We start from the raw sequence: 122,673 nt of genomic DNA, 5'->3' as shown, positions 1-122,673 counted from the left end.
CCCAGCAATAATATACCCGCTTTTGCGTAACCTTCTGTTCATACAGCCTTACCATTGTAAACCATTTGAAAGTTTAAAGGTTCTTCATCGTAGATGTCATTCAAGTGTTTTGTCGCAATTATCAGGCAAAGTTCATGAATGGACAGACCTGGAGGGGAAATCAGGCCAAATCATTGATGTGTAATAAGAAAGTAACCCTGCCTCACAATCTATTGAATAAATCCTAACTTTTTTTTGTTACTCATTCACTATGATAACTGAAGTTCCGAGCTCAACACAGTCTTGCTCACTGTCTCATAACTACAGCACCAGTAAGCAGTGGTGGGGAAAGTATAGTGATAGTAGTAGCAGGCTTTAAATTACCATGGAGTATGATTGCTTTGGAGTTCACCATACACAGCAGACTTGGGTAGAACATCATTGTACTTTGTAGTTTATTTCAAATGCCAACTTTGAGAACCAACTAAAGGCAACTATTTCCTTTTGAAATTCAAATACAGGTCTCCGAAAAACAAATAATATTTGAAAGTATTTTGAATACCTCTCAGAAAGACAAATAATATTTGAAGGTATTTGAATATATGCAATTATTTGAAAATATATTTTTATTTTTTATTTTTTTATTTAACCTTTATTTAACCAGGTAGGCAAGTTGAGAACAAGTTCTCATTTACAATTGCGACCTGGCCAAGATAAAGCAAAGCAGTTCGACAGATACAACACAGAGTTACACATGGAGTAAAACAAACACAGGCAATAATACAGTATAAACAAGTCTATATACGATGTGAGCAAATGAGGTGAGATAAGGGAGGTAAAGGCAAAAAAAGGCCATGGTGGCAAAGTAAATACAATATAGCAAGTAAAACACTGGAATGGTAGATTTGCAATGGAAGAATGTACAAAGTAGAAATAAAAATAATGGTGTGCAAAGGAGCAAAGTAAATTAATTAATTAAATACCGTAGGGAAAGAGGTAGTTGTTTGGGCTAAATTATAGGTGGTGCAGTAATCTGTGAGCTGCTCTGACAGTTGGTGCTTAAAGCTAGTGAGGGAGATAAGTGTTTCCAGTTTCAGAGATTTTTGTAGTTCGTTCCAGTCATTGGCAGCAGAGAACTGGAAGGAGAGGCGGCCAAAGAAATAATTGGTTTTGGGGGTGACTAGAGAGATATACCTGCTGGAGCGTGTGCTACAGGTGGGAGATGCTATGGTGACGAGCGAGCTAAGATAAGGGGGGACTTTACCTAGCAGGGTCTTGTAGATGACATGGAGCCAGTGGGTTTGGCGACGAGTATGAAGCGAGGGCCAGCCAACGAGAGCGTACAGGTCGCAATGGTGGGTAGTATATGGGGCTTTGGTGACAAAACGGATTGCACTGTGATAGACTGCATCCAATTTGTTGAGTAGGGTATTGGAGGCTATTTTGTAAATGACATCGCCAAAGTCGAGGATTGGTAGGATGGTCAGTTTTACAAGGGTATGTTTGGCAGCATGAGTGAAGGATGCTTTGTTGCGAAATAGGAAGCCAATTCTTGATTTAACTTTGGATTGGAGATGTTTGATATGGGTCTGGAAGGAGAGTTTACAGTTTAACCAGACACCTAAGTATTTGTAGTTGTCCACGTATTCTAAATCAGAGCCGTCCAGAGTAGTGATGTTGGACAGGCGGGCAGGTGCAGGTAGCGATCGGTTGAAGAGCATGCATTTAGTTTTACTTGTATTTAAGAGCAATTGGAGGCCACGGAAGGAGAGTTGTATGGCATTGAAGCTTGCCTGGAGGGTTGTTAACACAGTGTCCAAAGAAGGGCCAGAAGTATACAGAATATATGATCATGGTTTGGAAGGCTTTCAGTTATCAATCAATCAAATGTGTTTATAAAGCCCTTTTTTACATCAGCCGATGTCAAAGTGCTGTACAGAAACTCAGCCTAAAACCCAAAACAGCAAGCAATGCAGATGTCGAAGCACGGTAGCTAGGAAAAACTCCCTAGAAAAGCAGGAAGCTAGGAAGAAACCTAGAGAGGAACCAGGCTTTGAGGGGTGGCCAGTTCTCTTCTGGCTGTGCTGGGTGGAGATTATAACAGAACATGGCCAAGATGTTCAAATGTTCATAGATGACCAGTCAAATAATAATCACAGTGGTTGTAGAGGGTGCAACAGGTCAGCACCTCAGCATTAAATGTCAGTTGGCTTTTCATAGCCAATCATTCAGAGTTAGAGACAGCAGGTGCGGTACAGAGAGTCGAAAACAGCAGGTCCGGGACAAAGTAGCACGTCCGGTGAACAGGTCAGGGTTGCGTAGCTGCAGATTGAACAGTTGAAACTGGAGCAGCAGCATGACCAGGTGGACTGGGGACAGCAAGGAGTCATCAGACCAGGTAGTCACGAAATACTCTGGATATAACAGACAGACCCTAGCCCCCGACACAAACTATTGCAGCATAATTACTGGAGGCTGAGACAGGAAGGGTCGGGAGAGTTATGAATCTTAATTATATAGCTTAAAATGAAATACTTCATGATTAAAGAAAATTGAAGAAGAATTTTTTTTTACAACCCCTTAGGGAGAATAAACCAGTGAAATTGCAGAGTGTGAAATTCAAAATACAAAAATCGTAGTATTAAACATTCATGAAAATACAAGTGTCATACATCATTTAAAAGCTTAACTTCGTGTTAATCCAACCGCGTTTTCAGATTTCAAAAAGGCTTTACGGCGAAAGCATACCATGCAATTATCTGAGGACAGTGCCCCACATCAAAATACTTTTTCAACCAGCACAGGCATCACAAATAGCAATTAAATAAATAATTTACCTTTGAAGATCTTCCTCTGTTTGCAATCCCAAGGGCCCCAGCTACACAATGAATGGTCGTTCTGTTCGATAAAGTCCTTCTTTATATCCAAAAAGTCTGTTTAGTTGGCGCCAATGATCTCAATAATCCACTGGTTCAACATGCATACAAACTAATCAAAAAGGTTACGGGTAACGTTCATCCAAACAAGTCAAACGATGTTTCTAATTAATCCTCAGGTATTCTAATATCAAAATAAATGACTGTTGACATCTAGTGGAAGCCATAGGAACTGCAATCTGGGAGGATTTATTTTGTATATCCCATAGGCTAGCATTGAAATGGCCTGTGACCTCAAAAAATTGTTATTCCGGATGGTTTTTCCTCTGGTTTTCGCCTACCATATCAGTTCTATTATACTCAGAGACATTATTTGAACAGTTCTAGAAACCTCAGAGTGTTTTCTATCCAATGACACCATATGTGCATATCCTAGCTTCTGGGCCTGAGTAACAGGCAGTTTACTTTGAGCACATCAGTCATTCGAAATTCTGAACAATAACCAGTATGCTAAAGAAGTTTTTAAACATAAACATTTATCAATCAAAGTAATGGAAAGTAATACAAATGTAAACCAAAAAGATTTTATTTTATTATAGAACATTTATTTTTCCGAATTTCTTTACATCATGGTCATATCCTATGGTTCTTTAACGGTCATTTTAGATGGTGGTTAATTAATTTAAGATGGTGATTGCATTTGATAAGCATCCATCACAAATGTTTTGTCCCTCATTGAGCAACGGTCAGGCCTGAATGATCTACCAGCGATGCTGAAGACCCGTTCCACTGGGTTTGAGAATGCAGGGACATGGAGGTACATTGCAGTCAAGCGAGGATCAAGAAGAGCTGACAGCTTCTAGACCCACTTTTGCTCAAAAGGAGAGAGATGCTTCTCCACAGACACTTTAGAGAGAATGGGTTTTTCTGTTCTTCACCAAAACATTGTACAAGTTGTAGCAACAAGCTGAATTGCAGGTACAACTGGGTTATAATTTAACACAAAAATAAAATAAACAAAAGACACAAGGACAGCTCCACACAATAAAGCAATTATAATGTGGCCTCATCTAAAGTGTGGGTTATTTATACTTTATAAATACTTTATTAATAATGTTTTGAGTGACCAGTGTAATTTCTCTCCAAATGATGGACATGCCATTCGTTGATATTCCAGGTGTACCTAATGCTCCTAATTGTCTGGAAATAGCCTAAAACATATCAAAGCGCGTTCACGTCATGACGGAAACTCTGGACCTTCGAGTTAAAAATTAAAGTAAGTTATTTGCGTAGACTTCCTGCTTGTTGATTCCGATACTTCCCAAATGGGAAACTCAGGTATCATCTTTCTACAACGAGTAAGCAAGTCAGAAATGTCAAAGTTTCCGGCATGACGTGAAAGGGCTCGTTCAGAGAAATGGCGCGTTCCACAGCTAAGGCAAGACGATGCAACAACCAATAGTTGCGTACCACGTTATTGACTGTGTCATAGACTGACTAATTGCTGTAACATGTGATGTGGTGAGATGATACTTAAAATACCCATCCATTATACAGTAACTTCCCACTTGTAATTCTAATTCTCAAGTTTGACTTGAGGGTCAATCAAGTGAAACTTTCTAGTTGGAATGTCGGATTCACCTTGGGGTCATGATCGGGGCTGTACCAAATGTTTGATGTATTATAATAATTGATTATGCTTATGTTGTATTAATAGAAGGGGAGGGGTTATAAGACCCCTCCCTCCTTATATGTATGGGGTCCTAGACTACAGATTAACCATATATATATTCATTATAAAGGTTTAATATTGTTCCACAGTTTTTTCTAGTCTCTGCCTCTTATAAAGAAACGGTCTGAGAAATGTGTGACTGTGAGACAGAACTCTGCAGGGGAGTGTAAGAGATAAGCGTCTAGTCAGACATTCCACTATAAATCAACTTGGGGAGTGGACATTTACTGCTGAGCTTTTAGGTAACACTGAAACTCTTGTTTATATAGCTGTGTAGGCATGGGTTTGGTGTCATGAGTAGAAGGTAATGATGTAAGTAATTCATGACATCACTAAGATATATGACTGTTGGCATAATAAAACAACTCGGACCCTTTTCTATTTTGCAGAACTTACTCAGAAACATGTGTGCTATGTTCCTGTTGTCAACTTCTGTCTGCAATTGCATTAATAAAGATTTTTGAATGATTTAATAAAAGATATTGTCTGAATGCTAATTTCACCAATGATTGACAAGGAACGAACCACAACAGGAACTAGGAACTCAGTTACATTTCTAACCAAGTAATTGTTCAGTATTAACATTATCATACATTGTGCAATTGGTAGTGAAAAAAATAACAATGACAAAAAAACATTATAGACAGGATGTTGCAAATAGCTTATTAGCAGCATAAATAATGCGGCGTTCATGTCACTAGTCGGAACTAGGAAACTCAGAAATGTCAACCTTGATACGATTGTGTCTTAAGCTAGCTATCTTAAGATGAATGCACTAATTGTAAGTTGCTCTGGATAAGTGTCCTAAAATGTTCAAATGAATATGTGAAATCCATAGATTAGGGCCTAATGAATTCATTTCAACTAACTGATTTTCACATATGAAATGTAACTCTGTAAAATTGAAGAAATTGTTGAATGTTGCATACATATTTTTGTTCAGTACATATCTTGCATTTGGAAAGTATTCCCACCCATTGACCTTTTCCAAAATGTTGTTATGTTCCAGTCTTATTCTAAAATGTATTAAAATGTTTAAGAGACTTGTCCCGAAGCCACACCTGCGTTATCTTGGCTGTGTGCTTAGCGTTGTTGTCCTGTTGGAAGGTGAACTTTCACCCCAGTCTGAGGTCTTGTGCGCTCTGGAGCAGGTTTTCATCAAAGATCTCTCTGTACTTCGCTCCGTTCACTCTGTTTGCGTGTGTATGGACCACTTACTTTGCTCTGTACTTCACTCTGGTTGCGTGTGTACGGACCACTTAAAGTATTTAGTGATATGGACATCGAGGAACTTGAAGCTCTCGACCCGCTCCACTGCAGCCCTGTCGATGAAGATGGGGGCGTGCTCGTCCAACGGCGTTTCCTGTAGTCCACGATAAACTTTTTGGTCTTACTAACGATGAGGTAAAGACTGTTGTCCTGGCACCACACTGCCAGGTCACTCACCTCCTACCTAAATGCTCTCTCATCGTCGCCGGTGATCAAGCCTATCACCGTCATGTCATCAGCAAACTTGACGATGGTGTTGGAGTCGTGCGTGGCCTTGCAGTCGTGGGTGAACAGGGTGTACAGGAGGTATAATGGCGATTTCCTATGAAAATCAACTGTCACAGTAGAGAGCCGTCCATAACATAAGAGCTTTCTGAAACGTTACTCTTTTTGGGTAAAGTTCCCATTTATTGAGCATATAAAATATGTTTTTAACCTTTTTTTTTTTTTACCTTTATTTTACTAGGCAAGTCAGTTAAGAACAAATTCTTATTTTCAATGACGGCCTAGGAACAGTGGGTTAACTGCCTGTTCAAGGGCAGAACGACAGATTTTGTACCTTGTCAGCTCGGGGATTTGAACTTGCAACTTTTTGGTTACTAGTCCAAAGCTCTAACCACTAGGCTACACTAGATCCAATACACATAGTCCTATACAAAAGGTGCAGAGAGATGCATTCTATATGCTGTATCTGTGATATGGTAAGAACTCCTCTCACCTGTGTTAACCCTTCCAGATCACCCGTGCAACACACACACACACACACACACACACACACACACACACACACACACACACACACACACACACACACACACACACACACACACACAAAAACACACGTGACCAGTGACCCCAACATAGATTGTCCTCTAGTATACACAAATATGTATATTAGAAGCCTTTTATGGATGCTATTGTGACACCTGGTAGACATCTTTGGTTACCTTTTAAATTGTGAATGAATGGTTATGGGTAAAATATGTTGTCAGTAACCATTGGTGGAAAGATCAGAGGCAATAGGGATGACTAGGGATGGTATCTTGATAAGTGCATGAATTTAAACCTTTTTCCTGTCCTGCTAGCCATTCAAAATGTAATAGGTACTTTTGGGTGTCAGAGAAAATGTAGGAGTAAAAAGTATGTCATCTTTATGAATGTAGTGAAGTAAAAGTAAAAGTAGTCCAAAAAATATAGATACACCAAAAAAAATGACTTAAAATATTTTTACTTAAGTACTTTACACCATTGTCAGTAAATCATGATGGGAAGTGATTGCACCTGATGGAAGAACCCTAGTAGAGCTTCAGTTTTCTACCATTTCTTTTGAAATTGTATTTGGCTTTTGCTACCATTTATTTTGGATTTAATTTGGCTTTTGGTACCATTTCTTTGGGATTTAATTTGCATGTTACCACATACTTTTTTTGCCATTCATAACACTTGGAAATTGTTTATGCATTATTTGACCATTTACCAACCTGGAATCTGTATGACAAACAATGGACAATTAATAAATACATTTGAACTGCAACAACTCTCCTTTTTCTATGAAAATGCGAAAGGAACCAAACCTGTATTTATGCGTTTATAGACGTGGCCTTTTAGTAGGCTATATGGAAGCCTTGCCAAAACAACGTTTTTTTATTTTATATATAATTCTGATACGGGTACGGTTTCGAATTAATTTTTGGAATAATGCAACGTATGAAGATTCTTCTGGAAACGTTTGCGCAGCATCAGTGGAACACTGTTGATTGCAATTCTCACATTGGATTGGCGGGAAGAGTGTCTTTGTGTGCGAATGTTTGATGTGACTTGGAACACAGTGGAATGCTGTGCTTAGATCGCTGTGAAGAGTATCAACATGCACTGCATAGGCTATTGGAATTGTGGCATTACTGTGAAAATTGGCTTCATCTGCAATATTGAACACATTGCATAGGTATTGGAACTGTGTAACTTTGGAATTGCAGTGAAGAGTGGCTTCGTAAACAGTATTTGAACGCTTTGCATATTAGATCTTTGATTTGTGGGGGTGGCTTATGAATCATTGTGGTTTGGAAGCCTTAGGAAGAAGATGCATGTTAGTTAGGTCATATGAAACGTGAATTTTGCATGATTGCTCTCTGGTGATTCACATCGAACAAGATTCGTTTCTATTGGATTCATGTGAACTGTCAAAATAACTGTATTCATCTTGCTAGTGAGGCTCGACCTGACCGGGGTATGGAGTTGTGAAGCTAGCCACAATAAGGACAGTGTTGCCAACTCCTCAGTAAGGAAAGTAGCTATTGGCTGTCCTAAAAGTAGCTAAATGACGTCTTCGCCTAATTTTTATAATTAGCCAAGTGCATGTAATTGTGATGGACGCTGTAGGAGAGGAATAATGTCGTGGGAGAGACAAAAAGTGAGTAAAAAAAGACCCTAAATATATTTAGAACTACAAATGAACTTGTGTCACAATTCCTCCTCCGTTATCCGGGCTTGGGACCAACAAAAGTGACCCAAGAGACACTCTGGCGGAGTTACTTCGTTTTTTATTCTACTGTTCTTAATTTGGTTTGGTTTTTAACCTTATGGTAACTAGTCTGGCCCTAATTCGGGTTAATTGTTTTTTCTTTATGTAAACCAGGGCGGGATTCATTTGCAGTCTGGACACGGAGGGGTGAACATATCCTCCGTTGACTGCAGCGCGAGGACTGGGCCGCCTGTGAGTGCTTTGGGACGGGGGTGGGGCCCGGGTGGGGCCGGGTGGGGCTCAAGAAGGAAACGTGCTTTCACTTCAGAGACTCCAAAAGTCTCCAATAACACCAGAAAAAGTCGCTAGATTTGTCGCTAGTCGCTTTTTTGAAAATGTGTCGCCAAGTTGGCAACACTGAATAAGGATTAGGCACAATAGTGGAATTTGCGGTTTGCCTTCAAAATAAAAGTACCTATTTCAAATGAAAATGTATTAGTCACATGCGCCGAATACAACAGTGAAATGCTTACTTACTAGCCCCTAACCAACAATGCAGTTAAAAAAAATACAGATAAGAATAAGAGATAAAAGTAACAAGTAATTCATGAGCAGCAGTGAAATAACAATAGCGAGACTATATACAGGGGGGTACCGATAGAGTCAATGTGCGGGGGGCACCGGTTATTTGAGGTAGTATGTACATGTAGGTATTTGAAAGTGATGTAGAAGGTTACAATTGGTGTAATCATGCCACATTTAGACTAGATAATGTTAAACAAGGTTGGAATTTGAAGCAATGAAATTGGGTATCAGTCTACTTGGTGACACCCACAGAACACAACTGTGAAGAGCTTACACAAATATTAGCGTTGTAGCTCTTATCACGGGACTGTGACTGTGTGAAATAACCTCCCCAATTGTGTGTATTGACATTCATATTCCACTGTACAGCTTTACCTAAGGATTGGAAATCAATTAAATGGGGTATCAGTCTGCTCAATACCCAATATATTTTTTCCCAACATCCTCCTCAGAGTTATCAGACTACAAAACATCCACACAGTATTGTTTTTCCTCTGGAATAGTGTTCAATACACATAGGTTGACAGTTAATGTGGCTCATTTCACAGTTGTTTCAGAGTCCCGCAATAAGAGCTATGACACTAATGTTCTCTGGGTGTCACTGAGTAGACTGATACCCCATGTCATTGATCCACAATCCATAGGTACGGCTTTTATATAACAACATTCCAACCTTGCTTAGCATGATCTATTCAATTATGGCATAATTCTACTATTTGTATTCATTTCATAACTGTCAATGACATACTTTTATTTTGAAGGCTTACCGATCGGTCAACAAGTTTATTTGACACTTAAAATATTCTACAATTATGTAAGCGAGTGCATGCATCAGGGAAGTGTCTATGGGATCTCGCCCAGACATCTCTCTGGACGCATATGGTAGCAGGGTGAAAACTGACATCCGGATTGGATGCATAGAGAAACTGTCCCATTATAAAGTATTTCCTAGCTCCAGATATGAAATTATGGAGATGCGTATCTGGAGCATGTCTACTCCTTATATCTAATAAAATGTCAGGTATTCGGATATATATCCTCTGATATATAACCTTTTGGCTCAGTGGATGGTAATTCAAACCAGGATTTGGTTCTATAAGGTAGTTTGGTCTTCTCTGCTCTGCTACAAGAGGGATTCCCATTGAACAGATCCCCTCAAACCAATCAGGTAAATTTCCTTTTATTTCCTAAACCAGGAACTCTGTGTAGAATAAGAGTGTAGATGTGAGATATTACCTTTATAAGTGTATTTTTTCAATCAATGTCTGAGCAAGTTAATCCTTCATTGTTCCCATTTCAGTCAAACATTTGTAGACTACATTAGAATGACTCTTTGTGAGAAAATAAAATATGAAGAAATCTTGTCAGATTGCTTTTGCTTAAAATGTTTTCTTTGTGTGTAATTCTTGACTTGAATTATTTGCTTACTTACCCTCTGGTGTTTTTATCCCTGTAGGATAAATACTTCCACAGCATTATGAGTAAATATAGAAAGTATAAAGATCTATTGAGAGATATTCCTGTCTTTCCAGGTCATGTGTTATTTATATTCTATTTCTGTTATGTGATATTTTATTCCTGTCAGTTTCATAGAGATGTAATAAAATAATCATAACTGGATAAACAATTAAAACGTAAAAAAAAAAATCAAGAGTGTTTTCTAAACTGCAGCCCAGAAAACGGATTGGCCATACGGTAGTTTGGGGGAAAAATAATAAATAATAAATGCCCAGGCCAATTTATGGTAATATTCAGCCCCAGCTACAGCCTCCTGATTAATTGGAAAGGATATACTGTAGCTTTCATGAGCAGTCGATGTTACATTCCAGTATAATTTATAACAGCCACTTCCAACTCATGTTCTATTTGATCAGCGTAGATGTTTGAATGTTTTTAAAAAATAGATCAACCATGAGTACCTGTTAATGTGAATGTGTCATGTGTCCTTCAACTGTCATTAATTTTGGCACCTTGTAATTCAGACATTTTTACTAATGGAATCATGCGCAATCTGGTGCACCCCAAGAAAAGCTTGATGGGCCTCTACACTAAGTGGAACATGGAGAAGTACAACAATGTGATGATCAAGAACGTTGTCAAACTGTGTCCGATCCAGGCCCATCATGCTATCCTGGAGGTAACAGCTTATGTGATACACTTATACAGTGGGGCAAAAAAGTATTTAGTCAGCCACCCATTGTGCAAGTTCTCCCACTTAAAAAGATGAGAGAGGCCTGTCATTTTCATCATAGGTACACTTCAACTATGACAGACAAAATGAGAAGAAAAAAAATCCAGAAAATCACATTGTAGGATTTTTAATGAATTTATTTGCAAATTATGGTGGAAAATAAGTATTTGGTCAATAACAAAAGTTTATCTCAATACTTTGTTATGTACCCTTTGTTGGCAATGACAGAGGTCAAACGTTTTCTGTCAGTCTTCACAAGGTTTTTACACACTGTTGCTGGTATTTTGGCCCATTCCTCCATGCAGATCTCCTCTAGAGCAGTGACGTTTTGGGTCTGTTGCTGGGCAACACGAACTTTCAACTCCCTCCAAAGATATTCTATGGGGTTGAGATCTGGAGACTGGCTAGGCCACTCTAGGACCTTGAAATGCTTCTTGCAAAGCCACTCCTTCGCTGCCCGGGCGGTGTGTTTGGGATCATTGTCATGCTGAAAGACCCAGCCACGTTTCATCTTCAATGCCCTTGCTGATGGAAGGAGGTTTTCACTCAAAATCTCACGATACATGGCCCCATTCATTCTTTCCTTTACACGGATCAGTCGTCTTGGTCCCTTTGCAGAAAAACAGCCCCAAAGCATGATGTTTCCACCACCATGCTTCAGAGTAGGTATGGTGTTCTTTAGATGCAACTCAGCATTCCTTTTCCTCCAAACACGACGAGTTAAGTTTTTACCAAAAAGTTATATTGTTTTCCTCATTTTGTCTGTCATAGTTGAAGTGTACCTATGATGAAAATTACAGGCCTCTCTCATCTTTTTAAGTGGGAGAACTTGCACAATTGGCTGACTAAATACTTTTTTGACGCACTGTAAATTCATAAAAAATCCTACAATGTGATTTTCTGGATTTCTTTTCCTCATTTTGTCTGTCATAGTTGAAGTGTACCTATGATGAAAATTACAGGCCTCTCTCATCTTTTTAAGTGGGTGAACTTGCAGAATTGGTGGCTGACTAAATACTTTTCTGCCCCACTGTACCTATTTAAGACAGAAGATGTGGTTACCTGTAAAAAAACAAAAAAAACAAGGCAATGTTTATGACCTCCTTTCCAACAGCCCCTTATTTATCAATTCTTTGCAGATATACCCTTTTTATAAATCACATAACATGTATTTATAATGCCCTTTTTACATCATCAGATGTCACAAAGTGCTTATACTGAAACCCAGCCTAAAACCCCTGTCGTGTCTTTGGCATCATTAAAGTGAAGACTGTTAGGCCTCAAAGTAAATGTTCAACTTTACTACGGCTGGTATTTTCCTCAGACCCTTAAGTGATCCTAGCATAAATCCTAATTGGATGTTCCGTTGTGCATGTGCGTTTATGCAGATACAAGCGCGCATGTCAAGAGAAGAACCAAGTATCCTGGCAGATTACAACTAGATCAGAATGAGTCTGACGTAGTCAGGTCATTTTCAGGTCAATGCCTGGAGGTCAGTCAGAATTGGTGTCGAAGGAGTCTGTATTGGTTTTACTACAAGTCACGTTGTCTTCCACTATTGTAGTGGCGATAGGCATGAAGAAGTCTATTTCATAGCTATGTTATCCACGGAGGAGCTAACCTCACGGCGGAAGTACTCTTTAAGCATTGGATCAGTCGTACGTGGTGTGATCATGGTTCATGACTTCTAATAATTTTCCTCCAGACTGGAGGGTTCTATTTATTAGTTGCATGTTTGTTAACCATTGGAAGAGTGCACTGGAGATTCCCTTCCCCGTGTTGCACTCTGAGTGACTCCTATGTCACTGTTGTCAAGGGAAATTTGATTGGTTAGGTCTCTAACCTTCTTACTGATTGTAGCTGGACTGGTTGTTGCTGGTATTGGTACTGGTACTCAAGGGGACCAGTTATCCTACCGATTTATTCTGAAATATTATACTACCGGAACACATGATTAGAGCATTTTACTAGTTGTATTGTAGTTGAACCTACACATGGCAGGGTAGCCTAGTGGTTAGAGCGTTGGACTGGTAACAGGATGGTTGCAAGTTCAAACCCCTGAGCTGACAAGGTACAAATCTGTCGTTCTGCCCCTGAACAGGCAGTTAACCCGCTGTTCCTAGGCTGTCATTGAAAATAAGAATTTGTTCTTAACTGACTTGTCTAGTTAAATAAAGGTAAAACAAAAAAAAATGATTATTGTTGCCAATTGTTTTGGAGGTGGACAAGTCCACTGGACTTCCTTTACAACCAGTGTGGTACACCTCAGTACTATCTTAGATGTGTTCTAAAATAATCCCCGTCTAGGGGCCTGTCTGCTCCTCACTGTTCTCATAGGGGAATTTACAACTAGATTTGATTTATGTTCTGGATTTATAGTCTCGGCCCCCCCCACCGGCCTCGATGAGGCTCATCATGGGTCTGGGCTACTATTCCCTCCTTTGTGTCTCAGAACTCCCCCCACCAGCGGGTGGTGTTGGTCTCCGAGGCGCAAACGAAAAGGTCGGAACCTATGTACGAGTTTTCAGCGGCCGCGTTGTTATGAGAATGGCTGTAACCTTTCAACCAAATCACCTGGTGTTTGTGCTTCAAAACGCTCAGTGGCTGTCGAAGCCTGTCAGTCACCACCGCGTCTGCGTGTGGCAACCTCTTCAGTTGGTTTCTTGCCTAACAACCGCATCCGCGTGTGGCAACCTCTTCAGTTGGTTTCTTGCCTAACAACCGCGTCCGCGTGTGGCAACCTCTTCAGTTGGTTTCTTGCCTAACAACCGCGTCCGCGTGTGGCAACCTCTTCAGTTGGTTTCTTGCCTAACAACCGCGTCCGCCTGTGGCAACCTCTTCAGTTGGTTTCTTGCCTAACAACCGCGTCCGCCTGTGGCAACCTCTTCAGTTGGTTTCTTGCCTAACAACCGCGTCCGCGTATGGCAACCTCTTCAGTTGGTTTCTTGCCTAACAACCGCGTCCGCGTGTGGCAACCTCTTCAGTTGGTTTCTTGCCTAACAACCGCGTCCGCGTGTGGCAACCTCTTCAGTTGGTTTCTTGCCTAACATTATTTGGAAACGGTATATTGATGATATTTTTTGATTTATGGAGGGGTGATGCAAAACAGCTCCAGGCGTTCCATGCTTTTCTTAACTCCTGTTCTGAGCATCTGAGATTTACTATGCAATCTGATACACGTCAAATCAGTTTTCTTGATCTTCTGATTGTGTGAAGATAATGTTCTATACACTGATCTTTACAGGAAACCTACTGATCGTAACAGTTTGTTGAGGGCTGATAGTTGTCACCCACTTCCCTTAAAAAATAGTTTGCCCTACAGCCAATTCTGTCAAATAAAAAGAATTTGTAAAAAACAGTCCGATTTCGACAGAAATATGGCTGAGACGCAAAGAAAGTTCAAGGAGAGGGGCTACAAGAATGATCAGATTAATATTGCCATTGAGAAAATTCAAAACAAAATGAGACATGACCTTTTTCAAGGTCAGTCTTGCAAAAAGACACATTCTTGCGTTTTAACTACCCGCTATTCAAAGTGCTCTGAACAAATGAAGGGAATTGTTCACAAACAGTGGCACATCCTAAAATCCGATGATAGTCTCGGTAATGTGTTTTCGGACCTTCCCTTGGTCGTATTCTCGCGGGGCAGAAATCTCAGAGACCAATTGGTACACTTTGATTTACCACCCCAAGATATTCCTGAACAACGTCTATTTGCGCCCCTACTGGATGGAAATTACAGATGTAATGGCTGTGCTCAATGCAATGGCACTTATAAATGTAGATCCTTCAAACACCCACAAACAGGGAAATCGATCCCAATCAAATGTGTTATTACGTGCTCCACTAAGGCAGTTATTTATCTCATAAACTTGTCCTTGTGGTAAAAATGATGTGGGTAAAACAAAGCACGAAAGTACGTATCTCAGAGCATCGTAGCACCATTAGGTGTAAAAACTTTACTTAGCCAGTTGCGGCCCACTTCTTGGAGGTAGGCCACTCGATTTCGTCTCTGCGTTATATTGGCATCGAACATGTCACCCTCCCTAGGAGAGGGGGTGACCTGAGAAGGCCGGGAAAGACCAGAGTCACTACACAGTTGATAATTATAATAATTGAAATGCTAATCCTTTGCACATGAATGCTCACTCATTTGGGAATAACTGCAATCATTACATATATTTACAGACAGCAACACAATTAAACCCAACCAAATCACGTGAAAACAAAATTACTTGACACATTGGAAAGAATTAACAAAACAACAGAGCAAACTAGAATGCTATTTGGCCCTAAACAGAGAGTACACAGTGGCAGAATACCAGACTACCCTGACTGACCCCAAATTAAGGAGAGATTTGACTATGTACTGACTCAGTGAGCATAGCCTTGCCACTGAGAGAGGCCGCCGTAGGCAGACCTGGCTCTCAAGAGAAGACGTGCACACTGCCCAGAAAATGAGATGCACTTCCTCACCTCCTGCCAAATGTAGGACCATATTAGAGATACATATTTTCCTCAAATTACACAGACCCACAAATAATTAGAAAACATATCTATTGGGTGAAATACCACAGTGTGCCATCACAGCAGCAAGATTTGTGACCTGTTGCCACAATAAAAGGGCAACCAGTGAAGAACAAACACCATTGTAAATGCAACCCATATTTATATTTAGAGAGAAAGACAGAGAAGAAAACAGCAGGTCCGGAACAAGGTAGCACGTCCGATGAACAGGTCAGGGTGCCATACCAGACCAGGTAGTCCTGAGGTATGGTCCTTGGGCTCAGGTCCACCGGGAGGGGAGGGAGAGAGAGATAATTTGAGGGAGCATACTTAAATTCACACAGGACACCAGATAAGACAGGAGAATGACACCAGATATAACAAACTGGCCCTAGCCCCCAGCCACATAGACTATTGCAGCATAGATACTGGAGGCTGAGACAGGGGAGGTCGGGGGACACTGTGGCCCTTGTCTGACGATACCCCCAGACAGGGCAAACCAGACAGGATATAAGCCCACTCAATTTGCCAAAGCACAGCCCCACATCTCTAGAGGGATATCAACAGACCACCAACTTACAACCCTGAGACAAGGCTGAGTATAGCCCATGAAGATCTCCTCCACTGCACGAGCCGAGGAAGGACCCCACGACCCTCCGTAATAGGGTCAAAAGCAGAGAATCCCAGTGGAGAGAGGCGAGCCAGCCAGCCAGAGACAGCAAGGGTGGTTTGTCGCTTCAGTGCCTTGCCGTTCACCTTCGCACCCCTAGGCCAGACTACACTCAAAGGACCTACTGAAGAGATGAGTCTTCAGTAAAGACTTAAAGGTCACAACTGTCTGCATCACTCACATGGATTGGCAGACCATTCGATAAAAAGTTAGCTCTATAGTAGAAAGCCCTGCCTCCAGCTGTTTGCATAGAAATTCTAAGGACAATAGGGAGGCATGTGTCTTGTAACCATAGTGTACGTGAGATAGAGATAGGTAGGAGCAAGTCCATGTAATGCTTTGAAGGTTAGTGGTAAAATCTTTAAATCATCCCTAGCCTTAACAGGAAGCCAGAGGCTAGCTCTGGAGTAATATGATACATTTTCTTGGTTCTAGATAATGGCGCCGGAGGGGATGGCTGCCGTTTTATGGGCTCTTAACCAACCGCGCTATTTTGTTAGTTTTTTTGTTTTGTTTGTAATTTATTTTGAAGATAATGTTGCTGCTTCCATCTCTTATGACCAAAAAGAGCTTCTGGACATCAGATCAGCGATTACTCACCTTGAATTGAATGAATAATTTGTACTTAATGAGTCGGATGGGAGGGATTTACTCCAGACACCCGAACAGGCCCTCATTCCCGTAATTCGCAGGAGAAAGAGACTGAGGTTTTGCGGAAGGAGATCGGGGTGCCTTGTGAGGATCCGGCAACGAGTGACTAATCTGCCTTTTCCATCGGTACTACTGGCCAACGTACAAATCGCTGGATGATAAAGTGGACAAACTAAAAGCACGTATATCCTACCAACGGGACATTTAAAAGCTGTAATATATCTTGTTTCACCGAATTGTGACTGAACGACGACATGAATAACATACAGCTGGCTGGTTATACACTGTATCGGCAGGATAGAACAGCCGCCTCTGGTAAGCCAAAGGGTGGCAGTATATGTATATTTGTAAACAACAGCTGGTGCACAATATCTAAGGAAATCTCAAGGTTTTGCTCGCCTAAGGTAGAGTATCTCCTGATAAGCTGTAGACCACACTAACTACCTACAGATGTTTCATCTATATTCTTCATAGCTGTCTATTTACCTCCACAAACCGATGCTGACACTAATACCGCACTCAATGAGCTGTATACGGCCATAAGCAAACACCGGAGACTTTAATACTACTTGGCACCACACGTCCCGCTAGGGCACCTCCCCCCACTGCTCAACTGACATAGTAGCACACAGAACGCAAAAAATATTCTTAGAAATATTTAACCTCCACACATTAACAAGTCCAATAGCTCAAATGAAAGATAAACACCTTGTTCATCTAGCCACCAAGTCAGATTTCTAAAATGTTTTATGGCAAAAACATAGCACATATTTATGTCAAACCACCACCAAAGATAGGCTAATTTACATAGCCATTTTGTAGAACAATAGATGCAATCACAAAAGCAGGATTAAAAGTAAAATAATTCACTAACCTTTTGAAAATTTTCACGAGATGACAGGAATAGGACATGTTATACAGTACATTTATGTTTTTTTCAATAATATGCTAATTATATCCATAAATCACGGTTTACATAGAAGGTCATGGCTAAAAAATGCTACAACAATGCCTGGAGAAATTATGGTAACTCTGCCAGATAACAGAAATACACATCATAAACGTTGACTAAATATACATGTTCTACATATACTTAGAAAGATACACTTCTTCTTAATAAAACAGCTGTGTTACATTTATTTTTAACTTTACAGATTTCGTTCACTAGGCTATAATGTGAGTCGGCGCTCAGGAATTAGCATTTTGACTCCTCCACAGAAACCCAAATTTAACACATAAATGTTCCCTTACCTTTGCTGTTCTTCCATCAGAAGACCTGGAAGGGTTTATACTTACCAAAAACAGCTTTAGTTTTGAAGTCTGTGTCTTTCGGTTATCAAACACGACATATTTCGGTTGAAATGCAGCCAAAAAGTAAAGTTAGTTCGCACCAAAACGTTGAAATTACATATTATATGTCGACTAAACTTGTCAAACTTGGTTCAGAACACAGCGTTAGCATGCTATATAGCTTCACCGCAATTCTCAGGACAAAGAGAAACACACGCATCGTTTAATCAATCTTGAAAGAAAGACAGCACAGGCGCAGATTGCGCGTGAGAGTAACCTGTATTCTCGCGCGACCGAAAGGAATCGGTATGTCATTAATCTCGTGAGCGTGCGATTCACACAATGAGAAGCCCCATTGAAAGCGGACACTGCGCTGAAGGCATAGGAATTGTTCCCAGGACCGTAGGTGCTTGGGAAGGGTGGGGGCGATGACGTCAAAGTTGGGCCAACTTTTTGGATGACAAGAGAGAGTTTGGGAGAATGAGTGCCCTGAGAGTTCTGCTTTACTTACAGACATAATTTAAACGGTTTTAGAAGCTTTAGAGTGTTTTCTATTCAATAATATTTATTATATGCATATATTAGCAATTTTTTACAGATTTTTTTTCTGTTTACTATGGGCACGCATTTCACCAACGGGGGCAGTATTCTGCCCTAGCCTTAACAGGTTGTAGGGAAACTCAAATCCGTTTTACCTCATTTCTACCAGCATGTTAAGTGTGCAACCAGAGGGGGAAAAAAAACTCTAGACAACCTTTACACCACACACAGAGACACGAAATAAGCTCTCCCCTGCTCTCTCTGTCTCTATGGTATTAGGTGTACAGACTAACACTATCTACCAAGAGAATTTTCATCTATTTTATTCGTAGTCATCTATTTACCACCACAAACCGATGCTGGCACTATAACCGTACTCAAGGAGCTGTATAAGGCCATAAGAAAACGCTCATCTAGAAGCGTCACTTGAATCAGTTTGATTCAATGGACCGATATCTACCAGCATGTCACAATCAACAAGAGGGAAAAAAACTCTAGACCACCTTTACTCCACACACAGAGACACATACAAAGCTCTCCCTCGCTCTCCATTTGGCAAATCTGACCATAATTCTATCCTCCTGATTCCTGCTTACAAGCCAAAATTAAAGCAGGAAGCACAAGTGACTCGGTCAATAAAAAAGTGGTCAGATGATGTAGTTGCTAAGCTACAGTACTATTTTACTAGCACAGACTGGAATATGTTCGGGGATTCTTCCGATGGCATTGAGGAGTATACCACATCAGTCACTGGCTTCATCAATAAGTGCATCAATGACATCGTCCCCACAGTACAAACCCCAACCAGAAGCCATGGATTGCAGGCAAGATCAGCACTGAGCTAAAGGGTAGAGCTGCTGCTTTCAAGGAGCGGGACTCTAACCCAGAATCTTATAAGAAATCCCGCTATGCCCTCCGATGAACCATCAAACAGGCAAAGCATCAATACAGGACTAAGATCGAATCGTACTACAGCTCCGACGCTCGTCAGATGTGGCAGGGCTTGCAAACTATTACAGATTACAAAGGGAAGCATAGCCAGAATGTAGTGCGTACGGTCCATTACATCACCGGGGCCAAGTTTCATACCAGGCACTGTTAGAGGAAGGCCCTAAGAATTGTCAGACTCCAGCAACCCTAGTCATAGACTGTTCTCTCTGCTACCACATGGCAAGCGGTACCGGAGTGCCAAGTCTCAGTCAAAGAGGCTTCTGAACAGCTTCTACCCCCAAGCCCTAAGATTCCTGGACATTCAATCAAATAGCTACCCAGACTATTTGCAATTCCCCCCTCTCTTTTACACTGCTGCTACTCTCTGTTATTATCTATGCATAGTTACTTTAATAACTCTGCCTACATGTACATATTACCTCAATTACCTCGACTAACCGGTGACCCCGCACATTGACTCTGTTCCGGTACCCCCTGTACATAGCCTCACTATTGTTATTTTACTGCTGCTCTTTAATTATTTATTACTTTTATTTCTTATTTTGGGGGTTTTTCTTACCTGCATTGTTGGTTAAGGGCTTGTAAGTAAGCATTTCACTGTAAGGTCCACATCTGTTGTATTCGGCGTATGTGACAAATAACATTTGATTTGATTTGACAAGATACTCGCGGCCGTGTTTAGCACTAATGGAAGTTTATCTTGTGCTTTATCTGGGTAGCCAGAGAGTAGAGCATTGCAGTAGTCTAATCTAGAAGTGACAATAGCATGGATTAGCTTTTCTGTATAGTTTTTAGCCAAAAGTTTCAGAATTTTGCAATGTTACAAAGATGGATAAAAGCTGCCCTTGAAATATTCTTGATCCAGAGTAACGCTGAGGTCCTTCAGAGTTTTATTTGAGACAACTATACAATCAAGATTCATTGTCAGATCCAACAGCAGAGTTTAAAAATAAAACATTTGCCGCCACTCACTTCCTTATGTCTGAAACACAGGCTTCCAAAGTAGGCAATTTTGGGGCTTCACCATGTTTCATCTAAATGTGCCGCTGTGTGTTGTGTGCATAGCAGTGAAAGTTGACATTGTGTTTCCGAATGACATCACCAAGAGGTAGAATGTATAGTGAAAACAATAGTGGTCCTAAAACAGAATCTTGAGGAACACAAACTTACAATTGATTTGTCAGAGGACAAACCACCCACAGAGACAAACTGATATCTTTCCAACAGATAAGAGCTAAACCAGGCAAGAACTTGTGCGTGTAGACCAATTAAGGTTTCCAATCTCTCCAAATGAAGGTGCTGATCAATGGTGTGAAAACAGCGAAACAGCTAAACTAATCACTGACATCAATGCAAATGTAATCGAAAATCTAATCAAACACTTCATGAGCTCATGTTGCGCAATTGTGGCTATGCAATTGTGCAAGAAAACAGAATGATGGCCTCTATTAAAAAGAGGAGAATCCCATTAGCTTTCTATAGACAAGGCCTACTATATTTATTTCTGAACTTTCCTAATATTAAGCACATTGTTGATCTTCACAGCAGGAGTATAGCCTACCTGGCTGGCATGAAAAGGAACCACTGGAAAGGCGTCCTCCATTTGCTATTTAAGTGCATAGACTACATTTATTTTTTTCCCGGACCCTATTTCGAGACAGGTGCATGATAATGGTCCATTCTAAATCAAAACATATTTCACACATATAAGATTTAGTGTAAAGTCAAGATTAAATCAAGAATAGTCTGATGGGTGACAATATTAGCCTATCACTTGTGAATTATATATTATATTATCACTTGTGAATGATGCCCAGCATAAGGCAAGAAACAGAGCAGGACTTTTTTTTGCAACTTTTTCAAATCATAGTCGCACACTTCATGTAGTCTAGCCCATAGGCTTATATGATAAAGTTTGTATCACAACTAAAGTGGCCAAATAACTTCTTAAAATTAAGCTTTACAAGGGGTTTAGAGCCTAACTGGCATACATAAGCAGCGTATGAGTTTCAAGTTTGGGGAAGATCATTTTCACCATAAAAATGCACTTTTATAATAAAAGCATCACATGCATAATTGCATTTGCGGTCACTTTTGATAATGGTGTTTTCCCGCTAATGGAACATTTGTGCTTACCATGTGCGTATTGTATTGCTGCACTTATAATGTGAAGAAATAGCAATATTTTAAGCTAAACATTTTGATCTGTTGCGTCAACCCCATTGCGTAAAAAAAAAAATATGCTAGTGGTTGTATTAATTTGGGATCTATTGCATCCCACAACTGTTCCAAACTATGTTTGGAATATTTATTTTTCGCACAGAATAGAATAGGTAGACTTTTGTACTATGGGGATAGTAGATTGACATAGGCTAGTGCTTTTGCTGTTCATTAGGCCTACTCATCTTGTTCTTCCAATATCTTCAATATGCACCTCAGAATTGGATAAGGACGTGTGCAGTTGCATCCCCGATGTGTCTGTCTTCACTTGTAGCCTGTGAGAAAGACCCAATCACCTGATGGAGAGCCATGTGAGTGAGAGGCACTTCGGACCACGCAGCACTCATAAAGAAGGGCACAACACAGCATTCCGGGCCAAGGGCACAACGGCCACTGGCGCAAGAGGCATGGACTTTTTTAGGGTGCCTCTTTCCCCCTCTTTCCTCTCTCTACCCTACTGATGTTACATTTGCAAAACCCTTGGTTAACATAGAGATTCTGGGAACATCAGAAGGTGGGGGGAAATGAACTATATTCTGGTAATCCGAACAATTGAACATATGCGATGGTACTTAATGAATATGATGTCAGTACGGTTGTCATCTGAGACATTCTCATCAATGATTTTTATTTATTTTTTATTTCACCTTTATTTAACCAGGTAGGCAAGTTGAGAACAAGTTCTCATTTACAATTGCGACCTGGCCAAGATTAAGCATAGCAGTTTGACACATACAACGACACAGAGTTACACATGGAGTAAAACAAACATACAATCAATAATACAGTATAAACAAGTCTATATACGATGTGAGCAAATGAGGTGAGATAAGGGAGGTAAAGGCAAAAAAAAAGCTAAGTAAATACAATATAGCAAGTAAAATACACAATGATAAGATGACAAACTCTACAGTGGAAAGTCTACACATCAGAGTTATCGGATTCACATGGAATTGTTGTTCAATTTAAATGTTTGAATATGAAATAATTTGTGATGGGATGAAATGTGATTTTAGCTTCTAAAATGTGAGATTTGGGTTTTCATAAGATAGGGCTCTGCTCAATCAGTGGCCCGCCCCTGTGAAGGGACATGGGCTATAAAACTTTTCAAACACGCCCTCCTCTCCCTTCCTATATAAGCCCTTGACGACAATATAACCTCCTGTTCCGAGGACGACGGTCCGATGTCAGAATGGTTCAGACAATAACTACAGAATGAAATCAACATCAGCGTGAGCTTTGGTTGCGAATGGTATGAACTTTGAACTCTTATTCACTACAGAAGTGATACCTCCAAGCCGTTGAGTTACCAACAGCAGATGCAAACGCAGGTTAGGGAGGAACAGACAGAGTATCCAGTCTACCACACAACGACGTTACTACAATGTATTTACCAGCAGAGACATTCTTCAAAGGACAAAGGACTCTGTGGTGCAACACAGCCTTCGATCTACCACCAACCTACCGAAGCGCAGCTCAGAGTAAATATTTATTGCATTTTCCTTTTCCAAATGGGCGGTAATTTAGAATGCATAAGATCCTGTATTTACGATAGCACAGCTTCGCCCTTTGTTCCTCAGTCTTCCCGCTCTTTCACTCAAACCCAGTCCCTTTTCTTTTGTGTAACCAGCTGTCATATCTGTTCCGCCCGCTAGGGACGTTTTCCTTTATGACGTAATTTGTAATCAAGTTATGATTTAATTATGTGTATGTGTAATTCTGTGTGATTAGTTAGGTATTTAGTAAATAAATAATTAAACCCAATTTTGTATTGCTGGTTCAACTTGTTAGCCAGGATTTGTGCAGATAACCAAGAATTTAGAACTTTCAGATGAGACTGAATTAAGATGACGATTAATATTGACTGCTATTGATGTAAAATATTACTAGGTCTTTAAGAGTTTATTTGGAAGATAACAGCTCTAGAAATATTATTTTGTGGTGCCCGACTCTCTAGTTAATTACATGATTAGCTCAATCAGGTAACGGAGAAATTATTTTATAGAATAGCATGTCATATCACTTCATCCGGCATAGCCAAAGACACGACACTACAGTATATGCAATAATTTCATATACAATTGCATGGTTTCCCTCAGTAAACAGCTGCGGCTTCCGTCCTTATAGCAGGCGTGAGTACTCTGGAGGCCTGGACGCTGCTGTTGTGTGCAAAGATAATTACCTTCAGATTGTCCTTCCACCATTCCCGGTACCCGTCAAGGGACTTGCCCGTGGCAGTCCCGTTGGTCCCTTCATCCAAACCTGGAGTCACCATACATATACACATTATATATAATGTCCATTTCAAAAACTCTAGATTACTGGACACCTATGTGAAAAAATGCAACAACCATTACATGTAAGCTGACATTGACTAAAACCAACTAGCCTAGAGCTAACTAGCTCTTAGTCAAGCAAACTTTAGTTAGCATCAAACTTTCAAACTGTTAAACACTATTTTCGTACGAATATTAGCACTAACACATTGTGACACCACATATTTACATATATTACCTAAAGTAAACTGTGCCTTTGTTCATAGAAAATAAAACGTTGTTGAAAAAAAGTACAGAAAGTTTGGTCGCCATCTTAGTCCCTTCTCTTACATGTAAACCATTAGCAACCTTGTCTAACTCCATTACTTACAATGGGTAAAGTACCAACCAATTTTTCACTCGGTTAAAATTGCCTTCAAACATCAAACTCAGAGACTTTGTAATTAACCGTGTTACCTCAATTCATATTGCACGTTTGCACATTACATACCTGAATTAATAGAGTAAAATGATGAGAAGGAAAAATATTAGTGTTCAGAACTAGTCATTCTCCAAGAATGAAGAAGAAATCTCCAAGACCTCACGATCTCACTAATGCATTCCATTGATGTCACAGCTCCCCTAGTGGCAGTAATTATATACATTCATTAAATGTATAAAATAACAAACAAAATAAAACATCAGAAATATGACCATACATATGTTATCAACTTATCAACAAAAATGTATTATTTTCAAATAAATCTAATTTGACTTATAAACACAGTAGCCCTAAATATTTCCTAACAATATCATAACTTACTTACTCCTCAATTGGATCAAGGACATCTTGGTAATTATTTTCATCATCTCTAAGGAAACTAACTGGGGCAGACATTCAAAAATCGCTTCTGCCGCTTGTAAAGAAAACTAACAAATGAATGTCTGTGTCGTCGACGAGCTCTCAAATACTGTGCCAGTCTCCTACTCTATGAACGGTCACTGCTATCCAGATTCCTTGGGACATCCTTACCCTGAACCCTAAACCCGAAACTAACACTAAACCATTTCATATTCATACTTGATAGAGGTAGAGACATCCCAAGGATCACGAATAGCACGGACCCTCTGGGAAAGCCTATGAATTCCTCTATTCAACTGAAAGCCGTGGACACAACTCTTATTGGTTGTCTGATGTAGGCTACTGGGAACTGGTAATAACACAGTTTGTCATTGGTTAACATACCATACCATGCCATGAGGTGTTGAAGGAAAGACAGATTACCTATAGATTGGACATAATCTTTTCTAGGCCATTAGCGATAACAGGAAATACACGAGCCGTATGCTACACTCGGAGCCTACTTTGGAACGTCGGCTTGCACAGGGAAAATGGTAAGTTCATCACATTTATGGTTGAGATGTAACTAATATAAATATCAACTATGCACCTTATGACTTTCATTAACACGCAGGCATCACACAGACGTTAGTAAGGCAGCCACACAGTGGTACGGTTGCCTAGGATTAATTATGTCTGTTATCACCCCCCATCCTACATCGGCCGATCTAGCATGTATACATTGGGCACACGTAGGCGAGATGTATGTGTGCTGTCTGGGGTGATGACATGCATGAATGATTGATATATATTGATGTAGGCTTTTAGGCCAATATGTAAGTTATGTTAAGACAGCTACAGTAAACAGGACTCTAAGTCCTACATCCTAGTGTCATTTCATTAAAAACCTTGAACCCACCTGTCACTGAAAATGGTCTGTTATATTCCATTTCATTCTTAAAATATATGTGTTGACTGAATATACGCAAGTGATGTCTGCTATTGGAATCAAGTATTTGAAGGCAACAAATTTTTGCTGACTGAAACACCCAAAGTCATCCAATTGTTATAATAGGATTTGAAACAATAGACTACCCGTGTGTGGTCAACTATTTCAGCACAGTTTCGTGCTGCTCTGAGACAAGCATGGGGCCTGGTCTTGATAAATTAATCTGATAATTTATTTTCACTGAATCTCCATTTGGGTGTGAAATTAGGGTGTGGAAATGTTAGGATTATTTTGCTCTTCACTCGCAGTCGAGAGTAGCCTAGGAAACCCTGAGGTCTACATAGACTAATGTAAAATGCATTTTGTTTTTCTAACAGTATAAACAGCACAACAAATAATAATCAATCCCATATAGTCTGTTCTAACAAAAAAGGTGTTAAAGTCTAGTACAGCCAATATTAAAAACAGTCAAATGCATTCGTGAATTAAATTGCTTTAGTCGACATGTTGCGCTTTATTCATTGTTTATTCAAGGCTCCCTTTGTTATTTCATTTTATAACTAAAATGCTTGACTGTATTTAAAGACATGGATGACTTGTATGCTGTGCATTGACATGCACAAATGAATGAATGATTGATATACTGTATACTGAAGTTAGCCTTTATGCCAATAAGTAAATTATGCTAAACAGCTACAGTAAACAGGACTCTTAGCCTACAACTCCATGTAATTTCAATAACTTCTCAAAGATGCCCTCTGGTGGTCTGTTACGCACGCCTCTATGAAGAGGGAACGCAACACCCTGCTACAACTAAACTCTCCGTGAAGTGAAAGAGTATGGACTGTAGGCGTGAGTAAGGATGACAACAGGCAGAATGTGGTACCGTTTACAAGGACTTTATTCCTTTACACGGTAATATGGGGAAAACGGGCTGGACGGAACCAAAGCAAAGAAAGTAAATCTCAAAGCCCCCCCCTCTCCTATCTTACCTGCCTAACCACTACTTACCTACTTTAGCACCACCTGGTGCCCTAACCAAAATACAGGGGGTGGTCCGCCCAGGTCTTACCTATTGTGCCTAGACAATGAATATACTACGGGTATATGTATGCCCGTGGGCCTCTTGCCTAAGCACTCCCTAGGTGCCTTCCCCTTCCCCCCTGGGAACAAATGAAACAGGAGAACAAATAATTTCTCAAACAAACTAAGAAACAAAAGGACATCAAATAAGCTCTATCTGAGCAACAAACTCACTGAACATACCAACTGCTACCAACAACTAACATAGTAAATTATCCACAGCCATCAGCCTCCTCTCTCAGCAATGACCTCCCTCACATTCAATCTCTCTGCAATGACCTCCCAGCAATGACTCTCAGCAATATCAACCTCCAGCAAAATCTCTCTCCTGAACAGAACACTGGCTTTATATATAGCTTCAGAAGGAATGGGTAATTGGAGACAGCTGCGTCTTGACGAGGGGGCGGGGTCAGCTCTCCAATTAGCCATGGAGTCGACCAATCAGCTGCTTGAGGGATTTCAGGAAGCCATTTCCTGAAATAAACACATGCAAATACACAAACTACAACACATAAACTGGGGAACGTAACATGGTCAAACTAACATTAATGGCAACAATGGCTGACAGTAATATATTACGCCATGCACTCAAACTTGCCATACTATTCCGTAGCATGGGTATGACACAACTTTAAGGGAAGAACCACTGTAGGAGGGCCAAGCACAGGAAGTTGCCCTTTCAGTAGTTTAGTTAGAATAGGGTCCAGTATGCAGCTGGAAGGTTTAGAGGACTTTTTTTTTTTTTTATAAAAAAAAAAAAACGTTTGTGCCTCCATTGATCCTAGGTCCTGGCAGTTCTGCGCTTGAAAAAAACTTTGGAGAAATATGCAGATTCAAAGAGGAGTCCGTAATTTGCTTTCTAATGATCATGATATTTTCGTCAAAGAAGTTCATGAATTCATCACTGCTGAAGTGAAAGCCATCCTCTCTTAGGGAATACTGATTACATTTAGATCTTCAGTTAGGTGGTTAACCAATTTTTTGTACTCTGAGGTCCTTGGGTAGGTGGAGGGAGTCTAGAAGGGCATCTAGGAATCTTTGGGTTGTCCGAGAATTTATAGCACGTCTTTTGATAATCCTTGGTTGGGGTCTGAGCAGATTATTATAGTCCAGGGTTATGAGGGAAAACATTTAGATCCACAGTATTCCACGGGACAAAACTAGATGTATTGTATGACTGTGGCAATGCGTTGGTCCGGAGACGTGTTGGGGAAAAAACCCACTGAGTTGTTGATGGCTCAGAAAGTCTTTTGGAGTGGGTCTGTGGACTTTTCCACCAACAAAATGTGAATATTATCTGCCATGACTACAAGGTCCGATAGGAATTTAGGGAACTCAGTGAGGAACGCTGTATACGGCCTAGGAGGCCTGTAAATAGTAGCTATAACAAGTGATTGAGTAGGCTACATAGATTTCAAGACTAGAAGCTCGAAAGACAAAAACGCAGTCATTTTATTTTTTGTAAATTTATATACAAATGATATATTTTTGGTTTTCAACCAGCGATTGAGTTGTGACACTTTGTTGTAAAACTCATCACTCCCCCTAACTGGGAGAGGGCCAGAGACAATTACTTGACGCCAACTCATCTTTCTCGCTAATTTACACTTTGAAGCTATGTTGTGCTAAGCAGTGGCGATTTTAGCATGTAAATCTTGGTGGGGCAAACTCCCCCCAATTTTTTTTTAATGCATGCCATCAAAGCCACTACACAACGCTAAACAATACATTGATTGTAATATAACGGTGACAAGCGGTGCCCACACATATTTAGGGACTACATAAAGCTGTCCCAACAGCAGAGCTTTCTTTCCATCACAATGGAGTGAATCCTTACCACCGATACACCTGGCCATCAGCGGAGCCTTTTCTGGCAACGAAACAATTCCTTCAACCTTGTTTATTGCCTTTTAAAAAGCATAGCTGATATGGCTGACCATATCTCCCCAGCATATTACATTATTTATGCAGCAGAGTATAAGACATTGTTGGACTCACTTTGTTGTGCGCGGTGGTCCTTCTTGGCAAATTTTGTCATCAAAGAAAAAGCTTTACAATTCCGAGTCGGATGACCGCTCAAAACATATTTCCCAGTCTGACTTCCCAGTTGCAATGCTTGCGGTTAGCCACTGTCACCGATTCCTTCCAAACAACTCATCGTTGAATTTGCTATACGTTTTATCTATATTTTCTCTTCATTATTTCTCTTCATATGACAAGGATTAAAAATGATTTGCCAGTAGACTTGATTCACGATGATGACTGCTTGCTAAGGTTGTGAAATTAAGATGTTGACTTGATCAGTTCAATCAAAGCTACTGTACATATAACGTGATTTGACGTCATTTCTGTGGCCAATGACCTTGACACTTCTTGGAAGGGTACTTGCAATATAGCACTATGGTAGGACCCAAAGGGCTGAAATTTTGGATGTCTACCCTTACTAAAGGACTGAAGCTAGGCGATTGCGCAAGGTCCCCATGAGTGACAGAAAACTGAGCCAATCACGGCGCAATGTTCCTCTTTTCTGCTGGCCCGCCCCACCACCACAGAAAGCACTGAGCTAGACTGAAACACCTGCATTTTGGAACTGCCTTACTCAAGAAAACAAAAAAGAGACCATGGTTGTCTGCAGATTTATTAACTCAATTATATATATATATATATTTGTTTTTACATTGTTTGCAAACTGATACGTGACATGTATTAATGCCAAAATAACATACACCCCCCCCCCCATTTTTTTGTGTATATATATATATATATATATATTATATATATTATATATACACTGTATATTAATATATTTTTTTTGTACAAAAAAAATGCAAAACATGTGGGTCTCAAAAGGGGCAGAGCCATGGATGACTGGTCGCCACTGGTGCTTAGTGACCTCTGACTGTATTATCCTAACAATATTGGTGCCGACGTAGATAACAATATCCCTATACTCTCTACACTCACCAGTTTTAGCCTTAACCAGCACCCTCTTCAGATTAGCCTTAAATCGGTAGCCATGCCCCTTGGTAAACAGTTTAGGATCGCTGGATGATTATTTTTAAGTCTAATATTGCGGTTATTGGAGTAGCCAGTGACTAGGGCTTTCCATTTGTCAGAGCTAATGGTGGGAGGCTTTGGTGGTTCAGACCCCATAATGGGTGGAGGAGAGACCTGAGAAGGCTCAGCCTCTGACTCGTTGCTTTAATGGGGAGAACCGGTTCAAAGTTTCTGTCGGTTGGATAAGCGACATCGGTTGAGCATGCCGACAGCATTTCTTTACAGAAGCCTTGAGAAAATTGTCTGGTTGCGGGGACTGTGCGGGGGGATTTATATTACTTTCTGTACTTACTGGTGGCACAGACGCTGTTTCATCCTTTCCTACACTTAAATTGCCCTTGCCTAACGATTGCATCTGAAGCTGGGCTTGCAACTCGGCTATCCTCATCACAAGGTGATAGTTCTCCTGTACAGCGGCTGCAATTAGATGGCATTAGCGTTCATGTTAGCTTTTTCGGCTGGTGGAGGGCCTGTGAAACCATGTCCGAGGTGAAAAAGTAGAATTTTAAAAAGTTGAGCGAGGAAAAAACTAAGACATTGATACATTTATTAAATGCAGAGTTTTGATTAAACGGTTATTAAAAATGAAAAGTTTGGCAGGTTGGCAAGTAGCAACAAGCATCACAGCAGTTCGGAGACAACGCGGAAGTGTGCCATTAGCTGGGGAAGCTCATACCTATCAGTTGGTAACTGGCCAATTGGGAGTGGTGGTGGTCTGTTGTTAAAGTATGGGATAGTTTGCAATTCAAATTAGGGATGTGTTGAACTTTGCTAGTGTTAATGAATTTACCTGCAAAAAAGCTGAGAACTATTCACACAGACCCGATACCTATATTTTGGTTTCAGGTTCTGTGAAAATGTAGGTTTCATGGCACGGTCTCGAGGTGGGATTTAATATACCTTGTTTGTTTTTTTCCAACATATCCCTTTCAGGTACATAAAAAAGCTGGTAGAAAAGGTGAGAATTCTGTCTGTATATGAAAGAGGTCTTACTATAGATTTACACTTAGATTTTAGTAATTTAGCATACACTCGTATCCAGAGAAACTCACAGTAGTGAGTGCATACATTTTCATACTGGTCCCCCATGGGAATCGAACCCACAACCCTGGCGTTGCAAGCACCATGCTTTACCAACTGACCACACACACACACACACACACACACACACACACACACACACACACACACACACACACACACACACACACACACACACACACACATACACACACACACACACACACACACACACACACACACACAGTGCCATCAAATCTACTTTGTCCTCCAGGTAGGCTTTGGTCCAGGCCTGGGGCTCCAGGAGGCTTTGAAGTACCTGACGGACCCCAGGGGCAAGCTGTTCGGCCTGGACGTCTCAGAGTACATGCACAAGGTGGCCCTGGAGCGTCTAGGTACTCAGCTGGCCTCGGGAAGGTCCACCTGCTCCAGGGCAGGGTGGAGTGTATTCCCCTCCCGGACCACTGCGTTGACGGAGTCTTCCACTCCAACTGCCACCTCTACTGGCCGGACATGACCATCGCCACCGCCGAACTGCTCTGTGTCATGAAGCCAGGTTAGTGGAAGCACGGCCCACACATGCGTATGCCAGTCACACAAGATGCAATGTGAGTGCAGTCAGAGCCATACCATATAAGCTGTCGAACATGCGCTAAACTTTTACTGCATCTCTACGGCACTGCATATCTATAGAGTTATCACAGTAGCCTTTACAGGAAGACAGTATTGCAGTGCACAGAACCTGTTGTTGTTGTATCTCTCTGTATAGAAATAGAAGGATCGTTCTAAAGAATACTACAACCCCCTCCTTTTCTTCCTTCCTGGTAGGAACAAGGATGTTGGCAACGTGTGACCTGGGCTTCCTGCGTCATGGGGTGGAGCAGGGCTTTTTCAAAGGTGTGATGGTGGAGCCTGAGCCTTACATGCAGGCCCTGGGGGCCGTGGGCTTCCTGGGGGTCAGCATGGAGGACCTGATGGACGAGGGTAAAAGCTTCCAGGTCATCTATGCTACCGCTCCACCTCCCTCCACCACTGAGACTCAGAACAGTTAGGAACACGCTCTGTATGTACACTCCGGATGTATTTGATGGATATAACAGCATATTGTGTCATAAAAACGAATGTTCATACTCAAGGTTTTATATTGAGCACTTGTATGTTACCATGATGATTGGTTGTCAGAAATAAAGTATGTACCTGTCATTCACTTTGCATGGGAGGGTTATACACAGTACAAGCCTTGAGTTTTTTTGGTGACCACAGAGTGTCTAATGTTAAATAGCAGGTTTACAGTATAGACATATTGAGGATTTTGGTATCAGTGACAAATGCACAAATGTTCAGCAATCCATTTTATTATAACTTTCACTTATTTGCATGACAGATTTCTGTCAATAAAAAGCAATCAATCATTCAAACAGGGTCTCACAGTCCATTTTCCAAATAGACTACATTTGAAGGAAACAAAAAGGATCAAGACATTAGTTTATGTGGGTGAGCTATTTTATCTATCTGAAGACAAGACCTTGGTTTTTAAATGCAATGGTTGTATTAGAGTGCTTTTTCTGACCTCCAGCAGAGCGTTTGGCACCACTCAGTGGGCTGTAGGGAACTCGGCGAGGGAGGTGGTGTTCAGGTATGCGGATCACGTGGCCGAGCCAACAGAGATGTCCTTCAGCCATGCTTGCTTCAATGCAGGTCGACTTGGCTCTCGATTCAATCTGTATCGCTGTTCAGCGCTATAGCGCGATTGAAATCTCCAAATGAGCCGACATATGCAGCGTTTACCGTGAATGCAGTCTCCGCTAACGTGGGAAAACGATTCCAGGATGATGTTGTGCTCCCTATATTGGGTCCAGGTCTCTGAGCCATAAAGCAGACTGGAGAAACAAACAGCATTGCATACTACCACCTTGGTGTGGTTATTATCGATCTTCCAAGACCCTGGCCCGAGGCATCCGAAGGAAGCGAAGTCTCTATTTACCCAAGTATGAACTTCTGATATCAAATAGAGCAGGAATGTATCCTCTCTCTGGGGTCTAGATGTGTGGAAGGATGCCTTTCAAATGCCTTTTTGAGAGACTGAGAGGTAGTGTATAAACACATCTGATTACTCCATAGAAATAGCTAGATAAAAGCTGAACTGGTCACCGACGTCAGTTCAGCATCTAGTTTTGATTTACATTTGTTTAAGTTGTCAACTAAAATGAATTCAACATGAAATTAACAAGAATTGTCACCATGTCAATGGATTTAGGTTAGAAGTTGGGTTTGTTGAAATGATGTAGGAAACAACGTTGATTCAACCAGTTTTTGCCAAGCGGATTGTCTAGCTACAGTACAATGAACTCCATTAATGGTCAAACTGAACATTTATATTTATTGGACGTACCTGCAGTGGAGGACTGCCATTTTCCTCCCTCTCCTTCAACACATCCATAGCAGCACAGGCTGAAAAAAAGAAAAGGGCCTCCCGAGTGGTGCAGCGGTCTCTAAGAATACTAAGGCACTGCACCGTAGTGATAGAGACATCAATACAGACCTGGGTTCGATCCTGGGCTGTGTCATAACTGGCCGTGACCGGGAGACGGCACACAATTGACCCAGCGTTGGTCCAGCGATGTCCTTGTCCCATCGCGCTGTGACTGGCCGGGTGCCTGTACGCTGACTTTGGTCGACAGTTGTACGTATTTCCTCTGACACATTGGTGTGGCTGGCTTCCGGGTTAAGTGAGCAGTGCGGCTTGGCAGGGTCTTGTTTCGGAAAATGCATGGCTATCAACCTTCGCTTTTCCTGAGTCCGTACGGGAGTTGCAGCAATGGGACAAGACTGTAACTACCAATTGGGGAGAAAAAAGGGGTATTATGTACACCCAAAAATTCACTAAAATAGCTTCTTAGCAAAGGGCAATATCTCAAGTGGGGAAGGGAAAATTTAAATGGGCTGTTATCGGCAGAGAGGTTTGGAACACTTTGTTATTGGTCTGTTAACTAATCCCTAACTAACCCCACTAATCCCACCAAAAACAGGCTCTTTTCACAAATTCACAGTATTATTCCAAGCTCATAGTGTGGAATATATATAGAACACAGGGAAATCACATATTTGGCTGCACTGTGCCTTTAAAAGTCCACTTAAAAAACGTTTTCAATGAATGTCTTCACTGACCACACGCTTCTCCAATTGGTCCTCGAGGTTCTTAATCTGCCAGAAAAACAAGTAACAAACGTTATTAAAACATTTCTGCTTAATTTCACCCAGACGTGATTGAACCAGAGTTTGTGTCAGTATTCATTAGGGGTTGAATCCCGACTGATCCCGGAGATGTGGGAGGGTCTAGCTAAAGCTTGAATGTGTTTGTCCATTTCCTCCATCCTTTGTTTCCAGACCATGACAACATCTATTTCTTTGGAGAAGTCGGCCTAATTCTCACTCTGCTCTTGGCTGTGAGACATCTTGGCCTTGTGCAACAATTACGCATTTAAAAACCTTTCAAAAGCAGTTATGCAACAGTCATTTAATGATATCACAATAGTATTTTCAGTCAAGGAAACTTAGGAGCATGTCCTTTGCACCAATCACACTTAAGCTCACAACTTCCAAGAATAACTTCTGAATACCTCTTACTAACAACCTAACACTTATGAGGGTGAAATACAGAAGTTACTTTAAATGACTTCCCTGAACTCTAAATCTGAAACAAACACAAACAATGTTATCACAGAGATTTGTAGTGAATAACTTCACGTGTAACTCTAAAGATCCTTCCTTGGTTACACTTACAGTATCAACTTAACAATTGGTGTACTGTATGAACTGTTTGTGAGCTTCACACCTGCAAAGCATCTAACGGTCAACGTGACAATGTCACAGCCTCAGGAGACTCACCAGAGGTGTCTCTGGTTAAAAGAGTGGTGGCCTCGATTGGCTGATGCTATGAAAAAAAACATGTTTTAAGTCAGCTGATAAATCAGTGCTTTTAAACCGGGACGGTTGTTGCTCAATATGCGATAATGTGACTAGAATGATGTTGTAAACAACAGCCAATTCTGGGACATAGACATGTCTTATATGGGTAGAAAGCTTACATTCTTGTTAATATAACTGTAGTGTCCAATTTACAGTAGCTATTACAACAAAAAATACCATATTATTGTTGGGGATTGTGCACAACAACAAAACACTTTTATCACAGCAGCTGGTTTGATACATTCACCTCTGAAGGTAAATAATGTACTTACATTCAGTAATCTCGCTCTGAATTGTCATCCTGAGGGTCCTAGAGATAAAATGTAGAGTAGTTTTGTTTGAAAAAATATATTTTTATACTCAAATATAGGAACTGGGTTCTACAGTTTAACCCCACTGTTGTCTATGGCTCCACACACCCCAGCCAAGTTCTTTATTTGGTCAGTCATCTCCTGGGTGATTATGACACCATTACAGCTTTGGAGCATTACAGGTCTGAGTAACCTCACCGATGTCTACACATAAAGCTCTACTTCATAGCAAAACACTTAACATGTTCATGTATACACATTGTATAACTTGCTCACATCCTGCTCTGTGGCTTTTCTCTCAGAGCTCAGGAGTCTGGCCTCCTTCAGAAGAGCCCAGAGCTTTTTCAAATCAAAATCAAATCAAATGTTATTTGTGATAAGATAATTTTGTTCTCCAGGTACATAATCCAATTTAATTATATTACTCTCAGCCTGAAACTCAGAATTTGTAGGAAACTGGTTGAAATTAATCAGGCGAAGGCCCAGCCACTATAGTCAAATGTTCATTCACGGGAACATTCCCCTCATCATTTCCTGTACATTGGTCTATATCTCACATTTCATCATAAATGTCCCTCCTCTCAAATACGATGGCAATATAGCTCACAAGTCTTCTCACATTGTCTGCCACCTGTTTAACAATCTACTACAAGCCCAAGGTCTCTCCCCTCCCTGGGTGGGGACAGAATGTCCTATAAGAAACACAGTATTCCAGCCAGTCTGAGGATAGCTCCATTAGTTTCTAACAAGGAACAGAAAGTCCTTGTTCTAATTCTTGACTAAAACGACACACATCAGATTTAGTGTTATGATTCTAATAAGATTCATACAATCATACAGTGACACAGTAGTATTCGGTTTACTTATAGTTCTTCATTAAATGTATACATAATTTAGTCATTATTCATAAAAAAATCCCATAACAATTTGTCACTTGGTCAATGTATGGTTTAGAGGTAGAAGCTGTTAAGGAGCCAATTGGACCTAGACTTGGCGCTCCAGTACCGCTTGCCGTGCGGTAGCAGAGAGAACAGTCCATGACTTGGGCGACTGGAGTCTTTGATAATTTTTTGGGCCTTCCTCTGACACGGCCTAGTATATAGGTCCTGGATGGCAGGAAGCTTGGCTCCAGTGATCAAATAAAACCAAATTTTATTTGTCACATGCGCAGAATACAACAGTGAAATGCTTACTTACAAGCCCTTAACCAACAATGCTGTTTAAAAATATATATATAAAAAATATAAGAAATAAAAGTAACAAATAATTAAATAGCAGCAGTAAAACAACAAGTGAGGCTTTATACAGGGGTCGATGTGCAGAAACACCGGTTAGTCGAGGTAATTGAGGTAATATGTACATGTAGGTAGAGTTATTAAAGTGACTATGCATAGAAAATAAATAGAGAGTAGCAACAGAGTAAAAGGGCAATGCAAATAGTCTGGGTAGCCATTTGATTAGATGTTCAGGAGTCTTATGGCTTGGGGGTAGAATCTGTTTGGAAGCCACTTGGACCTAGACTTGGCACTCTGGTACCGTTTGCCATGCGGCAGCATAGAGAACAGTCTATGACTAGGGTGGCTGGAGTCTTTGACAATTTTTAGGGTCTTCCTCTGACACCGCCTGGTATAGAGGTCCTGGATTCAATCGTCGTCCTGTCTTGACGCTTTGCCTGTTTGATGGTTTGTCTGAGAGATTAGCGGGAGTTCTTACAAGTGTCCAGAATAGTGCCCGCTCCTTGAAAGCGGCAGCTCTAGCCTTTAGCTCGGTGCGGATGTTGCCTGTAATCCATGGCTTCTGGTTGGGATATGTACACACGGTCACTGTGGGGACAACGTTGTCGATGCACTCATTGATGAAGCCGATGACTAAGGTGGTATACTCCTCAATGCCATTAAATGAATCCCGGAATATATTCCAGTCTGTGCTAGCAAAACAGTCCTGCAGTGTAGCATCCGTGTCATCTGACCACTTCCGTATTGAGCGAGTCACTGGTAGTTCCTGCTTTAGTTTTTGCTTGTAAGCAGGAATCAGGAGGATAGAATTATGGTCAGGTTTGCCAAATGGAGGGCTGGGGAGAGCTTTGTATGCGTCTCTGTGTGTGGAGTAAAGGTGGTCTAGAGTTTTTTTCCTCTTGTTGCACATGTGACATGCTGGTAGAAATTAGGACAAACTGATTCAAGTTTGCCTGCATTAAAGTCCCCGGCCACTAGGAGTGCCGCTTCTAGAGAAGCATTTTCTTGTTTGCCTATAGCCTCATACAGCTCCTTGAGTGCGGTTATAGTGCCAGCATTGGTTTGTGGATGGTAAATAGACGACTACGAATAATATAGATTAAAATAATCTTGGTAGATAGTGTCAGTCCGTACACGTAATACCATAGAAACAGAAAAAAAGACAGTCGGTATGATGACACATCAAATGGTAGCGTCTAGAGGATTGGATTAATATGCTACCCTTATGAAATTGAAGAAGTCATCAGTCTAAATGACAATAGCTTGTGAAAAGCACTGTGTATTTGAGGTCCGCTATCTGGAGAAGTGCCTCATTCTTCTCCTTAAGAACTTTGCTGTAACACTGTTCCAGCTTTTCTCCTTTCACTATAATGATACAGTAAGAGAGATTTGACATGAGCTCTCTTTTACTCTTGATTAAAGGTCACAAAGAAGCGGTATTAACATACTGATGTTACTGAAGATGCCTGACAGTGAAAACTCACACAGGTGGTACTTGAATTTGACCTGAGACAAAAATAAACAACAAAGATTTAAAAAAATAAAAAAATAAACATGATTTGCACTAGTGCTGAACATGAATAGTAAACAAAAACAACAACTTTCACTCACAAAGAAAGCACTGTGACTATGATTATAACAGTTATGAAGACTTACTGCTAACACATTAAGGACTATTGCCATCACAGCTGCAACGTTAATAAATTCCCAATGAGCGCTGTGATTAGTTCTTATCTGCAGGGCCTGAGCACCCTGGAGGTCATGGACAGACCTGGGCAGGGATGCAGCAATCCGGGGGTGGAGCAGGGCTTCTTCCAGGACATGACGGTATGGGAAAACCATTAGGGTGTGGAAAACTGGTACACCTACTCATGAGAAATAGGTTGTCCAGGAGTGATCGAATACGATTGGTGGCTGGTGTCCATTCCTCGGGCAGTGTGGCAACCTAGAAACATACACACCCAGCCAAAAACACATTTCAGGGTGGAGGCAGCGACAGAGAAGACACCAATTCAACTTCAAATAAATGAAACAGCTTAGATTTCAAAACAATGTGCAGCTGAAGTAGAGCACAATAGACAACTAGGCCTACTGTGTTATGGTAGCCTATTAACTATAGGCTAGTCGGTTTAGTATAGTCAGTAGCCTATAGTGTCTGAAATCCCTTCATTTTCAAATAAGACTTCCTTAAATAAATAGAGAGGTTTTCATGGTAATTTTGTATCACTGCACATACACTTTCCATCTGCAACACCCGGAGACAGCATTGCTTATGCAGTATCAGAAAGCGTATTTATACATAAACTATGCTGCAATACTGACATCAATAAAGAGTAAAAGCCCATTTAAGCTTGCTCCAAAAATGAGTTCCACAGGCTACAAGTGAAGACAGACACATCGTGGACGCAACTGCGGGTGTCCTCATCCAATTCCGAGATACATATTAAAGATATTGGAAGAACTGTACACATTTCTTTTTCGTCAGCCAAGATGCGGAAGCTCATGACAATGAACCACGGCAGCTTGTACACTCTATTCATAGGTTTTCTTCCAGAGGGCGTCATAAATGTACAGGGAACGCATTAAGTTCATCATAGCAGCTACATAGTATCTTTAATGCTCGCTCTGCCTTGTAGGATCTACACCTGTGAATATGGTCCTCATTTATCATGCATGTCACATTGTGTCTCTTCAAATTGTGTCCCATATTTGAGTCTAGCTCAGTCAGAGCCAAACTTTGTTACCCGCTACACCTGCAAACACTATTGTTGAAAACAAATTGTAATAGAAAGCATAAAAACCTTGATTTTGTGATGGTCTCGGGATAGGAGTAGTCTAGTGAGCCGTTTTATACCATAGTAAACACTAGATATATTTGCCCTATCTGTCTGAGTGCACAATGCAGCGCTGAAATACATTGTTGTATGTAGATAATAGTGGTCCCATATTCCACTTATAGGCCTATTCACTTCCTATCTGAATTCTGTTACTACATGCTACTGTGGAATTGTCTGAAGGATTTTGTCATGCAAAAAGACATTACATTTGAACTGATGGATAGTAAACAGGTCAAAAGCAGAGAGACAGTTGATGCTGTAGCGTTTAGTCAATTATATAAAAAAAGTGATATTGTACAATGTTGCAACTTGCATGGGGCACATAACTGTCGGTCTCAAGTAATTGACCGTTAACAAACACATTTAACATATCTTGGCTTCCACACATGCAGTGATGTAGACCTTTGGAAAGCAGACCACTGATGCAGACCTTTGGAACATCAACATTTTTAAAAAGTCTAATAATTCCATGTAATATAGCCTACACCTTCAAGCAGTTAAATAAAGGTTAAATAAATTAAAATATATATATTTTTTAAAGGCATGAGATCGGCTTTGTTTTTTTTTGCACAGGATGTACACACTTCATCAGTCTTGCGTTCACAATTTGACAAGCGCTTGATAATGCCTCGAAATTCACGGTGACATCCCCTTAGTGTGGCCGTAATGCACCCTAAAAATAATCCAGGCCTTTGTGCCCTTGTCACTGAGTGCTGCACGCTCATAAGCACCTCTTACTCACATGGCTCTCCATCACATGATAGGGTCTTTCTCACAGGCTACAAGTGAAGACAGACACATCCTGGACGCAACTGTGCGTGTCCTTATCCAATTCCGAGATACATATTAAAGATATTGGAAGAACTGTACTGTACACATTTACTTTTCGTCAGCCAACAAGATGAGTAGGCCTAAAGAACATCAAAAGCACTAGTTTATGTCAATCTACTATCCCCATAGTACAAAAGTTGACCTATTCCGTGCAACACATTTTTTTATTCCAAACATAGTCTGGGACAGTTGGGGATACGATAGATCCTGAATTAATACAACCACTAGCATCAAAAAATGTTTTTTTGACGCAATGACAGATCAGAATATTTAGATTAAAATGTTGATAAACTATTAGGCCATTTCTTCACAGTATGAGCGCATCAATGCACACATGGCAGTAGGCTATACGCGTGAATGTTCCATTAGTGGGAAAACACCTTCATTATTGTTTATTGTCTTATGCTGGGCATCATTCTCAGGTGATACAACTATAATTCACAAGTAATAGGCTAATATTGTCACACATTAGATCATTAAGTTTTTAGTTTTTTTGTATATATATATATATATATATATATATATATATATATATATATATATATTTATTTATATATATATATATATATATATATATATATATAGTACAGCTCTGGAAAAAAAATAAGAGACCACTGCAAAATTATCAGTTTCTCTGGTTTTACTATTTATTGGTATAGTTCAAATCAAAAGTTTACAAACACTTATGTTGGAGTCATTAAAACTGGTTTTCAACCGCTCGACACATTTCTTGTTAACAACCTATAGTTTTGGCAAGATGGTTAGGACATCTACTTTGTGCATGACACAAGTAATTTTTCCAACAATTGTTTACAGACAAATTATTTCACTTATAATTCACTGTATCACAATTCCAGTGGGTCAGAAGTGTCCATACACAAAGTTGACTGTGCCTTTAAACAGCTTGGAAAATTCCAGAAAATTATGTCATGGCTTTAGAAACTTCTGATAGACTAATTGACATAATTCACATAATTCGAGTCAATTGGAGGTGTACCTGTGGATGTACAGTGGGGAGAAGAAGTATTTGATAACCTGCTAAATCGGCAGTGTTTCCTACTTACAAAGCATGTAGAGGTCTGTAATATTTATCATAGGTACACTTCAACTGTGAGAGAGAATCTAAAACAAAAATCCAGAAAATCACATTGTATGACTTTTAAGTAATTAATTGGCATTTTATTGCATGACATAGTATGCAAGTATTTGATCACCTACCAACCAGTCACAGACCTGTTAGTTTTTTTAAAGAAACCCCCTGTTCTCCACTCATTACCTGTATTAACTGCACCTGTTTGAACTCGTTACCTGTATAAAAGACACCTGTCCACACACTTAATCAAACAGACTCCAACCTCTCCACAATGGCCAAGACCAGAGAGCTGTGTAACGACAACAGAGATACAATTGTAGACCTGCACAAGGCTGGGATGGGCTACAGGACAATAGGCAAGCAGCTTGGTGAGAAGGCAACAACTGTTGGCGCAATTATTGGAAAATGGAAGAAGTTCAAGATGACGGTCAATCACCCTCCGTCTGGGGCTCCATGCAAGATCTCACCTCGTGGGTCATCAATGATCATGAGGAAGGTGAGGGATTAGCCCAGAACTACATGGCAGGAACTGGTCAATGACCTGAAGAGAGCTGGGACCACACTCTCAAAGAAAACCATTAGTAACACACTACGCCGTCATGGATACAAATCCTGCAGCACACACAAGGTCCCCCTGCTCAAGCCAGCGCATGTCCAGGCCCATCTGAAGTTTGCCAATGACCATCTGGATGATCCACAGGAGGAATGAGAGAAGGTCATGTGGTCTGATGAGACAAAAATAGAGCTTTTGGGTCTAAACTCCACTCGCCGTGTTTGGAGGAAGAAGAAGGATGACCCCAAGAACACCATCCCAACCGTGAAGCATGGAGGTGGAAACATCATTCTTTGGAGATGCTTTTCTGCAAAGGGGTCAGGACGACTGCACCGTATTGAGGGGAGGATGGATGGGGCCATGTATCGCAGGATCTTAGCCAACAACCTCCTTCCCTCAGTAAGAGCATTGAAGATGGGTCGTGGCTGGGTCTTCCAGCATGACAACGACCCGAAACACACAGCCAGGGCAACTAAGGAGTGGCTCCGTAAGAAGCATCTCAAGGTCCTGGAGTGGCCTAGCCAGTCTCCAGACCTGAACCCAATAGAAAATCTTTGGAGGGAGCTGAAAGTCCGTACTGCCCAGCGACAGCCCTGAAACCTGAAGGATCTGGAGAAGGTCTGTATGGAGGAGTGGGCCAAAATCCCTGCTGCAGTGTGTGCAAACCTGGTCAAGAACTACAGGAAGCATATGATCTCTGTAATTGCAAACAAAGTTTTCTGATGTATCAAATACTTATGTCATGCAATAAAATGCAAATGAATTACTTAAATCATACAATGTGATTTTCTGGATTTTTGTTTTATATTCCGTCTCTCACAGTTGAAGTGTACCTATGATAAAAAATGAGAGACCTCTAAATGCTTTTTAAGTAGGAAAACCTGCAAAATTGGCAGTGTATCAAATACTTGTTCTCTCCACTGTATTTCAAGGCCTACATTCAAATTCAGTGCCTCTTTGCTTGACATCATGGGGAAATCAAAAGAAATCAGTCAAGACCTCAGAAAACAAATTGTAGACCTCCACAAGTCTGGTTCATCCTTGGGAGAAATTTCCAAATGCCTGAAGGTACCACATTCATCTGTACAAACAATATTACGCAAGTATAAACAACATGGGACCAAGTTCTGTCTCCTAGAGATGAACGTACTTTGGTGCAAAAAATGCAAATCAATCCCAGAACAGCAGCAAAGGACCTTGTGAAGATGCTGGAGGAAACGGGTACAAAAGTATCTATATCCACAGTAAAACGAGTCCTATATCGACATAACCTGAAAGGCCGCTCAGCAAGGAAGAAGCCACTGCTCCAAAACCACCATAAAAAAACCAGACTATGGTTTGCAACTGCACATGGGGACAAAGATTGTACTTTTTGGAGAAATGTCCTTTGGTCTGATGAAACAAAAATAGAACTGTTTGGCCATAATGACCATCGTTATGTTTGGAGGAAGAAGAGGGAGGCTTGCAAGCCGAAGAACACCATCCCAACCGTGAAGCACTGGGGTGGCAGCATCATGTTGTGGGGGTGCTTTGCTGCAGGAGGGACTGGTGCACCTCACAAAATAGATGGCATCATGAGGTAGGAAAATTATGTGGATATATTGAAGCAACATCTCAAGACATCAGTCAGGAAGTTAAAGCTTGGTCGCAAATGGGTGTTCCAAATGGACAATGACCCCAAGCATACTTCCAACGTTGTAGCAAAATGGCTTAAGGGCTACAAAGTCAAGGTATTGGAGTGGCAATCACAAAGCCCTGACCTCAATCCTATAGATTATTTGTGGACAGAACTGAAAAAGTGTGTGCAAGAAAGGAGGCCTACAAACCTGACTCAGTTACACCAGCTCTGTCAGGAGGAATGGGCCAGAACTTATTGTGAGAAGCTTGTGGAAGGCTAGCCAAAACGTTTGACCCAAGTTAAAGAATTTAAAGGCAATGCTACCAAATACTAATTGAGTATGTAAACTTCTGACTCATGTGATAAAATAAATAAAAGCTGAAATAAATCATTCTCTACTATTATTCTGACATTTCACATTCTTAAAATAAAGTGGTGATTGTAATTGACCTAAGACAGGGAATTTCTACTAAGATTAAATTGCAGGAATTGTGAAAAACTGAGTTTAAATGTATTTGGCTAAGGTGTACGTACATTTCCAACTTCAACTGTATGTGTTTGGGTAAAATGAACATTTGTTTTATTCTTTACTACTGACAACATTTCTTCCAAATTCCAAATAAAAATATTGTCATTTAGAGCATTTATTTGCGGAAAATGACCACTGGTCAAAATAACAAAAAAGATGCAGTGTTGTCAGACCTCGAATAATGCAAAGAAAATAAGTTCATATTCAGATTTAAACAACACAATACACATTTTTAAACTTAGGAAGAGTTCAGAAATCAATATTTGGTGGAATCACTCTGATTTTCAATCACAGCTTTCATGCGTCTTGGCATGCTCTCCACCAGTCTTTCACATTGATATTGGGTGACTCCACTCCTGGCGCAAAAATTAAAGCGGCTCGGCTTTGTTTGATGGCTTGTGACCATCCATCTTCCTCTTTATCACATTCCAGAGGTTTTCAATTGGGGTTCAGGTCTGGAAATTGGGCGGTCCTCCATCCACACCTTGATTGACCTGGCTGTGTGGCATGGAGCATTGTCCTGCTGGAAAAACCGATCATCAGAGTTGGGGAACATTGTCAGAGCAGAAGGAAGTACGTTTTCTTCCATGACAACCTTGTACGAGGCTTGATTCATGCATCCTTCACAAAGACAAATCTGCTCCGATTCCAGCCTTGCTGAAGCATCCCCAGATCATCACCAATCCGCCACCAAATTTCACAGTGGGTGCGAGACCTGGAGAGGCCTACAAGCCACAGTGTCTCGCACCCACTGTCAAATTTGGTGGAGGATCGGTGATGATCTGGGGGTGCTTCAGCAAGGCTGGAATCGGGCAGATTTGTCTCTCCATCAGCACCGGCCTGTACCCTACCTGCTCTAAGCTCTCTCCTGGCCCCTTACACTTAAGTCTGAATGTGTCCTGCTAGGTGACCTAAACTGGGACATGCTTAAACCACCTGACCAAGTCCTAAAGCAATGGGACTCCCTAAATCTGTCTCAGATTATTACCAATCCCACAAGGTATGAGTCTAAAGACCCAGAAAAGGCTGCTATTTTTGTTGACTTGGCCAAAGCTTTTGATACAGTAGACCATTCCATTCTGGTGGGCCAGCTAAGGAGCATTGGTGTCTCTGAGGGGTCTTTGGCCTGGTTTGCACTCTCTTAAAGAGTGCAGTGTATATTGTCAGAACATCTGCTGTCTCAGCCACTGCCTGTCAGCAAGGATGAAATAGCAGCCATTACGAACGTAATCGCTCCTCTTTCACCCCAGCTGCCAAACTAACCCTGATTCAGATGACCGTCCTACCCATGCTAGATTACGGAGACGTAATTTATAGATCGGCAGGTAAGGTTGCTCTTGAGCGGCTAGATGTTCTTTACCATTCGGCCATCAGATTTTCCACAAATGCTCCATATAGAACAGACACATCACTGCACTCCATACTCTTCTGTAAACTTGTCATCTCTATATACCTGTCACAAGACCCACTGGTTGATGCTTATCTATTAAACCCTCTTAGGCCTTAGTCCCCCCCTATCTGAGATATCTACTGCAGCCCTCATCCTCCACATACAACACCCGTTCTGCCAGTCACATTCTGTTAAAGGTCCCCAAAGCACACACATCTCTGAGTCGCACGTCTTTTCAGTTCGCTGCAGCTAGCGACTGGAACGAGTTGCAACAAACACTCAAACTGGATAGTTTTATCTCAATTTCTTCATTCAAAGACTCAATCATGGACACTTACTGACAGTTGTGGCTGCTTTGCGTGATGTATTGTCTCTACCTTCTTGGCCTTTGTGCTGTTGTCTGTGCCCAATAATGTTTGTACCATGTTTTGTGCTGCTACCATGTTGTGTTGCTACCATGCTATGTTGTCGTCTTAGGTCTCTATGTAGGTGTCGTGTTGTCTCCCTTGTCGTGATGTGTGTTTTGTCCTATATTTTTATTTTATTTATTTTGAATCCCTGCCCCCGTCCCCGCAGGAGGCCTTTCGCCAGGCCGTCAAATAAAAAAATGGAAGAATCATGCATCTGTCTCGAAACAGGGGCAGCGGGAAAAAAATACATATTTTGTGCACTTAAATAGCAAATGGAGGATGCTTTTCATGTGATTTAAGCTGATGGGAGAAACCTAATTACCGTGACTAAACGGTCACATTGACTCCCTTCATGACCGCCAGTAATACGGTCACCGCAACAGCCATAGGCACAACACACAATGGCTAATATAGCACACTGTTTTCCAGGGCTACCGTGGCACGTACTGTAAAGCAGTTCTGTAAAAATGTATTGGTGTATTTAAGTGAAAGTTAGGCCTACACCGATACTTTTTTACAGAACTGCTTTACATAACTTGCCACAATAGCCCTGCATCTGAGGATTTCTTATATATATATATATATATATATATATATATATATATATATATAGGCTACTGCAAATGTAAGACATACTTGTGTCCCAACCTTACATTGGATCCCTGTCAGATTCCCATCACCTAAGAGCCTCATGTGCACCAACAAGTTCCTCCATGGCTTGCCCCCTCTGACCTGCTCTGCCCCCCTCCTGCGGTCTCTGTTCCTCAGACTTGGACTTCTCACCCTTCATATACAAAAGCTATGAGTGTAACAAAATTGCATGCGACTTAGTAGTGAGGAAACACATTGAGGATCAAGTTAGTTGATACCATACAGGCTTATAGTAGCCAAATCAGGCCTTGAAGGTGTTTAATTTGAGCCACCCCAAAAACCGTCCAGTTTCTCTTCGCACAAATCCTTTACTGAGCACCAGAACACAGTCACATTAAAACATAGGTATATTTCATTTCAACTGTATAATGCATACATATGATTAGTTTAAATAATTAATCTGAAAACAATCAGTGGTGCTGAACTTCTATGGAATCATTTACATACAATTATTTTAATCTTATTTCAGAGACCAATGACTTGAAGAAAAGAAAAAAAAAGATCACCAGACAATTCCCAATGGCATTATTTATTTTTGTGAGTGACTGATTCCATCCCTTCCAGCTATTTGCCGTTAAATAATATATAAAAAAGACAATAAATACAGCTGGGCATAAAATAAGATGAGTACATAGACGAGCACTGATATATCATAGTCTTCATATATCAGTTTTCCTGACCAGTTAGACACCCTCGTACACACCGAGGACACATGGAAAGACAGGCCCATGTGTCAAAGACAGACCCATGTTATGTTGCTGTAGGATCGGGCAAGTACGTTCTGTATGTGGATTCTGAGTGGGAGGGGGTTCTCTTTCATTAAGATGGATAGAGGGAACAATCCTTCTGCCTTTCGTCCTGGCAGTGAGCACTACTTTCTGTTTGTGGGATTATGCTAGATACAAGCCCAGAGGTCGAGGAATACAGGACAGGAGTATAGCTGAGGGGGTGTGCTAAGGCCTCAGGCCCAAAGCCCTCATCGGCCTCCAGTAGATACCAACCAACCACACCGACAGACACAGAGCAACAAACAGAACTTGACCGGCGACACAGTACAAAAATAGGTCAATAAACGAACGTCAATCGCATTTATACAAGCGAATTTCCCCTCCTTCTAAATTGTTGTTTTTGTTAAAAGAATTGTGCTATGATAAGAAAGTGCTCTCCCTGACACAGTTACCGTAGCAACAGCGAATGTCTGAGGAAAAAAAAGAAAAAAAAAGGTCAGACACCACATTTACTAAACATAGAATTTACCTGCTCAGCATTCAAGTAAACCACAAAGTCATACAGAACACATGATGGTAACACTTCAAAACAGATGGTCACTTTCAGAAAAAAAAGTCACTGAAAACAACCAAGTTCAATTTCATCCCATTGTTCTGATTTCACCAATACTTGAATAAGTGAATTTCAGTGAACCTTAAAACCTGAACAACAAAAAACAAGGCAAAAATAGGTCCTCTTCCAGAGCCAAAAGCATGTGTTCGTTAGTACTCAGATTAAGTGCGTCTCGCACCTGCTCGAAAACAAAAATAGTTTATTTTACCTCTAACCTATTCCTTTGATACAATTTGTTTTTGGTGCAGCCTTTGCACACAGTCAGTCAGTACAGTGATTCCTCTGGAATAATATGTACATATTCAACAGTTTGTACAGTGGCCAGGGTGGCGCTATGACTACAGCAAAGGATAGAGGATTCAGCAGGGTTTGGGGGGCAAGGGGCTGAAAGTGAGTGAGGAGGAAATATGAAGATGATATTGCTCACACACACACAAATTAACTGGCCCCGCTCTTTCCCTTCATCTATCACAACTTACCATGTCATGCATAGACAGAGACACACACCAACCAATACAAACAACCACAAACCGAAGCACCCCTGTCCAAACACAGTGTGTCCATGTGTGCCTCATACAGAAGGTTGTGTTGACGATCAGTGGAACCAGCAAGCCAGTCACAGGTGCGTGGGGGGGTAAGAACCAATAAGCAAGAACCGAGCAAGAACCAATAAGAGAGCTAGTATTACAGGTACACCAAACCCTCTTCTCTGACAGTGGGGGGAGAGAGGGGTATTTTCATATGAGAATTCAGTGAATACTGAAAAAGATTGACAAGTTAAAAATAGAGCAGATGGAACTCAGGCCAGAACAGGAGCAGGGCCAGTGGTCGCCCAGCAATGAGTCCTGAGAGGAGAGCAATGAGTCCTGTCAGTTCCCTGCCGCCATGCCACGTCCCGGTTCCAGAACCACAGCCAGGAACCAAACCACAGAGGTCCAAGCGTGGTGGGGGCACAGCGGGGGGCGGGGGCAGCGGCCCACAGGGGTCATGTGACATTAACCTCCATCACGTGGTCGTCAGTAACAGGCAGCACCAGCACCTGCCGCCCCTGGCTCCAATAGAACACCTGTCCTGGACTGAAGGGCTCCAGCCGGGGCATGGGCAGACCCCTCTGCTGCTCCCCACTGCCCACCGAGTGGATGCTGCCCCGGCTACGGATGCTGGCCGTGTCGCCCTGGTCGTCCAGACCTTTGTCCAGCAGGGACATGGTGTCGTTCTCTAAGCAGCTGTCTGTTGAGCGGCGAGAGAGAGAGGGAGACGAGCGCGAGTGCATGTGACCGAGTGTGTGTGAGAGAGAGAGTACAACACATGCTGTAATAACGCTTGTAAGCAAATAATATAAACAGCGTATAAGAGGTTGACAAAGACGGCACAAAATATAGACCACCATTTTGTTAAGTAATGGGAGACATGGCTACGGACTGAGCTTAAGTATCGTTTTGTAGCTGTGGGTTACATACCTGTGTCCGGCTGAATGGCTGGGACGGCACTGTGGGGCAGGTACTTGAACACTTTGATGTCGGGGAAGGGCAGGTGCCCAGCGAACAGGGGCATGACCTCCATCTGAACCCTGTGTGTGGCGCTGGCAGCCACGGGCATGGACACCACCCCCGAGCTCTTGCCACACACCGCCCAGTTACTGCTGTTGTCCACCACTGCAGACAACACACACCAGGGTAGGTAGGTAAATAACGGACATGGACGGACACACACACACACCTTCCCGTGTCCTACCTTCATACATGAGCTTGGTGGTCCTCAGGCCCTCTATTTCTGTAGACTCCTCCTCCTCCCCTTCAGTCTCGCTGGGCTCTGCCTGCCGTGTGATGGATACCTCGAGGCCACAGAGGGCGCCGGTGCGACAGTGCTGGTCTCCAGACGACGGCAAGATCTCGGCCTTCAAGCTGTAAAGGGTCTGGGGAGGAGGGTTTAGCAGAGTCCACGGTTAGCAACATTGAGCGATGTTCGAGAACCAGAACGGCGTTTGTTTGTGATGAGAACAGGGTTGTGTTCATTCGTTTTGCAATGGAAAACAAAAAAAGATGTGTTTCTCTTTCATGTGGTGCCTAATGATGGGGACCCAGAGCTGGGTCTTGAGTATACGCACAGAGACCCGGTCCAGCTGGAACTCGTAGCGGTAGGGTTTGAAGGCTGTGTGTGCGTCAGAGGCGGAGACGGGCGCGAAGCTGGCGGAGAATGCACACTGCAGGCACAGCGGGAGGTGTTTGACCCAACGCATCTCCCACAGGCAGAACACTGACTGCTGACTGCACACCGTCTGAGGAAAAGAGGATCCGAACAGATGAGTGAGTGAGCGAGTGAGTGATGAAGTGTGTGCACGGTCAGTTACTCACCTGTTGTGTTTTAGCATTGAATGAGAGCAGCTCCACCGGGATTGTGGGCTGGCGCTCTGTGAGGACCGGGTCCGCCAGGTGGAAGTTTGTGTCGGACACGTTCTGGAGACACACCTGTATATACTTCCTGTGTGACCAGTCAGAGGAGTCAGATTCTCAACGTCACCATAGATTCCTTACTAAATGACTGAGCAGACACGTCAATGAATATAATATAATATATAATATATATTACCCAACGCAGGTTTCAAATACTGCAATTGGAATTTGCATTGGGTGCATCACTCAGTAAATACATTTTAAAAAGGTTCAAATTAAATCATGCTGTATTTTTTTGCACACATCTGTGACTGTGCGTGACAAAAATGTTTCCCCATACAGTAAAAGCAGATGGAGTGTGTGTGTCCTACCTTTTCCCAGCAGAGAGTATTGAGTGCTTGGCTTTGAAAGGAACATAGAAGGTGAGGGATATGAGCGTGGAGTAGATGGACCAAGGACAGTCGATGGAGACCTATGGAGAGAGAAAGAGAACACACAGGGCTGTTAGGCATGGTCATGTTCATTAGGGCACAGCGTAACAAAACACTTTCAAACATTTTGAGGCGGAATACTCATTGGACAAATCCAGGTAGTCCCTATGTTTCAGTCTGTTGTCTTCTGTTGGGAGCCTAATGAACATGACCCAAATATATGACATAAAGGTGGTCCTGGGGTTCTATAGGTTAGGAGGACAAACGGTCTTCTAACCTTCTGGTCGATATGGATCATGCCACTGTCTGCCTGACTGTGGTTCTTGGGCCGGTGGCGAACCTCGCCATTGGTGAGACGCTCGATGTCGGGCTTGAAGGGCGTGGGGGGGATGTGGCACAGCACCTCCAGCTGGAACTCCAGGGTGTGGTAGGGAGGGGTTGGGGGCAGGGAAATGCTGGTCACCTTCTCCGATGACTGAACAGAAAGAGCACGCTCCCCCACGAGCTCTGCAAAGAGATGGAGAGAGGGTGCGAGAGAGCGAGAACAGAAAATAGTTAGCAACAGCATAAGTAGGGAAAGACCTTTAGCGTTCCATGCTGACTGCGTCTCCCCCTAAGGACCGAGGGTCATTGATCTCCATGGTAACCCCCAGCCCTGCCTGGGCTAATATTAGTGATTGGAAGCAGTTGCTAGTTAAACAAAAGGTGTGGATTGCAGTCTCTCCCCGTCTATAGACTACTTTCAATGTAACGAGGCAAATTTGTTCATCTGGATGAACTATCCCTTTAACCTCTCTGACCCTTGACCCAGAGTGGGTGGAAGGAAGACTGACCTCCCGTGCTGGACAGGATGGTAGCAGAGCAGCAGCTAGAGTGGAGGATGGGCATGGAGTCTGTATTGCTAAGCTGCAGCGCGTCACCCTTCTTCACACTGTAGTGGCCTGTTGCTATGGTGAACTTCACCTTCTGGGGAATGCCTGCCAACAGGTTGTCTGGAGGGCAAACACAGATACACAGTCACAAATGTAAAAATACAAGGATGACCCAGTCCAACAGGCAGCGATTAGCATCCATTGTTTATGGCAAAAGAGGGGGACAGAGGGCCAGACAGACGGACCTGAGAGGGGCTCGATGGTGAGCTGTGGCTCCTGGGAGTAGACCTCGTACTGCACCACAGGGTAGATGTGAGACTGGACAAACTGGACTCTCCCCACACTCCCGCACAGCTGACGTAACGTGTACGAGCCCGGCTCTCCAGTCTAGAGAGAAAAGGGCGAGAGAGTGGAGAGAGATCAAAAGAGAGACCGACAAGGAGTGATAAAGTGACACTTGACCTCTAACTGACAGCGTTCCCCATTCTGCTTTAATGGAGAGGATGCAAGGAGATTAGAGATTTCTTTAGACAAATTGAAAATGATCCATGGGGTGGACTTGGACTCGAGACATGACTGTTGATATTATAGGAGGCTGAAAAAAAAGAAAACGTACAGGGGCCGTGAACAAGATGCTGTTGTCGCCGGGCTGTAGCGTTATGTCGCGTGCCCTCAGCATCTGGGCCCCGTCGTCCACGGCCACCGCTGCCGGGAGGGCCCCGGCGGTGGGCGTGTCTAGGGAGGCTGAGCTGTCGTGGCGCCGCAGCAGCAGGTGCATGTTCTTACACACCACCCCCGTGGAGTTGAGCGAGCTGTCCGACGGGCTGCGGTCCTGCATTTCATAAAGCTCCAGTGCGGGGGGTAGTGAAGCGCCCATCCCGGCCCCAGCTAGGGGGCTTCCCTGGGGGAACAGGACCACCCCGTCCCCCTGGCCTTGTGGTCCCTGGCCTGTCCTCCTCTGGGTGCCGCCCGCCCGGCCCCTCGCCCCGCCCTGCTCCAGGCTGAAGTGGAGAGTGGCAGCCAGCTGCTCCACCTGCACGGCCACAGGCATCAGGCAGCGCACGCGCAGCTCCAGCTGCAGGGCGGCACCCACGTGCACCACGGCGCCAGGCGGGCTGAACTGCATCTGGCGCAGCTGGGCGAATGCCGCCATGCTCAGAGCCACAGTCTGGTCTGGAGAGACGAGAGGAGGAAGAGGGGGATGAGAGAGGGAAGTGGCGAAAAGCTAGCCACTGTTTACATGTTTGACCAGTTTAGTTGGAAAGTCTCTCAGAAGTTGAGACAACCAGACAAGGATCCTTGAATTTTTCATTGTGCAACTTTCAACTTTCTTCCTGCATCAATGAGAACAAACAACTGACTGTTCCTGCCATGTCTCGAGTGTACGTGGTGTGTGTGTGTTCACCTGTGGGTGCCGGGGCCTGGCTGGCGAAGGTAAGGATCACCTGGTAGAAGTGCTTCCTCTCCTCCTCTGTCAGGTTGGCGTCGCCCGCCAGCAAGGCACTGGTCTGCAGGTAGCTGGCACAGTGAGTCAAGGAAACCTGAACTAGAAGATAGCCAGGTGTCTGTATCTGGACTATTTCAATGCAATGGGAGAGTGAAAGGAGAGAGAGAGAAAGCCTTCAGAAAGGATTCCCTACCGAGCATGCGGATTGGATAGGAGTAAAATAGTAGCCAACCTTCCTTTGTGGTCATTATTCATCTAGCTACCCATGATGGAAATCTTTAGTCCACCCACTCATTTAACAGATGACCTCTCAAACAAGTGACAGCACAGAAGGCTGGGTTGTGTTCAGTAGACACAAAATGGGGGAAGGGTTAGAATAAATAATGCTCTGAAAAGGTATGAACCAGGGAGGTACCATCTTTCCAATAGGAGTCCCACGTTTTTGTTTTCCGTTGAAAAAACGTAGCTACGGTTGGCCCTATTGAATGTACACCAATGAAGACATTGTCCGTGTTGAGAGCATCTAAACCGTGATGTATTATGGGTAAATTGTGGCTGACTGACCTACAAAATAACATTGAGTAGTTATTTATGATGCAAGGTGATTCGTAGTCAGTCTCGATTAGCCTTTAAAATTGGTTGCAATGTCGAACACGTCCACTGAGACTGATTGACATTGGGTCATATACACAAGGCACAGAACAGAAAAAAACAGAAGGAAACAGACAGGGACTACCTGAACTTGTCCAATGGCAAACACTTGTTTTGTTTTGCAACAGTGTGCTATAATGAATACGACCCTGTAGTGAGGTGGTCAGTGTGTAAACTCTTTGTCAAATCATGAGGTCAGTGATCTTCAAGTCAGAGCTCTAGAAAGAGGCCTGAAAGAGGCTCGAGTTTCCGAGTTGGAATTCTGAGTTATATGACTATTCAAAACGATTTTTCCCCAGTCGGAGCTTGTTCCCCCCCCCCAGAGTTCCCAGTTGTTTTGAACGCAGCATTTTTGAAGGATACTCCTCAGTCTGCTGCAAGAGCTTCTGACACTCGGCCATCTGCTTCCTGGTATGAGTCACCTGCAGGCTCCACCCCTCTGCCACGTAGGACCTCAGAGAGTCATCAAGGAAGCCCTCTGCTCTCTCCGGGTCACCTTTCTTCCTACGCACACAAACCACACACACAGTTAACACAGTTTTTATTCATTTAGGATCAATCAATTAGAGCAACCCTATAATCTTTCATTCATTAGTCATTAGCACATTTAGCTGACTGGGGCTAATCATTTTTCCAGCAACCTTCATCGTTTGAAAACTTACACATTATACCACATTAATCTAAATGATTCCCTCACTGGAAACACCATTCAGAGATGGAGAGTGGGAGGCAGAGGGCAGAGAGAACACAACAAAAAGATAGAGAGAAAGGCTTACATGTAAAACTCAGCTAGACTCTTTCCAATGAGCCGGGATGAGCGCATCCTGCCTATGGCTCTGTACATCTCCATTGCAGCATGAGACAGCTCCTGAAAAAAGGGAGGGAGGGAGAAAGGGTAAGAGAGTGCAATAGAGGGGGAGAGAGAGAGATAGGGAGGGGGATAAGGATCATCAGAGGACAAAGATGACATTCACTAAATAAGAATGTTTAGCTCTGTGATGGCTTTCTGCCCCAGTGCCTAAAGAGAGCAGGCCCGGAGGGCAATGGGGCCCAATGAACTAGATACCAAAACTATAAACAGAGGCACTCTGTCTAGGAAGTGTCCCACACACACACATAACATTATGAAGCATAATCAAAGCTCTAAACAAGGACTACTGTAACTGGCTACACCATTATCCACCTAATCAACATGGCACTTACCAGATAGTGTTTTTCAAATGCCTCCACAGACGATAAGGCCTCATTGAGTTTTTTGTAAGGGCTCTGCAGGCTGTTGACTGTAAGAGAGAACACAGGAGACACTTAGACTCTCTCTAAAGACCATTTCAGCTTTTTACTAAGTCCTCACAATGATGTGTTTGCGTTAACAGTAAAAGTAACCCACTTCAACCTCAGAGTCATCTGTACAACAGAGGGCAAAGCGGTTTTGACATGGCATACAACACAGCTCAACCATTATCAAATGACACCATCCAACATTATCCATTCTAATGCAATGCTCAGGTACTACTACTTTATAACTAAGGGCCTATTGTGAACCAACTGAGTCTCCAGCACACCTGTGTTAGCCTGCTGAGCTAAAGCCTAGGGCATATATTTGTGTGTGTGCGTGTGTGTGTGTGTGTGTGTGTGTGTGTAATACCCGTCTCTGGTCTCTCTTCCCCCAGGCCAGCCAGAAGGTCTACGGTGCGGTTTAGGTCCTCGGAGGTGGGGCCCTTCTCAGCCACCAGGCCACACAGGTAGCCCAGAGACTTTAGCTGGGAACACAACAACACACGCATCACAACATACATAGGGCCACAATGACAAGCTGGAAATGGAATCGTACGACGATCACCAGAAAGTGTGTTATCAGAGTTTCTTGACCACGTAAAACCCCCAATAAACCAACACATAATACTCCATAATGACAAAGCGAAAACAGCTTTTAGAAATTATTGCAAATTCATTAAAAATAAAAAACAGAAATATCTCATTTAGATACAGTTGATGTCGGAAGTTTACATACACCTTAGCCAAATACATTTAAACTCAGTTTTTCACAATTCCTGACATTTAATCCTAGTAAAAATTCCCTGTCATAGGTCAGTTAGGATCACCACTTTATTTTAAGAATATGAAATGTCAGAATAATAGTAGAGGGAATGATTTATTTCAGCTTTTATTTATTTCATCACATGGGTCAGAAGTTTACATACACTCAATTAGTATTTGGTAGCATTGCCTTAAAATTGTTTAACTTGGGTCAAATGTTTTGGATAGCCTTCCACAAGCTTCTCACAATAAGTTGGGTGAATTTTAGCCCATTCCTCCTGACAGAGCTGGTGTAACTGAGTCAGGTTTGTAGGCCTCCTTTCTTGCACACACTTTTTCAGTTCTGCCCACAAATTCTCTATAGGATTGAGGTCAGGGCTTTGTGATCGCCACTCCAATACCTTGACTTTGTTGTCCTTAAGCCCTTTTGCCACAAATTTGGAAGTATGCTTGGGGTCATTGTCCATTTGCGACCAAGCTTTAACTTCTGACTGATATCTTGAGATGTCCCCCCCACCTTCCTCCAAACATAACGATGGTCATTATGACCAAACAGTTCGATTTTTGTTTCATCAGACCAGAGTACATTTCTCCAAAAAGTACAATCTTTGTCCCCATGTGCAGTTGCAAACCGTAGCCTGGCTTTTTTGGGGTGGTTTTGGAGCAGTGGCTTCTTCCTTGCTGAGCACCCTTTCAGGTTATGTCAATATAGGACTTGTTTTACTGTGGATATAGATACTTTTGTACCCGTTTCCTCCAGTATCTTCACAAGGTCCTTTGCTGTTGTTCTGGGATTGATTTGCACTTTTCGCACCAAAGTACGTTAATCTCTAGGAGACAGAACACATCTCCTTCCTGAGCAGTACGATGGCTGCGTGGTCCCATGGTGTTTATCCTTGCGTACTATTGTTTGTACAGATGAACGTGGTACCTTCAGGCGTTTGGAAATTGCTCCCAAGGATGAACCAGACTTGCGGAGGTCTACAATTTGTTTTCTGAGGTCTTGGCTGATTTCTTTTGATTTTCCCATGATGTCAAGCAGAGGGGCACTGAGTTTGAATGTAGGCCTTGAAATACATCCACAGGTACACCTCCAATTGACTCAAATTATGCCAATAAGCTTCTCAAGCCATGACATCATTTTATTGAATTTTCCAAGCTGTTTAAAGGCACGGTCAACTTAGTGTATGTCAACTTCTGACCCACTGGAATTGTGATACAGTGAATTATAAGTGAAATAATCTGTCTGTAAACAATTGTTGGGAAAATTACTTGTGTCATGCACAAAGTAGATGTCCTAACCGACTTGCCAAAACCATAGTTGGTTAACCAGATATTTGTGGAGTGGTTGAAAAACGAGTTTTAACAACGCCACCCTAAGTCTATGTAAACTTCCGACTTCAACTGTATGTATTCAGACCCTTTGCTATGAATCTCTAAATGTATTTATTTTTTATTTAACCTTGATTTAACTAGGCAAGTCAGCTAAGAACAAATTCTTATTTACAATGACGGCTTAGCCCAGGCCAAACCCTAACGACGCTGGGCCAATTGTGCACCGCCCTATGGGACTCCCAATCACGTCCGGTTGTGATACAGCCCAGAATCAAACCAGGGTCTATAGTGACGCCTCTAGCACTGAGATGCAGTGCCTTAGACCGCTGCGCCACTCAGGAGCCCAAGTGCATCCTGTTTCCATTGATCATCCTAGGAGATGTTTCTACAACTTGATTGGAGTCCATCTGTGGTAAATTCAATTAATTGGACATCATTTGGAAAGGCACACACCTATCTATATAAGGTCCCACAGCTGAGAGTGCATGTCAGAGCAAAGAGGTCGAAGGAATTGTCAGTAGAGCTCCGAGACAGGATTGTGTCAAGGCATAGATCTGGGGAAGGGTTCCAAAAAAAGCACACTGTGGCCTCCATCATTCTTAAATGGAAGAAGTTTGGAACCACCAAGACTTTTCATAGAGCTGGTCGCCCAGCCAAACTGAGACGTTCTTCTGTGGAGATGGGAGAATCTTCCAGAAGGACAACCTTCTCTGCAGGACTCCACCAATCAGGTATTTCTGGTAGAATGGTCAGACAGAAGCAACTCCTCAGTAAAAGGCACATGACAGCCCACTTGGAGTTTGAAAAAAGGCACTTTAAAGACTCTCAAGACAATAAGAAAACAGATTCTCTGGTCTGATGAAAACAAGATTTAACTATTTGGCCTGAATGCCAATGGTCATTCTGTGGGGATGTCTTTCAGCAGTAGGGACTGGGAGACTAGTCAGGATAGAGGGAAAGATGAACGGAGCAAAGAACAGAGAGATCCTCGATGAAAACCTGCTCCAGAGCACTCAGGACCTCAGACAAGGGCGAAGGGACACCTTCCAACAGGAAAACGCATGAGTGGCTTCGGGACAAGTCTCAATGTCCGGGAGTGGCCCAGCCAGAGCCCGGACTTAAACCCGATCGAACATCTCCGGAAAGACCTGAAAATAGCTGTGCAGCGACGCTCCCCTCCAACCTGACAGACCTTGAGAGGATCTGCAAAGAAGAACGTGAGAAACTTCCCAAATACAGGTGTGCAAATCTTATAGCGTCATACCCAAGAGGGTAATCACTGCCAAAGGTGTTCAACAAAGTACTGAGTAAAGGATCTGAATACTTACAATACCAGTCAAAAGTTTGGACACACCTACTCATTCAAGGGTTTTTCTTTATTTTTACTATTTTCTACATTGTAAAATTATAGTCAAGACCTCAAAACAGCTTTGCACACGCTTGGCATTCTCTCAACCAGCTTCAACTGGAATGCTTTTCAACAGTCTTGAAGGAGTTCCGACATATGCTGAGCACTTGTTGGCTGCTTTTCCTTCACTCTGCGGTCCAACTGATTGTGAAGGCCAGGTCATCTGATGCAGCACTCCATCGCTCTCCTTCATGGTCAAATAGCCCTTACACAGGCTAGTGTGAAAATGTCTAAAAACTTGTTTTTGCATTGTTATTATGTAGATTTATGAAAACATTTTATTTAATAAATGTAATCAATTTTAAAATAAGGCTGTGCCATAACAAAATGTGGAAAAAGTCAAGGGGTCTGAATACTTTCCTGAATGCACTGTATATGTAGGTAGGTAGGTAGGGTACCTTCTCTGTGGCGTAGGTCCACAGGCCGACAGTGTGGGAACAGTTGGCCTCTAGCTGGGCGCGGTCGCAGCAGCCCTCGATCCTATGCAGCACTTCCAGACAGCTGAGGAACACCCAGCAGTCCAACGCCCCCTGGACCACAGACACCTACACACACAGGATGAGCATCTCTAGATTTACATTTTACATACTTTTTTGAATCCACAAACCTTCTCCATCTGCACCCCACACACACAAACACACCGCTCAAGCACAAACCAAAGCCAATGTATGACACCAAAATGAATGTTTCCAACCAAACTCTTTTTGGCAGGAGGCAACAGAGTTACACAATGGTAGGGGAAACAATGGAATGTGCATGGCCAGAATCAGAGTGTTCGAGGGGATCAGTTTGAGCAAGATGAGGTGCACTGCAGAATAGTTCATCTTCATCACATAATGAGTAGTAATTTGGGACCGAAGGTGATTCGTATGTCAGCAGTTTGGCCAAGTCGGACTGCAATACAGTACTCAAAAACGCACTATACCTCGAGCAGGCGCAGCTCCTGGACACAATTGTGCAGCAGCTCCAGGGCTCGTTGGGTGACCTCCCAGGGCCTCTGGAGGAAGATGAGCAGGGTGCACTGGCGGGAGAAGAGGTAGCTGCGCAGGTCCAGCAGGCTGGCCTCACCGCGCTGGATCAGCTCGCGCTTCTCCATGTCGATGGGCCGCCGCAGGAGCAGCCCGCTCCAGCGCTTCACCGTGGCACAGAACGAGCCCAGCCAGTTGGCCCCGTCTGAAAGACACAACATAGAAAGAGACACAACAGACATGGACACAAGAATAAGATTTTGCCCTGAGTAGTACAGTAAACATACACACAAATAGGCCTATAGTAAAGGTAGGCGGGGCTCTACGCTGACCTTTTTACAAGGAGCACCTAAGTTGAAAAACGTAGGCGTACATGAATACAGTTTGAAGCACAATTACATATTTTGGGGGGGGTAATAAAGCTGGAATACTTCATTTTTCTTAGCACACTGGTGCTGCTAAATAAACATTCCAGATCACACAGCTAAATATTTAAGCGGATATGCATGTAAAAATGGTCGCACTGTAGAGCCATGGTAAGGGTAGTAAACAATGCCACTCTACCTCCAGCCCCAAAATTGAGGACATACTGAGTGAAGAGAGCGTCCAGCTCGTCATACTGGACCAGAGCATCCTCAAACTGCTGCAGCATCTCAAACACAAAGGCCAACTCCTCCTGCACAACACACACACACACCCCCCCATTGGTTAAATCGGTTACAACTGCTTCCCCTGCAGTAGAGCATGGATGATTGACAGGCGGTGGGTAGGGACCCACCTGCACCATGAAGTAGTCACAGAAGCTCCAGCCGGGCTCGGTGCGTTTCTCGCGGAGCGTGCGCATGTCATCCTCGAAGCGACCCAGGTTCTTGGTGAAGGACATGAGCAGCAAGGTGCGCAGCTTGGTCAGGAAGGAGTTCCACGAATCCTGGGACCGAGACGACTCCTTCAGAGGGTCAGACAGAACCACACACCTGAACCATATTGAGGGGAGAGAGAGAGTGGGGGGAGGTTGTGTTAGAGAGAAAAGTCCTCCTGGAGAGCCACACTCCTGCAGGCTTTTGCGCCATCCCTCATCTAAACACATCTGATTCTACTAAATGAGTTGCTCAGGTCCTTGATAAGATGAATCTGGTGTGTTACACAACAGAAATGGATCAGAAGACAGCATGCCCCCCCAGTAGATCTCCAGGAGGAGGGTCCCTTGGTAGACAAAATAGCTCGGATTCTGTTCTAACAAGACATAAGAGCGGTGATGTTGCCGACCTGTCGCTCTGCTTGTTGCAGAAGTCGTTGCGGATCTTGTCTACGATGGAGGTGCGCGGCAGGATGTTGGTCTTGTTCTTCTTCTTGGCTTCGCTCTCCACCACCACGATGAGCCAGTCCACCGAGCCGTGCAGCCGCAGGGTGCTCTGCCACCGCAGCATGCCATCCTTCACCGACACCTTGTACATCTCTGTGTCCTGAGACACACACACACACACACACACACACACACACAGAGTGTACAAACCATTAAAAACACCTGCTCCTTCCATGACAGACTGACCAGGTGAAAGCTATGATTCCCTATTGATGTCACTTCTTAAATCCACTTCAATCAGTGCAGATGAAGGGGAGGAGACAGGTTAAAGAAGGATTTTTAAGCCTCGAGACAATTGAGACATGGATTGTGTGCCATTCAGAGGGTGAATGGGCAAGACAATAGATTTAAGTGCCTTTGAACAGGGTATGGTAGTAGATGCCAGGCGCACCGGTTTGTGTCAAGAACAGCAACACTGCTGGCTCAACAATATCCTGTGTGTATCAAGAATGGTCCACCACCCAAAGGATATCCAGCCAACTTGACACAACTGTGGGAAGCATTAGAGTCAACATGGGCCAGCATGTGGAACGCTTTCGACACCTTGTAAATTCCATGCTAGGGATGCAAACTGACCCTCATTAAGCGGTCAACAAACTGTAAAACATTTTCCAAACAGTAAAATGACGTGCCCCCCAAAAATTCTATCAGATCTGTATATAATGACGAGATGCTTATGTTCCCGCCCTAACAATGTGAGTCATCCCAAGGCGGGAAGGCAGGCGACAAGCTTAGGCAAGCTCACATTTCTGTACAGCACTTTGAGATATCAGCTGATGTACGAAGGGCTATATAAATAAATTTGATTTGATTTGATTTGACAAGCTTAGGCCCAAAATAAGCCCATAGAAACTAATTGGACTTACTTTGGACAGATTATGGCTAGAGTGAAACCTCTCGCTTTGCCTCTTCCTCTCTGATACGATGCATGCATATAAGGACTGGCCATTTTTCATTAAGAGCTTAACGGAAACATGCAACAATAGCAAGCCTATCATCTTACAGTCAAAAGGCTATAGCCTATTATTGAACATGCAACTCCTGTAATGGAGGAGCCAATAAAACATCATTTTCAAACATTTGCCAAAATGCAATTAGTGGAAAACACAGTTCAAAACAGCGTACCTAATGTTCCATACGTGACAGAGATGAAAATCTCTGTCAGAAACTTAGAAAGAGGGGGAATCTAATAGCAACTACTATTGATGGCTTGCTACATGACTAGGATTGTGCCATTGGCTTATGGACAATGACAGAAAGGTGATACGAAAACCATTAGAACAGGAGAGAAACGTTGGTTAACAGCATGACAAAGTCCATGTAAAATAATTGCCTCCACGTTTCTATGGATGGATTTTCCCAAGGCTACTTTGAAGCAAGGTAAGACACGCCTCATTATTTGAAGTAAAGTAAAAACGGACAGGTTTCAAACAATTATACTGCCTCAAGCTCACATTGCAAAGTGGTGGGTGACGGGCTGATAGTCAATGGTAGACAGGCTACAGCCTATGCATCCGAATGGCGAATGGGAGGCGTACTTTACATGTTGAGATTTAGAAATAAAAACAGCGTTAATACACCCGTATAAGACGAACACACAAACCGCTATTGGAGCTCTTGTGAATCATAATAAGGTGTTGAATGTTATGACACCAACAATGCCGGTCTGTCCAATATGTTCTTACTAAATCAAATAGTGACTAGCTGACTACTCACACAACAGTCTGTCCAGTATATGTGCAGGAAGGGGAAGGTGAGCAAGGCTCTATTTCCATCCTTAGGAAGCAGCTCCTCTTTGAACTGAACAAAGTTGGCCTCGAGGTGAATCATCTTTGGTGCGCGTCCGTAGGACCTTCAGATGAGGAGACATTGGCATTGAAAACAAAGGAACTTAAAACAGTCAGCCACACACTCAAACACGTACACACACAACTTTGCGGTAATCACACAGTTGCGCATGCCTGCACACACACATCTGATAGCGAAGTGCAAACATCCCAATAGCTCACCTCCTCCACTCCATGGGCTCCTTGGGTAACTGCTGTGCCAGAGAGGTGTAGAGGGAAGTGAACAGGCTCTGGTCGCCAGCACCTGTGTGTCGGGGTTGAGAGACAGAGTAGTGAAGAGAGAGAGAGAGAGAAAGGGAAAGCAGACAGGTACTCTGCTTCCAACCAGCATCTTATTCCATTTTCAGGGATCAACAAGATCTGTGACTCTTTTGTTTCATTACATTTTATTAGCTAGCCATCTAGCTAGGTCTCACTGCACACCTTAGGCTACATCATAGCGAACTATACTAGCTAGCTAGAAAATATGTTCTCGAAAGTACGTCCTGTCAGGGTATTGTCTAGGTTGCCTCTTCAACCTCAGGAGGCTGAATAAATTTGACTTGTCACCGAAAACACTCACAAAATTTTACAGATGCACAATCAAGAGCATCCTGTCGGGCTGCATCACCGCCTGGTACGGCAACTGCTCCGCCCACAACAGTAAGGCTCTCCAGAGGGTAGTGAGGTCTGCACAACGCATCACCGGGGGCAAACTACCTGCCCTCCAGGACACCTACACCACCCGATGTCACAAGAAGGTCAAAAAGATCATCAAGGACAACAACCACCCGAGCCACTGCCTGTTCACCACGCTATCATCCAGAAGGTGAGGTCAGTACAGGTGCATCAAAGCTGGGACCGAGAGACTGAAAAACAGCTTCTAGCTCAAGGCCATCAGACTGTTAAACAGCCATCACTAACATTGAGTGGCTGCTGCCAACATACTGACTCAAATCTCTAGCCACTTTAATAATTAAAAATAGGATGTAATAAATGTATCACTAGTCACTTTAAACAATGCCACTTTATATAATGTTTACATCCCCTACATTACTCATCTCATATGTATATACTGTACTCTACACCATCTTGTCTATGCCGTTCGGCCATCGCTCATCCATATATTTATATGTACATATTCTTATTAATTCCTTTACACTTGTGTGTAAAAGGTAGTTGTTGTGAAATTGTTAGATATTACTGCATGGACGGGACTAGAAGCACTCGCATTAACATCTGCTATGTGACCAATAAAATTTGATTTGAACTTGTCATTGATACATTGACAGTCCTCTGCTCAAACTTGAACAGCCAGCGCAGTGTACTACTTGTAGCTCTTCTTATACAGGCCTCGTTTGATTAGTAGCTTGTTAACTAACTAGCTAAAAAATCACGAGCCGACTTTGTAAAATAAGAAAGTGAGGGGATGCCGAAATGCTGCATAAGGAATAGGCTATTTTATTGGCTAGTTAGCTACTAACTGTAGCCAAGCTAGCAAGCTATGCCCTTTTCAAAATTGTCAATGTTGGACTTCTGAAACAATCTTTAAAAACTGTATACGGTAGCTGGCTAGCATGCCGGTTAGACAACATAGGTTATCTGCAGCGGCCACTGCATTGGTTGAGGTGTCACTCAGATTCACACGGCACAGCAACCACTGAGGTATACTGTAGGCTAACATTGCTAGCTAGCTAACGTTAACGAGACAACTCAAAGGTTAACTAACATGTCACAATCGGCTTGTTTTCCATTGTGTAGATTATTGGCGTTTCTTCATGGGTCTCCATGGATTCCGAGAGTCAACATTAGTCCTCCATTTGAAAGTGAACAATATCACTAGCGTTGTTATCAGACCTGTACATTTCTGTTTGTATCGAATTTGGGCCTTTTTCCTTTTTCATTTCCTGTATGTCCCTGACGACATCCGGCACAAAGTCAACGAGAATAATGCCGCGTTCATGACTTCATGATATGACCTCGTTTTTCTTCCCGAGTTCCCAGTTGTCTTAAAAGCACCATAACTATTGTGTGTGTGTGTGTGTGTGTGTGTGTGTGTGTGTGTGTGTGTGTTGGAGTGTCAATATAAGTATGTGTGCATAGTCAGAACGAGTTTGTGCAAAAGCGGTCAATGCAGATATTCTGAGTAGTTATTTGGCTTACTATACTGAACAAAAATATAACACAACATGCAACAATTTCTACGATTTTACTGAGTTACAGTTCATAAGGAAATCAGTCAATTGAAACAAATTCATTATGCCTTAATCTATGGATTTCACATGACTGGGAATATAGAAATGCATATGTTGGTCACAAATACCCCCAAAGAAATGGGCCTCACTATGGGCATTCAAATAGCCATCGATAAAATGCAATTGTGTTCATTGTTCGTGGCTTGCCCATACAATAATCCCACCGCCACCATAGGGCACTCTGTTCACAATGTCAGCAAACCACTCATCCACACAACGCCATACACGTAGTTTGCAGTTGAACGTACTGCCAAATTCTCTAAAACGACAATGTTAAAAAAAAATGTATTTAACATTTATTTAACTCGGCAAATCAGTTAAAAACAAATTCTTATTTACAATGACGGTCTACACCGGCCAAACCCAGACGATGCTGGGCCAATTGCACGCTGCACTGTGGGACTCCCAATCACAGCCGGTTGTGATACAGCCTGGATATGTAGGTGGCCTATGGTAGAGAAATTAATATTAAATTATCTGGCAACAGCTCTGGTGGACATTCCTGCAGTCAGCATGACAATTGCATGCCCCCTCAAAACTTGAGACATCTGTGGAAAAACTGCACTAAGAGGGATGTAAACACATTTGTGCGTATGGAACATTTCTGGGATCTTTTATTTCAGCTCATGAAACATGGGGCCAACACTTTTGTATGTTGCGTTTCTATTTTTGGTCAATGTATTTAGCAATGTTGTTACTTGGGGGTAGAATCTTGGGTAGAAGCTGTCCAGTATTTACACGTGTTTTGTAGAAGGTGGGATTGGGGGGCAAGTGTTTAAACTGTGCAGTATTTAGCAATAATAATAAGAGTCTTGTAGCAGTGTGTGTGTGTGTGTGTGTGTGTGTGTGTGTGTGTGTGTGTGTGTGTGTGTGTGTGTGTGTGTGTGTGTGTGTGTGTGTGTGTGTGTGTGTGTGTGTGTGTGTGTGTGTGTGTTTGTGTGTGCTACGGTGCAGAGAGTCAGTGCAGGTGGTCAGTCCAGTTCAAGTTTTAAGCAGTTTGATGGATTGTAGATAGAAACTTTCTCTAAGCTTTTTGGTATCAGACCTCATGTTCCGATACCGTCTGCCCGATGGTAAGGGAGTGAACATCTTGTGTGTGGGGTCCTTGATGATGCTGCTGGACTTCCTCAATATACAGAATATTCAGTATGTCCTGGATGACTGGCAGCACAGCCTCAGTGATGTACTGGGCCATCTTGACCACCCGCTGGAGGGCCTTGCAGTCGTGGTCGGACATTCTCGATGGTGCAGCGATAGTATTTGGAGGGGACCTGGGGTGGCATGCTGAATTTCTTCAGCAAACATAGGAAGTAGACTGTTGCGCCCTCTTGACAAGAGTGGTAATGTTGATGGTCCATGTCATGTCCTCTGTGATGTGGACGCCGAGGAACTTAAAACTGCATCTTTCTACTGCAGTCCCATTGATGTGGATCAGGGCATGTTCCCTCTGCTTCCTGAAGTCAACAATCAACTCCTTTATTTTGCTGATGTTGAGGGAGAGGTTGTTGTCCCGGCACCACAATGCCAGTTCACTTATCTCCTCCCTATAGTCTGATTCATCATTGTTGGTTATCAGGGCTATAACCGTTGTGTGGTCAGAACTTGATGATGGAGTTGGTGTCATGCAAAGCCATGCAGTCGTGGGTGAACAGGGAGTACAGCAGAGGACGGAGGACACACCCCTGGGGGGGCACCTGTGTTAAGAGTCATTGTGGAAGAGGTGTTGTTGCCAATCCTCACAGGCTGTGGTTTGCTCGTCAGGAATTCCAGGATCTAGTTGCAGAGGGTGGTGTCCAGCTTGGAGGGAACAATAGCGTTCAATTCTGAACTGTAATCAATGAACAGTCAAATTGGAGTGGGTCCAGTGTGCCTGGTATGCTAGCCTTGATGTGAGCCATGATCAATATCTCGAAGCACTTCACGATGACCAAGATGAGTGTGACGGGGTGATAGTCATTTGGGCATGTCACCTTGTTTTTGTTGGGCACTGGGGTGATTGTGGTCTCCTTGAAGTAGATGGGGATTACGGCTTGGGACAGGGACAGTTTGAAGATGTCAGAGAAGACACCAGCCAGCTGGTCAGCACACATTCTGAGGATGCAGCCAGGGATGCCATCTGGGTTTGGACTGACGGCTTTGTGAGTATTCACTCACTCTTTTGAGAGTTTTTCCTCACGTCAGCCTCAGAGTGTGAAAGGACCTGGTCATCCGGAGCAACGAGAGTCTTCCTGATTGGCTCGGTATTGTTTGCCTTGAAGTGAGCAAAGAATGTGTTAATTAAACTGCAGTGTCCAATTTACAGTAGCTATTACAACAAAAAATACCATATTATTGTTGGGGATTGTGCACAACAACAAAACACTTTCATCACGGCAACTGGTTTGATACATTCACCTCTGAAGGTAAATAATGTACTTACATTCAGTAATCTCGCTCTAATATGTCATCCTGAGGGTCCTAGAGATAAAATGTAGAGTAGTTTTGTTTGAAAAATATATATTTTTATACTCAAATATGGGAACTGGGTTCTACAGTTTAACCTCACTGTTGTCTCTGGCTCCACACACCCCAGCCAAGTTCTTTATTTTGATGCATCTCCTGTATGATAGCCTAGTCAGTCAAAAGAGAAATGGGTGATTATGACAGCATGACAACTTGGCTGTATCCTCAACGATGTCTACACGTTTAAGCTCTACTTCATAGCTAGCAAAACACTTAACACATTGTATAACCTGCTCACACCCTGCTCTGTGGCTTTTCTCTCAGAGTTCAGAAGTCTGGCCTTCAGAAGAGCCCAGAGCTTTTTCAAATCAAAATCAAATCAAATGTTATTTGTCACTTTACTTACAAGCCCTTAACCAACAATGCAGTTCAAGAAATAGAGTTAAGAAAATATTTACTAACTAAACTAAAGTAAAAAATAAAATAAATAGTAAAAAATTAAGTTACAATAACGAGGCTAGGACAGGAGTCGGACCGCTTGGACCACCTTGAGTGGAGGGCACATGCCCTGCGTCAGGAGGTTGATAGCTTCAATGACGATGACAGCTGTTCCCTGTTGGCCAGTGATCGGCTGTTCCTGCGGGACGATGCTGACACTGTTCACCACCATGAGCTGGGCTACCAGGCTGACAGGCCATCCGAAGCCGGCAGCGTGGCTTCATCTCCCCCAGCGGCTCGAGAGCCTCTGCACTGGATATCAAACTGGTGGATAGTGTTGACTCCATCTGTCCCCATCTCTGCTGAGTTCCGTGAGGCCTTGCAGGAGAGCTGGGCCTCTGTCAGGGGGCGCTTCCGACTCACAGCAGAGACTGGACCATGGAGTTATGTTGCGGGGGCAGAGTCACTCGGCCTCTGGGAGTACCCGACCATGGACACCGTGATAGCTGCCCTGGAACTCCCGGGGCCGGGAGATTATAGGGGGGAACCCGCGACTGAAGCCGGGACCCTCCAGAGTCATTGATCTGGACTTGAAAGCCACATATGGGTCCCTCTGCTCTCTTGGCTGCCTTACCAACGCGGCCATGCTGTTGCAGGCCTACCTGCAGACTCTGTTGCCCCGGCTGCGGGAGGGCGCAGAGGAGCTCTTTCTGGAACCGATGAAGGTGTCTCGCCAGCTTTCCCTGCTCCAGAGGGATGTGGCCCGCGCCAACAGACTGGCAATGGCACAGCTGGTTACCTCCCGGTGCCATCTCTGGCTGGCCCAATCCCGTCTGCCAGCTGCTCTCCAGAGCACATTTGCCATTCTTAGTAAGAAGTTATTCTTGGAAGTTGTGAGCTTAAGTGTGATTGGTGCAAAGGATTTATTTCTAAGTTTCCTTGACTGAAAATACTATTGTGATATCATTAAATGACTGTTGCATATCTGCTTGTGCAAAGGTTTTTAAATGCGTAATTTTTGCACATCAAGTGCAAGTTGTCAGCCAAGAGCAGCGAGAGAATGAGGCCGACTTCTCCAAAGAACTAGATGTGGTCAAGGTCTGGAAATGAAGGGTGGAGGAAATGGACACAGAATATGTAAGCAAGGCTGGCAGTCTCCCTCAAACACATTCAATTATAATAATGCCCGTTTAGTGTAAGAGCTGTTTGACAATAGCGTTCCAAACCTCTCTGCCAATCAGTGGCGACCCGTCATTTAGGGCAGGTGGGGCTCTCATATTTTTTGCAAAAAAAGTAAAGTCATATTTTTTGGGTGGGGTTGCCTCTTTTGCATAATATTTTCACATTAATACGTGTCACATATCAGTTTGTAAAAATGTTAAACATTTTTTTAAACATTGAGTTATTAAAGCCTCCATACAAACATGGTCTTGTTTTTGCTTTCTTAAGGCAGCTCCAAAATGCAGGTGTTTCAGCCTAGCTCAGTGCTTTCTGTGGTGGTGGGGCAGCCAGCAGAAAATACGGAGCGTAGGGGTTGGTAATGTTCTCTAGTTGCGCCGTGATTGGCTCAGTGTTCTGTTACTCATGGGGACACTACGTCGCTGCCAAATCTATGGGTAGAGCTTGAAAATGCATGCCCCTTCGGTGCTGCCACGTTAGAGGTGCCCATCCAAGAAGGCTCAAGGTCATTGGCCGAAGATAAAATGACGTCAAATCTACAGTAGCTTTGATTGGACTGATCATGTCAACGTCATACTTTCAAAATCTTAGTTAGCTGTCCTCATGAATCAAGTCGACAATCTACTGGCAAATCCTTTTTAATCCTTGTCATTTGAAGAGAAATAATGAAGAGAAATTATAGATAAAACGTATCGGTGCTCATCGGCCATTAGACATAAACATTACACAACAAGTTGGAAATCGCAAATTCAACAATGAGTGGTTTGGAAGGAAATCAGTAGCTAACTGCAAGCATTGCAAAGCAATCACTAGCCTGCTATTCAGTGGAGTGGGTGTGTGGTCCCAATTCTCGGTTTAAGGTTCTCTTTTCCAAGCTTAAAATGATAGACATTCAACATTGGCAATGTTGTCAATCCAGCATGATTTCTGCCATGCTCAAAACGACTGTCAACTCAGAACTTGGAGATCTGACCTCAGTGAGTTCAAGACAACTGGGAAATCAGGAAAAAACTAGCTCCAACTGGGAAAATACCTTTTGAAAGGTCATCCAACTCGGAATTGTAAGTCGGGAACTCGGGCCTCTTTCTAGAGCAACCTGAAGATCGCTGACTTCATCATGATTCAAGAGTTTTTTTTCCCCCGAGTTCCCAGTTGTCTTGAATGCACCATAAATCCAGAGAATGCCAGACTTTGATGACATAGTTAATGACAAAATTTGCCCAAGAAGGACAACGGCACCACCTTCCTGTTCAAGTGAGCACAGCACAACAAGGTGAGTCCAAAAATGTATTGTATGCTGCTGCATAAATGATGTAATATGCCAGGGAGAAATGTATACTGCTAAGAAAGTAATAGTAAGTGTATGTTGTGTGGTAAGTTGTTAGTAGCCCATGTGCCTCACCCTAATATTTTGGTCTATTTTCCCCTCTTAATTGCACCTACTGTTCTGACTTTGTGGTGCACATGTAGCCTATAACCTGTTTTTAAAGAAATTAAATAATTGAATATTGGAAGAGCTTTCATTGTCTGCTTATGTGCCCCCTTTATTTATCCTACGGTTCTGACCTGGTGTACAAGGAGAACACTGTACAAGCGACCCATGTTTTGAATTCTGTCGCTGTACATTTTAAAAGTGCTGAACAATAAGTTACATTGACTACGTCCATCCTAGCTCGCTCATAAATGTCTTAATCCAAATTACGGATTGCCTCTTATCCGCTTGTCGTCCCTTTATGCCATAGTTTGTACATCTCAATTGTCAGTAGAAACTACATTTGTTTAAGCAAGTCAGCCATATCAGCTATGTTTTTGTAAAAGGCAGTAAATGAGGCTGACTGAACTGTTTCGCTGTCAGACAAGGCTCCACTTATGTAGCCAGGTATAGCAGTGGTAAGGTGTTGGGACAGTTTTATTTAGGCTGCCCCCCCCCCCAGCCAGTTACTGCAAATGGTAATTTTTCCAATCCGACACTCCAAGCAAAATTCTTGCTTGAGAAATTGCCCTTTGCTTAGAAACTATTTTTATTTTGTTTTCAATTAAAATGGTGAAAAACAATCACAGTTAGGTACTTATTTGTTACCCAGAAGTGATTTGATATTCAGATAAAAGTGGCTGCATTGGACCTTTTCAAGTTGCAATTTAATGTCTAGAATGAAGCCTTGTGCTGCTATGGATGTGTCGAAGGAGAGGGAGGGAAATGGCAGTCCTTCCACCGCGGGTACGTCCAATAACTCAAATAAATATTCAGTTCGACCATTAATGGAGTTCATTGTACTGTAGCTAGACAATCCCGCTTGGCAAAAACTGGTTGAATCAATGTCGTTTCCTTGTCATTTCAACAAAGAAATTGTGATGACGTTGAATCAACGTGGAAAACTGATTGAATTTGCAAAAAGGGAATTTCGTCTTTTTTTTCACCCAACTTTTAACCTAAATCCATTAACATGGTGACATTTCTTGTGGATTTCAAGTTGAATTCACGTTAGTGGACAACTCATCCAAATGTAAATCAAAACTAGATGTTCAACTGACGTTGGTGACCAGTGGGATGGGTTTGGAAAACATACACAACAATTCACACACGTACATATTCATTATATGGTTTACTTAGACCATTGTTAAACATTATCCTCTGTGGCACACTAGATCTAGGCAGACATTTTAATGTTAGAACTATGTCTAGATGAACTGTCTGAGCTAATCAGAAAACACTATTTAGGCATGGATCTTCTGCTGCTTTCCCCCCAGGCTCACACAGAATGTCTAGCAAGTCCTACCCGGTGTCATGCTATCACCTGGTGCCCAAACCCCACCTGGTGCCCACAGACTCTGAGGCCAACACCACTGGGGACAGTCACCACCTAGGGGACAGTCCCCTGGAAGGCATCTCTCACATGCCCCTGCCAGAGCCCAACTCCTCCCTGGGGCTTCTGTCCAGCTGTGGCTGATCATGGACTAGCAGCTCCATCGGTGTTGGATATGCTAGCTCTGTTCACTCTACTGAACCCAGCTCCTGCTCTGCTCCCCAGCAACACTGACACCACCCAGGGGTGACACTGACCGTGGCTAACTTAGCAGGGAGCCTATCAGGGCACAGCCACTAACTATATGTGCCCTGGATACAGAACAAAAAAACTCTGTGTTCACGTTAGCGGAGACTGCATTCACGGTGAACACCACATATGTCGGCTCAATCGAAAATTACCTTTACATTTCAATCGCGCTATAGTGCTGAACTTCAGCGATATGGATTGAATCGAACCCCAAGTCGTCCTGCATTAAAGCAAGCATGGCTGAAGGACGCGTGATCCACATACCTGAACACCACCTCCCTCGCCAAGTTCCCTACGGCCCACTGAGTGGTGCCAAACGCTCTGCTGGAGGTCAGAAAAAGCAGTACAACCAAGGTCTTGTCTTCAGATACTGCAGATCAGATAGCTCACCCACATATTCTAATGTCTTGATATTTTTGTTTCCTTCAAATGTAGTCTATTTGGAGAATGGACTGTGAGACCCTGTTTGAATGATTGATTGATTGCTTTTTGACAGAAATCTGTCATATGCAAATAAGTGAAAATTATAATCAAATGAATTGTTGAACATACGTGCATTTGTCACCCATAACAAAATCCTCAACATGTAAACCTCGTATTTAACACTAGGTGACCGTGTGCTCTGTGGTCACCAAAAAACCTTACTAGTTCAGGCTCGTACTGTGTATAACCCTCCCATGCAAAGTGAATGACAGGTACATACTTTTAGTCTTAAATTATTTCTGACAACCAATCATCACGGTAACAGACAAGTGCTCAATATAAAACCTTGAGTATGAACAGACGTACTCTCTTTGGAAGTAACATTTGTTTTTATGACACACATGCTGTTATATCCATCAAACATCCGGAGTGTGCACACAAAGTGTCCCTAACTGGTCTGAGTCTCGGTGGTGGAGGGAGGTGGAGAAGTGGTGTAGATGACCTGGAAGCTCTTTCCCTGGTCTGTCAGGTCCTTCATGCTGACCCCCAGGAAGCCCACAGCCCTCAGGGCCTGCAGGTAGGGCTCAGACTCCACCGTCTTGCCCTTGAAGAAGCCATGCTCCACCCCATGACGCAGGAAGCCCAGGCCACACGTGGCCAACATCTTCCCTGCTACCGGGAAGGAAGAAATGGAGGGGATTGTATTCATAGAGTTAGAATGATTCTTCTATTGCAATGGTTGTATTAACCGTCATACAGAGATACAACACCAACAGGTTCTGTGCTGTGCACTGAAATACTGTCTTCTGTGTATGCTACTCTACTGCCCTCTATTGCTTGCAATCAGGAATTGCATCTTGTGTGTGCCTGTGATAAGGCGTTTACAATAATCTGGCCTCATGACACGGAACAGTTCGGCGGTGGCCATGTCCGGCCAGTAGAGGTGGCAGTTGGAGTGGAAGACTCCGTCAACGCAGTGGTCCGGGAGGGGAATACACTCCACCCTGCCCTGGAGCAGGTGGACCTTCCCCGAGGCCAGCTGAGGGCCCAGACGCTCCCTGGCCACCTTTTGCATGTACTTTGAGTCCAGGCCTAACAGCCTGCCCCTGGGGACCGTCAGGTACTTCAAAGCCTCCTGGAGCCCCAGGCCTGGACCAAAGCCAACCTGGAGGACAGAGTAGATTTGATCGCACTGGATCAAGTGTGTGCGAGTGTGTGTGCGTGCGGTCAGTTGGTAAAGCATGGTGCTTGCAACGGCAGGGTTGTGGGTTCAACCCCTTTTGGGGGACCAGTATGAAAATGTATCCACTCACTACTGTCTGGATAAGAGTGTCTGCTAAATTACTTGTGTGTGTGTGTGTGTGTGTGTGTGTGTGTGTGTGTGTGTGTGTGTGTGTGTGTGTGTGTGTGTGTGTGTGTGTGTGTGTGTGTATGTGTGTATGTGTGTGTATGTGTGTGTGTGTGTGTGTGTGTGTGTGTGTGTGTGTGTGTGTGAAATACAGTAATACCCCTTTCATACACAGACAGAAATCCTATCTTCTTTCTACCTGCTTTTTGTGTATCTGAAAGGGATGTGGTGTCACAAAACAAGGTATATTAAATCCCACCTCGAGACTGAGCCATGAAACCTGCATTTTCACAGACCCTGTAACCAAAATACAGGTATCGGGTCTAGGTGAATGGTCCTCAACTTTTTTTGCAGGTAAATTCATGAATACTTCCATTATTTAACATGTCCCAAATTTGAATTGCAAACAGCCACATGGTTTAACAACAGCCCCCCACCCCTTCCAATTTGCCAGTTGCCGACTGATATGTATAAAATGAGTATTCAGTACCTGCAAGAAAGTGGGACATAAGGGTTTGAAAGCAGGTCATGTAAACATTGCTTTGTATTTTTTTCACATCTTCTGTCTGAAATAGGTATAAGAGTTTTACATAAGCTGTTACCTCCAGGATAGCATGATGGGCCTGGATCTGACACAGTTTGACAACGTTCTTGATCATCACATTGTTGTACTTCTCCATGTTCCACTTAGTGTAGAGGCCCATCAAGCTTTTTGGGGGGTGCGCCAGATTGCGTGTTATTCCATTAAGTGAAAATGTCCGATACACAAGGTGAAACAAGTGCCAAAATGAAGGACAGTTGAAGAACACACACTGAACTATTTTCAAAACATTCAAACATCTACGCTGATCAAATAGAAAATGAGTTGGAAGTGGCTGTTATAAATTATACTGAAATGTTGTGTTAAAAATGTAGCAGGGGCTGAATACTACCAATAAATCGGCCTGGCCATATCTGACACACCAGCCCACCAGAGTCAAATGGGCCAGTCCAGTAAACTATTTTTAGCTAGTGTTTTAAATGGGACAGCTGCCCATTAGCCAAATTAGATTTTTTTTACAAAAAATCATAACATTTCTTAAGAGGCCTTTTTTGGGGGGCATGAACTACCCTATGGCCATTCTGTTTTCTGGGCTGCAGTTTTGGACTTTGAAAAACGTTTTAATGGTTTTTCCAATTATGATTCTGTTATTACTAAGAAACAGACAGGAATATAATATGAATATAAATAACACACATGACCTGGAAAGACAGGAATATCTCTCAGTAGATCTTTATATGCTCAGACATCGATTGAAAAAATACACTTATCAGGTAATATCTTACATCTACACTCTTATTCTACACAGAGTTCCTAGTTTTGGGAATAAAAGGAAACTGACCTGATTGGTTTGAGGGGATCTGCGTTCAGTTCAATATGGAATCCCTCGTTGTAGCAGAGCAGAGAAGACCGAACTAACACGTAAAACAGAATCCTGGTTTGTCTGATTTACTGTCCTGTAGCATTATTTCAAAAGGTGTATCAACTCTCTATTTCTGATATGCAGTCTCTTAAAGCCACTTTCGGACAATGAAAATGCCTTCACATTATGTTCCTCAATATGATGATATTATAACAGTCAAATTAGCATTGAAAGACGGCTTGCAGTACCCTCCGTTTGGCTCAACAGTCGACATGAATAGCAGCAATACCCTGGTGCCATTTTCAACTCTGTTACTTACGTATAGGTTGAGATTAATCTATATGATTAGACATTTACTGATGATATATATTGAAGGTGCAAACATCTAATTTAGACCTATGATACCATAAGCCATAAACTGGTGCATGGCAAATTTGCATCCAACAATTTTGGTCTTAAAAGAAGTGCATCATTCAGGTCTATGGGGTAGGCTACTTTAGATTCCACTGTTTTGTATTTTTGTTTATTTGCCTGGGTTTTGTGACTGTGATGCCACAAATATGTACCACCCATAGAGTGGCGTGCCGCTATTGTTTAAATATTAGGGAACGCAGTTCAACACAGGTAGGTCACACTGATTTTCTTAATTTTGGGTTCAAAACAAGCGCGTCACGGGATAGGCTACTTTCTACTGGAACACATCCAACTTTGAGCTAACAACAAACAGGGTCGTGCTCAGTAGGGAACATACTGTAGCAAATGTTTTGCAACGGAATAACAAATACGTGCGTTCTTATACAAGCGCAAGTAACTCCGTTTCAATGTTTTCTCTGTTCTAAACACAACCCAGGTAGCATATGAGAACATAACAAAAGACATGACACAGTTTGTTTATTTCCAGGCTAACCTACGGTTTATTTAATGCAAATTACAGTACCAGGTAACTATTTCTCTGAACCAAGTCACAATATTTACAGGGAGAGGGGACATTAAGCATACCTTCACAGAACAAAAGGTTTATATTCCAAATGAAATCAACATTTCAGTCACAGAGGCATTCAAGTAGAAGTAATGTTCGTTTTTTTTCTGTTGTAAAGTCTTAATTTCTGAATATAACCCAGTCCTTCATTATTTTTTAAATGTATATATATATATATATATATATATATTTTTTTTTTAACATTGTGTTTTGTACATATATTATCCTTAAAGACAAGAAGTGGTCACATTGTTTGTTTTACAGGCCAAATGATTGGATAGCAACACATTTACGGATGCAAGCATACAAATATATGCTTTAAAAAATGTCATAAAAAACATGAAGGATTGGTGCTACATGACATCTCTCCCAGAGTGCTGTTGAGAATGTGGACACACAAATCCTACAGACAAATTGTTTATTGCCATAGTTGAGAAAGTAATACTGAATACGATAAGACTCTTCCCCCCCCCCCCAAAAAAAAAACCATGTGGGGTTGTACGTGCATCGCTCATAAAACCATAAAAACACATTTTAAAACCCACCCCAAACCTTCCTGGAAAGAGAATGTATTTTTAAAGTGTCTGAGAAAATCAATGCTACAACTCCCCCAACCCACCACCACCAAAGGGGATCCCAAAGTCAAAGACACATAGCCAATCGTACAAAAAGAAACAGTGACGAGGTGATGTGATGAGTGTGGTCTGTGTGACGCCTGGCTTTGCAGTGAATTGTGGAACATGAAAGATCAGAGAGGTGGAAAGGGGAAGTCAACAGCACTCCACGAAGGAATAGGGTGACTCTGCCCTGTACGCTGGTCTCGTGTCAGTTTTGTGTTTTCCTACTATGGTTAGGATTTCGGGAGGCCAAGCTGATCCTAGATCTGTGCGTAAGGGCAATTTTACAACAGAGCCTCCAGGTAGGACCATAGAGGGAGGAGACCTGGGGAAGAGAGGAGCGAACAAGTGGAAGCAAAGGCACTCCAACCTATAGATACACTATACATTACTGGTTATCCTTACAATGATACAGCTGGCACCTACTGTACAGTCGAGATTGAACTAAATGGCTGGAGGAGAAAAACAAAGCTGATCTACAGTTTGACTATACAATAACTTTTAACCTGAATGTTTTTTTCTTTTGTATTCTTCTTTATATCATTCATTTTTGTTTTTGCTCGTTAACAGTTCTTGGGTCTGCCTATTTACATACCATACATACCACAGGAAGACACGCACACGTAAGCCAGTTTGGTGAGGAGCATCTACTTACATAAATACATACACATTTGTGTACTTTTTGTATAAGTCTTCAAAGTGTTGAGGGATGGGATGGAAGGACTTTCAGTTGTAAAAGAAGAGCAGGAAAGGGTGAAGTCAGAATGAGGAAGGACTTCCAACAGTGGTTTAAAATGACATGGGGCTGCGTCTGAAATGACACCCTATTCCCTACTACTTTTGCCCAGCGCTATGTGGACTGTGGTCAAAAGCAGTGCACTAAATTATAGGGAACATTGGGACACAGATGGTAACAAAGAAAGATTGTGATGAAATTCAGCACAATCAACAGCATACGCCCTCATCCAAGCATCCTTCATAGCCAGTCCCCAAAACCCACCCCAACCTAACAAGAAACGGAACAATACCAGGCCTTACTAGTCATAATGTCTATCTGACAACAGCAGGAAAAGTAAAACAGAGGTTGTGATCTTCATTGAAATCACATGAAAGACCAGCAGAATCTCTTGCTCTTAGGTCTGTTCTGGCAAAATTTTGTCGGTACGGCATTACCCTTAGGGGGAAAACGGGGGAAAACTAATTTCTGCACCGTTTCTGGCAGCTAAAACGGGGACGAACCCAAAAAACATGCGGAGGTGCGAGACAACTGTTGCCTTACGAGCAGAATCACAAAATGGTGCTGCATACAGTAGCAGAATTGTGATTTCTGAAGAGGGAGAGAGAAGCTGACACAATTCTACAATATATCAACTGTGTATGTGTACATTGAACACAGACAGATATTGAGGTCAACCAATAAAAGTCACAATGTCATCAAGGTCCTCAGATGCATATGTATGAATGGGTGGGATGGGGTTGACAGGGGCCCCAAGGGGCCACAGTCTGAACATAAGGCTGTTGCAGGAGGCATGTAGAGGCCTCCCCTACACGGAGAGAGTGGGTGACTATACCAAGCGTAAGAAAAAAGGAAGATTGTCTATGGAAACAAACACGTCAAAGTACTTTTGTATACTTATTTAGCTATACATTAGCTCTACACTAAACACACCCGCACTCAGTCCCCTCCTCTTCAAAGCACAGAAAGATGAAGAGCAGCTCTGAGAACATAACGTCCTTTTTGTACAAATAAATAATCAAACATTAAAACGATGGGAGAGGGTGGAGGTGGTAGGGGAATAACGAAGTTCCGATTCGGTTTTCCTTGCGTTCATCTTTATCGGGCGTCAGTTTTCTTGCTTTGCTTCATTAGTTGGTTGGTGTGCAGCCATGCCACTGTTGTTGTCCAGGAGCTGGGGCATGGGCAGCGGGCAGACGGGTCAGGAAGAGGTCTCAGGTGGAGGCGGCGGCAGCGTTGGTGGTATGGCCACGGTCTCCGCTGTTGGCATCTGGAAATGGAAGCAGTACGTTACACTACTCGCCTTTAATGAGGAGAGCTCTGGGCCACTATTCACAAAGCGTCTCAGAGTAACAGAGCTGATCTGGGATCAGGTCCACCCTTTCCATATCATGTTATTTATTATTTTCTAAAGGGGAAATCTGGTCCAAAATCAGCACTCTAGATGCCATACTCTGGGACGCATTGTGAACACGGGCCCATGCTTAGTACTGAGAAGAGACTAGCCAGGAGTACTGAGGGTGAGGACAGAGGGGGAGAGAGAGAGGTTCCCAATCTTTCACTGACCCCTAACCCCTGCCACAAGAACCCTAGTTTACACCTATCCAAACCTGTCAGATATACAAATGTGTCTAGGGGTTGATTTAGGAATGGCAATAGTGGGAGAGGCAGGGTGAGAGAGAGAGAGGGTGAGAAAGCAAAAGACAGGGAGGTGGAGGGTGTACTGACCTGAGGGTGCGGAGGCGTTGGTAGGGGTGAAGGCCCCGGGCTGATTCCGGGCGTGGGCGGGGATGAGGATGGAGGCTAGGGAGGGGTTACTGGACAACTCTGGAAGCAGAGAGAAAGAAACATCATGTCAGACACAATCACCTATAGACAGAGAGCACATCTTAGATGTACAACTACAGACCTGACTATCGCCACCATCCTACCCGGAGTCACAGCATGCATTGATGACCACATCGTAATCTAATCAATCACCATCCTCAAATTCAGTAAGTCACATTCTGTGTCTATGGACAAAATTTGCATACTCCCAAAGTTTGCACTTGCACACTCCCCATCACAGATTAAAAATATTTGGATTGGTGTAAATAGTGACTAGAGGGCGTTTCCAACAATGTCACATCCACAACAAGAAGTGTGAAAGTGCACACTTTGTGAGAAGGGTGGAGAGTCAGGATACAACCACATCTACCAGTTACAACCACAGAGCCAACTACCCAAATACAGTTACCTATAGACACACATTCTACCATTTGGCCTACAACCACAGAGCCAACTACCCAAATACAGTTACCTATAGACACACATTCTACCATTTGGCCTACAACCACAGAGCCAACTACCCAAATACAGTTACCTATAGACACACATTCTACCATTTGGCCTACAACCACAGGCCCAACTTTCACATTCACCTTAATAGCATATTTAGCCTATATTTTAGCAGGGCCATTGAGACCAAGCTCTCTTTTACAAGGGAGCCCTGCATTACAAAGCAGCAAGGAATAGTGACACAACTACATCAATCATAGTCACAGCATTAATTCGCTGTGATCAAGTTTCAATCTTAATCACAATTATCTAATGGAGTAATAGTCACATTCCCCATTATTAACCACCACGCTAATCAGTAGTCAAATTTGGCATGTATAGAAATACAATTACTAGAACAGACATTCCTATTCAAGTCAAAGTTCTGTGATGAGTAGACTGGCATCCATATTTAGTGGTCCCGTGAGTGTTCCAGTTAAATTTGCAGTCGTCTGAAGGGCTTTGTACATTCTAGTAATTCTGAAGGAGATATAGAGCTGTGTCTGAGCTCCCGCCATACCCTGTGTGGAGAAGTTGAAGAGCAGGGGCTTCTCGCGCCCGTTGGGCAGCTTGAGGTTGGGGTCCCGGAGCTCGTCGAAAAAGGTGTGGGCACAGGCCTCCAGGGGCGTGAAGCGCGCTGTGGGCGTGTACTCCAGCAGCCGCGAGCACAGAGCGATGGCCTCAGGGGGCGTGCGCGGCCGGAACACCTGAGAGCCAATCACACAAGGCTGAAACCGGTCAATGACACAGGTTAGAAGTGACACGTCAGCTAAAGCTCCTGGGTGAAGATTACCCTAGGTACAGATCTAGGATCAGCTTCCCCCAATCCTAACCTTAAGCATTAGTGGGGAATATGCAAGACTGACCAAAGATCAGCGTCCAGAGACAACTTCACCCTACACCTGCTAAACCAATGACAGCTAAATATTATACAGTGCCTGTGCAAAATCCCAATTCATTTTTTGATTTAAATCTAAGGCTGCAAAATGTGAAAACTGTGCAAGTGTGAAGACTTTCACTAGGCATATATATGTATGCATGTATATACACACACGACAGGTGGAATGACAGGGTTTTAAAATCTTGCTCCACTTTAAACAACTTTACAAAGCCTTACATATACACTATATATATACACACATATATATATATATATATATAGTTCTTACATCTGTTGTTTTTTTGCCTATGAATGTTTTCTGAAGGATTTAGAGACTTAAAGGGTTTATAACGGCTTCATTAAACCTTTGAAGTGGCTGTTTAAAGTGGGACCTAAAATGTATTGTAGATGCACTTTTATTCAGACACCAACAGGTCAGAGGACAGTGCAGTGCAGTACTACACCACCAGAGGGAGTGTAAACATATCTTAAAGGTGCTACATCAATCCCGATCTCTGCATTGGTTGTGCAGCATTTAAAGTGATACGGCCACTGCAGAAGTCAGGGCATTCATACTTCTTGCGCTTCACCGAGCAGCCCAAAGCTGTTTTGAAGGAAGAAGTGAGTTTGTGTTTATACAGGACCTCCCGCCCTCACCTACCGTCAACCAATCATGTCAATGCGGAGCCATACGGAGCCCTCCGCATAGTTACAGAATTTGAGAGGCGCAAAGAGATGCGGTACGGAGCACAACTTGGCCACACCACCCTTACGGCACCTCCGACCACATTTTCAGATCAAGCATAAATTGTCTCTTGCAGACGAGAGAGCTGGTGTAAAACCGTGGGACAAATATTGCGGTCCCAATTACCTCCCTACCTGTATCCCTTCCCCTTGGCCCTAACATGCTGACCACGTGCGCAAGTTGATTTTGTTCACCCACACCAGAAGTGATCAGAACACGCAGGTTGAAATATCAAACCAAACTCTGAACCAATTAAAGATAGGCTGCCTAGTAGTTAGAGCGTTGGTTGCAAGATCGAATGGTTGCAAGATCAAATCCCCGAGCTGACAAGGTAAAAATCTGTCATTCTGCCCCTGAACAAGGGAGTTAACCCACTGTTCCTAGGCCATAATTGAAAATAAGAATTTGTTCTTAACTGACTTGCCTAGTTAAATAAAGGTAAAATAAAAAATATTAATTTGGGGACAGGTCAAAAAGCATTAAACATGTATGGCAATTTAGCTAGCAAGTTTGCTGTTGCTAGCTAGTTTGTCCTGGTATATAAACATTGGGTTGTCATTTTACTTGAAATGCACAAGGTCCTCTACTCCGACAATTAACCTTTTTGGGATAGGGGGCAGCATTTTCACTTTTGGATGAATAGCGTGCCCAGAGTGAACTGCCTCCTACTCTGTCCCAGATGCTAATATATGCATAGTATTATTAGTATTGGATAGAAAACCCTCTGAAGTTTCTAAAACTGTTTGAATGATGTCTGTGAGTATAACAGAACTCATATGGCAGGCGAAAACCTGAGAAAAATCCAACCAGGAAGTGGGATATCTGAGGTTTGTAGTTTTTCAAAGCTTGGCCTACCGAATACACAGTGTCTATGAAGTCAAGCTGTACTTCCTACAGCTTCCACTAGATGTCAACCATCTTTAGAAACTGGTTTGAGGATTCTAATATAAAGGAGGGGCTCATAGTTAGCTCTTGTTCCAGTTCTTTTCTTCAGACATAGGAATTCTCCGGTTGGAAGCTTATTGATGTTTTATGTTAAAAACATCCTAAAGATTGATTCCATACATCGTTTGACTTGTTTCTATGACCTGTAACGGAACTTTGAGTTGTCTGGACAAAGTGCTTGCGCCACATGAAGATGGATTACTGGGCTGAACACGCTAACAACAAGTGGCTATTTGGACATAAATGATGGACTTTATGGAACAAATCAGTCATTTATTGTCAAACTGGGATTCCTGGGAGTGCCTTCTGATGAAGATCAAAGGTAAATTAATATTTATAGTGTTATTTCTAACTTCTGTTATTTCTCTGGCTGGATTGGGCTCTGAGCGCCGTTCTCAGATTATGCTTTTTCTGTAATAAAAAAAAAAATCTGACAGAGGTTGCTGGAATCAAAACATTACTGCACTTAACGCGCCAATGTAAACTGAGATTTTTTGATATAAATATGCACATTATCGAACAAAACATACATGTATTGTGTAACATGATGTCCTATGAGTGTCATCTGATGAAGATCAAAGGTTAGTGATTAATTTTATCTATATTTCTGCTTTTTGTGACTCCTATCTTTGGCTGGGAAAATTGCTGTTTTTTTTTGACTTGGCTATGACTTAACATAAATCATATGTTGTGCTTTCGCTGTAAAGCATTTTTGAAATCGGACACGATGGGTAGATTAACAAGATGTTCATCTTTCATTTGCTGTATTGTACTTGTTAACTTCTTGGTGACAGGGGGCAGTATTTTTACATCCAGATGAAATGCATGCCCAAATTCAACTGCCTGCTACTCATCCCCAGAAGATATGCATATTATTAATAGATTTGGATAGAAAACACTCTGAAGTTTCTAAAACTGTTTGAATCATGTCTGTGAGTATAACATAACTTATTTAGCAGGCAAAACCCAGAGGACATTCAGATTCTTTTTTTTTTTAGGTCACTCTTTTCAATGGGTTTTCATTGGGAATCCAGATTTCTAAGGGACCTTCTTGCAGTTCCTATCGCTTCCAGTGGATGTCAGTCTTTAGAAATTGGTTGAGGTTATTCCTTTGTGTAATGAAGAAGTACGGCCATCTTAAACGAGGGTCACTTGAAGTTAGATAAAGGCGCGTGACCAGAAAGCATGCGCGTGACCAGAAAGCATGCTTCAGTTTGTTTTCTTCCTGTATTGAACACAGATCATCCAGTCTTCAATTGTATAGATTATTTACGTAAAAAAATACCTAAAGTTGTATTACAAAAGTAGTTTGAAATGTTTTGCCAAGTTTACAGGTAACTTTTGAGATATTTTGTAGTCACGTTGAGCAAGTTGGAACCGGTGTTTTTCTGGATCAAACATGCCAAATAAATGGACATTTTGGATATATATTGACGGAATTAAATCGAACAAAAAGACAATTTGTGATATTGATGGGAACATATTGGAGTGCCAACAAAAGAAACACGTCAAAGCTAAGGCATGAATTATATTTTTATTTCTGCGTTTTGTGTCACGCCTGCAGGGTTGAAATATGGTTTCTCTCTTTGTTTACGGAGGTGCTAACCTCAGAAAATAGCATTGTTTGCTTTCACTGAAAAGCCTTTTTGAAATCTGACATGTTGGCTGGATTCACAAGTGTAGCTTTAATTTGCCATCTTGCATGTGTGATTTAATGAAAGTTAGATTTTTATAGGCGCTCTGCATTTTCCCTGGCTCTTGGCCAGTTGGGACGCTAGCGTCCCACATATCACAGAGAGGTTAATGTGTGAAAGTTACATATTTCTAAAAACTATTTTAGAATTTTGCGCGCTGCCTTTTCAGTGGAATGTTGTCGAGGGGTACCGCTGGCGGAATGCCTGCGCTAGAAAGGTTAATCCACAGATAAAACGGTAAACCGAATACCTTTCTCGTCATCTCTCCTCCTTCCTTCAGGCTTCTTTGGACTATGATGGTTGGCAACCAACTTCACAGCATTGCTACAACCGACCGGAGTGTGGACCTAAGTTCATCTTTCAATCACCCACGTGGGTATATGCTCCTAAAAACTAATGAGGAGATGGGAGAGGTCGGACTTGCAGAGAGTTGAGCTTCACAAATAGAACCAATTTCTATTTTAGCGCCTAGCCATGAAGACGCTTGCTGACGGGCACGAGCAGTGTGGTTGCAATGATTGAATAACATGCACGTGTACATTTATTTTGCGACGCGAGAGGTGTGATCAGCATGTAACCCTTCGATGTGTGCAGATTTGTAAAGGTGGAATACTTATCCAACCCTTCAGATGTGGAAACACTCAAGGGTTAGTGTCTACGGCGGAGAACAATAGTCAGCGAATTTGGACCAGCTGTCCCTTTTGTCCCCAATGTGGTGAGGTACATAGTGAGTCCTGCACCCACTGAGCACATGCTGTTCAACCTGCAGATTCTAAAATGAGCACTGTGTGAGTGTGTGTGTGTACACTGCTGTTCCTCTGCTTGCCCCTGAGGCTGGTGACCGTGTGAAAATGTTTAACATGCTTATCTCAAGAACACTGATGCATGAGTGAGATTTGAAGACGGGGGGGAGAATCCGAACTTCATCTTAAATTATATTTTCACTCAGCGACAGAGAAAGAGACACTCAGATGTAGGCGACTGAGATTTTAAAATAGTAAAAAACGGTTCCTGTACCTGTTGACTCACCTTAGTCCATGGGTGTGCCTTGATCTGAGGGAACTTAAACTCAGTGTAGTTGGGATTCATCTCTCTGATCTGCTCCCGAGTGGGAGTGCCGAGAACCTGGGAAGACACGGAGACAGAGGAACCGTTTTCCCATCGATATGTACATTTGAAGTATCAGGTGTGCACTTAGTACTTGTATGTCAAAACAGAAGTTAAACACTCATTATATTAGTTACATTACCACCAGGGTTGTTCTCAATTCAGAATTTGGGAATCGACTCCCATTCAACTCACCAGCTGAAATTCTAATTGGACTGGCCACACTCCACAGGATGTAGAATTTGAGAGGCAGGAATTATAATTTAACTCAGTCATAGAACATGGGAGATTCATTGAATCTGACAGGTCACACAGACACCAAAGAATACATTGGTTCTCTCTGGAAACAATCTTTTAACTCTTTTAACCTTAGTGCTTAGAATAGCCAATTATATTTCCACAACCCAATTCATTTGTTTGGCTTCTTTTTGAAGGCTCTAGGGTCAACTTGAGGGATAAACTAATGCATTCTGGGAAATGTAGTACTTAACAAATGTAAGTGATTAATGACATATAATAACTTAGAATAGTCACATACAGGTTTTGTTTTGCTTGATCATTCATTTTAAGAGTGTCCTGAAAATACATTTTCTCATCAATATTTTATATGCGTGTATATATATATATATATTTTATTTTTATTTTTATGTACACTGAACAAAAATATAAAACGTAACATGCAAAAATGTCAAAGATTTTAGTGAGTTGCAGTTCATATAAGTGTCACGCCTTGGTCTTAGTATTTTGTGTTTTCTTTAATTATTTGGTCAGGCCAGGGTGTGACATGGGTTATTGTGGTGTGTTTTTGTCGGCGGTTCTCAATCAGAGTCAGGTGATTATCGTTCTCTGATTGGGAACCATATTTAGGCAGCCATATTCTGTGAGTGTTTTCGTGGGTGATTGTTCCTGTCTTTGTGTTTGCACCAGATAGGGCTGTTTCGGTTTTCGTTATTTCATTTCGTTATTTTTGTAGTTTCTGCTTGTATAGGGTTTTCCTTCATTTAAATAAATCATGAATCATCATCACACTGCATTTTGGTCCGATCCTTGTTCTACCTCTTCGTCAGAGGAGGAGATAGAAGAGAGCCGTAACAATAAGGAAATAAGTCATTTTAAATAAATAAATTAGGTCCTAATCTATGAATGTCACATGACTGGGAATACAGATATGCATCTGTTGGTTACAGATACCTTAAAAGAAAAGGTAGGGACGTGGATCAGAAAACCAGTTAGTATCTGATATGACCACCATTTAACTTATGAACACATCTCATGCACACATCTCCTTCGCATAGTTGGCTGTTGATTGTGGCCTGTGGAATGTTGTCCTACTCCTCTACAATGGCTGTGCAAAGTTGCTGGATATTTGCGGGAACTGGAAAGAGCTGTCGTACAGGTTGATCCAGAGCATCCCAAACATGCTCAATAGTTGACATGTCTGGTGAGTATTCAGGCCATGGAAGACTTGGGACATTTTCAGCATCCAGGAATTGTGTACAGATCCCTGCGACACGGGGCCATGCTTTATGCTGAAACATGAGGTGATGGCGGCAGATGAATGGCCTCAGGATCTCATCACGGTATCTCTGTGCATTCTTTTGGTTGACGGTCCGGCTTACCGTCCGTCTGTTGACATTTGAAGGCAGGTGTTTTTACCTTGATGATCTCCACTAGCTGATCCACCCCACTGTCGCCGGGAAAAATGGGTTGCCCTAGCAACAGTTCTGCTAGAACGCAGCCAGCGGACCATACATCTGCAGAGGATGGAGAAATACTGTGAGGACTCACACACAGACTCGCACACCCACACACACTAGTAATGGGAGTGTACATATGCTGGATGTATAGTTGGTGTAACATGTAGGTAGTCAGTGTAAGGTGTTAGTAATAGGAGGTGTAGTCAGCATAAGGTGTTAGTAGTGGAAGCGTACCTATGCTGGAGGTGTAGTCAGTGGCCCCAAAGATGAGCTCGGGGGCTCTGTAGTACCGTGAGCAGATGTAGGACACATTGGGCTCACCACGGACCAGCTGCTTCGCACTGCCAAAGATAACCAAGAATGAAGGAAGGAAAGAAGGATGGTGGTTAAGGATAGTCAAAAGGAGAATTTGAGACTTGAAACTGCTCTTTCTTTTATGTATACCAGTTAGCAGTTTGCTCAATTCCTCTCAAAGGAAAAAAGGATGGAGGAAGCAAGGTAACGAAGCTAGTAACGTTCTCAGACATATCTTCAGACACAACCCTAACCTCATTTTAAAAAAAGAACTCAGGCCCAGACCACAGCAAATTGCTGTTGTGTAAGCCTGAGGGGCTTTGTCCATTCTAGTAATTATATTTCTATGAGCTGGGCTAGGTTGGGTTTATGTTCCTCCATCAATATGGCTTTCAATGTTCCAGCCCACCTGCCAAAGTCACAGAGCTTGAGCACGGCTGTCTCCGGGTCCAACAGCAGGTTCTGGGGCTTGATGTCCCGATGGCAGATCCCAAAGGAATGGATATAGGCCAAGCTCCGGAAGAGCTGGTACATGTACATCTGCAGAGAAAGATGTGGACACACACAACTTAGTACATGCTCTAAGCTAGCTACACATAATGACATGAGTGGTAGGCCTATAGAGTAGAGGCAATTCCTGCTCTCTCGTATTCAATGGGCTAAAAATAACAGCGTGCCAGTGTCCAAATCCCCCAGAAGCCTCAGCCAACAGTCCCTGGCTCTGACTCCAGTCCAGCCCTTTGTTTATGCCACTACTTCCACTTCCTTAAGTGGCAAGTTGGAAAGGCAGAGAGATGGCGGGGGCGCTATAATAAGGCCGCTGACGCCATCTCAACTGGCCAAACACAATGACGCAGGACAGCATGGTGAGGAGGACGGGAGGGAAATGCCCAAAGGAGTCTGTCTGCCTTCCCAGACACACAACCATCCCACCACCACTCATTGTGCAACACTATTCTGTTGGTTCTACAGTACCGGGCAAACATTTTTATTTGTACCCCTTTTTCTACCCAATTTCGTGATAACCAATTGGCAGTTACAGTCTTGTCCCATCGCTGCCTCTCCCGACTCCGTACGGGAGTTGCAAAGGTCCAGAGCCATGCGTCCTCCGAAACACGACCCCGCCAAGCCGCACTGCTTCTTGACACACTGCTCGCTTAACCCGGAAGCCAGCCGCACCAATGTGTCAGAGGAAACACCCTACAGCTGGCGACCGTAGTCAGCATGCATGAAATCGGTCCGCCACAATGAGCAGCGGCGCGATGGAATAAGGACATCTCGGCTGGCCAACACGCTGGGCCAATTGTACGCTGCGTCACGGGTCATAGCCTTGGATCGAACCCGGGTCTGTAGTGACGCCTCTAGCTCTGCGATGCAGTGCCATAAACCGCTGTGCCAGTCGGGAGGCCTTGTACCGAGCAAACTAAATCAAGAACAGTTCAAGTATTTGACATTTGTATTTGACCCAGGTCTACCACATATTGCATCTAAAGCAGTGTTTCTCAGTCCCCTAACAGTACACATTTTTATTATAAGGCCTGGACAAGAACATCAGATTCAACTTGCCAAATAATCATTAAGCCCTCAATGAGTTGATTCGGGTGTTTTTGTCCGGGGCTACAACAAACATGTATGCTGTTGGGTGCGCGACCTGAGTTGAGAAACACTGATCTAAAAAGAAACATAAGAGAGAGTAGTATCTTGATGACGCGATAAGACTTGAGGGGGTCTTACCTTCACATAGACCATGGGGAGGGTCTGCTTGGCTCGGCTGTAGTGTCTAGCCACTCTGTACACAGTCTCAGGAACGTAGTCCAGAACCAGGTTGAGATACACCTCGTCCTTCTGTAACACACACGCAGAGACATTTAGAGTATGGGTCAGACCTGGGACAGTTGGCTGAGGAGGTTAGAAGCATGTATGAATTCCTTTGGAGTTATCACAATGTAACATGGTTCTTGCTCATTAGGCACCAAACGGAAGAAAACGGACTGAAACGTTGAGGGGCTACCAATAAGAAAGGCTCATTTTCGTTTTGTGTGCCTAATGAACACAACCCAGGTCTCGCTGGATGACTAAGCAGGCCAGACAGACAGTGAGAGAGAAAAAAAATAAGAAAAACAGTTACTGTATGATCTGGCAGAGACACGTAAGATAGACTTAACATCAAGGGAGTCAGATGGTTGTTTTTTTGGCAGGGCAACAGAGGAACAGATGACTGTTCTAGTTAGGGCAATGGGATATCACACTTTTTCTACGAATCCATCCCCGCAGATGTCTTCAATGAACCACTAAAATATTAAGAATGATCACATATACACTGAGGGTACAAAACATTAAGAACAGCGTCCTAATATTGAGTTGCATGCCCTCCACCCAGCCCTCCCGTTTGCCCTCAGAACAGCCTCAATTCGTCGGGGCATGGACTCTACAAGGTGTCGAAAGCGTTCCACCGGTATGCTGGCCCATGTCAACTCCAATGCTTCCCACAGTCGTGGCAAGTTGGCTGGATGTCCTTTGGGTGTTGGACCATTCTTGATACACACAGGAAACTGTTGAGCATGAAAAACCCAGCAGTGTTGCAGTTCTTGACACAAACCGGTGTGCCTGGCACCTACTACCATACCCTGTTCAAATCCCCCATTTGTCTTGCCCATCCACCCTCTGAATGGTCCATGTCTCAATTGTCTCAAGGCTTAAAAATCCTTCTTCAACCTGTCTCCTCCCCTTTATCTACACTGATTGACGTGGATTTAACAGGTGACATCATTAAGGGACCATAGCTTTCACCTGGATTCACCTGGTCAGTCTTTGTCATGGAAAGAACAGGTGTTCTAAATGTTTTGTGTGCATGTTTTAACTGTATATCATCTGTTCCTACCACACAGGAAATTAAAAAAGGCCAAGTCATGCTGAGATGTGTTTGATCCCTGTGCCTTATTAAGTCTTCTCAAGACCCACACAGTCAGTCGCACACACACACAAACACTTCCTGATAGAGCCATGCTCTAAAATAAGCCCCAACACAAAGGATGACTCACTCTCCTGCCTTTCTCACTAGGCAACAGCAGCCCCTAAATTACACCTCTGATTGGCTCATCGGCTCACACAAAAGGCAGATGATTGGATCCTTCCCTTGTTCCCTCCTGACCATGTAAATAACTGATTGGTTTGACAGCAACAGGTAGTGACTGCTTAGTGCTCTGCCCCAAGTAACAGTGTGTGTGTCCGTCTATTTTATGCATTTGCCAGTATTCGCAAAATGAACTGAGAAAAACATAGATTATCTGTAAATCATGTGGTAGGCTATGATGTTGGGCTGGAAAAATATGGCACAAATGTCATAACAATGTGATTTTTTTTAGATGGGGTATGTCGTTTATGTGCCAATTTGTGCCATGGCTGCATGTGTCTAAATGAGATGTTGTTTTCCAGAGTCTCACTACAAGCCTTGTATATGCTTATAAATGACACAAAGCTGTGCTTCACCAATCAAGAGGAAAGGCAAATCTGTTTGAACCAGACCACTTAGGACCCTGATTAACCATAAGATGGTGGGAATTAAACTGTATACAAGTAGCAATTCTGTGTATTTTCCGGAACGGTACAGTTAAGCAATAACGCCCAAGGAGGTGTGGTATAAGGGTTGTTCTTAGGCACAATGCAACGTGGAGCCCTTAGCCATGGTATATTGGCAATATACCACTAACTACCGAGGTGCCTAATTGCTATTATGAACTGGTCACCAATGTAATTAGAGCAGTAAAATTACATGAAATAGCACGGCTTTCAGCCAACCATCTTTCAGGGCTCAAACCACCCAGTTAAAAAAAGTATACTAATCTGTTGCATGCCCTAATGAGCACCACCCTCTCTATGGAACTACAGTGACTCCCCTTCCACAGCAGACAGGCTCATGTGTCTATGAGGTCACAGTCAGAGGAGGGGAAAGGGCAAGCAGGGCTCAAACCACCCAGTTAAAAAAATTATGCTAATCTGTTGCATGCCCTAATGAGCACCACCCTCTCTATGGAACGACAGTGACTCCCCTTCTACAACAGACAGTCTCATGTGTCTATGAGGTCACAGTCAGAGGAGGGGAAAGGGCAAGCAGGGACGCAGATCAGTGTACAGACCTCCAGACACTAGGTCCTGGTGTTCGGTCTGGCTGGGGCTAAAGGGTCACATCTCAATAGTATAAAGTGGCTTCCTCTCCTAGTCCCCACCCAAAATAATACCCTAATAACTGTATAAATGTTTTCTCCCATCACAAGAGGCGAGGAGATTAAGCTCCTTGAGAAGCACCCGTGGTCAGCCAGAGAGACGTAATACCGTCACTGGGCAAGGCAGGGCAGAATAGGAGCCGGCTCTTTTAAGGTAGAGCAGCAGTCTTTAGTCCGCTCACATAGCAGGCTCCGTTTCCCTCTGGCCCACATCCAGAGGCCAGACACCCAGTGTCAGCATGCCCACCACACTGTGCCAGGCTGCAGGATCACATCACATTAAACACACACTACAGGTCATAGTGGCAGACTGACTGTATCACTTTATCTATGCAAATAGACCTTCACTGCACACCAACATAGGCCACAATGTCAGTCTGTCTAGCCACAATGACACAAATATAAATGCACCACATGCCTTTTTTCTTATTAACAGGTTAATGCTACAACCCTAATGTCCCCTTGTTCATGTATATATCCCAACTAGGGCTGTCCCCCCCCCCCCAAAAAAAAATATTGTTTGATCAAGAGTCGTCTGTTCCAATTGATGGGTTGAGATTTTAAAATGTGTATTTTTCCATATATTGACACATCCTATGTGTTTTAATCAAATCAAATATTCACTGAGCTTGTCTGATGCTTTAAGCACACTGTTTGATTAAATAATTACGACACACATGACTAGAGGAAGTCCGACCAGAAATTGATTTGATTGTGCCGGGCCAGGCCCAGACTCTGTAAAAAAAACAAAAAAAGCAGTAACTGTCTCTCTCTCCTCCCTGCTGCAGTGACCACCACTGAATATCAAAGTGTTGATCGTACTGTCCGTGTTGCTGAAGCTGCAATATAATTACAGCCATTTCTGACTGTAAAGTTAAGTTACCAAAATCTCTCATTTGTTTAGGAAGAACATACCCTATTCCCTCAACCCTTGCTCTCTTTACGTGACACATGTATGTATTGCATGCACTTGAACAAAGACCTATTGGCATGGGACTAGTATTACTAGAAAACGTTAGTTATGCAATTATAACTCCAGAATGTCCGTTATTCCACAGAACTTTTTGGGCGGGATTAGATTTTTTCAAAACTGCCCCGTCATTTTTAGATGACCGAGCACTCCATTCTGCCACCTCAGGTTCTTTTGGCCCTCCCACTCAGCCCAGTCCAAGCTCTTCTCAGTCCAGGCACCCCAACGGTGGAACCAGCTTCCCCCTGAAGCATGGACAGCAGAGTCCGTGCCCATCTCCCGAAAATATCTGAAACCCTAACTTTTCAAACAGTATCTTAAATAATCCCCCCCCCCCCCAAAAAAAATAAAAAAACAAACAATTATACACTTAACCAGCACTTGACCCCCCCAACCTCCCTTCCAGCTCTTACTCTACTGATAGCTACGTTGAGGGAAAATGTACTTTCTATTCCTGTGATATGTGGTTGTCCCACCTAGCTTTCTTAAGATGATAAGTCGCTCTGGATAGGAGTGTCTGCTAAATTACAAAAATGTAAATTACATGACAAATAAACTCAAAACAGGGGAATGTTTACTGGTTGCTGAGGAGGTGAAGGGCAATTCAGATGTGTGGAATAAATGTGACTAGTTGTGGATAACACTGGAGATCAAGAAAATGAAGGTAAGGAGCAAGCGCTGCATGTATATTATGTGTGCCAAACAGATGCTGTATAGAATACAATATCCTTTTCCTGACCGTTTGGAACCATGTAAACAGTAAATAAAGTCTATTGTAGCGGTTTTTTGTTAGGCCTTTATTACAGCAAAGACTAAAAACAGTCGCATTCATTCATGAATGCAATTTCCAAAATGGAACGTTTTATTTATTGTTTAAGCTAATTATTCAAGGCTCGCTTGGTTTAATTTGACTAAACTGCTTGACTACAATTCAAATCATGAATGACTCGTATGCTGTGTGATGACATGGACAATGAATGACTGATTGATAGATACAGGTATTAAGTTACAGGTAGTAAGTTACGGTATTAAGACTAAACAGGAGGCGCTTTCAGGCCTACAGCTCAGTGGTGGTTATACAAGGCTGCTATACTAAGCCTTCCAATGATAATGACATTACTTATGATCATAATAATAACAACAATAAGGAGATCAAGAAAAAGGAGCATTGTAAATAGTTTTGACAATTTGGAACAGTGTAAACACTAAATGAATGATGAATAATGTCAGAGGATGTTGTAACAAAAGAAAAGTGGAAAGCCTTTATTATAGCAAAGCAAAGATTAAAATCAGCCGAATTTGTGAAATTGTTTAATTGACATGTTGCGTGAGCACGGAATCAGTAGGCTATTAAACACTCAAACAGGTAACAAAAGCAGGACATGTCTTATTTCTGCAGATATATTGATGATTTATTAAGCCAGGCACATTTAACAGTTAGGCTATTGATTATAGACCTAATTAAGTTGGGGTTTCCGCTCTCCTCACCTTTCTTAGACAATAAGGCAAGGGCTGTTTTCACATCTCCTCAAACGCATTGTTCTCAACACCAATATGCTGGTTAACTTTGCTATTATGCACAGATAAACATGGTCTAGGAAAAAGGCACCAATTCAACAGCCCATTGATGTGTTTCTGAACCGCGGACAGCGCCCACTATCCAACGCGGGAGAAAGCGCATGTTATAAAATATTATTTTTATTAGTGTTGCACCATTGTTCTTCTGTAATATAACCATATACAATTTCAGGAGCATGTCTTAGAGTGATGGACCGTGCCATCCCCATGATCTCCACAATGGATCAGTCGACTTCAGACAGGCGAGAAATCAGTGTCTTGTACACACTTTTAACCATTTTCTACATTGTAGAATAATAGTGAAGACATCAAAACTATGTAATAACATATGCAATAATGTAGTATCCCACAAAAGTGTTAAACTCAAAATATATTTTATATTTGAGATTCTTCAAAGTAGCCACACTTTGCCTTGATGAGAGCTTTACATACTCTTGCCATTCTCTCAACCAGCTTCATGAGGTAGTCTCATGGAATGCATTTCAATTAACAGCTGTGCCTTGTTAAAAGTTATTTTGTGGAATTTCTTTACTTCTTAATGCATTTGAGCAAATCAGTTGTGTTGTGACAAGATAGGGGTTGTATACAGAAAATAGCCCTATTTGGTAAAAGACCAAGTCCATATTAAAGCAAGAACAGCTCAAATAAGCAAAGCTAAAATGACAGTGCATCATTTATTTTTGTACTTTGAAACTTTGAAAGTTTCTTCAAGAACAGTTGCAAAAACCATTGAGTGCTATGATGAAACTGGCTCTCATGAGAACTAACCACAGCAAAGGAAGACAGAGTTACCTCTGCAGAAGTTCAGCCTCAAATATCAGCAATTAACTGGACCTCAGTTTGAAGCATTTATTTGGGCTGCAGAGTTCAAGTAACAGACATCGCAACATCACCTGTTCAGAGGAGACGTGAATCAGGCCTTCATGTTCGAATTGCTGCAAAGAAACCACGACTGAATGACACCAATAAGAAGAAGAGACTTGCGTGGGCCAAGAAACACAAGCAATAGACATAAGACCAGTGGAAATCTGTCCTTTGGTCTGATGAGTACAAATTTGAGATTTTTGGTTCTAACCGCCGTGTCTTTGTGAGACACAGAGTAGGTGAATGGATGATCTCTGCATGTGTGATTCCCATCGTGAAGCATGGAGGTGGTGGTGTGATGGTGCTTTGCTGTTGACACGGTCTTATTTATTTAGAATTCAAAGCACACTTAACCAGCATAGCTCCCAGAGCATTATGCAGCAATACGCCATCCCATCTGCTTTGCGCTTAATGGGACTATTTAATGGGGTTATTTGACCAAGGAGGAGAGTGATGGTGTGCTGCATCAGATGACCTGGCCTCTACAAATCACCCAACCTCAACCCAATGGAGATGCTTTGGGATGAGTTGGACCACAGAGTGAAGCAACCAACAAGTGTTCAGCATGTGAGAACTCCTTCAAGACAGTTGAAAAAGCAGTAAAATAAAAATGTATTGGTCACATACACATGGTTAGCAGATGTTAATGTGAGCGTAGCGAAATGCTTGTGCTTCTAGTTCCGACAGTACAGTAACACCCTAACAAGTAATCTAACAATTTCACAACTACCTAATACACACAAATGTAAAGGGATGGAATAACAATATGTACATAGAAATATACAGATGAGCGATGGCCGAGCGGCATAGGCAAGATGCAATAGATGGTATAAAATACAGTATATACACATATGAGCTGAGTAAGGTGAGATATGGAAACATTATTAAAGTGGCATTTTTTAAAGTGACTAGTGATCCATTTATTAAAGTGGCTAACGATTTGAGTCTGTATGTAGGCAGCAACCGCTCTGTGTTAGTGATGGCTGTTCAACAGTCTGATGGCCTTGAAATAAGAAGTCTCTCGGTCCCAGCTTTGATGCCCCTGTACTGACCTCGCATTCTGGATGGGAGCGGGGTGAACAGGCAGTGGCTCGGGTGGTTGTTGTCCTTGATGATCTTTTTGGTCTTCCTGTGACATCGGGTGCTATAGTTTGCCCCCGGTGATGCGTTGTGCAGACCACACCACCCTCTGGAGAGCCTTACGGTTGAGGGCGGTGCAGTTTCTGTACCAGGCGGTGATACAGCCCGACAGGTTGCTTTGAATTGTGCATCTGTAAAAGTTTGTGAGGGTTTTAGGTGACAAGCCAAATTTCTTCAGCCTCCTGAGGATGGAGAGGCGCTGTTGCGCCTTCTTCACCACACTGTCTGTGTGGGTGGACCATTTCAGTTTGTCGACAGGGGAAAGAACCTCAGATTCACAAGTCTTTTCCACCAGGTGGCTGATGAGATATGTTGGCACGACTGCCATATTGCATCTCCATCCCAAAGCCCTTGCTTGGAAGGTACTTTGCCAGACTGCCAAGAACCTTGTCCTCATCCAGGCCAAGGTGGTGAGACACGGTAGTGATGACACCATAGGCCTTGTTGATCTCTGCACCAGACAGGACGCTCTTGCCAGCATACTTGGGGTCCAACAGGTACGGTGCGGTGTGTATGGGCTTCAGGCAGAAGTCTTCGCACTTCTTGATGCATTTCAGAATTACAGCTTTCCTCTGCTTGGAGCAACAGTGAAGTGGGAAGGGCAGTACAGATTTATTCTCTTACATCTGCAAGCAGAGTATGAACATCAGACAGGAGGGCATCGTCTCCCTCAATCCATGCAATGGCTACTGCCATAGGTTTCAGGAGTTTCAGACTGCTTACCACTCTCTCCCAAATGACATCATCCAGGAGGATCCTCTTGATGGGGCTGTTCATATCGGCAGACTGAAATGGCCATTTCTTGGAGAGGCTCCTTCCCCTCCAGGAGACTGTCAAACATGACAAGACAACCCCAGCAGGTGTTGCTGGGCAGCTTCAATGTGGTGCTCTTATTCTTCTCACTTTGCTTGGTGAGGTAGATTGTTGCTTTAACTTGATGACCCTTCACATACCTAACCATTTCCTTGGCTCTCTTGTGGAGTGTATCCATTGTTTTCAGTGCCATGATCTCCTTGAGGAGCAGATTCAATGCAAGAGAAGCACAGCCAATGGTTGTGATGTGAGGGTAGGACTCCTCCAATTTAGACCAAGCAGCCTTCATGTTCACAGCATTGTCTGTCACCAGTGCAAATACCTTCTGTGGTCCAAGGTCATTGATGACTGCCTTCAGCTCATCTGCAATGTAAAGACCAGTGTGTCTGTTGTCCCTTATGTCTGTGCTCTTGTAGAATACTGGTTGAGCGGTGGAGATGTAGTTCATTATTCATTGCCCACGAACATTCGACCACCCATCAGAGATGATTGCAATACAGTCTGCTTTCTCTATGATTTGCTTGACCTTCACTTGAACTCTGCATCCAGCAAATGAGTAGATAAAGTATGTCTGGCTGGAATGGTGTATGCTGGGCAAAGAACATTCAGAAATCCCTTCCAATACACAATGCCTGTGCGCATCAGAGGTGAAATAGTTGCATACACAGCTCGAGCAAGACATTCCTCTGACTACATTCCTCCATTGAGTCAAAAAAAAGTCTAATTCTAGGAGGACAATGAGCTGTTGCTATCGAGAAGGTGTCGGCTTTGTCATTTTCACCTCGAACAGAAGTAGAGGGACTTTTGTCAGAGGTTGGTTGTTGTGAGCGATGAGGGAACTTCATGCACTTTGCCAGATGATTCTGCATCTTGTTGCATTCTTCACATATGATGTGGCACAGTATTTGCAAATGTACACAGCTCTTCCTTCTACATTAGCTGCAGTGAAACGTCTCCACACATCACATGCGCCAGTGGCCTTTTCCTGTAAAGATTAGAATCAAATGAAAAAATAAATAAATAAAATACAATTTCATGTACAGATAAATAATTAAGCAGTTAGATTAAACAACTCCTTTGTAAGATAGTTTATAAAACATGTATGGAAACAGGTGGATTAACACTCAGTTAGCAAGCTAAAACCCACATGGCAGCAAAACCTAACTAGCAGAAATTGTTGACAAGTTAGAAATGATTTGAACACTTTGCTGAAGGCTACTATTTACTAGTTAACAAAAAATAATGTATGTCATAAAATATATTCAACCCACCCAGTATTGTAATCAAAACTTACCAGAAAGCAGTCCTTGGCTCAGACAGTGTAGTAATGTGGGCTCAATTAGTCGGCAAGATCTTGAGAATCAGCCACACATGTGATGGAAGAATGCACTGTGCATGGGGAGGGTTGCAATTCCATTGAATTGGGGACAGTTCAACCAAAATATGCCACAAGACCTAGAATTTCCTTATGTGTATCCCACAAAAAAGGTTAATGTTATAAGCAGACTTTTTTCATGAATTTGACCTCTTGAAGCTAGGGGGCACTATTTTTGTTTGGAAAAATAACGTTCCCAAAGTAAACGGCCTATTTCTCAGGACCAGATGCTAGAATATGCATATAATTGATAGATTAGGATAGAAAACACTCTAAAGTTTCCAAAACTGTCAAACTATTGTCTGTGAGTATAACAGAACTTATATTGCAGGCGAAACCCTGAGGAAAATCCAATCAGGAAGTGCCTCTTATTTTGAAACCCTTCTGTTCCTACGCATGTCTAGCCTCCATTTAAAGGGATATTAACCAGATTCATTTTTCTGTGGCCTCCCTAAGGTGTCAACAGTCTTTAGACATAGTTTCAGGCTTTTATTTTGAAAAATGAGCGTGAAGGATCACATTGCGTAAGTGGAGAGCTGGGGGCTCTCAGAGTGAGTTTGTGCGCAATTGAGTAAAGCCGCCATTTTTCCTCCCGCTGTTATGGAAAAAGCTACACACTCGGTTTAAATATTATCAAATATATATTTTTCAAACTACCTGAAGATTGGTTATAAAAAACATTTGACATGTTTCTGTGGACATTATAGATATTATTTGGAATATAGTGGTGACCGCTCTTTCCTGTGGATTTCTGAACATAACGCGACAAACAAACGTCGGTATTTTGGGTATAAAAATAAGAAAACATCTTCGGATAAGAAAACATCCGAAGATCAAAGGTAAACGGTTAATTTGATTGCTTTTCTGATTTTCGTGACCAAGCTTCCTGATGCTAAGTGTACATAATGCTATGCTAGGCTATCGATGAACTTACACACGCTTGGATTGCTTTCGCTGTAAAGCATAACGTCAAAATCTAAGACGACAGGGTGATTAACAAAAGGCTAAGCTGAGTTTCGCAATATTGCACTTGTGATTTCATGAATGTGAATATTTGTTAGTAATATTATTTGACTGTTGCGCTATGCTATTCAGCGGTTGCTGACGAAAATGATCCCGCTACAGGGTTGGGTAGCGTCAAGAAGTTAAGCAAAATTCCCGGGCTTAACCTCCCATCAAAAATGTACAGAAATTTACTGGAAATTGTCCGACCCTTTGCAACCCTATTGCCGAGTAATATACTCAGAAGCAGTGGGTGGTGTGCATGCCTTCGAAGTTTGACCAGGACGCTGCTCCGTCTACCTCTTCTATGAAGACATTGTTTTGGGCCGGCCTATAGGATTAGATCCAATGTCCTGGGTGGTGGTCCGAACAAAGGATCCACTTTGAGAAAGTCGTATTCCTGGTCGTAATGTTGGTAAGTTGACGTCGCTCTTATATCCAATAGTTGTTCCCGGCTGTATGTAATAGCCCAGAAAATCTTAAATGTTAACAATGTAAGAAATAATACATGCATAGTTTCCTAAGGACTCGAAGCGAGGCGAGTACCTCATGAAGCTGTTTGTGAGAATGCCAAGAGTGTGTAAAGCTGTCATCAAGGCAAAGGGTGGCTACTTTGAGGAATCTAAAATATATTTTGATTTGTTTAACACTTTTTTGGTTACTACATGATTCCATATGCGTTATTTCTTAGTTGATGTCTTCACTATTATTCCACAATGTAGAAAATAGTAAAATAAAGAAAAACCCTTGAATGAGGTGTCCAAACCTTTGACTGATACTCTATTATATATCTTTATTTTTGCTACTGCTTGACTCAAGAAATCTTGGTCGACCAACAGCTTATTGAACAAATAATTGACCAGTTTATTAAAATGGGGTCGGCCCTAATCCCAACAATATAAAAGAGTATAAACCTAAACAGCTTAACTTAATATGAAAATATTCACAATGGAAAGCCTAAGAATGTAAGTGGTAGAAACAGAAGTTCAGGAGCAACATTTAGCCTAGCCAGTGTCAAACAAAAACTTGTTGAATAGGGAGTCTCCATCACCTGCAACAACACACAGAGACAGACTGATGTATGAGCAGCAACCACCCACCTTGTCTCCACTGGAATAGAAGAAGTAGCGCAAACGCACTATGTTGCAGTGGTCCAGTTTCCTCATGATCTGCAGCTCCCGGTTCTGAGACAGAGAGACATTGATAAAAATCTGACAACCAGTGAGTATTAGACAAGTCAAACAGGCTAGAGAAGCTACTGTCACACTGAGCTAGTTGCACTCTCCCAGAAGAAACATTCCTCTGATTCTGGACCAGTCAGATACTCTCTTCAATGAGTCTTAAAAGGCGGAGATGGGCTGACAGATCCAGGATTAGAGAAAAGGCTGTTGCGAGAGCACAAGAGAGAAAGAAAGCGAGTGAGAAAGCGCGAGAGAGAGCGCGAGAGAGAGCGAGAGCGAAAGAGAGCGAGAGAGAGAGCGAAAGAGAGCGAGAGAGAGAGCGAAAGAGAGAGCGCGAGAGAGAGAGCGAAAGAGAGCGAGAGAGAGAGCGAAAGAGAGCGAGAGAGAGAGCGAAAGAGAGAGCGCGAGAGAGAGCGAGAGCGAAAGAGAGAGAGAGCGAGAGCGAAAGAGAGCGAGAGAGAGAGCGAAAGAGAGAGCGAAAGAGAGAGCGAGAGAGAGAGCGAAAGAGAGAGCGAGAGAGCGCGAGAGAGAATGAGCGAGCGAGAGAGAGAGCGAGCGAGCAGGAAGAAGCGAGCGAGAAGGAAGGAGGAAGCGAGCGAGCGGAGGAGGAAGCGAGCGAGCGGAGGAGGAAGCGAGCGAGCGGAGGAGGAAGCGAGCGAGCGGAGGAGGAAGCGAGCGAGCGGAGGAGGAAGCGAGCGAGCGGAGGAGGAAGCGAGCGAGCGGAGGAGGAAGCGAGCGAGCGGAGGAGGAAGCGAGCGAGAGGAGGAGGAAGCGAGCGAGAGGAGGAGGAAGCGAGCGAGGAGGAGGAAGCGAGCGAGGAGGAGGAAGCGAGCGAGGAGGAGGAAGCGAGCGAGGAGGAGGAAGCGAGCGAGAGGAGGAGGAAGCGAGCGAGAGGAGGAGGAGGAAGCGAGCGAGAGGAGGAGGAGGAAGCGAGCGAGAGGAGGAGGAGGAAGCGAGCGAGCGAGAGGAGGAGGAAGCGAGCGAGCGAGAGGAGGAGGAAGCGAGCGAGCGAGAGGAGGAGGAAGCGAGCGAGCGAGAGGAGGAGGAAGCGAGCGAGCGAGAGGAGGAGGAAGCGAGCGAGCGAGAGGAGGAGGAAGCGAGCGAGCGAGAGGAGGAGGAAGCGAGCGAGCGAGAGGAGGAGGAAGCGAGCGAGCGAGAGGAGGAGGAAGCGAGCGAGCGAGAGGAGGAGGAAGCGAGCGAGCGAGAGGAGGAGGAAGCGAGCGAGCGAGAGGAGGAGGAAGCGAGCGAGCGAGAGGAGGAGGAAGCGAGCGAGCGAGAGGAGGAGGAAGCGAGCGAGCGAGAGGAGGAGGAAGCGAGCGAGCGAGAGGAGGAGGAAGCGAGCGAGAGGAGGAGGAAGCGAGCGAGAGGAGGAGGAAGCGAGCGAGAGGAGGAGGAAGCGAGCGAGAGGAGGAGGAAGCGAGCGAGCGAGGCCTGGTTCAACCAGGGTTAAATTGGTTAAATCAGGTGTGCTAGTATTAGAATAGATCAAACAAGTGGAATGGCAAGGGGTACTCGAGGAGATTTTTGGGAAACAGCTAAAACACAACCATGTGTGTCCATCACAGAGCTAGTGAAACGTTCAAGATAAGAAACTGAGAATATCTAGTCTGAGTTTGGCACCCTGTTAGGGTCTTAAATTAGAAGCCCACACATGGATAATTTAGGCCAGCTACAACTATCATAGATCATTGTAAAACAGTGACAGCCATAATTGAATGGGGGTCAAATCATGCCAGTGATATCTGAACAGGGAGTAAATTACCCACAGACACATTATAAGATATTTCAAACACTGGCACTGTGCAGCCATTGCAGCACTTGTTTATTGGCACAGTTACGTCAGTCTAAGGAAATCCATGGGTTGAGTTTCCTTTCGGGTGCGACAAGAAGAGATGAACTAATCATCACCTCAATGCTTGAGCTGAAGATGGACTAGGGAGGGATGAGACTCCGCCCCGTTTCAGCTCCAACAGGAAGGGGCGTGTTCTCACAAGACATGACATCACTGGGGACTAGGGCATCATGCACAGGCCGACTGCCAGGATGATTAACCAAACTCCTATCAGTGTGGTACGGCAGGCTACGATCACCATGAGAGAGCAGTCTCACAGCGGTAAGTGACCTGACAAACCTAGTATTTTCAGTCAAATGACAGTATAAATGTGAGCCCATTTAATGTGAGACTCCAGTTAGGGATCTAGTTTCAGTGACGTCATACTGACAGCGACTCAATGGCCTCAAGACAAAGAACTGTCGTTACTCAAAAACACACGGTGCAACAAATACTCTCCGATGTATTCGCCTCTGCAGTGAAATGGTAGTCACCTTGAACCTCTTGTCCTGCAGAACCTTCTTGATGGCTATTAGCTCCCCGGAGTCACACAGTTTAGCCTGGTAGACCACGCCGAACGAGCCGTTGCCGATGACCTTAGTGTCTGTATAGCTGACCTCCTGCGGCCGGTCGGGGCCCTGGCCTGGGGTCGCTACCACTGTGGTCACCTTACTGCCATCTTTGTCTCCTGAGAGAAAAAAAGAGAATAAAGCAATGTCACACAAGAGATGCCGTATAGGACAACTCATTCAGCCACACAGTCTTTACACCAAGAAGCTCCTGTAACATTTCTCATTCTCTCTCGTCACTGCATCTCTAGACGTAGGCTCCGACTGAAGCCTGTGAGCCAGAAATTGAAAGCTGTACTAACCCACTTTTTTTTGCTATGAGTAATTTCCTAGGAGCAGGGCTACCCATGTTAACGGGCTCTGGCAGACACCGTAATGACGACAGCCTGAAAGTACAGTAGAAGGATAAAAGGTTTAGGCGTAAAGGTTGTGGTGAAAATGAGGATGTAGTTTTAGTCTAAGATAATGTGTGGGTGGGGTGCACTGCAAACGGCTAAGCACTTTCCTAGTACTGTTCCTAGTTTGAAGCAGCGCTGCAGGCACCAAATGTTTCCCCACAAAACAGCTCCAATTCAACAACTGCATATCGCCATCGCAACTTTTGACAACATGAAAATTAAAGTCTACTGGAGGTGTGAGTTGACAGACAAAGTCAAAAACTAACAGCCGGTTCCAAATCACTCTTTACCCATCCCGCTTGGCCCTAAGCCTTCATTGTATGCAGATCGCAAGGGCTCTTCTAACCTACCGTTATGGCTGGCACCTGGCTGTGGACCTCAACACAAACCCAAAGAGCACCAAACAATCCTAGATTGCACTGTTTTCGGACCACTATTGTTTTCATATATATATATATATATTTTACCTCTTGGTGATGTAATTCGGAAACATAATGTTAACTTTCAATACTATGCGGACGATACACAGCTGTACATTTAGATGAAACATGGTGAAGCCCCAAAATTGCCCTCCCTGGAAGCCTGTGTTTCAGACATAAGGAAGTGGATGGCGGCAAATGTTTTGACTTGTGAACTCGGACAAAACAGAGATGCTAGTTCAGATCCCAAGAAACATAGATATCTTCTGTTGAATCTGACAATTAATCTTGATGGTTGTACAGTCGTCTCAAATAAAACTGAAGGACCTCGGCGTTACTCTGGACCCTGATCGCTCTTTTGAAGAACATATCTTTCTGTCCAAAACTGATGCAGAAGAGTTAATTCATGCTTTTGTCACTTCTAGGCTAGACTACTGCAATGTTCTACTTTCTGGCTACCCGGATAAAGCACTAAACTTCCGTTAGTGCTGAACACAGCTGCTAGAATCTTGACTAAAACCCCCAAATTCCATCATATTACTCCAGTGCTTGCCTCTCTACACTGGCTTCCTGTAAAGGCTAGGGCTGATTTCAAGGTTTTACTGCTAACCTACAAAGCATTACATGGGTTTCCTACTACCCATCTCTCCGATTTGGTCCTGCCGTACATACCTACACATACCCTACGGTCACAAGACGCAGGCCTCATTGTCCCTAGAATATCTAAGCAAACAGCTGGAGGCAGGGCCTTCTCCTATAGAGCTCCATTTTTATGGAATGGTCTGCCTATCCATGTGAGAGATGCAGACTCAGTCTCAACCTTTAAGTCTTTACTGAAGACTCATCTCTTCAGTGGGTCATATGATTGAGTGTAGTCTGGCCCAGGAGTGTGAAGGTGAACAGAAAGGCTCTGGAGCAACGAACCACCCTTGCTGTCTCTGCCTGCCCGGTTCCCTTCTCTCCACCGGGATTCTCTGCCTCTAACCCTATTACGGGAGCTGAGTCACTGGCTTACTGGTGCTCTTCCATCCCATCCCTAGGAAGGGTGCGTCACTTGAGTGGGTTGAGTCATTGACGTGATCTTCCTGTCCGGGTTTGGAGCCCCCCTCGCGTTCATGCTGTGGGGGAGATCTTCGTGGGCTATACTCAGCCTTGTCTCAGGGAAGTATGTTGGTGGTTTGAAAATATCCCTCTAGTGGTGTTGGGGCTGTGCTTTGGCAAAGTGGGTGTGGTTATATCCTGCCTGGGTGACCCTGTCCGGGGGTATAGTCGAACAGGACCACAGTGTCCCCTGACCCCCCGTCTCAGCCTCCAGTATTTATGCTGCATTAGTTTGTGTCGGGGGGTTTTGGTCAGTCTTATGTCTGGAGTATTTCTCCTTTCTTATCCGTTGTCCAGTGTGAATTGAAGTATGCGCTCTCTAATTCTCTCTCTCTCCCTCCTCCCTACCAGAGGACCTGAGCCCTGGGACAATCCCTCAGGACTACCTAGCCTGATGACTCCTTGCTGTCTGCAGTCCACCTGGTCGTGCTGCTGCTCCAGTTTAAACTGTCCTGCCTGCGGCTATGGAATCCTGAACTGGTCACCGGACATGCTACCTTGTCCCGGACCTGCTGTTTTCGACTCTCTCGCAACCGTACCTGCTGTCTCCAACTCTGAATGCTCAGCTATGAAAAGCCAACAGACATTTACTCCTGAACTGCTGACCTGTTGTATAATAATAATTATTATTATTAGAGCCTGCTGGTCATCTATGAACATTTGAACATCTTGGCCATGTACTGTTATAATGTCAACCCAGCCCAGCCAGAAGAGGACTGACCACCCCTCAGAGCCTGGTTCCTCTCTAGGTTTCTTTCTGGGTTCCTGCCTTTATAGGGAGTTTTTCCTAGCCACCGTGCATCTACATCTGCATTGTTTGCTGTTTGGGGTTTTAGGCTGATTTTCTATACAGCACTTTGTGACATTGTCTGATGTAAAAAGGTCTTTATAAATACATTTGATTGATTGACAGAGCTTTATAAATAGCAGTGCCAGAACCTGTCAATCTCTAAAGTTCTACTCTTCTACGAACTAAAATGTGGTTGAACGCTCCAAGAAGTGCATCAAAATGATGAAGTCTACCACAATGCTGTTTCTGGAAATTGACAAGCCAAAACAACATTATACAGCCTAAAACTGCTAGTAAACTCCACCAGCATGCCCCATCAAAGCAAATCTTATTAGTTACATGCACCGAATACAACAGTGAAATGCTTCATTATGAGCCCCTAAACAACAATGCAGTTTTAAAAAATACAGATAAGAATAAGAGATAAAAGTAACAAGTAATTCAAGAGCAGCAGTGAAATAACAATAGCGAGACTATATACAGGGGGGTACCGATACAGAGTCAATGTGCTGGGGTAGTATGTACATGTAAGTAGATTTATTAAAGTGACTATGAATAGATTACACCACTGCTACTCTCTGTTGTCAAGAGGGGGTACTGCAAATAGTCTGGGTAGCCATTTGATTAGATGTTCAGGAGTCTTATGGCTTGGGGATAGAAGCTGTTTAGAAGACTCTTGGACCTAGACTTGGCGTTCCGGTACCGCTTGCCGTGCGGTAGCGGAGAGAACAGTCTATGACAAGGGTGGCTGGAGTCTGACAATTTTGGGGGCCTTTCTTTGACACCGCCTGGTTTAGAGGTCCTGATGTAAGAAAGCTTGATGTACAAGGCCGTTCGCACAACCCTCTTGTAGTGCCTTGCGGTCGGAGGCCGAGCAGTTGTCATACCAGGCAGTAGATATTCAACCGTATTCATGGTTGAATTGGCATGAAAGACACCTGTGGTGAAGTATTCCATAAAGTGAATGATATGCCGTAGGAGTTTGGTCTTGAAACATAATGAATGAAAAAACAGATCTCACAAGAACAGCTGGACCTCTGTCCATGAGTGACTTGACAGAGTCCCCCTGCATAGGAATTAGCAACATGAGAAATGGAGAAGAGCCATTATTACCATTGAGCCTTTCTACGCCACTGTTTGCAAGGAAGACATGCGGGGAAGTAAAATCCATGACACGCTTGGAAAATATTAGTCCTGGGTATCCATTAGACACCAAAACGGAATAATTAGAAAACACTCTGGAACAAGGAGAGACTACCTGGACATGTTCAATAAGAAAAAAAAGCCTAATTGCTTTCCTTGGCTAAATGTTTTCAAGCATTCCAGTTGCGAGTCCTAATGAACATGACCTTGGCCTGGCAGCCACTCTCACCAATTTACTAGAGATAATTTATCATCTCAGATCTTGCAAGGAACGTAGAGTGGGCTTGATGGTTCGTTAAATACAGCGGGATTCTTTTTTCCAGACGCTTTAAAATGGCCACTCCATACTTTGAAGATTTAGCTCTAGGCCTATATATTAGTGATTATACCATGTAGGAGTGTTGGTGTAGCACTGACCTCTTAGCACCCTGCAATCTGTTTTACAACCAGCACTTACAAATCTCTGTGTGCACACACACAGAGAGTGCCCTTATGCCCGTCTAACACTGACCTCTGATATTACTGCCTTGGCTACTGCAGAGGCTTGACGAGAGAAGAGACATTGCAGCAGCAGAATTTCACAACAGCTACATCGGGGGATCCAGCACTGAACTCTGTACAGCGTTGTTACCGTCTGGGTCAGAAGTCAAGGGATAGAGGAAATACTAGAGTTTTAACAAAATGTTAAATACACATTATCAATGTGCCAATCCTGTCTGAACACGCTGCATCTCTATGTAGGAAGCCACTGAGCTCATAATGCAGTAGAATAGTTGGGAATTTGGTCTCGCGGGTCAGACCACTCCAGGTCACGCACTTCCTCCCTTTCTGTGCTGAGTAGCAGGAAAGTGGAGCAAAATGTCAGAGCTGCCAAAGCCTGACGGGGAAGGGAGGGACAGAGCAGAGAGTACTGCCAAATTAGGCATCTCCTCCTCCTCTGAACACACACACACAGAAAACAAGCACCCAACCGGAAGCCTGACACCATGTTACTACTGCAGGGGATGGAATTGTAATGAGGACAATGTTGATTATAATGGTGATCACTGAAGTTAAAGACTGACAATCAGAGATTACAGATTTGACGAGACTGTTCATTATTCTAATGTGTTTGACAGTGTCTACAGTCAGTGACTATTGTTTATCCTCGAAATGTCAAAAGAGAAACCCGATACCAGGGTGTAGGCCTCAACACCTCTTCCTGTGGTAAATCCTCTAACAACACCCCCCGTACTCATCTCTGGGTCTGAAAGGAGAGACAGAGCAAAGCACATTAAAGCAAAAGGCCCTTAATGAAAATCCCTACCCTGACCACTGCATCACGCTTTGGGCAGCTGTGCAATAGTCCTATAGTCACACACTGGAGCATCTATCCATTGGCTGCTCTCTCTTAGTTTAGCACTGCATGAAGAGATTGGGTCTGATAGGAATCCAATTGGCCAGTCTACCACAGAAATACAATTACTAGAACAGACATTCCTAAGTCCTGTTCTACAATGAGTATTGAGTAAAATTGCACTGGCCTGATGGGTCTTTATCCCTTTGAGTAATTCTATTTCTGTGGACCTGCCCCTGAACAACACTTTAATTATTTGTTATTCTTCTCTCTTCATTATTTTAGCTATTTTCTTCAAATGGAAGAATTGCATTATGGTCCCGAAAAGCACAGAAACATAGCGTCCCCTGCATGTACACTAGAGGTCGACCGATTATGATTTTTCAACGCCGATACCAATTATTGGAGGACCAAAAAAAAAAACAGATACCGATTAATTGGCCGATTACTTTTTTTTTTATGTATTTATTTGTAATAATGATAATTACAACAATACTGAATGAACACTTTTATTTTAACTTTATATAATACAATTAATCAAATCAATTTAGCCTCAAATAAATAATGAAACATGTTCAATTTGGTTTAAATAATGCAAAAGCAAAGTGTTGGAGAAGAAAGTAAAAGTGCAATATGAACCATGTAAAAAAGCTAACGTTTAAGTTCCTTGCTCAGAACATATGAAAGTTGGTGGTTCCTTTTAACATGAGTCTTCAATATTCCCAGGTAAGATGTTTTAGCTTGAGGTTATTATAGCAATTATAGGACTATTTCGCTCTATACCATTTGTATTTCATATACCTTTGACTATTGGATGTTCTTTTAAGAACTTTAGTATTGCCAGTGTAACAGTATAGCTTCTGTCCCTCTCCTCGCCCCTACCTGGGCTCGAACCAGGAACACATTGACAGCCACCCTCGAAGCATCGTTACCCATCACTCCACAAAAGCCGCGGCCCTTGCAGAGCAAGGGGAACAACTACTCCAAGTCTCAGAGCGAGTGACTTTTGAAACACTATTAGCGCGCACCCCGCTAACTAGCTAGCCATTTCACATCAGTTACACCAGCCTAATCTCGGGAGTTGATAGGCTTGAAGTCATAAACAGCGCAATGCTTGAAGCATTGCGAAGAGCTGCTGGCAAACGCACAAAAGTGCTGTTTGAATGAATGCTTACGAGCCTGCTGGTGCCTACTACCACTCAGTCAGACTGCTCTATCAAATCATAGACTTAATTATAACATAACACACAGAAATACGAGCCTTAGGGCATTAATATGGTCGAATCCGGAAACTATTATTTCGAAAACAAAACGTTTATTCTTTCAGTGAAATATGGAACCGTTCCGTATTTTATCTAACGGATGGCATCCCTAAGTCTAAATATTGCTGTTAGATTGCACAACCTTCAATGATATGTCATAATTACGTAAAATTCTGGCAAATTAGTTCAAAATGAGCCAGGCGGCCCAAACTGTTGCAAATACCCTGACTCTGTGTGCAATGAACGCAAGAGAAGTGGCACAATTTCACATGGTTAATATTGCCTGCTAACCTGGATTTCTTTTAGCTAAATATGCAGGTTTAAAAATATATACTTCTGTGTATTGATTTTAAGAAAGGTATTGATGTTTATGGTTAGGTACACGTTGGAGCAACGACAGTCCTTTTTCGCGAATGCGCAACGCATCAATTATATCCAACGCAGGACATGCTAGATAAACTAGTAAGATCAACCATGTGTAGTTATAACTAGTGATTATGATTGATTTTTATAAGATAAGTTTAATGCTAGCTAGCAACTTACCTTGGCTTCTACTGCATTCGCGTAACAGGCAGGCTCATCGTGGAGTGCAATGAGAGGCAGGTGGTTAGAGCGTTGGACTAGTTAACCGTAAGGTTGCAAGATTGAATCCCTGAGCTGACAAGGTAAAAATCTGTCATTCTGCCCCTGAATCAGGCAGTTAACCCACCGTTCCTAGGCCGTCATTGAAAATAAGAATGTGTTCTTAACTGACTTGCCTAGACAAAAGGTGTGGAAAAAATTAATAAATAAAAAAAATCTGGCAAAATCTGCGTCAATTTTTTTTATACAGATTTCTGATTGTTATGAAAACTTGAAAATCGGCCCTAATTAAATCAGCCATTCCGATTAATCGGTCGACCTCTAATCCAGGACCTATATAATAGGCAGTGTCAGAGGAAAGCCCATAAAATTATCAGAGACTCCAGTCACCCAAGTTATAGACTGTTTTCTCTGCTACCGCACGGCAAGCCAAGTCTAGGACCAAAAGGCTCCTCAACAGCTTCTACCCACAAGCCATACCATGAGACTGCTGAACAATTCATAAAATCGCCACCGGACAATTTAAAATGAACCCTCCCCGCATCCCTTTTGTACACTCACTGTGTTTGTTAACTATGCATAGTCGCTTCGCCCCCACCTACATGTACAGACTACCTCAACTAGCCTGTACCCCTGCACACTGACTCTGTACCGGTGCCCCCTGTATATAGCCTCGTTATTGTTATTCTTGTGTTACTTTTATTATTACTTTTTATTTTAGTCTACTTGGTAAATATTTTCTTCTTCTTAAATTGCACTGTTGGTTACGGGCTTGTAAGTAACCATTTCACGGTCAAGTCTACACTTGTATTCGGCGCATGTGACTAATAACATTTGATCACATGACCAGAACAATTAGTTCAATGGTCTACTGCAGAGCTCTCCAACCCTGTTCCTGGAGAGCTGCCTTCCTGTAGGTTCGCACTCCAACCCCGGTTGTGACTAACCTGATGCAGTTAATCAACCAGCTAATTATTAGAATCAGGTGCTCTAGATTAGGGTTGGAGCGAAAACCTACAGGATGGTAGCTCTCCAAGAACAGGGTTGGAGAGCCCTGGTCTACTGACAGCCCAATTCCTATAAGGGACTGACTGACTGGCCCCTAACACTGGCGGCTTCCCATTTCCTAAGTCAGGGCTAGGATGTGGGTTATGGAGGGTCAGCCCCACAGAAAACATGGAAACAATTGACCAGATAGAGCTCTGTAACCATTTCTGAAGAATTGGTTTAGTATTATTGCTCTGTCAACAGGTTTACACCCCTTGTTGTGGGACACCCTTAAGGCTTAGATTGGAAAGGTTTAGTTTAGACTGTCTTAAGTCCAGAGAGAAAAATGACCTCTTGCTGAACAGACAGAGATCGTGCCTGACTGACAGTCAGACAGTTACAGGACTGTCTCAAACAGTGTCACAGGATTTTTTTGCCATATTATGTTGATACCTTCAGATTAATGTTATCCCCCATTAATCATCATTGGGGTTAATACTATGAAAATATTATGTTTGAAATTGTTATGTCACTGATACACTTCCCATAGCATGCCCAACATTCTGCTATGAGCTACACATGAAAGCCAGGCATCTTACAACTTTTAATTAGACATTTTTCAGAGTTGTGTAATGGAAAGGTAATGCGAAACCTCTTGGATTGCAGAACTCATGTAATGTGTTCCCGGTAGTACCGAGTTCTGAGCATATACCTACATTTTCCTCGCACATTCCAAAGCCTGACTGGTGGTGAGCCATTTCCCCTCCCCACAGGGACCAGAGGCTCGGCCCACGTCAACAGCTACATCAAAGCCTTTCATTTCCTTCTGTACACTGACTCACACTATCATCATAACATCACACTGGCTACCATTATCAACAGAGTCGATACACTACCCAGATGCACATTATCAAATGTACGCAGTGAGGGATGCAAGCTGAGAACCATTCACACAGACTTGCAGGCGACGCAAACAAGCGGACACAGACAACACATGATGCTCTTAGGTTGGAAATGATAGAGATCTGGTTTCAGAGACACAGCTGCCATTTGGTCACTCAGTTCTTGAAAACAAGCTTCGCAATCAAAACGGTCCTCCTCACACAAAGATAGGGTTGGGGAGTAAATGATTACATGTAATCTGATCATGTTACCAGCTAAAATATTGTAATCAGATTACAGACACTTGAAAAACTAGATTACTTCTTGGATTACATTCAGAAAGTATGTTTGTGAAAAAATATATTTTGTTCAGAAAGTATGTTTGTTTTCTCAATGACATTAAATTCAGCGTTGAAACAAGGCCCAAGTCAGAGACCACTATGACGACGCCAAATAGATTTGATAGATCATTTGCCTTCTTCTAATACCTAATGGAAAGTAATCCAAAAGTAACTGAAAGTGATCAGATTACATTACCGAGTTTGGGTAATCCCAAAAAATTACATTACTGATTACAATTTTGGACATGTAACTAGTAACTAACAGATTACATTTAGAAAGTAACCTACCCAACCCTGCATACACAGAGTACTGTCATTGACTGCAGTATAGATGTAATTTAAAAAATCTTTATAAGGGCAGGGGATAAAAGCTAAATACTTTTTTTGTTCATGGCCAGCTGCTTTGGAAACTCCTCAGAGGGGGCAGGATGCAGAGCGAGTAACTAAGCGAGCGAGCGAGTCACAAGCTGTTCTAGGTTTGCAGTTGCATCATGATGCTGCTAATACCAGTTCTTCAGATCTGGGGCCACGTTCCCAGCCGCCACGTTCAGCAGACAGACTGAGAGCGATGCGTTCACACAGACAAATGCGATTACGATTGGAACGCAGGCCTGCAGGGCCTGAGCACTATATGGTTAGCCGTTATATTACAAGGGTCTACCTTCTGCACGTACTGTAAGCAGGGCAGTACACTGGGGAGAAAGTGAAGCTCATCGCACACAACTGCTTATCCACTAGGAATAATGTCTCACTTCAATGTGGCGAGGGGAAGAATGCAATGAGGGTTTGATTTGCTTGAGCAATCCTGTAAAGGAAAGGCTTGTGTTTTTGTGTCTTAGCCCAATACTGCCAAAAGCTGGTGTGTGTGTGTGTGTGTGTGAAGAGAACTGAAACAAGTTAGTGATACTACTGTAGGCGTGGGTGTGTGAGTATTCAACATTGCCTTACAGCATGTTTGATTAAGGTCTTTGGATCAAAAGCTGTTCCTCTGAGAACAAAGTGAGCAGAGTGACGAGGAGCCCGATACCGGCTCAGCACTTTGCTATGTGATGAGTCAGAGCAGAGCCTGTGACAACACAGGCACATTTCCCACCCACCCAAAATCTCTCTGACACACACAGGCTGTGAACAACCTTTTTCATACAGAGCCACCTTTACTCTTTTTTAAAAAGAAAGTATTGCTATTATCATCCAATTCCCTAAACATTTTTCAGTTTAGCTGTGAGAGATGGGTGGAACCAGCCTTTTCTTGTCTTCATTCAGAATGTTGATGGACAATACTCATAAACTATCAACTGACAGAAATTCATCATTTCTATCAATTTCAGCTTTTTTTATGAGAATGTGTCTTAACACATTGGCATTCCTTCTCCAACACAAACCACAACCAGGTGAGGACGTATCCTAACGCTGCTTGGTTTGTAGGTTGCCATAGTGCCTCTGCCACGGTGAGTCAGCACGTGATTCCCTCTGATAAGGTGCGGTTTAGCACAACGGGGAGGGAAAGAGCACCCGTGCCACTAAGTATAGTGTTGTAAGCGGAGGATGCTTCTCTGTTGCTACATACACACACTCAGCCCAAAATACTGCCCTGTAGGTGAGGCCAATCCCGCAAAATAAACACAGACATAACCCACACACTGAGACCAAGAGCTGGGGGATGTAACACTAACTGCTCCCCAAAACAAAATCCCAAACCCTTTTCTTTGACGTGTAATGTGCATATTCAGCTATACTTTGCTTATGGCTACATTAGCTGATGTCAAGACTATCATGCACACGAGTCAAATATATGTATGCCGGTGGCACAACCGCCAATAAGGACATTGATTTATTTGAGGTTCCTTACCAGCGGAGTTAATCCCAAAGGCCACGGGGAGAAGCCCTGACGCCGGAGCAGCAGTAGCTCAGCAACAGGAAGGAAACAGGACACCAGAGGAGACGCACAACCCACTGAACTGGTCACAAGACCCTTGGCATGTTCGTGACAGTCGGGTCGTAGTAAGCCTGCTGAGAATAAACAGCAAATGTAATCCTATTTTTCATTCAGAGCGGAGTGAGTCGGTGCGGGGGAAAAAAAGCCAATTCAACGAGCCAGGCAGCTAGCGACAGTCTTGAAGGATCTGCTGAGGTCTCATATCTGGCTCCAATTTTCTCCCCTAAGTGTTACTAAGAGTGGATCAAGGGCAGCTGAAATGGAATTACGTAACGGCACCTCTCTTCTTTATGAGCATCTCACATCGCGTTATGCTGTTACAGCATAACGCAAGGCCACATGGAAGAATGAGACAAATTAGGCGCTTTTGATGATAACATATGGGCGTAAATAATATATGATGACTTGAACAAACAATAAAAAGGCTATTTTTGAAAATGTGGTGGACTTTGGTCTTCTCATATGATCCAATTAGATGAGGACTTTAAATGTACTTTTCCCTTCAGTAGACTCCCAAATCAATTAGGGTTCTTTATCAGCTGTTTTAACTGCATCACCAAGGCTGCGTTTACACAAGCAGTCCAATTCATATTAAAAAACTTTTAACCCTAAATTAGTCCTTTGACCAATCACGTCAGGTTTTTTCACATTAGATCTTTTTCAAAGCTGACCATCAGAAATGTGCTGCCTGTGTAAATGCAGCCCAAGGCATGTCAACTGACCTTCATTACCATGTTTAATGTTCAGTAGGACTCACCATAGCAAACAAATGAACATTTGTATTTCTAATTGGGCATACCTAGTCAGTTGCACAACTGAATGCATTCAACATAAATGTGTCTTCCGCATTTAATCCAAATGAATCTACCTTCACGTCATCGGCGCCCGGTAGCAGTTGTTGTTGGGGGTTAACTGCCTTGCTCAAGAGCAGAGCGGCAGATATTTCCACCTTGCCGGCTCTGGGATTCCAAACCAGCGATTTTACAGATACTGGCCCAACGCTCTTAACCGCTAGGCTACCTGCTGCAAAGATTAGGGTTTACTCTGTTTTCAACTGTTTGGTGCCTACTGAACGTTTCCCTTGGAGAACATATGGAGAACATATCTAATTATGATCAATGCCGCCACCTCACCCACCCGCATATCACCCAGTCATCCGTCGATGTTCACATACTCTGCCTTCACGTCCTCCTTCTCCTCCTCTCCCCAGCTGGACATTACATCTGATGCTTTCTTCTCCAGATCCCTATTTCCATTTCCTCCTGGCTAGTACACAATAGACTATGTAATACACCACTAGGGGGCAAAGCCTTCTCCGAATACAAATGAGGGCTAAAAAGGTAATCTTAAGGTGAGCTATTTCCCAACATCTTTGTCCAGGTTCTTTAATTTGTACATCAGCAAACAAACACCAAGGCATAGCTCAACATTAATGCTTGTTCTCTTGTCCGGGACAAGTAAAAATATAGATTTTAGTCAAAAATATATATAAATCACAATATCAAACAATTACTCCGATCAGAATAATATTCAAATCAATTTTTCATATTCAAGATGTCTACATTTCAAAGTGTAGTTGATATGCATATTGGCTAGTCTAATGTCCAAAACGATGCTGATATGAGGAAGGCGGCAGAAAATGTAGGCAAACTTTAATGAGACATTTAATAAAATAAATATAAGTTAAACGCCAGTTATGTTTGACAAATATAATGAAGGATAATTAACATTAATGTCTAAAGGCTTGATTAATATGCTATTGAAACCAGCATTTTTATTTCATAAAAACATAAGTACTTGGTTGTCATTGTAATGTTGCAATATTTTATAGGCTACCAAAGTGGGCCAACCATCCTCCAGGAGAGCCTTAAAAAAAAGCTTAAATAATAATAATAATAAACGTAAAAAATTAAAAAACATGTTACCTACATTTTTGTCTGATTCTCTATGGTAAAAAATATGTATTGTATTTTGTAAAGAGGCTTGATATTTTGGACAAGTTAATTTTTTTATCTGTCCTAGGACAAGTGACTAAAAAGTTAATGTCAAGCCCTGTAAGTCTACACTGATGTGAGAGAAAAGAGCATAGCCCACTGTCATCTTATGTGCACACATAAACAGGATGACTCTCCAAAGATGGGAACTTGGTTTTGGCCCATTTATAATGTAATTAAGTCGATGTGTTGAAACGAGACAGTTATTTGCTCTCCAAGGGTTGACCAGGCTTTTCAGTAGAAAGACATTTTAAAAAGCACCAACAGGTCAGGACTGACTGGAGTCATATGACCAACCATGGATACCTTCAGAGACGCAGGCAGACACCCGATTCTGCGGACCAATCAGAAAGTCCAGGTGCTGCCCCCATTTTCTGGGGTCTGCGGATGCTGCACGGCAGAGCAGGGGCCAGCAGCTCTCCATGCGCTGGGCAACTTGTCAATTATTGAGCTGAACAAAGTGCTGATGAGCTGTGTGACCTGGCTGGCTGTGTGAACCTCCAAAAGTAGTAGTAGTCAGAACTAGCCTCATTTACCAGATGTTGAAGCTTTACTAGAAGTAGACCTATGCAGCAAAAGCATCCAGTATGGAGAATTTAGATGAAGATCAATGAATTTGGTGAAAGGCTGATGCTCCTATGTGCCAGTTATTATTTTGATGAACCAAGCAATCTTATATTGGCATTAGATGCGAGTATAATGAAATGGAGCTACAATGGAATCCTACAGAAAAGTTAAGTGGCGTTTTAGGTTTTTATCCCACTTTCACAAACCCTTTGGCAAAGACCAATGATACTGTGGGTGACACCTGACCCAACAGTCTAGCAAAACCGACCTGCAGTACATACTGTAGGCTCTCCAATCTACTGGTCTGGATTCATTCTGCAGCCGCGGGGCTTCATCTGACCTAACCCTGCTCGATACCCGAGAGAGCTCAATCAACACTACCCATGGTGTGTCTGCCTCAGAGCTGCAGGGTGGGGGATGAGTGGATTGGACATGACAATGTTTCCCTAGGCATGCCCTATCAGCTCTTTCACGAATCCATTGTTTCGATACTTCCAAAAATCAAGGGGTCAATCTCTAAAGCAGAGGTAAGGCTCAAATGCAGTGATCACTAGTTTACACATTGAGCACTACAAGCAAACATACTTTTGCATCTAGGCTATTTTATGGTCGTTAATAATATGATCAGTGATCATTTGGAAAGCTCCAATGGTATCTTACCATCCATTTACATTTTTTATGATCACGTTTCTCAATAATCCCAGACATAATGCTAATAACGTCATGCAAAATACCAGACGGTGGCTCTAAGTGCACTGGTTGGGTCTAGGTGACAACGGTTAACTAAGCATATGACTTGGACAGTGAATGGGAGAGTAACGTTACTGTCTGAAAATGTGTGGACCCATATGGCATTTCAGTATTAAATGTAAATTAGGCTAGGCCTAGTCCACTTCAATATATCAATAATTTACCCTTTTCTCATAATAGCAGCAGCAGAGTATTATGACAAAAAAAAGCACAGAGAACATTTCAGATTTTTTGTTTGTCGTAAACTAGCGTTTAACTCTATGGTCATACTTACTGCTGACTTTCATACTGCCAAATGCTGAGGGCTGCGGCACTGTCTTGCAGCTCTCCGCAAAGGAGGTGGTTCTGGGCCGACCGGACATATTCCAATCCAAGATATCCCCGCTTCGTCTTCAGTCGAATCGTACTTTTCCCAGTACTATTAGTCTTTTGACTTTCCAGTTCTATTAGTCTTTTACTTAATTGGTAGCTAATTCCACGATAGAGGTCTGCTTCTTCTTATATCGTTCTAGCACGAACTAGCCAGCCAGCTAGCTAGCTAGCAAACTAATTTCGAACCGGTCAGCTGTGTCAGGTCTCGAGCTGTCGTCCAGCCACATTCAGCAAGAATCTGTCATTCCTTTTATTTTGTATGTTCTTTTCACTTACCTAGGCTAACGTTACAAAGGCATTCTATGAAATAACGTCCTGAGATAGGTGTCTCATAAATTGGGCCTCTCAAAGTTGCCAGTACATTTTTTTTAAACACAACCGTAAACAGGAATAGGCTACATACAGTGGCATGAACGTCAAGTCTGCTTACATTGAATGATTACCCAAAGAAAACAATATCAGGTCCAATAGCAAATCTTCATATTCTTATATGGAGACTAAAGGATCCGACAGCACCAGCCATGGCGGCTCCCAGTCTCAGACCGACCAACATTCAAATCGGACACAAATGAACAAAATTCACGATTTTAGGCCGAAAGAAACGCACGGACGTTTCAGTGACAACTTCGCCCTCATAAACACGGAAGCAATTGTCGATAGTCCTTGCTGGCTGACGGCGACGTGAAAGACTATCGCAAATGTATTTTTTGTTGAAAATAGTTATGATACAGCTCCACCAAATCTGAAATTCTCTTTTGATTCCTTCTTTCTCTGTCTGCTACTTCTCTTTGTCAGACTACGAGCAGAACAACGCAAATTACTTAAACTATTGAGTGGGTGAATCTCTTTTCACGATTTCCACTAGATAGCACAGCCACAAAGTCAATGTGCCCCTATTGTAAAGATTCATGAAAAGAAAACACAAATTTTTGGTCTTAATTTCAGGCCATGGTTAGGTATACGGTAAGGATAAAAAACATTTTAAGAAAATATTTTTAGAAATGGGCGGGGTTTATTGCTTTGTGACTGTGGTAACTAGTGACGACCCTCTACGCAAATCTTAAACTACGGGAATATCGAATTGTGCACGCTCAATCAGACGCGAGGAGGTCACGTCGACCAATCCAACGCGAATCCATACGAAATTTGTGAGAACAAACGCCCAATGAGCGCGTTGATGAGCGCGTCTACTGCCGCTACTGTCAAGAAAAAATGTATCTAAAGGTATTTCGACATACCACCTAATGGTGCAGAAGAGTGTATTCATGGGTGCCAAGGAAAGCCAGGCTTAGCCAAATATTTGACAAATATTACAAATGTAAAAAACATTCCCTTTCGTCTCTTGCTTTCTTTTAATAATTTTCCATCAATTGGCAAGTGACTGATTCTCACCAGAGAAAGCATCCAAGCGAACGAAACAGCTCCCTTCTGTTTCAGTATGTGTTCCTTCGGAAAGTATTCAGACCCCTTGACTTTTTCCAAAATTGGTTACATTACATCCTTATTCTACAATTGATTCAATTGTTTTTTCCATCATCAATCTACACAATACCCCACAATGACAAAGCAAAAACATTTTTTTAGAAATGTTTGCTAATTTATTAAAAATTTAAAAGTTAAACATCACATTTACATAAGTATTCAGACCCTTTACTCAGTACTTTGTTGAAGCTCCGTTGGCAGCGATTGTCTTCTTGGGTATGACGCTACATGCTTCTCTGCAGATTCTCTCAAGCTCTGTCAGGTTGGATGGGGAGATGTTCGATCTGGTTCAAGTCCGGGCTCTGGCTGGGCCACTCAAGGACATTCAGAGACTTGTCCTGAAGCCACTCCTGCGTTGTCTTGGCTTTGGGCTAAGGGTCATTGTCCTGTTGGAAGGTGAACCTTCGCCCCAGTTTGAGGTCCTGGGTGCTCTGGAGAAGGTTTTCAATCAAGGATCTCTCTGTACTTTGCTCCGTTCATCTTTGCCTCGATCCTGACTAGTCTCCCAGTCCCTGCCGCGGAACAACATCCCACACCATGATGCTGCCACCACCATGCTTCACCGTAGGGATGGTGCCAGGTTTCTTCCAGACGTGACGCTTGGCATTCAGGCCAAAGAGTTCAAACTTGGTTTCATCAGACCAGAGAATCTTGTTTCTCATGCTCTGAGAGTCTTTCGGGGCCTTTTGACTAACTCCTTTTGACAAACTTTTGACTAAGAGGGCTGTCGTGCCATTTACTGAGGAGTACCTTCAATCTAGCCACTCAACCATAACGGCCTGATTGGTGCAGTGCTGCAGAAATGGTTGTCCTTCTAGAAGGTTCTCTCATCTCCACAGAGGAACTCTAGAGCTCTGTCAGAGTGACCATCGGGTTCTTGGTCACCTCCCTGACCAAGGCCCTTCTCTCCCTATTGCTTAGTTTGGCCGGGTGGCCAGATCTAGGAAGAGTCTTGATGGTTCCAAACTTCTTCCATTTAAGTATAATGGAGTCCACTGTGTTCTTGGGGACCTTCAATGCTGTAGAAGTTTTTTGGTACCCTTCCCCCAATCATGGCTTGGTTTTTGCTCTGACATGCACTGTCAACTGTGGCACCTTATATAGACAGGTGTGTGCCTTTCAAAATCATGTCCAATCAATTGAATTTACCACAGGTAGACTCCAATCAAGTTGTAGAAACATCTCAAGGATGATCAATGGGTACAGAATGTTCCTGAGCTCAAAGCAAAGGACCTGAATACTTAATAAGGTATGTCTGGGTTTAATTTTATACATTTGCGAACATTTCTAAAAACTTGTTTTTGCTTTGTCATTATGGGGTATTGTGTGTTGATTGCTGAGGTTTAAAAAATATCAAATTTAGAATAAGGCTGGAACGTAACAAAATGTGGAAAATACTTTCTAAAGGCACTGTATCTGATGCTGTCTGAACCAAAAGAGTATGTTGCTGCCGTAGTATCTGATTGATGCCAGCAAGCATTTGGCCTCACTTAATAAAATAATTAGCCAATCAGCATTAAGCTGAGCTCAACTGTGTGTTTTCCTGGTGCAGCAAAACGCCCTCCAAGGGAGGCCAGTTTGGATTTGGCTTTACAACTATAAATCGGCCATTTCCTAAGCCATGGATGGAGATGGGGAGTTGGACTTAATTCTCTGTACAGGCCAATGATTGTGATGGCGATTCTGATCTAACCATGAATTAATATGTTTTGCCACTGGCCTGAGACAATTGGAGTTCAATATGTGCCCTACATGTAGCCTAGTTAGCTAATTTAGCAGGTTCATTGTTGCCCATGCGTGAAAGTTAGGCTAGCAAGCATTTTAGCTAGGTAGCCTATGACAACAAAAATGAAAATGAAAAAAAACAAAAATGAAACGTGTACTGTATGACAGAGCCATAGATCTTTTTGCCAACATGAAAGAGGAGGATAGCATTGGTGTTCAACTAGTTTATAAGTAGGGTGTTTTTACTTACGGGCACACACACAGAAATAAATCAGTACCATGGACTACCACATGATATTTAGCTAAATTGATTGGACCAGTGGCGACCCGTCATTCAGGGCAGAGCCACACCTGTTTAGCTATAAGAAAACATTTAAAACGTGTCATTAATACATTTCACATATCAGTTTATCAGTGTAAAAGAAAACGAAAAAAATTTGAGTTAATAAAGCCGCATACAAACAAGGTATTTTTTTCTTTCTTGAGTAAGGCAGCTCCAAAATGCAGGTGTTTTAGCCTAGCTCAGTGCTTTCTGTGGTGTTGGGGCAGCCAACGGAAAATACGTTGCGTAGGGGTTGATAATGTTCTCTTGTTGCTCTGTGATTAGCTCAGTGTTCTGTCACTCATGGGGACACTACGTCACAGCAAGCCCCTTGGTTACTGCCATGGACTTACATTAGAAGTGCCCATCCAAGAAGACTCAAGGTCATTAGCCACAGATAAAATTATGTCAGATCACGTTATGTCTACCATAGCTTTGATTGGGACTGATCATGTCAACATCATACTTTCAAAATCTTAGCTAGCAAGCTAGCAGTCATCATCATGCATCAAGTCGGCAATCTACTGGCAAATTGTTTTCAATCCTTGTCATATGAAGAGAAATTATATATAAAGCGTATCGGGGTGCTCATTGGTCATAAACATTACACAACAAGTTGGAAATGGTCAATTCAACAATTAGTGCTAAAGCACCACTGCAGCCCCCGGTTCGATCCCAGGCTATGTCACAGCCGACTGTGACCGGGAGACCCATGAGGTGGCGCACAATTAGCCCAGCATCGTCCGTGTTAGGGGAGGGTTTGGCCGTACGGGAAGTCCTTGTCTCATTGTGCTCTAGCAACTCCTTGTGGTGGGCTGGACGCCTACAAGCTGACTTAGGTCGTCAGTTCTACAGTGTTTCCTCCAACACAGCGGTGCATCTGGCTTCCGGGTTCAGCAAGCAGTGGGTCAAAAAGCAGTGCGGCTTGGCTCTCGACCTTCACCGAGTCCGTAGGGGAGTTGCAGCGATGATATAAGATCGTAACTACCAATTGGATATCACGAAAAAGGGGGTAACGCTATAGATCAGAAAAGTTTCAATATATATTCGCCATGCTGTCAATGCAGCATCACTTCTGCCGCGTTTTAAACAACTGGAAACTCGGAACTGGGAAATCTCAGACTTCAGTGAGTTCAAGACAACTGGGAACTCAGACAAAACTAGCTCCGACTGGGAAAATATATAAAATAATTTTGAACTGTCATCCAACTCGGAATTCCAAGTCGGGATTTCGGGCCTCTTTCTAGAGCCCACAAGAAGGACCACCGTGCCACCTTCCTGTTCATGTAACCACAGCACAACAAGGTGAGTCCAAAAATGTATTGTATTGTATGTTGCTACATAAATTAAGTAATATGCCAGGGAGATATGCACACTGTAACCAAGAAAGTAATACTAAGTGTATGTTGTGTAGTAAGCTGTTAGTAGCCCATGTGCCTCACCCTAATAATTTGGTCCCTCTCCTCCCTCATAACTTAGCCTACTGTTCTGACTCGATGGTGCACATGTAGCCTAAAGCCTGTTTTAGTGAAACGTAATCATCAAATATTGTAATAGCTTTC

General features: G+C 42.9%; 2 protein-coding genes across 5 annotated transcripts; both read right to left on the bottom strand.

The window, feature by feature from the left end:
- Positions 1-47,066: 47,066 nt before the first annotated feature.
- Positions 47,067-64,562, bottom strand: LOC109906675 (trafficking protein particle complex subunit 10). The gene is made up of 23 exons (XM_020504504.2): positions 64,355-64,562; positions 62,809-62,890; positions 62,516-62,651; positions 60,703-60,899; positions 60,215-60,410; positions 60,001-60,112; positions 59,394-59,641; positions 58,867-59,013; positions 55,334-55,448; positions 54,892-54,968; positions 54,465-54,556; positions 54,052-54,192; positions 52,996-53,108; positions 52,207-52,763; positions 51,836-51,977; positions 51,552-51,710; positions 50,996-51,225; positions 50,659-50,759; positions 50,249-50,375; positions 50,002-50,172; positions 49,629-49,809; positions 49,355-49,549; positions 47,067-49,124 (listed from the first exon to the last, which is right to left on the bottom strand). Exons 1-23 carry the CDS (start codon positions 64,413-64,415, stop codon positions 48,880-48,882), a joined length of 3,825 nt encoding a protein of 1,274 aa, XP_020360093.1. The 5' UTR covers positions 64,416-64,562; the 3' UTR covers positions 47,067-48,879.
- An 11,494-nt stretch (positions 64,563-76,056) lies between these two features.
- On the bottom strand, positions 76,057-118,431 carry LOC109906776 (glycogen synthase kinase-3 beta-like). 4 transcript variants are annotated; one of them, XM_031792344.1, is made up of 11 exons: positions 117,485-118,431; positions 102,648-102,841; positions 100,242-100,325; positions 88,911-89,021; positions 87,586-87,716; positions 87,117-87,223; positions 86,842-86,939; positions 85,096-85,203; positions 80,335-80,542; positions 79,227-79,325; positions 76,057-78,768 (listed from the first exon to the last, which is right to left on the bottom strand). In XM_031792344.1, exons 1-11 carry the CDS (start codon positions 117,570-117,572, stop codon positions 78,713-78,715), a joined length of 1,284 nt encoding a protein of 427 aa, XP_031648204.1. In that variant the 5' UTR covers positions 117,573-118,431; the 3' UTR covers positions 76,057-78,712. The 4 variants fall into 4 exon arrangements, with proteins under 4 accessions (XP_031648204.1, XP_031648206.1, XP_031648205.1 ...); XM_031792346.1 differs by having other exon boundaries at positions 80,335-80,521; XM_031792345.1 differs by having other exon boundaries at positions 85,108-85,203; positions 117,485-118,430.
- Positions 118,432-122,673: the final 4,242 nt, after the last annotated feature.

The sequence above is a fragment of the Oncorhynchus kisutch genome, linkage group LG16, assembly GCF_002021735.2.
Source record: "Oncorhynchus kisutch isolate 150728-3 linkage group LG16, Okis_V2, whole genome shotgun sequence".
In the NCBI taxonomy this organism is placed as follows: Eukaryota; Metazoa; Chordata; class Actinopteri; order Salmoniformes; family Salmonidae; genus Oncorhynchus; species Oncorhynchus kisutch.
The sequence above is the reverse complement of the archived record's forward strand: the minus strand, read 5'-3'. Positions and strand labels throughout refer to the sequence as shown.

What these genes read in the sequence shown, in the direction of transcription:
- LOC109906675 (XM_020504504.2), bottom strand. Translation starts at nt 64,415, where the DNA reads ATGGAGACCCATGAAGAAACGCCAATAATCTACACAATGGAAAACAAG. An exon ending in TATACTGGACAGACTGTTGT is followed by an intron (nt 60,900 to 62,515) that starts GTGAGTAGTCAG and finishes TGTGTGTCTCAG; the next exon opens with GACACAGAGATGTACAAGGT. An exon ending in AGTCTAGCTGAGTTTTACAT is followed by an intron (nt 54,193 to 54,464) that starts GTAAGCCTTTCT and finishes TTGTGTGCGTAG; the next exon opens with GAAGAAAGGTGACCCGGAGA.
- LOC109906776 (XM_031792344.1), bottom strand. Translation starts at nt 117,572, where the DNA reads ATGTCCGGTCGGCCCAGAACCACCTCCTTTGCGGAGAGCTGCAAGACA. An exon ending in TGACTACACCTCCAGCATAG is followed by an intron (nt 86,940 to 87,116) that starts GTACGCTTCCAC and finishes CATCCTCTGCAG; the next exon opens with ATGTATGGTCCGCTGGCTGC. An exon ending in AGCTAGTGGAGATCATCAAG is followed by an intron (nt 85,204 to 86,841) that starts GTAAAAACACCT and finishes GTGTCTTCCCAG; the next exon opens with GTTCTCGGCACTCCCACTCG.